The sequence below is a fragment of the Sphaerodactylus townsendi genome, linkage group LG11 (assembly GCF_021028975.2).
Source record: "Sphaerodactylus townsendi isolate TG3544 linkage group LG11, MPM_Stown_v2.3, whole genome shotgun sequence".
Classification (NCBI taxonomy): domain Eukaryota; kingdom Metazoa; phylum Chordata; class Lepidosauria; order Squamata; family Sphaerodactylidae; genus Sphaerodactylus; species Sphaerodactylus townsendi.
In genome coordinates, this window is record NC_059435.1 from 60,325,914 (window position 1) to 60,470,092 (window position 144,179).

Consider the following 144,179-nt stretch of genomic DNA (forward strand, 5'->3'; position numbering starts at 1 on the left):
GTGGCATCGTTTTCATACAAAAGAGGGAGAGGATTGCAATGGGTGGAAGACGGCTCTTGCTCTTTCTACAGAAAAGCTCCGGCCGAAGCCTTAAATGAGGTTAAAATGAGCTCCAATCAGAGAGGTAAAAACATAACAGAGCCACTTAATCTTATATAAATACAGGGGCAATAGGAGAGGAGGAGGGAGTAATCTTTGTCTCCTGTAGAGTTTCTCTGGAGAATAATTATTAGCTAGGCACTGAACAGAATGAATCAGGAGCGGGCTGCTTAACATTCACGCCCTACCAACTCAGGAGAAGAGTCACAGGCTAATTTGAATGTGAAGGTGGGCTTCTTTTGGGGTCTTCGTTTGCAGCAGAAGCGGCAATATTCCAATCCTTCCCCTGGACAGTGACGGAGAAAATCAATAGCCTTTTAATCTGCAGCCTAGATGCAGTCTTCTATCTAGTATAACCTGAGCTGCCATCCTGGAAGTAGAGCAGCATCCAGTTGATCGTTGATTTTGAATGAACAGAAGAACCAGCAAGAGTTATTGATATCTTCGAGCTTTTAAGCATAATATTTGCTCGCTTCGATGCAGGGAAGCCTTCAGGTTTTATGGCATGGGTATCTTCTGCAGTTAACCTAATTCACCACTCTTATAATATAACACTGGGTCCTTCAGCATTTCTTAAAAACCAAAACGCCTCACTCTTTAGCAACAATTAGTACATTTTGGGGGGAGAGGAAAAGATGTTGTCATAGTTCTGGTCCTTCAAAAACAGGGAGTTGTCCACGTATGAAGCTGCCGCATGTCAAGCCAGACCACGAAATCACCTAGCTCACAGGTGTCAAACTCGTGGCCCTCCAGATGTTATGGACTACAGTTCCCATCATCCCCTGCCAGCATGATGCTGGCAGGGGATGATGGGAACTGTAGTCCATAACATCTGGAGGGCCACGAGTTTGACACCTGTGATTTAGCTCATCAGTTTCATCGTTAGCAGTGCAAGGACTTTTGTGGTTCAAGATATTAGAAAATACTGCCTGGGGTTTGTTCATGGACCAAAGCCATTTGTTCTGTAAAGCCAGGCATAGGACACAAATAGGGGTGTTTTTTTTTTCCTGCAGCATGAAAACAGGCTTCCCTTCCTTGGGTAGGTATATCTTCTCCTAAGGTCAGGTGGGTTTCCAGAGGCCAATTTAGAGGTGGTGCCAGCAATTCAGTGGTAGCTCCTGCTGGCTGGCCAAGGTGGTTGTAGTCAGCTGGACTTGCAACTTTTGGCTATTAATATTGCTTTTTCTTGGGTGGCTCTCCATCTACATGTGTGCTGGTTGCCAGCAGCACCACGGAATTCTGTGACATAAACAATTCCATTGCAGGCATAGAGGGAAGTGGTTTTTGAAAGGCAGACAGGTACCGTCTCCAGAACACTGAAATAGCCAACTCCAAATTGTAATGAGATAAATGGGACCCAGAAGCACTCCACTTTAAATTCAAGTAAACTGTACTGCCAGATTTCCATCCTACTGCCCCGGGAAACCTTTGCTCTGCTGCTACAGCAGGTTTCAAAGTTTCAAAAGGCAGTGAAAAATTACCCTGTCCAGCCACTCCAAGGCATCAGGACGTCTAGTTTCTGAGCTATGAAAAGAGAATACTCATGCGGTGAACAACAACTCAGTATTCAGAATATAGACATAAACTCTGAAAGCTTTCTCAGCCTTTTGGGAAACAGCAGTTCAGCTGTTTTGTAGAGACTGCTCCAGAGATTAAAATGACTCCACAAAAAGAAAGGCATTTGGCCAGGTTCCATGCTAGCAATCGGTTTGTGGTAGAAGAAAACCTATGGTCTAACAGATGATTATGCATTTTCATCTGACCCACATAAAACATCGATCACTTTACGGATATTTTCCTATGCCCTGTCTTATTTTCCTCAGCGATTTCACTAAAAACAAACAGTTGGCATTAGCAGGAAATGGGAGGGATTTAAATTGACATTCTTTGGCACGGCGCACTTTGCTTGCAGAGTCCAATTGCCCTGTGGGATGGAGCCCTATTAGGTGGATCCATCCCAGAGCCTAGTGAATCCAGATGGTTCTCTGGGAGTGAGCTGGCAGATAATTCTATCAAAGGCCTAGTCAAATCTGTGGATGTTAGAGGTGAATAGGATTGGTGAACAAGCACCATTTCCTGTTAACTAGAGTCCATTTTGCCCCTGTTGCTGAGGGCTAGAGGGAATTTTGGAACAAGCACAACTCTATGCAGATTAGACATCTTTTTAAAATAACATATTCTATTGTCATAATGTCAAAGAAAAGGACTTTACACCACCATTTGTATCTCCTCAGAACTGTCCGGCAGAACTGTTTCGTGTGGTCAACCCTCGCTCCCACCCCAATTTAGTTATTTATTTATTTTTGAGGCTTTTAGACCGCCCCATCCCCGGAGGGCTCTGGGCGGTGTACAACAGGTAAAAGCAGCAATTCAGAGTTATTAAAACATTAAAAGCACCAACAGTTGAATAATAGTTATCAAAAAAATAAGGATATGAGTGGGTCCAGCATCCTAATTTTAAAATTCCCTACCCTCCCCCCCCCCCCAAGAGGGAGGCATGGTGGCCTCGTTAGCTGACAGATGACCCAGATGTCGGGGTCAGACAAGGACCAAACCAGGAGGGAGCACCACATTATGTTGATTTCCAAGGCAATTCTACTGAAGCCTTAATGACCACTGGGGCATGTTTGATCAGCACTCCATTGGTAAAATGGCACACGATGCCATTGAGGGCTGACCACCACCAGCACCAGATGTCCCTATAGCACCATCCTGTCATGACTTCTGTGATGTATTTCACTCCTTGCAGCTTGAGATTGTTGACAGAGCGGCTGGAGAGCTGCTGCCAAACACTTGAATGCTCCAGTCTTGTGCTCTTAGTTGCTGATAACATCATGTAATGGGAGCATGACTTGAGTCCAGGAAATCATGAATAGTTTATTGAGAGGGGAGCACTCCCTGCTGTTTTGAAGGGGAGGTTCCTTGGAACAATCCTGAAGAGGCCTATGTGAGGCCAAAAAGATTGAGCTACATATTGGTCAGTTACCCGTCTGTCCTTTTGGGGGAAAATGCTTGAGTGGAAAAATCATTTGAGTGGAAAAAATAAGAAACAACTTATCTAGCTTTCCTTTCAATCTGTTTTCCAGCATAGGTGAAGCTGTTTCAGTGGTTTTTGCTCAAGGATCCACTGGGATCTCTCAGTGGCTCTTGACACCATCTACTGTTGCATCCTTATGGGTCACTTGTCTGGTATGGGGATTGATTGAAACAGAGGAATCAATCCTATGATTTTATTCCTTTGGGATAGACTTCAGGAGGTAGAGCAGTCGGTTCAAATTGCTCTGTGGCATTTATGCAATGAAGTACACCACAGCTGAATCTGCCAGTATAATGCTGAACATTTTTCTGCTGGAAGAGATCGGATACTTACAAGCACTTGTGTTCATTCATACATTTTTTTTCAATTAAAGAGATCTCTGCTAGTATCCTTTCCTTCTTGCAGGAGATGGTTTGCAAAAAGCAGGTTCAGGATGTGTTGTGACACCATTGCATAATAAAAAATATATAGTGCATTGAGGAGGCTGTTTTCTCTCTTAATGGTTCATCATTGTCTACCAGGCCAACTTACAACAGCTTCTTAATAATGTTGTTTTCCTATCATGAAAACACTCAGATCCATTTTAAGATCCCAATTTAAGGCAGTGGTCTTACAAGACATTCTGAGCCAAGTTGTCAGGGATGGTGATTGTTAACCCTTCCAACCTCACAGGAGATCTACTGAACTGCATGCAACTGACTTCAGAATCACATGACAGTGGAATCAAGTGACAGGAAGAGGAAAGGCTAGGTATCACCTCTGCAGTGTCTAAACCAGAACTATGCACAGCAAAAGGAAAGAGCTGGAAACAAGAAACAAGCTAAGTACCAGGAAGCACTGTAGTAACAAACCAAGGGCCACAGTCATGAAGAAATCCTCTCCACTGCTGAGGAACTTAGAACCATAGAGTTGGAAGTCCATCAAGTCCAACCTCCTGCCATGCATGAATACACCATTGAAGCACTCCTGACAGATGGCCATCCAGCCTCTTTTTAAAAACTTCCAAAGAAGGAGACTCCACCACACTCTGAGGTAGCGTATTCTACTGTCGAACAGCCCGTACTGTCCTGAAGTTTTTCCTAATGTTTAGGTGGAATCTCTTTTCTTGTACCTTGAATCCATTACTCCTTGTCCTAGTTTCTGGAGCAGTCGAAAACAAGCTTGCTCCCTCCTCAACATGACATACCTTCAAATATTTAAATATGGCTATCATGTCATCCATTAACCTTCTCTTCTCCAAATATACCCAGCTCCCTAAGTCTCTCCTTGTAGGGCATGGATTCCAGACCTTGTTGAAAAGGGTAGGTATCCTACACTTAACTCTGTTGAAATTCATTGGGTTAGTTTTGGCCCAGCTCTCTAATCTATCTAGGTCATTTTGAATTCTGACCCTGTCCTCTGGAGCATTAGCTACCCCTCCTGATTTGGTGTCACCTGCAAATTGGATTAGCATGCCCTCTATTCCGTCATCCAAGTCGTTGATAAAAAATATTGAACAGCCCTGGGCCCAGGACAGAACATTGTGGCTCCTAATTAGTCACTTCTCTCCAGGGTGAATATGAGCCATAGGTGAGCAGCACCCTTTAGTTCTTACTGTACACAGAGTCTGAGGGAAGGAAGCAGGGAGAGTATGGTACGCAGGTCATTGAAAAGTGTTGTTCTTGAGCAGAGAGTTGCTAAGCTAGTAATGCATTTTGTAAAAATAAGAGTTTGGATTTGTAAGGAGACTCAGAGGGACTTACAAACTCCTTCACTTCCTCTCCCCACAACAGACACCTTGTCAGGTAGGTGGGTCTAAGAGAGTTCTGAGAAAACTGTGATTAGCCCAAGGTCACGAAGCAGGAATGTAGGAGTGGGGAAACAAATCTGCTTCCCCAGATAAGAGTCTGCCACTCATATGGAGGAATAGGAAATCAAACCCTGTTCTCCAGATTAGAGTGCACCTGCTCTTAACCACTACACCATGCTGGGATTCAAGTTGGGTTGCAACTCTAGTCATGGCTTTTGTAAGGACATGTAGTTTGGTTGTAAGACTGAAAGGCTACTGAAGCTTAGTGTGAAATAGTCTGACCTAGTGTGAAATAGAGACACTATCCATGAAGTGGGCTGGTTGTGTAATTACACATCCTGATAATAAACCATTCACTTGTGTGGAGAAGTGGGAGTCTGCTAGACAATAAAACCATTCAACATTAGCCCGTTTGGGTTGTTACGTTTTACCACATGTATGGGAAGAACTTTCTATGCACCATCGTGCTGCTGTATGCAATTGCCATTTCGTCTGAAAAGGGCAACATACATAATTTTTAGCTTCAGTAAATGTGAACCAGAACCTCGAAGCGGTTGCCTCTTTCAGACAAAATGGCAACCGCGCCTGTCCGAAGGGTTACATGTAGCACATTCTCCTCATGCATGTAATAAAACTAATCAACTGAAAAGGGGTATTATTTGCATGAGATTTGCATGAGATTTGCAAGACAGGGACGGCTCTGGGCCTATTTTGCTACTCTGATGATCAGCGCAGGAGTTTGTTAATAGAAGAAACAATGTGAAGTGATGAACCCCAACAAAGTGAATTTAGGAATACGATTCACTGATAAGCTGGTTTATAGAATTGTTGTGAATTTTATATACAAATGCTTAGCATTAAAGGGAGTTGCTTTGCCTTAACCTGTTTGCATTAAGAAGATAATTGTCCACACATCAAATTTCAGCTGTATTGAAAGAACATTTTATGAAAGGAAATCGTGTTAATGTCTGTAAGTAGGAAAGGACTAGACTTGTTCTGCCCCAAATGCATTTGATCAGTGAAAGTATCTCTCGTTCTCAGCCCAGCCTCATTAACAGGCAGCGGGAGGACTGATTCAAGCCCCTCTTACGCTGTCTGCAGGCAAAGCAGCAGAGACGGAGCTCTTGCCAGGCCCGGCACATTCCTGCCTACATTCTGAATGAGGAGATTGTACAAATAAGGAAACAAACCCGCTCCAGTCACACTGACTTTTCAGAGCAGGCAAACTAGCAGGTGGGCGGACGAGGCCTCGGAGAAATAGCAGCGCTTACCAAAAAGGGGAAAGGAATGAAGGGGGAAGAAATGAGCGCATGGGGCGACGGTGTCTGTGTGTCTGTATCAGAGTCCTGAAAGTGAAGACTTAAAAGGTGATTTAAACCTGTTTTGGGGAGATAAATTGCAATGTGAGTTGTATCCCAATAGGGCTCTCCCCTTGGCATTGCTGCAGTTTAGCAAGCTTAGCCGAGGCTCAAAGAGGTTGCCTTTCATCTCCCTGTGAGCAAAGTCAAAACCTATTTCTTCCTCACGGTCTCTGGTTGACACAGCAGTCCAGAGAGACTCCCGAAAATGTTAAGGATTCATCAGGGGAGAGAGATTCTTATTTCCTGTTGTCTGACATGGTAATCAGCCTTCAGGAAACCTTTTGACTGAACACTGTTCAGGATACAAATCTCTTTTGTTCTGCCCATTAAAAGTTTGTCTTCGGGTAATCTCTTTCAATAAAAGCGAACCTTTAGATCTCTTCAACTTGTCTTCGCCAGGTCTGTGCCACTGACTGCATCTCCATCATTTTGGGCTGAAGAGGAAGAGGAGGAGTTTGGATTTATATCCTGCCTTTGTCTCCTTGTCAGGAGACTCAAGGCAGCCTACAAATGCCTTTCCTTTCCCCTCTCTGCAACAGACACCTTGGGAGGTAGGTGGGGCTGAGAGAGTTCAGGGAGAGCTGTGACTAGTCCAAGGTCGCCCAGCAGGTTTCATGTGTGAGTGGGGAAACAAATCCAAGTTCACCATATAAGAGTCCGCTGCTCATGTGGAGGAGTGGGGAATCAAATGCAGCAGGGCCATCATAATAGCATTATAGGACCCCAGGCAAAGCAGCACACTGGGGCCCCTACCTACACAACCACTCACAGGAATAATGGCTGATAAAATTAAACATATATTGGTACTTCCAACAAAATCAGTGTTTAAACCAATATTATTGCTATTCACAAGTGAGTTGAAGTGATGTAACAATGGCCATTTCCCCACTCACCTTAGTTATGTAGTGCTGCGGGTTACTTCGCTCCAAGTAACGCTGGGTTCCAGCTGCACTCCCCACTACCGAACGTATGCGACAAAGAAAGTCGTTCCCCGATTCTGCCGCCTTCAAGAACCCTCAGTTGCCATTTCTGTTCCTGTTCGAACAGCTTTTGGGAAACCCCAAGAACTACCTCATACCAAAAACACCCGAAGCTTACAAAACTGTTTTGCCTCTGCTTTTTTTTTAAAGTGAGGAAACGGCCTATATATGCTTTTACGTTATGTAGTGCGAGAGACACACACACATACATGCACATGTGGTTACAGAAGAGACTGTGATACTCAGAGGTGAATGCTAATGTTATCATAAAAATTAAAAGTTAATGTTGCACATTATCTTCAGTAAAACACATGCTAAATATGCATTTTCCAAAAACAAATGTTTATAGTTTAGTATAATACAGTATTTATACATTGACAGCAGGTCACAACATACATAGATTAGGGTGGGGCTTCTATACTTGTGGGCCCCTGGGCAACAGGCCAGCATGCCCATGCATCAAGATGGCCCTGAAACCTGGTTCTACAGATTAAAGTCCCATCTGCTCTTAACCACTATACCCCACTGCCTCTCGCTTGCCAATTTTTGACATGACTGGATTGTCGCTCCCCGTTTAAGCCACCACCCAGGGTTGTTGTGAAACTGTGATGCTGATTCTTCTCCAGAGCAATCAGGGATAAGACTGCCAACATAATAAAATATCCTGTAATATTCAGCAATTGCAAAGACAGACCAATGATAAAATTCATCAGTTTGGGTGTAAAGTGTATTACCATTCCTCCTTATAAGCCACCTCTCCCTGCAGGACGGTGAAACAGATTCACGTGGAAACAGCCTTTTGGACCTCAGCGGTAGATTGATGTTGACTCTCAAATCCCTGTGGCATGTTTTAGCAAAAAAACCCCTACCTAAATTAAGTTAGAGAAAGATGCATTTGGCGCATCTGTAAGCACAGGAGCCATCTAGACGGAGCGCTGTGACCTTAATTGCAAATTACCCCGTTGTCATGCTATCTCAGAGCTTCACCTGCCCTGATGAGCTGCCAGCAAAGGACCTGGAGAAAGCTTCCAAGTCAGCTGCCCCCTTGCTGCTCACTTCATGGTGTCTTTTCTGTTAGGAAGGAGAAGAAATCCAGGCATCTAAGGGCTAGTTTTTGCATTCTTGGACGCCTGAGAAAAGGTTTCTTTTGTGCAAGTAATTTAAAGAGGCAAGATTAAACGGATTAACGCACTAGTGACACGCATTAATAAGAGCAGATAGGGCCAGCCGTACAGAGCGAGTTAATGCTACATCTGCAGCAACGCTGGCTTTTGTGGAAATCTAAAGTTGCTTTCAAATCTGATTACTTTACAGTGAAAAAAATGCAGCCGGTGATCAAAGCCGAGAGCCTCATTTCTTCCCAGCCGACTGTTCTCTGAGCAATTAAAACCAATCAAAATGTAAAAAAATTCCAGCAGAGCCAAACTGCCCTCCACCTAGTCTCCTGTGGGGGAATAAAAGGAAGAGCAGAGAGAAAGAGACCCCTTTCTCAACCGCTTGCTTTACAAATGCCCCCTTTAAGCGGAATTGCAATGCAGAAAACATTCACTAAAGCCCCATTATGAGGAGGACGGGGATATTTTGTAAGGACTTGATCCAGCTGAAAACAGCCTCCACAGCTGCTTGTCCGCACAGCTTTGCCATTGTGGAGGCTGATTAAGATTCTCCGGAGCAGCTCCCTTCTTTGCTTTGGTGGCTCTGGAATGCCTCATTAGATATTCAGTAGCTGGCCCCTTCTTTGGAGGCCTGGGTTTGCCCGAGCCCGGCCAAACTTTATGGCCAATAAATCAGCAATTGATTGCAACATGTTGCTGCTCTTTTCTGCCTGGGCATAAAACTCACGCAAACCTACCACTGCTACCCATGCTTACATTTCCCGGCATCAACCGCGAATACACTTTCTTCCCTCTAGCTTCTCCTTGTTATGAAATGATACCCAGGAGCCTGTACAGTCACAATACAGATAAGGATGCTATAAGAGGATTTTAAAAAATAATAATGGATGTTCAGTACTATCAGCGGTTAGAGGGCAAAAACATATCTGACCGCTTGCAGGACTTAATAAATTTCAGGGTATTGCTTTCAGCGAACAAGTCGTACACACAAAACGACAGCGAAAAGTATCTTTTGTGCATCCAAATAGCTTCGGTTCTGTGGCCAGCCTTCCACAATAATCTGTAGCGATTAAACAAAGTTACTTAATTTGCAATTTCAATATATTTTGAGTGTCACTAATTAGTGGCATCCTAGCCAGCGTCCAAGGAAAGAACTGTAGTTGTTGCCAACAAAGAAACACCCGAAGTTAGCAAAAATTGCTTGTTTCTTTGAGACAGCCACACTCCGGGCTAACAGATGTTGACGTGTTGGCCCGGACAGCTTTGATATGTTAATTCCAACACTGTTTGACACGCTAGCTATTTTGCCAGCCATCTCTTTTGTATGTCCAGTTGGGGACTTGCAGTCCCCCACCCCACCCACCCCAATAATAAATAGCAGTTTTAACTTCAGTGGATTCCGCATGGCATATTTATAATGAGTTGCAATCGTTATCCAAATCTGTTTCATCTTGTATCATGTTTTAGAACAAAAAATATAAATTAACAAAGCCCTTTGACAAAAAGGCTGCCAATTCCAAGAATCACAACTCATTCACGGTGTGAACTACACGGACACATTCCAGATGTTAAAAGGTCAGAGATTTAAGGTACTTTGAAACCGTTGCGGAAATATGGGGAACTACTTTCTACCAAATCATCTAGTCTAATAGGCACCTCAGTAACTGACAGGAACCCTCCCAGTTCACAGGTAAAGATCTTTTTGAACTTCTAGCAAGTATCTTTTAGCTGGACTGATATTAGAGAGTTGCTTTATGTACTCCGCCACTCACCAATAGCATTCTCAATATACGACTAATGAGGAGAGAAAGATCATAGAGGAGGGAGGGCCCTGAACCAAACCTGAAGTGTAATCCAAACCAGAAATGTCTATATCTTCTGTTTACACCAGTTACACTTTCACTTATTGGTACATGAGAATGCCTGCAGAATCTTGATGCATCGGGGGGTTTTTTTGTACAGAGCTTACTAGTTCACAAAGTGGTTTAAGATTATTGCCCGGTTTAAGATTATTGAAGAAGCCACCACTTGATCCAAGAAAGACTTGGGCCATTTGGGGCCTCTAGCGAAACATTAACCACTGTTTGGGAAGAAAACAGGATATAAATATTCTAAGCAAAACTTTAATCACAGTTGCAATCAATTTTTCTTTAGAGGGATTAGCTGTCCGCCCCTCAGTAGTAGACAGAGGAAGGGTAAGTCTGCATATTCCTCTGGTCCAGGAGTCTGCAACCTGCGGCTCTCCAGATGTTCATGCACTACAAATCCCATCAGTCCCTGATGGGAATTGTAGTCCATGAACATCTGGAGAGCCGCAGGTTGCAGACCCCTGTCAGTACTGAAACTTTTGATACCATTAAGCCTCAGAGCCTTTTGAGTGACCAGGAAGACCAGGAATGGAGAACTGCATTGCATTTTGAGATATTAGGGAGTGGCCATAGGCCAGGGATGGAGAACCTGTTTTGCATGCAGGAGGTCACAGGTTCAATCCCCGACATTTCCACTGGATCTGGTAGCAGGTGATGTGAAATACTTCTTCCTAAGATCATGGAAAGGAGCTATCAGTTGAAGTAGGCAAGACTCTTCTCGATATGGTCTGAATCAGAATAAGGCAGCATTAAGTCCCTGTTGACTTGTATCCAATCTCCCGTGTCCATGGAACATCCAGGGGGCCTCCCACCTTCCTCTCAATCCCTTCCTGCATGCAAAGCTACTCGCTGGGGTTGCATGACCCACACAAAGGAGCAGCCACATGGGTTAGGGGATTTGACTGAGAGGAAATGCTACACCCCTGGAGAAAGGGAACAATTAAAAATTGGTCTCTCCCCTCAGCACAGTTGTATTTGTGGCCACTTAACTCAGAAAAGCTGTTAAGAATGATAGTAATTAAATTGAGTGACCAAGACAATGGTCCTGCTACTTTTTCAAAACAAGCCCTGAAAAGTAACACATTAGTTTGTCCCCCCAGTTTCAACAATAGCACTCAAATGTGGAGCAGCAAATTCCAAAACAGCTAACAGGTCTCTTTATTCAGATTCAACATAGCAAATATCAGGTACAGCAGTTAGTCTAGAAAAATACATTAAAAAAAAATCTTCTGCAGACCACAGCTCCTGTAACAAAATCTTCTGCAACCTATTTTACAAATCAATCTACATTATTTATGTAAAAAGGAATCCTGAAATTTAGCATTTTCATTATTTCCCAGACATCCATTCTATTCAAACGAAGGCTTCTGCTATTTATAGTTGTTAGAATTTGTAATACATTTTTCTAATGTATCTCCTGTACGTATTAAATATCACTGGCTCACGGTTGTAGTGCATTAACCATTTCAGCAAGCACGCTCAGTATTTTCCCAGTACCATTTGCATTACATTTATTTGCAAGCAGATGTAATTGGCATCTAAAAGTGCACAGCATTTTAGCCGGTTTCTCTGAGAAAATCCAGACATCCATTGGGGGATGTGATAATACGTGTTACAAATCCACCCTTGATTAGAAATGTGTGACTAGATGGTATTCTGAGACTATACAACAATGTATACAGGTGGAAAAAACCAAGAGCTGTTCAGGCTTCAGACTAACATTTACATCTAATTTCACTACCACAGGTTCAGACCAAGAATTCAGTACAGCATTAAAATCAATCTTTCATAAGGATTGTTAGATGTCATTAAGTTTTCCAAGTGCAGCCCAAGTAATACCCTGAAAAAAGTGAACACTAATAACTGAAAGCTCTAGTTCATTGCAGGCCATGATACATCCTCTGCTGGACAGAAGTACCAGCTCAGAGTTTGAAATAATACTAGTGAGGCATCCAAGTGAACAGGTGAGGAATCTGTACAGCAGTGTTAAAGAGTACCAAAAACAAACAAGCCCTCAAGCAAGGAATTACACTGGCCTCGGGTAGCATTTGTTTGTTAAAGCCTATCAACGATTGCAGAAACTCTGTAGACAGCATCAGCATCAGGAATGGTCTTAAGAGTCACATGGAAGCATACAATGCAATGATTCACTTAAAATGCCCATGGAGTTTTTCAAAGTCAGTGGGTGGGGCTTCTTGTCCCCACGCCAGGGTAGGCCTAAGAGTAAAAAGCAACATGAAAAAGCAATTCCAGATTATCCAGACGGAGTTTCGGGCTTCGCTTCTCTCACCGTGGAATCCAGTGTGTACATCTATAGCAGAACTGCCATTTCAAGTGTGCAAACCTTGAAATTTTCACAACATTGAGTGAGTGGTCACGAATTTTCAACAGCTTCCACAAAACCCCAGCCAAAACAAGTCACACACACTTCCCTGCCCCACAAAAGTGCAAAGACATTGAGTTGCTGCTTGGTCCGCAAACACAAGAGGTCGTGTACAAAAAGAGATGCAGTCTCTGCTGGCGCCCAGGCGTTCTCCCGTTAAAGCTGGCTTCATTTGGAGAAATTCAGCGTCCAAAGACTGAGTTCAGTTCCAGGAGGATCAACTCTACAATCTGGTTCTGATACACAGTGTGAACCGCTATATTGCCAGTCTCTTTTTCTGGCTTTAACAGAGTCGGACCAAAGACTATGGCTATGCTTTGATAGGTCATTCGGTTCTTCTCTCCATTTTCCACAATTCTGTGAAGGACAAAAACAAGACACAAATGCAAGATGACAATTCGAAAAGGATTACAATTGTACACGATCACGTTGCTTTGGCAAAGGCTAGCCCCACTCTCTTTACTACATAGATTTACCCTGACCGTACCATGAATGAAGTATTTTATGTTCACACAGAGTTCCCGGCTTACACTGAAACCTCACAAAGCAACAGCTGCTAACCTCTGAGCCATCATCTTTCTTCAAAACAGATCAAAATCTTCCTCCAACAGCAAAACTTATCATGCCAGATTTTCCTTGTCATCAGTTTATACTAAGTAAGAAGTTAAGAAACTTTGTGTGAGCTTAAAACCGGGACCGGTTGAACTGTGATCGGATGGCCGAAGTGACCTCTATGAGAAAGCCCGATTTCATCTTATTTATGCAAACAGAACAAATCATGTTTATGCTTTCACGTACAGCTTACCTTTTGAGGTGCCTGAAGAGCACCTGCATGGTATCTTGATTTGGTTTTGGCAACTGCTTAATCAGATCTCGAACAGCAGGAACTCGCTGTCTGGGTTCTTGTTCTGGGAAAGGAGGAAGAGGACAAAACTTTCAAAAACAGTGAAAAAACATGATTGTGAAGACATTGGCTAATATATACTACCACCTAGTGGCCAACATTAATATTGCTAGACAACATCATATTACTTCCATAGGATTTTTTTGTGCTATCAAGTCACAGCTGACTTTTGGAGACTCCGTGGGGTCTTCAAAGCAAGAGACGTTCAAAGATAGTTCACCATTGTCTGCCTCAGTGTCATAACTCTGGTGTTCCTCAAAGGTTGCCCATCTAAATACTAACCAGAACCAAACCTGCTTGGCTTCTGACAAGATTAGGCTCACCTGGGGCAATAACAGCATTAAAGTCTGCTGTGACAAAAGAATGTGGTGGCACAATCGTCTTGCTCATTTTGGAAACTGACTCCTGAAGCTTCTGAGCATGTACAAAGCCCTTGCACAAATAAAGACATCACTTCTGAAGTGCTTATGGCTGAGTCAGAGATGTTATGGGCCTCATACAAGGTAAATTCATTTTCCTGTGTCTGTGAGGAAACCTTCCCTGCCTTTTGGCAGAACATGCCCGAATGTTAAGGAAAACATCAGACCATCCACAATAATGGCCCCCTCTCCATTTAGTCCTGTAAGGAGATTCAAGAGATTCAAGGGGGCTTACAAGCTCCTTTCCCTTTCTCTCCCCACAACAGACACCTTGTGCGGTAGGTGGGGCTGAGAGAATTCTGAATGAACTGGGACTAGCCCAAGGTCACCCAGCAGGAATGCAGGAATGGGGAAACAAATCTCGATCACTACATAAGAGTCTGCCACTTATATGGAGGAGTGGGGAATCAAACCTGGTTCTCCAGATTAGAGTCCACCAACTCTTAACTAATACACCACGCTGGTTCTCACGCTTATTCCATGAGCTTCTGTCTTTAAGGTGCCACAAAGCTTAGTTCTTAGTTGTACCGCAGGCTGACATGGCTACGTATCACCTAACGGTAAATACTTTGTTCCACAGACTTACTGATTGCATTGACAAAATCATTGAAATGATTGAAAGTGAACAGTGGTTCTGGTAGTTCTCTAAAAAACATCTTCAGAGCTCCTGTGATGACATGGATATCTTCCCATTTACTGTCATTCAAGTCCAGTTTTTCATCTGAAACAGAAGGCAGTAATAGAAATATAAGTCTTTGGGGTCTCAAATGCCACATTCAACGCAGGGAGGGAAGGATATTCTAACAAAATATTAACGTCATATATTAAAAACCTTAGGAGATGTGATTTAGTTTCCCCCTAGACCAGTGGTAAATTTAGGACTCCCAGTTCATCACTAGATGAAGACTTAATACTGAATGCTTATACATCAACCAAGAAATGAGCAATCATTGTAGCTCAACTACATATTCTTATTACAACTGTTAATTATTATTGTATGGGAACTTACCGTGATTAACTGCAAATCTTAGCTTCTGTATCACTGCAAGATTGCCGCTAACTCTGTACAACCCATCGACATCCAATCCTAAAACACAGGTCAAATTTTGTTCAGTAAGTGTTTTCCTAAAGATGATGAGGTCTGGCTGTCCTATACCTGAGAAGCTGTAATATTTAAAAGGGGAGACACTTCCCGACCAAGGACGGGCTCAGAAAAGCAAGAATTATGATGCAATAAATGCCAGGGGTTGAACACTGTATTACATTTTTAGTGTCTAACAGTAAGGTCACTTAGGAGCTTTGCCATCTCTTCGTTGTTCTTTACCCCTTATTATCTTAAGCCATATACTGGTGTAAAGGACGTGGTGCTGTTATACCTGTGACACCTTGCTATGTTTATCAGTGGGACTAAGTCAGCAGTAGTCAGATCTGTCAGGCTAGAACAGGGGTCTGCAACCTGTGGCTCTCCAGAGGTTCATGGATTACAATTCCCATCAGCCCCTGCCAGCATGGCCAATTGGCCATGAACATCTGGAGAGCCACAGGTTGCAGACCCCTGGGCTAGAACTTACGATGGTGAGCTGAGTGCGGCAGCACTTCACGCTGTGGACTGATGATAAAGCTGTTCCAGATACTGGTGGAGAAGCGCTTTTTTCTTTTTTTTTGCAAAGGGTTCTACTCTCCTTAAGACTGAAGATCTCAGTTTGGACGTGCTCCTTTACAGTAGTTTGTGGTCAGGAATGTTTTTTATCACATGAGGCTGATACAAAACTGGGCCCTTTCCATCGTTGCACACATCTTTATTATTTATTGGGCTTAAATACCGCTTTCCCTGTGAACAGGCTGCCTTATAAAGGCTCCGAAACAGCAGACTGTCCAAACCACAGTTGCAAGATTAGCTGGGACAGACCAATATAACCATTTTATACTGGTTACTCATTGGTTTCCAGATGCCAAGAACCTTTGAAGTCCTAAACGGTCTGGGAGAAAGGTTTCCTTCAGACTTGACTTTGTCATTACCAACAAACTCAACAGAGAAATCACCTGTACCAGCTGTTCTCATGTTTCCTAGTCAACAGTATTGAAATGCATTGTCAAAGGTTTTCACAGTTGGCTGTTGTGGTTTTCTGGGCGGGGTGGCTGTGGTTTGGTTGTTTTTGCTCCTAATGTTTCATCCACATCTATGGCTGATATCTTCAGAAGCATGTCATGGTAAGATGAGCATCTCTCCATGGCACAGTGTGGAGTGATGGTGTGAATTCACTTGGACACATGCAAATGCATGACACACACACTCCCACTCCCACCTGTGAGACAGACAAAACTTGTACACCACCTCATAATCACACTACACTGTGTCATAGAGTGAAACACATCTTACTGTGACATGCTTCTGAAGACGCCAGCAGTAGATGCAAGCGAAAACTACCAGGCCACGGCCACACAGACTGGAAAACCCACAACAGTTAGTGTTGAAATGGACGATTACACACACAACAGTGCTTTCTCACTGGGTGGGGTGGGCACTGAAACTGCGGAACTTCTTGTCCAGGAGGTCTGATTAGCTTTCAGGCTCATACTGTTCTCACTGGGGGAAGGAGACAAATTAATGCAAAGCGACTCCAGAAAGAGTTTAAAATGTCTTGCTTCAGCTGCCTGGTGAATACTGTCTTTTCCCTGCAGTTAATTGGCTGTAATGAATTTCAGCAGGTTGTTTTACTGGGGACCTTTCCCCCCTCTTCTGCTGAACTTTGAGATTTGCTTCATTGTGAGTGCATTTTATTACTTTATTTTAAACTATTCGCTTTAAATTGCTTATGTCTTATCGTTATCTGCTGGTCGGCCAAAAGCAGGGACATGGTTTTTTTAAAAAAATAAATATATAAACAGGGTTAGATGCAAGCGAGTGGACAGAAATAAATGGGCTTAAATATGACCAGGTGAGTGTCAGATTGCAGCCTAAGGTTGAACCTTCTAAGTGAACATACTTTGGATGGTGCTACAAGGCTCTTTGGGTTTTCTAAAGCATTCTTTTTTTCCCTCGGGAGTTTAAGCCAGTTTGCACAGGCATTCAGTGGATCATGCGCATATCTCTCATTCAATAATTCTTTAGGAGTAAAATCTGGGATATCTACTGCATTTCTAAGAATACTATCATTTTTTTAAAAAAAATGCAAACAAAATAGTCAAATTTCTAGTATTTATGCCTGTGAAGAAATAAGGAAAAATGGGGAATAATTCTATTCTAAACAATCTAGACAACAGGTCTCCAGGAGTGAGGGTGGGAAATTTGGGCCGATCCAATCTATTGCTAGGGCTTCATATAGAACTAATGTTATTCTGCAATTTTTAGGGGACATTCCTTGAAATTTGAAAGATTATGTAGTATCACAGCAAGCTCTAAACAAACATGAGGGGGAGCTCTGAGGCCTCAGTCTGAATAAGATGAAACGCAGGAGTTTAAGTTCCTGATACTGATCTAATGACTAATCCAAAATGGTCCAGTTTAGGCAAGCTGGATTTATTTCTCTACCTAATCTCCAAATGATGATTTGCATTATATATCCTTATGCAGGGACTATATAAAACTCTGTATATATTAACATATCCTATCATTTGAAACATAGAAAAATTCCAGCAATGTACTTCCCTACTATCAAAAAAAAGGAAGAATTGGCTTCGACTCACCATGTTCTTCAACATGCTCAATACACAACTTCACAAATTTTGGCACAGTACTGTTTTCTCTTTGACACAAGTTGGCTAAATTGCAACCAAACACTTGATCTGAAAACAGAGAGGGAAAAAGGTCACAAAGGAGGGAGTGAATGGCTCAGCATTGCACAGAACACATTCAAAGGATTACTAAGGGTACTAAACATGGCTGCATGTGCTTTTACTGAATCCTTTCGTTTGTAATGTTTGCTACAGGGCTCCATTGAAGGTGCTGGTTATGATCTATAAACCCCTAAAATGCCTGGGATCAGACTATTTGTAGGAGCACCTTCTGCCATATAGACCAGTCTGGGTGCTAAGGTCCGCGACTGCAGTGCTTATGGTGATTCTTTCCCCCTCTGAGATGAGGGGGGGGGGTTGTGTGGAGGGCTTTCTCTGCCATAGGCCCCACTTTATGGAATGCCCTCCCATTAGAGGTCTGACAGGTGCTGACATTATACACCTTTCAGTGCCTAGTTAAGACTGTCATTTTCGCCCAGGTATTTGACTTACTGATACCCTCAGACCAGAAATATAAATTTCATGTCCATGTATGGACATCCAGTAGATCCACAGAAGACAGGCATGACCCAAGGGGCGGAGTAGGAAAGTGCAATCTTACTTCTCCACTATGTGCTCCTTGTACGCAAAAAAGATGACTGTCCAAACCGGTCTATCGTGGAAGCGTAAACAAGAATCATTTGGCTCAACAAGATCTTTAAGCGCAAAGCCATATATGTCTGTCCTGAACTTTCAGTGTCCTTTGATTTGGACTTAAGTGTCCCTGTTTGTACTGCTTTCCTAGGAAAATGTGGGGTCATAAAGAACACCAGCATTCCTCTTGTGGTGTTTATTTTTTACTATCAATATTACAGTCTCATTTATGCTGGACACCAAAGATCTTCCACCAGTGTGTACCCCATCCAGGAACTTTTAAAAACCCACCATGGCATCGTCATTTCCTGAGCAAATATCGGTCTTGTCCATCCTTATGTAATCAGCGATGCTATGCGCAAGGTTACGACAAAAGGAGCAGCAGTGGCGTAGGAGGTTAAGAGCTGGTGTATCTAATCTGGAGGAACTGGGTTTGATTCCCCGCTCTGCCACCTGAGCTGTGGAGGCTTATCTGGGGAATTCAGATTAGCCTGTGCACTCCCACACACGCCAGCTGGGTGACCTTGGGCTAGTCACAGCTTCTCAGAGCTCTCTCAGCCCCACCTACCTCACAGGGTGTTTGTTGTGAGGGGGGAAGGGCAAGGAGATTGTAAGCCCCTTTGAGTCTCCTGCAGGAGAGAAAGGGGGGATATAAATCCAAACTCTTCTTCTTCTAAATCCAAAATCAGAAGTGCAGTTACCTTTGATGTAGCCTTTCTCGCGGACAGCTTGCAACGTGGGTCTGCGGGTCAAAAATTTCTTCAGTTTCGTTTTAGTTTTCTTTTGCTCTGAAGAATCAATGCTGCTGGATAATTTTATTGCTGAAAGAAAAGACAAGCTTTACGCTAAAGCTTTTCTCTGGATGTCGGCTTGTAAAAGATGATGCGTGAAGCGAGACACTGTACCACATATCAAATTTGAATTTATTTACTAGGCTTCAAGCAACTGCACACTAGTACGTTTTCTAGTATTGATGAAAAGACAGAGAAATCTTCAAGGAAGCTGAAGACAGAACAGCTGCAATGCCAGCCGTAACCAAATATACATTTGCAAACTTGAAATAAAGTTGTTTACCTTAACATTTATTCCCTTTAGGTAACTTGATGGCTTTAAACCACACAGAACTAATTGCTTATGAAGAATTCTTTGTTCACAAGTGAAATGCAGATGTTTAGAAAGACACAGCTGCAGTCTTACTAATCTAGGAGGAGCCCTGGAAGAACTGATTCGGTTCCATTGCTGCTTGCCGAACTAGCAGATATTTTGTCACCAGGCTGACTCACCTGCACTGGAATGTGGCTAAATTTCTAAGAACTACGAAGAAAGGTAAACAGTGACTTCTAAAGCTTTCTGCCTTCACATACAAAATACTTATCTTATGCCAATATGGAATTGTACAGGCTACATCAGTATAAGGTACAGCAGTGGCCAAAAATGTGACTCATTCTATTAGTTGGAACCCAAATAGACATATTGTGGGTTTTTTTCTGATTTGTAGACACTGTTTAGCTAAAGTACCTGAGATACTGAAAATATTTTTGTCTTAAAATCGAGTTGGCCATGAAGTGTCATATGTGTCATGCTTAAATCTATAAGCGCAGACCTTGCACTTAGCCTTCAGAGCAATTTGAGTTTTTGCCAAATCTCTGCAGCTACTTCATCTGATAACTGGTGGTGAAAGGGGCCGTCACGTCACAGCTGAATTATGGTGGTTTGCTATTTCTGCCTCTGCAGAGCAACCCTGGACTTCCTTGGTAGATTCTCTCCCAAATACTAGCCAGGATTGACCTTGCTTAGCTTCCAAGATCTTATGTGATTAGGATAGTCCAGGACATCCAAATCTTCCTGGTTACCACAGAACTGCAACTCTGCATTTGCCAGGTCTCTCCTAATTTCCCCGTTTACAATCTACCATTTAAAATGTGAGATGAAAATCGACTGACATTCCCTTTTTGCCACTTTTCAATCTTATACTTTCAAACAATGATTAGTGAAACATGATTTCTTGACATAAGATTAGCCTGTGTGAAATTATTCTTAGCTGGGCAGGGAATCCTGAGATCACACTGGTGAAAATTAGCCCCAAGTACAGATGTTTACTTCAGAATTTCAACTTACAGCGAAGCTTTTTGGAGTCTTTATGATCCTTTTCTTTGTCTTGTTTTTCCACCCCCGGAGAGTCTGGCATTTCGTCATCTAATGCTTCATCAAACTCCATTATCTATTGAAATTTTTCAAAAGAAAATTTCATGAGTTCTGCTCTTGCCAAGTTTGACAGCTCCCCTAATTAAGAAAACTGATGATTTTTTAAAAGTAACATTCTTCTGGGAACACCAGAAGGAGGATTATCACAGCGCTGCCACAACTTTATGAAGCTGAAATATCATGCTCTTGTAACTGCTTGTTTCCTTGGCAATGAAGCTATGTCTGTTCTGCTGATCTGAGTGTATGTGAACAGCCTCTGGAAGAACAGCCTGCACTTGTGCTAGATAGCCGACATCTTCTTTTAGGCCCCTTCCGCACACGCAAAATAATGCGTTTTCAAACCACTTTCACAACTGTTTGCAAGTGGATTTTGCTATTCCGCACAGCTTCAAAGAGCACTGAAAGCAGTTTGAAAGTGCATTATTCTGCATGTGCGGAATGAGCCATAGTTCCAGACAAGGGCTTCTGCACTTTGTATGGCAGCCCTTCAATATACTGTTTTGTCATTCCGCCCCCCCCCCCCACGCCCACTTAGTGGTCCACAACCACCAGGGTATTACCACAGGGGTCTGTGGCAGTGACTGGTCAGGTAATTGTGTCATTGGGAGACACACACACACACACACACACACACACACACACACACATATGTCTTAACCATTTGGTAATTTTCTGGAGCTGGGGGAGAGGGGTAGCACAACAGAGGACGCCCTTTTTCAAGTTGCCGCCCATCTAGCCTCAGATGGCAGGGAGCCAAAAGCAAGGCTCCTGGAGATGACTGTAAAGGTCAGGAAGGGTTCATATGGAAGTAAGTGGTTGTTAAAATATGCTGGCTCCAAGTTGTAGAAACATCCTTCTTTGTAGGTTCTTCAGCATTATTTGTATTACCAGAAATGACACCATCCCCTCAGAAAGAAACCAGCCCACCAAGGGAAAAAATTGTGAACATCTGGCCAATTTCCATGCACCTTCAAATACAATTATAGAGGTACATGGGCCAATTAGCTGGGAAAAGAATCAAATTCCTGAGTTGTACACAAGTACAGGAGCACAGTAAGCATACTGGTGGAAAGCCAGTTTTAACCCTATGCTGTGAAGCGATTAGTTATTCATGTGAAACTGAAGAATCTATCTTTATCAACAGATCTGAGCCTTGACAATTTCATAGCCTTACACTGAACTGGAAATACCTGTTGGCAGAGATTTCTCAGGCAGAAAGCCAGGCAGTTAAGTCCATCTAGCACAGTGAACTGACAGCCCTTTGAAGACTCTACACTCTCAATTAACACGGGAGTTCTCCTAGGATGTTTAGCGGAATCATTCAACCACATGTAATCTGTGTGGGCCACTTTGCAGTGCCAAGTATCAGTTCCAAACTTTGCACAGAAAGTGATGGCTGTTTTCCCAAAAGAATGCACTCTGCAACATGCTGCTTGGCTGAATATGGCATTTTGGCACATTGCTGGACTGGTAAAGACATATACATGAAAACTGTAAGTAAGTAACAGTAATTTGATGCTAATGGTAGTCAACATGCTGCCCCTATTCATCACAGTAAAATGCCTTCTAGGATTGTAGAAAGGAAGCATTTTTGTTTCTCAAAATTTTGTTTCTCAAGTATGGTTAATCAAACCCATTGCAGTCAGTGCTCAGTAGATATAGAACTGTTATGTAGGATTCTAATCAGAGTTCAAGGCAGCTATTGATCACTTCTGAGATTTCCTATCTTAACCAATTTCCTTTCCAACCTGAGACAAGATTCAAAGTCCAGAGAGGGTCACTGCAATAGAATAAAGGAGCCAAAGACTTGTTTCATGCATGAGATTTTAATTGTTGTTCCTGTCTAATCAGCATTCTGTTTTAAGTCAGAATAACAACAAAAAGGAAGAAGAATAGTTTGGGTGCTGTGTGGTTTCCGGGCTGTATGGCCGTGTTCTACAGCATTCTCTCCTGACGTTTCGCCTGCATCTGTGGCTGGCATCTTCAGAGGATCTGATGTTGGAAAAGCAAGTGGAGTATATATCTGTCCAGGGTGTGTGGGGAGTGTCCAGGGTGGGTGGGGAAACCTTGTCTGTGAGTAACAAAGGCGGCAACCAGGTCAACAAAGGCCAGGATACTTCTATTCAGATGCTCCCACCAGTGACCTTGCTATCTACAGGGTTACTCCCAGGCTATAGTCTTCATTGTTACTCATACTTCTATTCAGATGCCCTCTACTATTGACCTGGTTGCCGCCTTTGTTACTCACAGACAAGGTTTCCCCACCCACCCTGGACACTCCCCACACACCCTGGACAGATATATACTCCACTTGCTTTTCCAACATCAGATCCTCTGAAGATGCCAGCCACAGATGCAGGCGAAACGTCAGGAGAGAATGCTGCTAGAACACGGCCATACAGCCCGGAAACCACACAGCACCCAAGTGATTCCGGCCGTGAAAGCCTTCGGCAATACAAGAATAGTTTGGATTTATACCCCACCTTTTTCTCCTGTAAGGAGATTCAAGGTGCTTACAAGCTCCTTTCCCTTCCTCTCCCCACAACAGATACCTTGTGAAGTAGGGGGGCTGAGAGAGTTCCAAAGAACTGTGAAGGTCCCAAAATCACCCAGCAGGAATGCAGGAGTGCAGAAACACATCTGGTTCACCAGATAAGCCTCTGCCACTCAGCTGGAGAAGTGGGGAATCAAACCTGGTTCTCCAGATTAGAATCCACCTGCTCTTAACCACTGTACCACTCTGGCTCTTCATGGCCCTAAAGGCAGCAAACTATTAAAAAGGAGTTTAGGTCTCAATACAAAATATGTTCAGTGGAAAAACCTTAATTTTATATCGTGATCAATCAACACCTTTATCAGATTTTTTTTCATAGTGATCTATTTTGCAAAATAGCCATTGCATATTTTCAGTTGTGGAGAGGGATGGGGTGGACAGCAGAAAGCAAACTTCAAAATAAGAATTTTTATGATTGAAGCACAAACCTGGTTGCTGATAGTCTGATTAAGAACTTTGAGCCATTCACTAATAGAAATGTCATTATCAGATTGAATTAACAATTCCACTCCTTGTCGTGTTTTCAGCTTTAAAAGAAAAGAAACCAGAAAATTCATGTTAGAGTACTTATAAGCAATCCTAAAGAATACACTTTAATTTCAGGAATATTTGTGACATTAGAGGCCAGTAATTCTGAAATGCGTTTTGATTATGTTTTATAGCAGTAAGCGCGAATCCTAAAGATAAACCAGTTTTCATACAAGCGATTCAGAAGCATTAGGTTACTGCAAATATCTTTAAGAAATATGTGACTGTGTCTCGTTCTCCTTAACATCTAATATAAAGTCAGGCAAAAGGGAAGGGGAAAGGTCACCTCAATCACGTTCTTCTTGCTTGATTTCTCCTTTGAAGCCCAATCAACAGATGCACCCCTGAGATCAACTGTGAATTCTGGTTTAGATTGATTTCCAAACTTCTGGGGGAAAAACAAGCAAGCATTAATTTGTTTTTTAAACTACAGGGACTACATAATAACCGAATGGCTATATCACAGCCCTTAGAAAACACAATCAAAAGAGTATGCAATCTTTAGAATTATTTCTTGGCTGCTTGGTCTTTGGAGCAAGATTTTAGCATATTGTTTTCCTCACCCCCATCTTATTAGATAGAATCATGGAATCATAGAGTTGGAAGTGACTCCAAGGGCCATCAAGTCCAACCCCCTGCACTCCCGACATATGCTGATCCAGCCTTTGTTTAAAAACCTCCAAAGAAGGAGACTCCACCACTCTCCAAGGCAGTGAATTCTACTGTCGAACAGCCCTGACGGTCAGGAAGTTCTTCCTAATGTTTAGGTCGAATCTCTTTTCCTTCACCTTGAATTCATTACTCCGTGTCCTAGCCTCTGAGGCAGCAGAAAACAAGCTTGCTCCCTCTTCAACAATGGCATCCCTTCAAATATTTAAACATGGTTATCATGTCACCCCTTAATCTACGCTTCTCCAGACTAAACATCCCCAGCTCTCTAAGCCTCTCTTCGTAGGGCAGGGACTCCAGACCCTTTACCATTTCGGCTGCTCTCCTCTGGACCTGCTCCAGCCGATCAATATCCCTCCTGAACTGCGGGGCCCAGAACTGTACACAATATTCCAGGTGATATTCCTCATTTAAATGCTACATACTCTATTCTCCTTTCAACCATTCTGCAAATGTTGGTTAGATTATGGAGCCGTTGCTAGGGACCATTAAAACAAGCTTAAAAACATATAAACATATATAAGACAAAATCATATAGTCACAAATGGAAAGAAGGGTCAAGAAGAATAGGCAAAGAAATGTCAGATAAAGCAGAAAAGTCTTCCCCTACTGGAGGAAGACAATGACCAACGGGGAAGGCGGATAACATCTAGCAATATAGCATAAGTAGTAGTTTGAAATGCTCTCTCTTTAAAAGTACGAGTATTTTGTAATTTCGCTTGCAGAAAAATAAGGCACACATACTTTTAAATTATTATAAATATGGTGAAATTATAAATTTTCACTAAGTTACAGATAAGGTTTTTTTATGTTGAAACAGTAAAATGAGTTTAGGCTTGACAATTTCCTCCTACATTTTCTTCCCCACCCACCAAAACATTTACAAAAAAACGGACACCCCTACTCCCTCCTCAAAACGTCCTCTAGAGCTTGGAAGTGTCTTAGAAGTACAAACTGCAGCCCAAAGATTATGACAGCATGCTTGAGTGATCATGCTATATTGAAATGTAAAGAAAGTGATCCATCCTCCAGATAAACACACAATCCGGTCTATTGTCATAGTAATTAGTCCAAAGGCAGAACTGTGATAATTTGCATCTCATCCAAAATTATAATGCAATAAGCATGTTTGCCTGGGTAAGCAAACTGAGCAAAGGGCCTAAAGAACGCTGCAAGTCCAGCCTTATCGGTATTGGGATTTTGATCAGAATCTTATATTAGTTTGTATGGCTAAACATGCACCCAAATGCATGAGGCAATATGAGAAGGTGAAACATCCACCTCTCACCGTGAATGTTTTTCACGTCACTGAACAAAGATTACCTAAAATTCGTGATTCTACTCCATGCTGAGTAATGGCTGTAACCCTAACCCTAACCCTTCTAAAATTTTAGATTTTGGTTGCCAACCTAATTAAGTTGAAATGACCAGCTGAGGATCTCATGTGCATTTTCACAGAGTACAATAAAACAGAACATCCCATATGTGGCAAAGTGAACAGAGCTGGACAGGTCTGCTCTGCTGCCTCTAACTGCTCTTAAATTTTACCCTGTAGCATGTATTGATATCCACTGCTGAGTTTCCTCGGTGGATTCAAGTCATCTCTAAAAACAAGGCAGTCATGACAGCAACGAAGTCATATGAGGACAAAGTGAGGTATTTTACCAGTCCCAGTCCCTGAGTCATTCAGCAGTGCCACAAGGATGAAAAGGAGTGGCTTCGGTTCCCCACAGTCCCCATCTGATGTTTCACTGCAGTTCATTGGTTCCAAACTGTCTTTGCAGATCTGCTCTAAAGGAACATTTTTGACTAGGGCCGCACTCCTCGTGGAGCGAGTTGTGATCCCAGGTGGAATGGGAGCTGGTTCGCCTTATGGGATTCAACAATACAAGCTCTGATGTTAGAACTAAGTGACCAAATATCTTTTCCTGCCTACCTACCGGATGGAGAAAGAAAACCCACAAGATGGCTGAAACCATCCAAGAGAACTACCTTAGGTGCTAATATCAATAGAAACACACTAAATAAAACATAAACAAGCCACCTGTGCAGATAAATGTTAGTGCTAAGAGTGCTAGCTAGAACAAGAATATGAGGAAGGGGCTGCGACTTAGTGGTGGAGTATCTCATTTGTGTGCAGAGATCCCAGGTTCAGCCCCCGCCCCGTAACTCCAGTTCAAAGGATCAGATAGTAGAAATATAGAGAATCTCTGCTTGAGACTTTGGAGAACAGCTGCCCATCAGCTAGGAAAGACGTCACAATCGCTTTCCACCCAAGTACTCTGGAATAGTGCCTCAGCACTTACTGGTACTGCTGATGCTTCACGGAGTGCTCCCAGTTCCACGTTTTTGTTTTGCTGAAACCAGTATAGGGAAGCTTAAATGAACTCATCTAGAACCATTCCAAGCTTCCTCAATTTCTACGCACATCGTACCACTGATGCATGCTGATTCACATAAAAGAGCAGTTTCCCTCCCCAGATGGTGTGAAATCAGCTTTTTGTGCAGGGAACAACCATTTGTGATTATGTCTGCTTTTTTTCAGCTTCTTAACTGCACTGACCTAGACAGCCCAGGCTGGCCTGATCTCCTCGGACTTCGGAAGCTGAGCAGGGTTGACCCTGGCAAGTATTGAGGTGGGAGACCTCCAAGGAATACCAGGGTCAAGACGCAGAGGGAGGCAACGACCAACCTCTTCTGGACAGCTCTTGCCTTGAAACGCCCCAGGATTGCCATAAGTCAGATGTGACTTGATGGAACAAAACAAAAAAATGCCACAGACATTACTGGTGCTGTGCTTACCCAGCTGGTTCCTCCTCCCTGAGTCTTGGTAAACAATAGCGATGAGCCCTGCAGTACAGCCCAGGACGACATCCAATTTTTTCTGGAAAAGAGGAAGATATTTATACACAGTGGCACATTTATCAAGTGTTATAAACAGAATAAAGAATAGAATAAAAGCATTAAAGTGTTACTTGCCGAACTTTTTTCCCATTTTCTGTTATTTTTGTGACATTTAATAATCCATATTTCTCTTGGCCCTGGAGAAGAGAACAACCACCATATCAGTAAAAAAAGGTCTCCAGTCTTCTAGTGTGCAAATAGTTTCTAGGAGATATAAAAGGTTGCAAACTGGGGTGGAAAACGGGTAGTCCCAAGCAGAGCTTATGCACTCTGGACTTTATTGAAACATTTACATGGTTGCCTTTTCTTATGACTCAAGGTAGCCTTACAAGTGCTATCAACACATTACAATTTAAAGTTTACCACTTGCTCCTTAATTATAACCAAATAAAATATTAAATCTTAATTGCTAACCTTGAAAAGATTCACACTTTTCCATAATTTAGCTAAATCATTATCGTCTACTTCTCAAAACCACAAATTATCAGTTCATTCTTTTCTGTCTTCGAGGGTTTCCAATTGTCAGCAAATTTAGATTGATTCTTTTCTCTAATTGAGTTAGTTTCGCCATCTCCACCAATTCCAACAGCTTCACTAACCAATCTTCCACTGTAGGAACAGATGAGTTTTTCCACTTTTATGCATATAGCATTTTAATTGCTGATATCATACATAAATACAAAATTTCATTTTTTTCCCAAACTGCCTGCCCACAAGTCCCAAAAGAAACATTTCTGGTTTCATTTGTATACTAGTCCTTAAAGTCTTCTGGATTAATGTATGAATTTGTATCTAGAATTTATTTAGCTTCCTTACAAGTCCACAAACCTGTGGCTTAAACTGAACTATTACATCTCAACAAGAATTTTTAATGACTTTAGCCTGTATCTTGGGAAAACTGACAGAATCAGACTTTCTTCATCACTTCGTCTCAGTATTCCTATATACAAATTAATAATTTCACAATGTAATATTGATAAAGTTTATTTCTGCTCATGGATCCAGTCAACACACAAGCTGGGAAATCCACTACAAATGCCAAATAAATGACCACATCTAGTGTCATTCATCCACTAAGACATAACTTTGTATCAAACGCAAAGCAATTTGATAATAATCTTTTTTCAGTTACAAGTTAGTTAATTCTTTCCACTAAGGTTATACTCTGCACAAAGAAAATGTGCAGAGAGAATTAATATCCAGAGAGAAAGACTGAATATTCAGTTCCAAACACATGAGCTGGTTTGTCATTCTATTGCACTGATTAATATCGTTTTACCCACCACACTAATTCGAAAGGACAGTTTGCAAGACCGGTCCACAGGAAGCAAACACTACAAACCTCCACATCAATTGGTGCAATCCAGCTAGATCACAGGATAAAAGTAGATCCCTGGTATGGACTGCTCGGAATGATGGCAGAAAGCACCAACAAAGCCCCCCGATAAAGGAGGATTTTGTTTGTCCCAGTAAAGTTGCCTGATTTTCTGAGAAAACCAAAATATTCCAAGGGCTGCATAACCCTACTTCTTTCCTTCTCCATTGATTCACCTCTAGAGCTGCAAAGGAATGTGTCTAGCTGACAAAAGCTGGAACCATGATTGAAGTGTGTTTAAGTGTTCCAAAGACCTAAATCTTGCAACTATTTCTCTAGACCAGTGGTTCTCAACCTTCCTAATGCTGCGACCCTTTAATACAGTTCATCATGTTGTGGTGACCCCCAACCTTAACATTTGTCCATTTTACAGATGGAGAACACTGATGAAGAGAGTCTTAGGCGACCCCTGTGAAAGGGTCGTTTGACCCCCAAAGGGGTCCTGACCCACAGGTTGAGAACCACTGCTCTAGACATTAGCTGATGTGCAACACAAGAAATTCTCAAGTAAAACAGGAAGTGGTTGTGGTGGGTTTTCCAGGTTGTGGTCTGGTGGATCTTGTTCCTAACGTTTCACCTGCATCTGTGGCTGGCATGTTCAGAGGTGTATCACAGAGGGAAGCCTTAACTATGACAAATTCACACAATTAAAATACATAGAAGTAATAGATTTGTCTACATCTGATGAATTTGTTATATTAGACATATTAGAGTGTTTACACTGACTTGATGCTTTGGTGAGGAAGGAGAGGATGACTCGCTGTCAGGATAAGTGATCTTCGAAGCAACCGGAGATGAAGGGTCCTACAAAAGGAAGATGCATTGAAATATTAAACAACAGATATCAAATAGAAGATCAAGATTGACAAAATTTGGACAGAATTACTAAAAAAGCATCCAATACCTTGACATGAGAACTATACATTTATATCATGTTTTAGATACTAACTTGGTCCTGATATGTGGGGACAAATATACAGCATCAGGAAAATTGTTCAGAAGAATAACAGGCAGCTATAAAAATACAAGAACTACTTAATATAGCATTATTCTCTCACAGATTTTGTTGTCAGGATTGGTTTAAAATAACTTATACTTCAACAACTTGCAGTCAAAACTTATTTGTATCCTTTAGAGATGCCAGTCAAGATTTATGAAATAGGCATAAATTATACATTCAATAATGCTCCCACACCAGCCTACCAAAATACTCAGCTCTTTAATGATTAGGGTGGTTGGAAGAAATTGGAAGCATTTTTCCTGAAGGTACTTGATGGTTATTCTCCATTAAAAGGCAAAAAATGAAATCCCAGCAGAGATGGCTAACAAAAGTGCTTTGTAGCAGTATTTTACCCTACATAAGGGATTGTATTGTTGGCAACTATTTCATCAGATCATTTTAAAGCTGCTGGCAGATTAAGAAACTGTGAAATCGCTACCTGCCTCTAGATCCTTAAATAGTATTATTTTGCTCAAAGAATTTCATATATGCTTTGTATTAAACTTAGAGCATTTTAAAAAACCTCTCAGATTCATATGATTAATCCTCCCTCATCAGAAAAGGAGGGTCTAATGAAGTGTCAGCCTTTGTAGTTTCCAAACAGTCCATAAAAGCAAACTTGATATTCTGGCAAATAAACAGGATAATTAGGAAAGCAGTAGAGCTGGGAGCCTAATACAGAACCTCCTTTCCCTGTCTGAGGCAGGAAAACAACTGAGAGTGGGTGACTCCCACAGGAGAAGGCAGGAAGCAAAAGTGAAGGAAAATTCATTTCCTGCCTCCCTAAAGGAAGGGGTGGAAATCACCCAAACAAGGGGTGGGAATCACCCAAACTTCTGCCCCATCAGGAGAATAAACTGTATATTGTAACTTTAGTCTAAGTACTAATTATACTGTTAATAACTGCATGGTCCAGTAGGCAAACTTATCTTTTCCACACAGCACAGGTAGCCATTGTCCTCCAACTTTCCCAAAAGATTTATTCACTTCATGTGAACAATATTCTGTTTCATAATAAATAACCCCTGAAGAATGTCATCACAGCTTTAGCCATTCTTTCTACTGCACTAGAATCAAAAGGCAAAGAAAGGTGCCTACAGTATGATGGAAACCGAGCCCAATAAGCAAGGCTTTGTTTAAAATCAGCAGGGTCCATCATTATGAACGAATACATTGAAATTTAAAGTCATACAGCAGGGGTGTCCAACTCTGGTGCTTCAGATGGTCATGGGCTACAATTCCCATCAGCCCCTGCTGGCATAACCCTACTGCCCCCCTGGAAAGTGATTTCTATGGATTTTATTTGGACCTGCCAAGCAGTCATGGTAAAACAGTGATTTGGACAGTAGTGGATTTGTTCTCTAAGCAAGCGCGTTTTATATTCTGCTCCTCTCTTCCAAGTGCTCCCAAACTGGCTGGAATGTTCATAGAACATATTTACAGGCTCCACTCTGCCCTGAAGCGCCAGAGTTTGACACCCCTGGTCTAGGACCAGAATCTCTCAAGGAACATCTACTCGAATAAAAGCCTAACTGTTCATCTTCAAGGGTTCTGATCCAAATACTGCAACCACCAAAGAAACAGTGGGCAACTCTGAAACACCAGACCTTCTTATTAATGGAACCCAATTTCCTCCCTTAGGGAAGTTCATCTGGCCTTAATTTTCAAGACAAGTCAAATAAATGACCTTTTATAGAACTTTGGAGGAGTCAGATGGATAGGTGGATTTGATTTACACTGTTCATTAAGCCTAATACTGTGTTAGCTTTCGATCTTGCTTGTCTAAGCAGGGGTTTTTTTTAACACCACTCATATTTCATGAGCTGTCTTGTTGATCTTTTGTGATGAAAAACAGGCAAATAAAGGCTTAAAGATAAAAAACTGCATTCTCTTATAGTAATCATAGGAAATACTGATTCTGTGAGAGAAAGTAAAATAGCTGCCACCAAGGAAATCACTGATGTACAGCCCCCGTTCCAAATCCCAAAGACTACCAACGTCTGTCCCAGCTGTGTTCCCAGCTGCAACTACTTAATTTTATTTCATAAGAATGAAGAGCTTGTAAGAATTTCATAAGAATGAAAGAAAATACAGTTTGTCATAGTGAAGGGCATTCTTGTAACTCTGAAGTAAATATGTTGGTGAGGATAACAAACAAAATAACTAATTTTCATCAAGGATGGAAATATAGAAAGGAAAACATATAATGCAAACTAAATAGTGCATTGGGATAAGCAAATTTGGAAACAGTTACTTTTTGTTTGTACCATATGTGAACAATCAGATTCTAATATGTTCTTTAGTCACTCCTACCTTGTCATTGGTATCTAACATAATTGAACTGTGCCTCCACTTGGTTAACACAATTGGTTCCTGTAGCCGCCGGTCTAGGCTCCTGCTTTTAATGATCTCCCTTTGCTGCTGCGGTGAAGCATTATACTAAAAAAGGAGGGAAAGCCACACACTGTAAATAAATCAAACCAGTATTGAAGTTGAAAGCCCCATGGCATGCACGCAATCCACAAGTAGCTACTTTCACACCATGAATGAAAGTGCGCTTCCCCCCCTCAGTATTTTCTCCAGGTGAGTTGACACAAATTTGCCTTGGGTCCTGAAGTTTTGTTCACAGGCTCCAAAGGTGATGCCTGACAAGGGTAAGTTATAGTTCTTTTTCATGACAAAAGCTGGGGCTCTGTTTCCCAAATTAATAACTAGCATGAGCATATGGCATGGTGACATTTACAGTGTGGGGCAAAGGCAATCAAGATGAACAATAGTGATAAGGTATATTGTGCAGGAGAGACAGGCATATAGAAGGTATAGAGACAGGTCCCAAGATCCAATTTTCCACCCCCTAATACCCTCATTTAAGTATGCGTGTCCCAAATTTTTATTTCAAAAGAAGTATTATTTCAGCGTTAAGTTCGGTTACAGTTGTAATTAGCTATAGAAAATCTAATGATTTCAAAATAAGACAGAAGTATAATATATCCTGTCTGTGATTTGCATAGGCTAATTATGATAATTCCTTGCAGGTTAGCCTTTCAGCTCAATGGATTTTTTTACATATACTAAATTGTCCGATCTGAACACATACACATCTGTCAATGAAATTTGTAAGCTGATGAAAACCCACCTCACTTAATCAATTTAGGGGAGAACTGCCGGGGGGAGGGGGGGATGAAATAGTTGTTCATAACTTTCCAAAGGATACCAAGACCTACTGGGAGAATTGGCGGGGTACAAATGCAATCAATCAATCAATACAATGTTGCAGTTTAACAAGCAGGTAGCAACAAGAAGTGACTGTTAATTAAATTAGTTGCAAGACAACAGCACAAGCAAGACTGAGTAACAGGACGGCTGTATCAGATAATCAGATCCTCCACCCAATCTAGTCATGGAGCCACACATTGTTCTTACACCACAGATTCCATGCAATGTCTACCACAATTGGGAATGCTGTAGCACACCACAGCTACATTATGAAGTTTTTCAGCATCAGAAATTAATAGTTCATTTAATGTGTAGTTGGGAGTCCATTTACTCTCAAAAACACAGTACAAAGACATGAAGTAGCACAGTCTTGCACATACATCCCAAGACCTTTGGGGAGCAATATCACACCTGCTGCCCTTTCCTATGCCTATATGCATTTGGCCTCATGACAGCACAGTTTATTGGCATGCAGTTTATTGGCATGCAGACCATATGGGCATAGGTTTCACAGCTGGGAGTACTGCTTTTACAGGATTACCAATGGCAGACAATGATGATTGCACATGTGCTAATGTTATGGAAAATGAGGTTCAGTGGTGGGCAAGAGGAGGAACGATCGTGTCCCCCTGCCCCTTTGAATTCATATACATGCTCATGATATTTTTCAGGGCTGTCAGATCAAAAACTGCTGCACAAACAACAAACAACAGAATTCGTGCTTCCTCTATTGCCAAACTTTAGCCAAATAAACAGCATCTTGAATTCTGAGTTTTTAGATTTATTCATATTAATTCAGTGCACACAGAAAGCAAGACAGGCAGGAACTGTTAGTTACTGATAGTAAACGTTACAGGATTGTAGATGCATTTTCCGCTGAAACTAGAATTGTCATCCGTTTCTTTTACATTTTTAATAGTCTCTCTCAAGCAAAAAAAAGGAATCATCTGATATTTTTAATGTTAGTTTATATATTACCAAAACCATCATATCAATTCAATTAAACTGTTATTGTTTTCAACTCTTTCATTCCTTTTGATCAGATTTTTCCCCATCAGCATGACTTTAGGCAAGATCTATTATAAATACCCAGGAATACTACCACAGTCAAAATCAGATTTCCAGACATCGAAACATAAATGTCTTTCAGGGCTGAACAAATCAACCAATCACAGCCCAGAAAACCCACAACAACCAAATCTCACTTTATCATTCTGTGCAAAACTGCATATCGTTTAATAGCAAGCTGTCCCTACTGATTATAAACACACTATTGCACCAAACTGTATTATAGCACAAAAAAGATGATCTGTGTAAGAGTCAAAAATTGTAATACAGGATGCAGCATCACAAGAAAAGGAATCATGCGGCCCCCAATGCCACATACAGTGCAGAATTGAAAAGTTTCAAAATCAAGCACCTGGATGCTGGCTGCATCTCAGCAACTAACACATAAAATGCTTCATGAACAGGCCAGAGGAAATCCCAGATTCAGCTCAAAGCTTTGTGGAAACCATCAGTATCTGTGTCAGTGACATTTACAGTGTCTGTGTTGTTCCACATGTATTATTTTGAGAACTTTTCCTTAATTTAAAGACTAGAAGAATTCCTACACATTTATTGCACTACCCTTTAATCCTTCTCTGTAATAAAAAACTTGTAGAGGATAAGCTTCTAGATTAGGAGCCTGTAGGCCTGAGGCTAAACAGATAACATAATTTCGATGCTGGCAGCCCCTCAGCAACTAGCACTGGCCATGCTGGCAGGGGCTGATGGGAATTGTAGTCCATGAACATCTGGAGAGACGCAGGTTGCAGACCCCTGTTCTAGAAGAAGCAAGCTCAGATTCGCAAAAGCTCATACTGAAATGAATGTTGTTAGTCTTTAGGGAGTAACAGTTTTAATTCAATGTGATGCAAGTCTGTAGTTGAAAAGGCTTTAGGTTAATGACCCAATGTCATCACTTAAAAAAACTGATCCTTTGTGGCTTTCTACAACATAGAAACAATAAAGCTGGGTATTAACCTTAAAACAGAAGTAAGTTTGAGCAGTTAGACATTTTGTTTAAAAATCTCTACTGTCTTAAAAGCAAACTAACTGGTGAAAAATTCTAAAATGACCACTGAATATGCAGCAAAAAAGTAACATACAAAGACTAAGAGATTTTGCCAGGATACACAGTCTGAAATTTGACGTTTTATACTGTTAGAAAAACAGAATGGTATATTGGCATTATTCTCCAAAACACACACTATCAAATGTCAAAATGGTTACTGACAGCTAGGCCCAAATTAGACTGATTTTTTAAAGCAATTTTTCTTAACAATTGAGGAAAATATTTAGGGTAATGACATCCCACCATATGTATCTACGGTATGTGAGTACAATTTATGTTTTTGCTCAGCCAAGAATTTACTAAGAAGTGAGCAAATCTCACAGTCTCAGTAACAAAAGAATAATGCTAGTATATTTTCCCAGGTTAGAAGCATTACAGAACCAATATAGTTAAAGCACTGCAATTACATTTTCTCTGGTACAAACTGGTGGGACCTACAGACCAAGAACAATACTATTATCCAACTCTTATGGTATTTTGTTTCTTTTGTTACTTTCCCAGTTAGTAATAAATGAGCCTATGAAACAGGACATACCATGCCATTCATGTATATTTCAAACCATGCAGTCGGGCAACAACATTCTGTGAATCAATTTAACCCATGCAGCTCTAGTTGAATTGTTATTCATGCCCCAAAAGGTATGATTAAGCAAAGTTTGGAAAAGAACCAGAAATACATGGGAAATATATAAATAGATGTGTTAAACAGAGTGGCTAGTCCCCAGAGGTTACTTGTAATTAAAATTAACAATTGTAATTTCTGCCAGGGAGCTGTGAGCTATTGTGGTTTGCAAGGAAGGCAAATGAAAAAAAAAGGGGGGGGGCTGTTCTCATCCTCTAATTTTGTGGCATTAATTGGGGGAGGGGAGTCCAAAGTGTTGGTTGGCATGGGAAGGAAATGTATATTTTACAGCTCTCAAGTTTTGGCATTCCACAGGTATATGGGGTAAGTACCCTTGACTCACCTGTCTGTAGTATGTGGAATGTGAATTTCCCTCCGTTTTTCCCCCAGTGGCAATTAGATCCACAGTTAATCCTCTCCCTCTGCTGTGAATGGCTGCAGAAGGTAGACCGAACATGAGCCTATGATACACAGAGAAGCTGGCCTCTTGCCAATACCATGCTCCCACAAGCAATTCACCAAACCTGCAGTGAGTACCCCCAAAGAGGATGCAGCAGTAATGTCTCAACAGGCCTCATTACACTTTATCTGAGCTATTTACATTTATAGACACAAAGCAAACAAGCCCACAATGGAAACTTTACCACTCAAATGTTCTGGACTAGGATTTTGTAGCAGGAGGACAGCTCCTTCCAGAGCACGCCTCCTGATGTTACAATAGGTAAAAAGACAACTGCCACGATGGAGCAGGAAAAAGAGCTGCTGACTTTATAGCTTCAACTGCTTTTCCATTCAGTTTTGAGGCATTTGAGTCCAAGTTCAGCAGGCAGCTATCTACCAAGGTAGCTCATCACCACAATCACGTGTGACTAACCAAGACTGTATAAACCTAATTTCCCCTGACAATTGAGGGCCAATGTAGTATGGTAGTTATTGGCGGAGTCTAATCTGGTAAACCGAGGTTTGTTTCCCCACTCTTCCACTTGAAGCTTTCTGGATGATCTTGGGCTAGTAACACTTATCTCAGAACCTTCTCAGTCCCACCTACCTCACAAGACATCTGCTGTGGGGAGAGGAAAGAAAGGCAAGGCAAGCCGCTTGGAGACTCCTTAAAAGCGGAGAAAGAGCAGGGTGTAAAAACTAACTTTCCTTCTTCTCTCCTTGAACTGTGTTTCTCTGGCCCTTTCCGCATGGGCCAAAAACGACGGCCTGCAAAATTCCCCAGGCCGCTGCTCAGACAGGCGGCGCAGCTACAACGCGAGCAGCGCCGACTGGACAGCGCTTCTGTGGGCGGCGTCAGGTTTTTCTAAACAACAACCCTTTAAAGGGTTGTTGTTAGGGGGAAAGCGTCTTCCGGGCGGCGCCGTATGGTCCGCGCCGCCAGGAAACAACACGCTTGCTCCCTGGCCCGCCCCACTCACCTTTTGTCCCTCGGGTCGCCGCTTCGCTGCTGGCTATCGAAGTTCTCCCGCCCACGCTGTCCTCCCAACCCCTGAAGCCTCGCCCATGCTGTCTCTCCGGACCTCTCTACCGTTTGTCGCCTTCTGTTAAGTAAGCCGCTAGCATAAGTAGATGGAACGGCCTTCGCCTCCACGCCGGCGGAATTCTCGCCGGCGTGGAGGCGACAGGGAGGCCGTGCGGAAATGGCCTCTACTTCAAAAAATTACTATGTTTGAAAAGATACAGTGTAGTTGAACTCAAAATACAGATGCAACCTCAACTGTTTAACTTAAAGCTGGGGGAAAAAACTGCACATAGCCTTTTCAGTTTATGCTATTTTGAAGCTACTTCCAAATCCAAAATCAATACAACGCTAGAGTTAATTGCAGACAGTGGTACAGATGTACAAGCCCTGAGATTTTCCCCTCCTCACACCCTGCTGCTGAAACCCATGACATTGGACTGGCTGAGGTCAGAATAAGGGGGAACAGATTATATCTAGAATCCTATACACCTCCCACTGCTTGAGACTAGATTTATTCCCTGCTCCCCCTCCAAGATCAAATCAATGCATCTCTGCTGGAACTAAATGTTCAAGTACATCAGACTGAAAACTGTAACTGGCAACGTGGACTGCCTGCTAAGTGATGCCTCTGCTGCTTCCCTGAGGCAACAGATGCAGCACATTGTTCTGTCTCGAGTCCCTTTCAAGTCTGGATAAGGGAAGGGATAGGGGCTAATGTTTATCCAGTCTTACAGTACATGGTTGTAAAGTACATGGTTTTATCAAATCCCAGGAATTAGGGAGAGTATCCCTCTGCTTGGGGGGGGGGGGGGGGGAGGGTTATGCTGCTAACTAGAACTTTTCAGCAGTACTAGAAGCAGACAGAAGGAAAATACACATGCATCACTTTTGTCTTCGTTCTTTTTAAAAGAAAGCTTCAGGCAAACAGATTCTCTGTTCCTTATCCTTGTTGCTAATACAGATTTTAAGTGCTACTGCACCCAAGAAGGGCAGATGATTGCTGTGCTGACTACTGCAGGTGTCCCATCCCCTTTGATTTTCTCCAGCAACTTTTGGAAAATATCAAATAGAAGCCAACCCAACTCAATCATCTTCTCCGCCACCAAAGCTCATCAGCATCCTGGACAGGATCAAAACTAGACACTTCTGAAGTCTGCACCTCTTTTGACTTTCAGCAGCTCCGAAAGATCTCTGGCTCAGCTGATCTAGTTCTTGAGCCAAAGTGGTATGGTGGTTAAAAGCAGGTGGACTCTAATCTGGAAGACAGGGTTTGAGTCTCCACCTGAGCAGCGGATTCTTATTGCCCAAAGGCACCTGGTGGGCCACTGTGAGTAGCAGAGTGCTGGACTAGATGGACTCTGGTCTGATCCAGCAGGCTAGTTCTTATGTTCTTATTAGGTGACCTGGATTTGTTTCCCTGCTCCTACTAATGAAGCCCATGGGGTGACCTTGGGCCAGTCACAGTTCCGTCAGAACTTTCCCTGAGCCCCACTTACCTTACAAGGTGCCTGTTGTGGGGAGAGGAAAGCAACGGTGCTTCGAGTCTACTTACAGGAGAGACAGGGGAGGTATACATCCAAACTCTTTTTCTTCTTCCTCCTCCTGCTCCTCTTCCTCCCCTTCACCCCAAGTAACTTGGCTGTATAGCATCCATGGGATTCCCATAATTTACTGGGTGCCACATACATTGAGCATCTGAGTCACTGAACTGGGTGTTTGAGTAGAAGGAACAAAATATGGCCTGGAGAAGCAATAAGAATGTCCTCTTCTCTCAGCAGTTTCTAGGGTGGTATGGAAGAACCTATGAACCGTCTTGATGACAGTGGATGTGCCATCGTGCACCAAACACTGGATCAGATTCACAATAATGTGAACTGCTGATCAATTTATTAATCAATGAAGCTGGTTTGTCTAAGCTCAGTTCTTAGAAGAGCTGGGTAAGCTTGCTTCTCTCTCCAAAGCTATGAAGCTCCAGATTAACCCTGGATGGGAGGTGGCCTGCAAACTTCATGAACGCATCTCTTGGCCCCATACAGGGCCAAATAAAAATGTAACACAGTAACTAAAGAATTCAGTCATTTCACAAGGCAGGAGTTTTACCTCTTTCTTTAAAACCACCTAACCAAAAACCCAAGAGGTTTTCTAAAAGAATTCAGCTGATGACCAAAAACTTGCTGACATTCCTGCAGGCTTTAAAACTATGCTGTCGTTCATTCTGGATCATACAGTACAACTGATTAGACGGCAGGCATACCGGAAGTTCTGCATGTGCTCTAAAATTATGTTTGGCTTGTAGTGAAAGGGTTGAAGAGCATCAGATTGCCTAAGAATTCACTTTCAGTTTAAAAGAAGAAGAAGAGTTTGGATTTATATCCCCCCTGACTCTCCTGTAAGGAGACTCAAAGAGGCCTTCAATCTCCTTTCCCTTCTCCCCTCCCCACAAACACCCGGTTCTCCAGATTAGAGTGCACCTGCTCTTAGCCATGCACGACTCTATACCATGCTGGCTCTATACAGTCTGACCCTGAAAGCTACTGTGCATACTGAATTCACACTTGCATTTATAACTGTGGGTTTGAAACAAAACAAAAACTTTGAACTGAATTCTGATAGCCGATGTCCAAATTGCCTTCGAGGATTTTGATCTATATGTTGACACCAAAAAGACTTGTTTCCCCAATTATTTTTCACAGCCCTTCTTTGTCTCAGACACCCATCTCGTGAGTATTTATTTATTTATTTACATTATTAATAGTCTGTCTTTCTTACAGGAACTCAAGACAGATTACACCTAGTGAGCCAGTGCAAACATTAATAATGGGATGCTCAATAACCAATGTATTAGGATTTTAGAAATCTGCAACCACCAGAAAGAACTGAGGCATAGCACAAGTATTCACGTAAAACATAAAGAAGTACAGAAATTTAAAAAAGGATCCTGCTTATAATTAGCTCAACACAGCCCAATAGATCACAGTCCCCAATCATTCATCCAAGCGAGTTTCTAAAAACCATTTTGTGCAGTGAAATTCTGTTACCAACAGGAGGAACCTTCCTGACCTTCTTGGGAAGGCCCTTCCACAAGGTGGGAGCTACAACCGAGAGAGCACGTGTGTGGGCAGCTATGGTTTTTGCCATTTGCCGTTTGGCACTTCCAGAAGCCCCAGGTGACTTGAGCAAAGTTATCACGGAAGAACTTTGCCAGTCAATATTCTTCAGATCAACCTGTCACCTCTTAAATTTCCTCCATGAGCATTCCCTATTCTGCAGTTATGGGTACATTAATTCGCTGGGAGAGGACGAGAGGGGGGAATACAGATCCTGAAGTTGGTCTCCAATCTCTTAACAATTAAACCACCTCTAGGTAAGTCAGAGGCAAAGAGAGCAAATCAAAAGATAGTTCTTCTAGCTAATTCTTGAACACCAGATCTTTATATTTAAGAGAAACTGTGTTTATACTCTGCCTTCTGCTTACTGCCCAAGTAGACAAATTATTGTTCTTTTGCTTAGTATGGTTTTTTTAAAAAATAGCTTGAAATGGGTAATATTTTCAACATTTAATAAGTAATGTAATCCAAGTTTTACTAAGGGATCTATACCTATTTTGAAAAATTGTAGTTACAATGAAAATACACAGGTCAATACCTACTTACAATGAAATACACAGCTCGTCTACTTGTTTCTTATCAGTGAAATGCTGCCAGAGCTACAACTGCCACAAGATTGGTTCTTTAATGGAGCTGTAACCTGACGAACAACCTTAGGCACATACGAAAGACTTGGCATGGCTAGCAGGATTTTGAACAGAAGACTTACATACTACAAACTGCTGTTGACAGTTTCACTGATTTCAAAATTATTTGCAATGCAGCACAAGGTCTCAGAAATGCAAAGCTAAAGTTACCTCTCATGCGGGGAACTTGGAAATCATATCTTAGAGTTAAGAACATGTAGAACTGTATAGAGATTATACTACCCCGTGAAGACTGACATCAAGATTCTCAACACTTCTACCACATTTATTTCTCATGACTTCTTAAGAGTTTAGCAGACTAGGATCTGCATGGTCATGATCACATTGCAAACTGCAGAATCTTTACAAACTGCAGAATCTGACAGGGGGAGCTTTGACTCATGTTGTCCCTTCCATATCGCAACTTTCTACATTGGGTTTTGGCTGTTCATAGGTTGGTGCCTGTCCCCACTGTCCAACATTAGCACAATTAAAAATGGCCGCAGACGCCACCTTGCCAGCTCAATTCTCTTTGATCCATGCTGCCCCATGCTGCAAAGAAACACTGCAGTACAAAGGATTATCGTAAAAAAATTATGTGGCTTTCCAGATTGTGGGGGGCGCTTTGCCCCTAGCCCCAGCAATGTGGGAGGGACAACTATACCACCAGAATCTTGCTGGTCTCTAAGATGCTACTGGACTCAAAGCTAGGCGTTCAAACTGCAGACCAACATGGTTAGCCTCTGAAACCAGGTCTACACAGTAGCTTCTGCAGATCCATATCTCTCTTTAAAGATCTATATTGGTTTTAGCACTGTAGTTCCCTAAGGAAAACAAGAACAATGACAGACACTTTAGACTTATGACTGAGGCTCAACAGATAAGACACAGAGATCTTCCTGGCATCTTTTAGACCTAATTACAATCACTTGAGACCCCGATTCAGATGGGCTTCTGTGATCTCTGTTAAATCTAATATGACCTTAACTGCACTCAGGACATTTAGGCTATTCAGTGGAACACGTAAGCTGACAGGTGCTTTCAAAGGGATACGGCCAATTCCCCCTTGGACAGGGTAAATGACAATCTGCTTTAAAACCTATCAAACCTAATAGAAATGTCTACTGGTTTCTTATTGAGTTCTGTGAACAATCTATACCATTCAACTGAGCAAACTATAAAAACCACAGATTGTGCCCACATGTGAAACATGCTGCTTTATTAAACTTCCAACTCATCTGCAGTCTTGAATTGAAAATATGATGCCTCAATGACCTGTTTAATGGTCTTATGTCCCAGATGAGTACACACGGTATTTGCTGCAATGGTTCACAACCTAATAACTCATTCTTTGGGGGAGGGGGAAACATAAAATATTGTTATAGTTGTTTCGAAACAAATGCATAAAGTACATCTTACTTTCCATCTATGCAAGGTTCTGAAACCCTTCAGCATACCGAGAGAAAGAGAAACAGCTTTCTTCACCAAGATTTAGAATTGTCATACAACTGAAAACACGGCCAATTCCAGAAGTCATGCATCCTTTGTATAAACTACAGCATCACCTGTCTCTTGATCACAAGCCAGAAACATTTTTATTGTTTTATTTTAACTACTTACTTTTGGCAGCGCCCACTCTGATCGTGATCCATCTGCATTATAATAATATGGTCGACCTTGTTCATCTGCATGTTTTATCCACTGCAGAAACAAAAGTTAATAACAGTATTTATTAGTAAAAAATAGAATAGCTGTCAAGTAAGAGAATCAAAAATGGAAATACTTCTAGCTTTCACAGTCAACCAAAGATGAATATAGGCAGAAGCTCCATGACTACACCTTAGCTGTACTCAAAATCTAACTAATTTGTAGTACAGAGTATGTCTATTACAATTAGCATCCACTGTGAATCATAGTGAATTAAAACCACACAATGTATCTCATCAATTACATGGTCTGTGATGGTTCCTAATAATTTCTTTTTGCATTAATAATTTTTTGCACAAATCTAAATCACTTTGAAAATGACAGCTATTGCTCAATATTGTCATTGTTGCCATTGCTGTGTGGGGACATTGGGCTTCTAATAAAAGCATGTTGCTTATTCATGATCTCAGTGCAAATGACAGGGAAGGGCTATAATCTACTTTCTCTTTATTGGAATCCTTGTGGTCCAACAGTGTTCTTTAAATGTGCAAAGCAAGAGAGCACTCCAAGCTCATTTACAGTTAGGGGTAGCTGAGTAAAACGCTGCCTTGTATCAGGCAAGATCCAACCAGTTCAGAACTGTTCGCAAGCATCTCAAAGGATGCAGGCACTAGGTGATCACAGAAATTGGCCACCGATTCAGCAGTAGATCACAACCTACTGCTGTAATACAAAGTATATCTTCAAGGGGATAGTCTAAGGTCCCTTCCGCACAGGCAGAATAATGCACTTTCAATCCACTTTCACAATAGTTTGCAAGTGGATTTTGCTATTCCACACAGCTGCAAAGTGCATTGAAAATGAATAGAAAGTGCACTATTCAGCATGTGCAGATGGGACCTTAGTGGAGGTAAAGGGGCATTACAAGGATATCATTTTCCATGCACCCTGGAGATAAAGTTCTTCACTGAAGCTCGTTTGGAGGAGGGAAAGGAATTTGCTAACTTTAAGACACCTGTTTGGCAACAGGTTGAACAGAATGACCCGTTTTATAAACCCATCATTGCACTAAAGAACAACTGTCAAAACACCATGATGCTCAATGTCCTCTTTAGAAATTTCAATGTATGCACCTGAACAGCTAGATTTGAGTACTGTAGATCCTAGATGCACTCTGTGAAATTTTGTCTCTGCCAAGTCAAATTATGACACAGTCAGTCATTTCTTGATGAATTTTAAAGCTTGGTAGATCCACCTGAACACAGACCCAACACCTCCTCACCATCTAGTTTCCAAAATGTTTCTGCTGAAGAATGTGTGTACACATAGTCTCCCATATGCCAAGGCAGAGAAAGTCTACGTCTATGCCACCCGTCAAGGTTGTACATTTACATCTGAATACTTTGCGCTATTCTGACATTCAAAGCCTTTGCATTAGTGGTTGAAAAGAACACTCTGGGTTGTTCTACAATCTCTTGATTTTCAGTCTCAAGATGGGAACCAGATAAATGGGAAGGTCAAAAAATGCTTAATCTCTGTCTGGAGCCAAGCCATGTGACTGATGGCATTTTGAAAATGGACTGTATCTTAAGTTTCCTGCCTATTTGATTTAAGACCTGGAACCAATCAGATTCCTGTTGAGGTTTAGTCAAAGATTCTATTTCTTAATTTTTTTCCTATTTACAGCTTAATGTCATGTAAATTTCATTCTTTACAGTGAATCAGTTTTTAAATACAATATCATGTCTTCAGAATCTTTTATACTAAGCCCACCAAGCATGCCAAGTGTCATCATGTTAACTGAATTAAATTAAGATAATGTTGGAGATTGTTGAATTCATAAAATACCTCTGGAAACACATTCATCCAAGGTGATGACAATTCTATCAAAGTTTATACAGGCACTCGGCTTTTGCTCAGGTCATAGAACCAGACTGAGTGTGTGGTCAGAAGTCTGGGTCAAACAAAAAGCCTCTGCATGTCCTTCAGCATCTCCACATATGTTATTGAAGACATTTATAAACACACTACTCATAGTTTATTGACGGCCCACTATTGGGGGGGGGGGAGGGTGGACAGAATCAGGGAGTGGCAGAAGGCCATGCTGACAAGATTGCTGCATCCACTGGTGGAAGAGGCACCCTTGCTGGCAGAGAGGACAAAGATGGCAGTGTTCAGGCACCTCACATATCTGCGGTGGCAAAACCTGGGCGTGGGCACTGCTGCAGAGATATACTGGCATCCAAGCATTCCTGAAGGTAGAGATGACTTTAGTGGACTTTTACCAGGTTTCTAGGGTGGGAACACAGCCCTGCCCGCCTCAGACGTACACCCATTTTTCCCTGTGAGAATTTTTCAGTAGCTGAGGGCTTTTTTCTTTTTTTGCCATGCTACGCCACCAGGAAATCCATTGCAAGCGCTGCCTTCCCCGGCCACAGGCCGCTCTGGATTGGGCTGCCCAAGAAAAGCTAGATGTATTGTGAAGTTTAATTACTGTTGCTTCTGGAAGAGCAGTTTGTTATAGTATAAAAATCTTCCCGTGGCTAGAGGCAAAGCCAGAATTTTCACCCCAACAGAAATAGAAAATGAAGTAGTGTTCCTCCAACCCAGAATAATAAAGCTACAATATGGAATGGTTAGCAAAAACATACTTAACCTTAAATATCATCACAATCAATGCCTCATCCTAATGATAATAGAGTTCCTAACATAAAAGCAACCAACTAGATGTCCCACATTCAAGATCTTTCCAGTGATCACGTAAATGAAAATTCATTCAATTTTCTTTTCAAGTTCAATTTTTTTCTCAGTTGGAAGAGGAAAGTCGTTTGCATTGCAATATTCAAAAGCAGTATTATCTGTGGTCATATTCCTGTCAGCCACTGTACTACTGAGGATTTTTCCTCTGGTGACTGTAACACCCATAAAATGTTCTGGATCCATGAAGAGAGAACGCACTTTCTTTGTGTACTTTGCCCGCGCGCTGCTCCAAGCCTCTGGGTAGACTACAGAACTGATTCCCAGGAGAGCCTTTTCTTCAGGTGTTTTGCCTGCGTGTTGCTCCAAGCCTCAGAGCAGATCATAGAACCAGTTCCTGGGAAAGCCTTTTCTTTGTGTGTCTGCATGCGCTTTGCTACCAGCCTCTAAACAGACCACAGCAGTGGTCCCTGGGTGAATCTGAAGCAAGCCTTTATTGGCATAGACAACAGTACAACAGTAATCCGGGTGAATCTAATTGATAATAGAGGTAATTTACTGCTGGTGCGGCTGTTGAATGAGCCTCCAACTCAGTCTTTGTAGCTGTTTCCCAGCATAATAGTTTTTTGGTAGGAAGTTGAAAATTTGCTGAAAAGGCCATTTGTAGGCCACAATTTCTCTCTCCTATCTCTCCTATTCCCTAACTCTGCCTGAGTACTGGAGATAAAAGGAGAAACAAAAGAAAAGGTGAGGGAGAAAGCAACAATAAGGAACAAAATGTAGATTTAAAAAAAATAGGAATGCTAGTATCAGACTCAGAGTCAGTGCCTAATACTGCTCTCCCTGTCTGAGACCGGAAAAGAGCGGAGGAAGAGTGACTCCCACTACAGGAGACACGAAGTGCAAATAACGAGGGGAATCATCCAAGCAAGATGTCCTCCTGCCTCAGGGAGAAGGAGGAGGAACTCCCACTTGAACCTGAACTGTTAAAATAAGTTTTCAGTTGGTAGGAAGGCTAAAAAATTACACCTGCTTCTAATGGTGGCAACAGTATAAGTAACATATTTGAGGTGGAGATAATAAAATGATGACTTATTATGGGAGTCTGTGCCAATTCTACTGGTAAAACAGAGAGAGAGAGAGAGAGAGAGAGAAAGAGAAAGAGAGAAAGAGAGAGCGCAGAACAAACCAAAAACTAAGTCTACTCTGCTTGTTTCTTCCCTCCCCCCTCTTATTTACCAGCAGAATGCTTTCCAAATTCACTTTCTGTCTCTCTCCCTTTTGCTGGAGAATGAAAGAAAAGTTGGAGCGAGATCTGCTGTATTTGATCAGTGCTGCAAGCACAGCAGAACTAGAACCTACTTTTCTTTCTGTCTTGGCCCACCACAGAGGAAAAATGTGTTAGCATCCTTCTGATGTAGCTGACATCTTTAAAATTCAATACTTGAACAGGAGAAGTCTTACTTAAAACTTCAGAGATTTCAGTGGAATGGAATTTCCTCAAACATAAATGGTTGCACTGGCATGGTAAGAGTTGCCTCCATGCAACCAGGAAAGACCTGATAGTTTAGTTACCCTGTAATTCTGGGAGCAGAACTGAAGTCTGCATGCTGGCTGCATGATCTTGTTGTCAGGAAAGAGAAAATTTATTGTACCCAGAAGGGAGCACTGTAGGTTTGTTCTAGCAGGAAGAAGTGGCAATGCAGGAACACCATTTTTACTAAATGCTAAGTGAACAACAGTGTTGTTTTAGCACAATAGGAGGGAGAAGAGCTATTGATAAAATGAGGTGTTAGTGTTTAGATGAGAAAGCCTGTGGAAATCTATAAATCTGCCAAACATAGCATTGTTGAAACACATTCACTTGAAATTTGCTACTTCACATGGGAGTACACCCTTTCTCATCTCACATTATTAAATCAGAAATGATAGCTATAATTAAATAAGCTCCCCCCCCAAGCGACAGAAAACAAATGCAGCGTGGTGCCTCTCTATACGTAGCATCTATAGGAACAATTGCTTGCAGAAAGAAAAAACAGCTGGAAACAAGCATAACTGAGGAACATAGAAGAGGAAGCTGGAACTAAGTACACGTTTCCATCACTAATGCAATAAAAGCACTCCTGTTTCAATTCTGAACCACTATGCTTCTATCAAATATCAACGTAGAAAATGTCATGAAGAAAAGTGTGTACCTTTTCATTAGTATAGTCACTGGTATATAGCATTTGGCCATGTTCATCCAACTCTTCTGACCACCCTTTGGGAGGAGAACCATACTGACTATCTGACTGGCTGTTAAAAGAACTGTTGGAGTTTTCTTGTGATGATAGATTCTACAAATGGTCAAACACACACAGAAGTATTCAGAACGAATATTAGATCAAATTCTGATTTACTCTATGAAATAATCTTTTAAACGAAAGACAAATTCAGAGCTTGAGACAGCAGATGACTTTAGATTCCCCCCTGATTTCTGCTGATTATTAGACTAGTTGAGAGTCCTATGCCCTTGGTTTAGATGGCATTTTCTTCACCGAGCTTCAACAGGCAGTGCTAAAATCCACTGGAAACCTAAATGGATTTAACTCGACCAAGCTGTGCCGTAATTACCGATGAAAATAAATGCAGCATGTGCGAAGGAAACATCTGCAGAGTGAACCTATACAATTAGCAGTGTTTCCAAACGTTAAGCACAGACTGAGCATGACTTAACTCTTTACTAGTTTGTGCTCCTGCCTTGGCCTTTTAAAAACCTTTTCTCCTCTCTGAAATTAAATGTCAGCATAGCAGAACTAATGGCTGTATGAGGCGCTGCTCACCTCCACCTATTCCCTTATCAGAAATGCTTGGTACGACACTTCCCTTCCTCAGACACAGTAGTTTAGGGAACCCATTTTTATTATATACAACTCCACCTCAACAACAACTGATTGAGCTCAACCCGTAGATGCATGCAACATGGCCTTTCATCGATTCTAAGAAACCCCATGTCATAATTTTTAGAGTCAATCTTAAGTTTAATGCGTGCTTGAACACAACACTATTAACAATAAATGTTCATCCTTTTTAAACTGCTCCTCAAGCTATGAAGATATTATGATTCAAAAGTTTTGATATAAAATATCAGAAATGAGTAACAGCTACAAATGTAGTATGATCATGACCATCATATAGAAATATGTCCACCACCAAACCATCTTCAGTACTGATATTTGATACTTCGTTGCATAGTTTCTAACTTTTCAAAATCCTAGTCCTATTCCATTGCTTATTAGATGTCTCATGCTATTGGACTGCATTGTTTTACACAGTGTGGGCCTCCTTGAAACTCATTGAGAAAGGCAGACTGAAAAAAAAATCATCTTTCATTTTTCACTCTAGCAAAAATAGATGAGTACTACATAGCTGCTTTACCTCCCATGTTTCAGGTAGCTATTAATTGGTAATGTAAACATGGTTCTCCGTGAGCTGCAGAGTGAATATTCGGAGTTAGTGTTTGAATACAAGCAAAACAAAGCTAAGTTCAGCAGACTTTTCAATCCTAAGCACTTCTGAAACCAAGTTTCCTTATGGTCTGCAAAAACACACAGAACTCACCCTGTCCACAGAGTAAACAAACCTGATCACCTTGACTCCCTCAAGAGAATCAACCAATCCACACTGTCCACAATCCACTCAACTACCATGTCAACTACCGACTGTGGCCACTCCACCTTTCCAGGAGCAATTCCATACTATACTTCGCTTCCAGAGTGCAGCTAGGATTCTTAAGGGGAACTGGGCAGAAAACGTCCCTAAGACTAGTATCAGGGCTCAAGGAGCCACAGAACAGTCACCAAAGCACAGGTTCAGGCTGCTTCACTGGAGGCCTCTGCATCAAGGATGAAACTCCTGATGGTATGCCATGGTTTCCCAAGCAGAGGCCCAGAATCACATAAGAAATAACACCTTATCCAGCCACGACAGGGGAAGATTATGTATCTCCCGTTTTAGGGTTAAAGCCAATTTGGCCACCGCTGAGGATATAATGCAAATAGTATCAGCAAGCCAGCCAAATTAAAGTCACAAGAATTTCGTAGCAGCCTCCTTGGTGCTGAAATATTTCTCATAAGCCATTTTAGGAGTACAAAAAGCAGCTATCAATAATCAGCTATGTTAAATTCTAATCCCAGTTTTAGTGATTTGGAGATGAACACACAGATTTTTTTTAAAAAAAAACACATCCCTAACATCACATACCATTGTATTTAACAGAAGTACCTATTTGATCCTGCAGAAATGTAATAAAAACAATAAATCTCTATTTAAGCTTTCTGAATGGCATGCCAGTAAATCAAAGCAAAAAAAAAAAAAAAACCAGGAAGAGCAGCAAAGACGTCCAAGAAGAAGAAAAGAGAAAGGGATGAAAAAAGAATGGTGAATCCTCTTGAATATAACAAAATAAAAGCAGGAGTATGGCCTCGGGCAACAAATGGCCCTATTACATTTTCCACTCTTTTCTTAAACAGCATTTCTTTTCTCACTAACTGACGTTCTCCTGCTGCAGCCCATACACTTGCTAATATTACCCCTGATAACAGCGCATATACTAAAGACTGGACCTAGACAGACTTGCTTCATTACCAGAGTGGCATCTGCTCTTTCACCTCCAAACTAAGATGCATCAATCAAAATAATTGCTTTGCATTTTTCTGGTTCTAGGAGCCAGAGGTATTGAGTTTGGTTTTGCAAAAAAATTTCCATTCACAGTGGCATATTTATTTGTTTATGTTGTTTATAGTCCCTCCTTGCACCAGCAAAAAAACTTCTTTTGCAAGCACAAAGCAGAGCCAAAGGTCTCTGGTGGAGGGGAGAAAGACCAAGTCGCCATTTTGAGGCAAGATCGGTTTTGCCGGGAACGGCTGAATCAGCGTGGTTCAAACTGCAAAACACACAAAAACACAATAAGATCAGAGCAGACCTTATCAGGACAGAAGACAAACAAAGAAGACACATGATGACAAACACAATGACCCAAGGAACAAAGAAAAGCCAAAACTGGATGGAACCAAAGAAAAGCACTGCTCTCCCTGCTGAGGCAGGAAAAATACTGGAGCACAAGATGGGCACCCAAGACTTCAACAGGAAGTGGCAAGTTTAAGTTCCTGCCTCCCTGAGAATGGGTTGGGAAATCACCCATCCAAGATGTCCTCCGTCGCCTCCAGGAGAACAAAAAGATACCCATTTATCACTAATATAAAGCTAGTTCAAAATCATCCCAGTTTCAATGGAGATGTGATAAAAATGTGTTAATTACCCAGAAACTTTAGTCTGAAGTTGTCTTGCCTTGACCTTTTTACTTATAATGAAGGCATACATAACCACTGTAAGCTAAGGTGGGATTTGCCCATTTATTTGGGTCAAAAGTCTCTAGAGTTCTTTGGTTTGGATCCAATGAACTCCTTTTGCCAGAGGAAAACTCCCCTTAGAACACACTCTTAACTACTACACCACACTGGCTCTCTTTAAACAACCATGGGTTGTTTAAATACAGGAACAGCATTGAAGGGAAACTGGGGGCAAAATATGAAGTTTCTCAAATGGAGGCAAATTAAGACCATATAAACAGCTGCACATTTTTAATCCAACTACATTTATGCCATAATTCACACTTAACACACTAAGCTTACCTCTTGATCAATCTGATTCAGAGAGTCTCCTCGATTTATGCTTGGATCCCTAGTCAAGCGTGGCGGTTTCCAGGTTCTTTCTTGTGTTCCTTTATTGTAATAGTAACAGCGTCCAGTAGCATCTTTGTGCGTTTCCCACTCTCCATTAATTTGAAGCGGGAGGGTGGCAGGTAAAGGTGGGAGGGAAGACTGAGATATTTTCAGTTCTTGCAAGTTAGCATAAACTGGTGAGTCGGGCCTTCCTTGGCTCGGTGGAGTAGTTGGCTGTTTTAAGAAAAGAAAGTGTGTGTTACTTATGTGTGTTACATGATAAAGCTCGTGTTTATTATGATTGCATAACAGGCAATGAATTGGTATGGTCATGGAAATATTCAGCACTTTTAACAGGCACATCTAATACTTATAATCTAATTGATACCCCAGGTTTTCTCCCAAATGGGGACCTCAAGCAGCTGACATCATACTCCTCTCCTTCATTTTATCATCATAACAACCCTATGAGATGGATTAGGGTGAAAGAGTATGACTGGCCCACGGTTACCCAGCAAGCTTCCATGCATAAATAGGGATTCAGATTTGAGTCTTCCAGATGCTAGTCTCACACTCTTAACCATGACACCATGTTGGCTCTCTGTACACTGCCACTGCCACTCTGTACACTGTGGCCACTGTGTGAATGATGAAAGCCACAAAACAATGCAACCCAAAGACCAGGTATCCACGACCTCAGGGGAATCCCCAGGCACAGGGGTGGGTGAGGAGGAACCCTTTGAATGGCCTGTTAATTATTAAATAAGCCCCAGAAAAAACAAAACAGTTGAGAGCAGTTAAGTGTCAGTTTAAGGGGACAGGGGAAGGTGAGAAATCAGTCTGCTCAAACCCATTAGAGCAGTGATGGCAAACCTATGGCACGGGTGCCAGAGGTGGCACTCAGTGCCCTCTCTGTGGGCACGCACAGAGTTCATCATGTGGGGGGGAAATCGCCCCCCCCATACACACACATCTAGGCTGGCCTTGATTATTAGCATTAAACCTAAGACCTAGTTTTGGGGAAGCAGTGAAGGTAACCCTGTTAAGTGCTGTTAAACCCCATTGATTTTCTTGCAAAGAACTAAAGTGCAATCCTTTACCTGGGAGTAAGCTTGGTTGCTGGCAATGGGGCTTGCTTCTGAGTAAATCTTCCAAGGGTCATGATTCACCCATTCGAAGAGTTGCACAATTGCTTCAAAGCAAAGCCAATGACTACCACCAAGCTTACTCCCGAGTAATGCGCGCCTCCGAGCCAACCGTTTTTTCTAAACAAAAATCTCAGTATTCAGGTTAAATTGCCATGTTGGCACTTTGTGATGCATCATGCTGGCAGGGGATGATGGGAACTGTAGTCCATAACATCTGGAGGGCCGCGAGTTTGGCACCTGTGCATTAGAGCTTACGGATAAGATTTTCCATATTACCCCCCTCCCAATTTATTCCTCACAAGACCCCCTTGCAATAAAATGTTTTAAACATTCAGAAACAGAGGTTAAATTTTTTGTAATAGCCATCTCAAAATAATAGTCTGGAGTATTAGACTCAAGGAAGGATTTAGAATTTCTTGCAAACTCACATTTTCAGAAGTCAACAAGCTTAAAGATGACAGACATCCTAAATCAAAGGGAATTTAGTGCCCCACAAAGGCTCAGAATAACCAACTGTGTTATCTTTCTGGTCGATTTATCATGCAATTCTGAACAGAGTTACACTTTTTAAAATCACTGAAATCACAACTAGTTTGTGAGGAAGAAGAGTGTAATGATCCACCAACCAACACAGCTGAGCATCTGATTAACTAGGCATAATGTTTATTTAAAACATCTACTTCCATTTAAAACAAAGTACCTTAAAACAAAGTGCCTCAACTTTCAGGGTCCTCTATAATCAACTTACAGTTGTTTTCACTATCAGTGGCTGTTCCCAAATAGGTTATTTGCCCCAAGTTCGTTACTACTGGGAAGGTGTGGGTCAGTGGGTGTTTGTGTGTGGGTGTGTCCAGTGGTGGGATGCAGCAGGTTCACACCACTTCGGCAGAACCAGCTGTTAAAATGATGCTTGTAAACAACCAGTTGTTAAATTATTTTAATCCCACCATCAGAACCGGTTGTTAAATTATTTGAATTTCACCACTGGGCGTGTCCTCCCACACATCATTCTGGTGTATTCGTGCACTCTGTAGTGTTTCCCTGGCTTTTCTCTGATCTTTCCAAAGTCTGTTTTGCTGCAAAGCTTTCAGGAAAATCACAGGATGTCTAGGTGGCTGCAATGTAGCTGGGAAGACTGGACTGCCTTGTTCAGAAAAAGTGAGATCTCCTCTTAAAGTGGTCAGATAGGTAGTTCAGATACTTCATACGGATGGTATCCAGAATATAGGATATCCTGTTTCTAAACAGAGAATTCTAATCCTGAATACAGAGTCTATTCTTAGCAGACTTGTGTATTTGCATAAAGTGCTGCCAAGTTGCAGCCAACTTATGGTGACCCAGCAGGGTTTTCAAGGTAAGAGATACCAGAGGTAGCTTGCAATTGCCTTCCTCTGCATAGCAACCCTCGTATTCCTCAGCGGTCTCCCATCCAAACACAACCAGGGCTGACCCTGGTTAGTGCCCACAAGTTTCTCTACACCATCTAATTTACACTTCTCAGGCCACGGAAGCACTTCTAGCACTAAAACAACAAACATATTTACAAAAGTATACAAAACGATCTTATAGCTTTGCATTGATCAACAGTAAACATACACATAAAAAACCTCATTGCACTTACTAATCTAGTACGATCCCTTCTGGGCACCATTGCTAAAGCAAGCGAGTTCAGCACACAATTTATCCCAAGTACCACTGATCCTGGTCAGTAGGCCACCCATAAATTAGCTACTGTTAACTGAACTAATTCTATTATTCCATTAGACATGATCAGAAATTATTTAGCAGCTTGGAAAAAAAAGCTTTGAAAACAAACAGCTTAGATAATGCATGTTATTTTCCGTTTTGTCAATCTGGCACCATAGAGTGCATATCTCAGAAATTTTCTGTCTGACTGATCAATTAAAGTGGGATCCAGAGACTGTGGCAAACTAACAGATTTTGGGAAAGGTATACAGTCATGAAGTATGCTCCCCACCCCACCCCACCCCACCAAAAAACAAAACAAAACCAGGACAAGAAAGGGAGCAATACTTAAAAATTAATCAGTACAAGTGAAGACTGAAGGCATCCATTTGTAGATTGATCACAAGATGTCCTCCTGCCCCATCAGAAGGTTGGATACTCATCATGAATAGTTCTTTTTCCATGGGGACTGGAGGACATCTTGATCCTCCTTATTCATCCTAATCATATATCCATCCTGTCTTCTGAAGTTAAAAGTTCAGTTAAAGTTATTTTTCTACCCTGCTTTTTGCTTCCTGTCCCTCTCTCTCAAGTGTATTGAGCTCTGATTAGAAGTTATCAGTTTGTTAGTACGTCCAGAGCATTCAGTGGTTATAGTTATGGATTGAAGTGTTATTCTATCCAAACTAGAATGAATAACTGATGGATATAAATACAGAATACTGTCCAGATTCCCTTCCTTCCCACTAGATGTCAATGTAGTGCTCTACACAGTCATGCCATGCCAAATAGCTTCATTTGCAAATTTTCTGTTATGTATGCTTTCAGCAGTTTTTATTTAATCACATCTAATCGTGAACCAGAACCCAGAGCGAGGATGAAACAATTCCACATCCTAAGTGTGTCCATCAAAAAATCCACTTAGTAGAGCCAGGGACAGAAGGGGCGGGGGGCGGGGAGCAGTCTACAAACCAAAGGCAAGCCCCAGGTTTGCTGAAAAATATGAAATATAAATTTAAAAATAGATGGGGTGGGATTTTTAAAAACCCACAATAATAGAAACATTTGTAGCTTTAAGAAATGAATGCTTACTGAGCTCTTCTGAGAGGACATTTGAAGTCCAACTTGCTTAGATTGCTAAGCAACTGCAACAATACTGCTGAGCCTTCCAAGCCTTGGTTTCTAACAGAGGATGGGAAAAGGAGACTTAAAAAGGTGAAACATTGAGCAGAGGAAAGGAGAAATTGAAGAGAGGGCAGAAAAATGCAGTTAGGTGGGCGTGAGGGAAGAAAGGAAAACAGGAAGAAGAAAGAAGAGTTGGATTGATATCCTCCCACCTTCCTTTCCCTTCTCCCCTCACAACAAACACCCTGTGAGTTAGGTGGGGCTGAGAGAGCTCAGATGAACTGTGACTAGCACAAGGTCACCCAGCTGGCGTGTGTTGGGAGTGCACAGGCTAATCTGAATTCCCCAGATAAACCTCCACAGCTCAAGTGGCAGAGCGGGGAATCAAACCCGGTTCCTCCAGATTAGAGTGCACCTGCTCTTAACCACTACGCCACTGCTGCTCTCCTCAACAACATAGAGGTAGATTGTTGGGTGGGAAGGAGAAAAGGAAATTGTGTTCTTGTGACAGTTCTAGATTTATTTGTTCATGTAGTGTTTGTACTTTCTCCACTAAGATAATTGTACGTTGGGCCATCCCTCCTTAGCTAAGATTCAGTTCAACCATTTCTTTTTCTTTTCATTTCTCCTCCACACAGAATATCGCATCTGTAAAATGTTGGTTTCTAGGTGAATAGTTTAGCAGTTACATAACACATTCATAGTTTTTGTGCAAAATTGTTGATATCCTGTTCATAAAAGTAAGTCTCATTTAAAGTTGAGGACCCAACCCTGTCCTCAAATTTTAAAGTTTGCAAGTGTGCTGGGCCTAATCTTCAGTATTTGTAATGGGAAATTGCAAAATGGTGAATTTCTAAAGATCTGTTTGGTTACTCAGAAATTTCTGTTTACCAGGCTGCCAGGTAGGTAGGTGGCTATTTATAAACCTAGTCTAAAAGGTTACTGGTTCATTATAGTCCAATTTACCCACCAGCTAAACAGATCTAACTATGACATTGGGAGTTGAATGAACATACCTCCCAGCACTTTTTCCTTGAGAATTCATGAAAGTGGGGCAGGGGTGATTCCAATAGGTGCAAGGATATATGGGGTTGAACTGTCCCTGCATACTACTTTACAACTGTGCATGTCATCAAATCACAGCTGACTCACGGGAACCCCAGAGGGTTTTCAAGGAGGCAACAGACATTTGCAGGTGGTTTGCCATCACCTGCCTCTACATAGACTGAGAGAATTCTGAGAGAACTGTGACTGGCCCAAAGTCACCCAGCAAGTTCCAGGAGAAGGGGCATGGAATAGAACCCAATTCCTCTTAACCACTGCACCACTTAATGACTCTCACCATGGATGCGAGCATATGGAATAACTATTCTGCCTCTTCCTAGCAAATCCCTCTAGCCCAGTCAGCATAATATTTTAATTGGGAATTCAAGTTCTAATCAAGCAGTTACTTTTATCATCTTCTACTTAACAGTCTTCATCTAGTCATCATTCAGCTACTCAGTCTATCTTGAGAAGGAAAAAAAACCTCCCTAAAACCACAGTCTATTTCTGTACATTGATGATTCCACAAAGAAGTGTGGTCACACTGCTTTTGAAATGGCTTTAGAGCACCTTTGGTCTGATCTACTAAGCGGTTTCCAACGTCTTCTATGGAGTCTGCCAATTCTATGAGCTCCACAGAAATGGTAGTATACACACTTCTAGCATTACCTACTAGTGTTACTGAAGACTATCCTTGCTGCAAAGAAATATAGAAATAGAATACGGAATATAGAATATAGTAATACAGAAGGTCTCTGTTAGCAGTACCTATATTTACCAATGGAAAGATCAACCATACTCAGAATGCTGGGGACACACAAGATTCTGTTAATCCACTATTTGAGAACAAATGTTCTCCAGTAATAAAAGATTATCAAGGCTTTGCACATTCCAATTTTCTGCAACTGCACTATGCAAGTTCATGTATTATTGAACCCAGCAAAAAAAGGACACCAAATGTATACTGGGTTTTTTGAGAACCTGAGCTTTAAAAAGTCTTCTAGATTCAGAGGCATCCGAAAACACATGGACTTCGTGACGTCTCAGAAATTGCATGGGCGCTTTGGAAAGCAATCCGATCCAAGCCTACTCACAATCCTACTCGGGTCAATTCAATGCAGCTTAAGCATAAGGAAGTGCTCATAGGACAGAACTATTGGATCCCCAGCGGTCAGGAAAGATGGGTCTTCAGAGCAACGTGTGAAAGCCATCAGAAGCAAAACATATCCAAGATGCAAATCTGGTTAATATATTTTATTTACTTAAACTGTGAATTTTAGTCAAATGAGGATATGTTAACTGAAGATTATGCACAACCATGGAATACGAGACTTTCTCCATATGCTCCGCCATGACAATTCACCTGAACTGGGCTTTGTGCAGATACCAATCTGCAATTGGGCAAGACAAACAACTGCCTGTGCACATGCCTTCTCCATTGCAGCCCTCATCTTGTGGAATGGCCTGTCTGAAGGGTTCTGGATGGCTCTCCACAAACTATGCAAAACTGAATTATTCAAGAGGACTTTTCCCTACAGGGCCATAGGATAGCACTGTACAAATGATTCACAACAGTTGCTTGGACAAATTATTTAGGATAGTGGTCTGCACCAATATGTATAGTTTGCTGTAAATTGGATCCTACAGTGTAATATTCCATGTCAACACTTACACCTTTCTTTAATTATGTTTTTTTAGATTTCAGTGTTTATTGAACATGACATCCAGTTGATTGCATTGATTGACTCTGTGTAATCCACTTTGAGTCCCAGTGAGAAAGGCAGACAATAAGTAACATAAATAAACAATTTCATGAAATAGTCACTATAGATACTTTTTCAAAGCTTTGTTTCATGTGTGGCAGTTTCAAAGAAAATCCCATGCTGCTCTAAAGGCTTAAGGAAGCTGTGATGTTACTCAACAAGCAAGAATGCCTATAAGTCTCTGAATTCACACAAAAGAGACTAGTAAAAGCAACTGAACACTCCCTGTCCTTCCAGTATGAAGCATCTCGCTAGTCTACTCAATGTCACTGTGCACTTAATCTGAAGGCACATTTCAACATCCATATATAACATGAGCCAATTTGATTTAAATTTTTCCATGCAACCTTCTCTTGATTTGTTTATTTGGTGTGATGAACTCCTGGCACAAAATTCTCCCATTCAAGCAATTTTAAAAACAGTACTAGGAAAGCCTGAAAGTCAGTATATAGTTTTGCTTTTTAAACTCAGGTTAATCTACATGGTGTAGAATCCCAAATGTATTGGGCCAATAAAGATCAGCCTACCCCACAAAGAAGAGCATTGTTTTTTCCCACTGGGTCAAACCATACATTGCATTTCTTTAGCAATCATTTGTGAGGACTTTTTTGTTCTTTCCCTCTTCAGTTTTCCTCACCAGGAGTAAAATACTTTGAGATGACCTTTTCCAACAAAGATGGAAAAGAAGAAGAGCTGGATGTATATCCTCCCTTTCGCTCCTGTAAGGAGACTCAAAGGGGCTGACAAGCTCCTTGCCCTTCCCCCCTCCAACAAACACCCTGTGAGGTGGATGGGGCTGAGAGAGCTCCGAAGAACTGTGACTAGCCCAAGATCACCCAGCTGGCATGTGATGGAGTGCCCAGGCTTACCTGAATTCCCCAGATAAGCCTCCACAGCTCAAGCAGCAGAGCGGGGAATCAAACCCGGTTCCTCCAGATTAGCGTACACCCGCTCTTAACCACTACGCCACTCATGCTGTCCTATCTCTCCTCCATCCCCATCAAACCCAACCCACTTTTTCCCCTTGAAAAAAACAATAGGACTTTTTCCTGCATTTGACATTTTTAAAAAAAAACAGATGGGTATCTAGTAAGAAAGACAAAGCACAAGCAGTGGCCCCCATAGCTGAGATAGCAAGCAAGAAGAGTGGGAAGCTGACCAAGCAAGATACAGGAACTGGTTGCTGCAACATCCTCTGTCTCTCCCTGCCTGTTCCATAGACGCGTGCACACACGGCTCAGTTATAATGGGATGCTCGGCATTCAGAGAATCAGCCAGAACAGCAAATCTGTGGAGAACATTCTCATTTAAAACTGGGAACTGCATAATAAAGTGACACACATCTCCACTCATTAAAAGGCTTGCAAAATATACATGGATTCACTGACATCGGCATGCTATCAAAAAGCAAGCGGCAACTGTTGCAACTGAAAACTTCATCAGAGTAGCGGACTGAAGTTTAGTATCCAAACTATGCAGCACAAAAGGGTTTCTACCCTGATTTTAGCACCAGCACTACAACTTATTTTATGAAGCAGCATTAAGGGAGGCTCAGGGCTTTTCTCGGCCAGCCAGAAAAGACATTTTCTGATCTGAATGTCAGAAAAGCAACCAACTGCAGAAAATGCCAGAGATGGAAGGGAACTTTGTAAAGTTTTAATAATTTGCAACTTACAGAAATTCCAGTGGTTTACTGAAAGTTGAAATGCAAGTTCCTGCCTAAAATTTTGTCTGTGACCACATCCTGGTTTAGGCTGACAATTGCTTTTTACACTTCGGAGTTTCCTAGGAAATGCAGAGAAATTCTCAAATGCTGATGCACCTCATGCATTTGAGCAGAAAATTAAGAACATTAAAAATGTAACATGTTTTCGGGCAGAGTAGATCATACTAGTATCAATGGACTAGGTGTCTCACTCTACCTCTCACAGGATGTGTACAAACCAGTGGAACCTTATAGACTAAGTACACAGTTACTGTAGTATAAGCGTTGTGAGCCAGATACAAGCTAGCACTACATACCAACTTGCTAGATACAAGCTAGCACTACATACCAACTAGATACAAGCTAGCACTACTTACCAACTCGCTGGATACAAGCTAGCACAGTGATGGCGAACCTTTTTAAGACCGAGTGCTCAAATTGCAACCCAAACCCCAGTTATTTATCGCAAAGTGCCAACCCAACAATTTAACCTGAATGCTGAGGTTTTAGTTTAGAAAAAAACGGTTGGCTCCCTCTTCCTCCGCCCCATCAGCTCGAGCAGGGGGCAGCCTGCTCTAGCCTCCAGCAAGTCCTGCGCACACTGCTCTGTGCCTCTCTAGCATCTCCGCCTCCTCTGTGCCCCCCCCCTCGGGCAGAAGCCACCCGGACCACAGGCACCAGGCCCACCAGCCAAGTCCTACGTGGTCACCGTGGTGCGCGCATGTCGTGCTCAGTGGCCCAGGCCAGCCTAGATGTGTGTAGGGGTGTGTGATTTTCCGCCCCTCACATAACGAACTCTCTGTGTGCGTGCCCACAGAGAGGGCTCTGAGTGGCACCTCTGGCATCCGTGCCATAGGTTCGCAATCACTAAGCTAGCACTACATACCAACTAGATACAAGCTAGCACTACATACCAACTAGATACAAGCTAGCACTACATACCAACTACATACAAGCTAGCACTACATACCAACTTGCTAGATACAAGATACAAGCTAGCACTACATTCCAACTTGCTAGATACAAGCTAGCACTACATACCAACTTGCCAACTTACCTGCATCTAATGAAATAGGCTCTGACTCACAAAAGCTTATGCCACAACCAATTCATTAGGTGTCAGAAGACACTTTGTAATTGTGACTGCAGCAGACTAGCACAGCTGCCCCTCTGGAATTTGTAAAACTAACATAAGCAGTAGGAAACTCAAAAGACAGCAACCCAACATAAAATGATGTTTTTGTTTTTAGCATTTAGGGAAGGCTGATAGGAAGCAGCACTGTGTAAACTCTAGCAAATATCTAATAAAAGATGCCTCAGTATCCGGCTATTTTTTACCCACCAGCTTCGTCATATTTAAAATTGGAAAGTACAAACATATAACTATTTCAAACAAATAAATAGAAATAGCCACTATCACTAAACCGTAGAGTGAGTGAGTGGGAGTAAGAAGGGGAAGGAGGGAGGGAGAGAGGGAGAGAAAGGGAGGGAGAGGGAGAGCACATTAAAAATTCCCATCAGGGCCAAAGACTGAGACAACATTAGTTTGCTTTTACATGCAAACAATGCACAATTCAGGTAGCTTAGCACAAAATGTTTCGTAGAGCTGTTAGCAAGCCCACAGTTGCTGTATCCAATAATGAAGTCCAACTCTTAATTTTCCTTTTTCATTTATAGTCACTGAGTTCACAAGAAAATGGTGGGTTGCATCCCGAGGTTCCACCCTCCTAATGGAATTCTACTAACCTTCCTCCCATGGAATGGGATCAACCTGTAATATGCAACTTTCTCTTTGAAGAAAATGAACATGCAGAAATTTACAGAAAATGTACACCAATTTTAAAATGGGAAAATTTTACGGCGCGAGATCTTGAATTAATCTAACCTGTTCTATTTGTGAAAAAGACACTAAAAGCAAATTTTCCCATTCTAAGAAGGATAATATGAAGAAACAAGTAGAACGGTACATTGGTACTTACCCTGAAGGGACCTTCTCCTGGTAGGCGATGAGGGCATCTTGGATTGGGTGATTTCCAACCTATACTCAGGGAGGCAGGACTAAATGATGTCACTTCCTGTAGAGGCTGGAATCCATCTTAGATCCCCAGTATTCCGTTGACTCAGCAGTGAGAGAAAAAACTCTATTATCTTAAGAAGTAGAACAGGAAGTAACGAGAACAACATAATAACGAGAATAACATTGAAAACAAACATCAAAACGTGAGGAACTCCAAGTATTTTTATAACTATTAACTACCCCGATCCATAGATCATAATAATAAACGGAAGGGAATGAATTAATTTTGGGAGACTGCATAGAAAGTGGCACAGATAGGAGGGCCAAGATGCCCTCATCGCTTCACCAGGAGAAGGTCGTCCTTTCAGGGTAAGTACCAAATGTACCGTTTCTCCCTGGAGGCTGCATCTCGAACATCTTGGATTGGGACTCTCCCAGAGCAGTGTCCCGAAATGGGTTGGGAATGTTAGTCTCCAAATATATGTTCCGAGCACTCTAGTTCCAAAAAAGCGGTTTCCATTAGCCGCCATGGAACGCAACCTGTAATGTCTGATAAAGGAGGATGAAGAGGACCAGGTGGTCATCCACTACACACATCCTCCAAGAGGGAACCTGTCGGTCTGAAGATGTCAGCTGTTAGTTGCGACACTCCGAAAGTGGAATGAGCCGTGATGCCGCTAAGGCACAGGTATGTGAGATGCTTTATATGGGCCTCATTGTAATGCAGCGATTCTGAAAGGAGTGTGTAACTGGAGTGCAGCCCTTGGACATCTGAGCTCCCAAGATTGGAAGTGCAGGCATGGTAACGCTTTATGAATAGGGATTCAGTCCGGCTCCTTGATATTCTCCTGTTCTGATGGGATAAATGTCTTGAGATTTCTACGGGACATCTGGCAAGGTGTGCCAAAGGATTTCTTTGGGATGTGAAGGACTTGGACAAAAGGTGGGGATGATCACCTCCTGCTTCATGTGGAACTCTGGGAGCAACTTTTGGAACAAAGGTGGGATCCAGCCTCCATGACTAATCTTCGGGTCCTTGGTGAAAGATGCAGAGCTGGGAGTTGGACGGATAGGGCCTGCAACTCTGAAATTCTTCTGGCTGCCAGGGATGGCAATCAGAAAGAGAAGCTCTATGCGTAAACCCATACCAGATGCACTAAACGCACAATGGCCTCGCTACGGCGGTTTGGTCATAGAGAGCTTTCGAGAGCACGATGTTAAGTCTCCATGAAGGGAACCCATGCTGACTATCGGAGGTTGTTTTTGTGAGAATTCCTCTTTGAGGAATCTAAGTATATCGTAAAAGCCTGGAGCAGTGGTAGTCCATGAACCTTGGGCCAAACAGTCGTGGAGCGCTGCCAGCCAGTTCATGCGAAGAGTAGGCACTTCTGCTAGGCCCTTTCCTCTAATCCGGAATTCTGGAGAAACTGTAAAACCTGAGGGACAGAAGGGTCTCTAGTGTATTTCGATCCGGGCCTCTTCGGAGCCCAGGAGAGGAAGGTCCTCCACCTAAGAGTGATAGATCTCGAGAGGTTGATGGTCTGGGCGGGACGCTGGAGCGATTGGGTATTGGATGGACCTGGCCAGAATAACCTTTTTTGGTTAGGGCCTCGCCTTCAAGCCAATTCAAGTGGTCGGGGACAAAACCACTTGGGGTTGGGATGGACCACGGGTCCCTGAGAGAGCATGTCCACGGGCATAGGCAGCCTCTAGGGGCTGAAGCTGCCAATTGAAGGATTGAGGAGAACCATGGCTGCCTGGGCCACCATGGTGCATACTTCAGGAATTACGCCGTAGCTTTCTCTGACTCAGACCTTCCTTATGAGCTCCGGGATGACTGTAGGTGGATAGGTATAGAGGAGCTCCCTCTGCCACGGAGCCGGCCAGTGCATCTTACTTCGCTAGTGCTCGGGAATGAAAGTATCTGGTGAAAAAATCGAGGGAAGTTGTGCATTTTGAGCGGAGGCAAAGAGATCGCACGGTGGGACAACCGAGGGTTTGAGTGGATCAGTTGGAAGATCGCCGGATGGAGCTTCCACTCTGCTTCACAATCACCGACATGGCTGAAGCCAGTCCGGCTCTGAACGCTGAGATTCCCTCTGTATGTGCTCCGCCGACAGCCATAGGAGATGTTTCTCGGCCCATGTCAGTATCCTCTACTCGCCTGTAGATGAAGCGCGAGGGGATCTGGACCCACTTCTGATTGTTTAGATGGGCCTTTGCCGCGATGTTGTCGGGTTCGACTCAAAAAGATGACAGCCCTGATCTGGAGGCTGGAAAGGCTCCGAAGCGCCGCCAAGAGAATAGCTCGCGAATCTAAGAAGTTGATGGGCAGACGCGGTTTGGGTCATCATTCCAGAGACCTTGTGCTATATTGTCCTCCAAGGATGCCCCCCATCCGCCAAGACTCGCGTCTGTGAACAACTTCGCATTCGATGAGGGTAGATGAAGACTTTCCCTTTGGAAAGGTTTTTCTGATGAGACCACCAGCTAAGACTGTAGCGTAACTTCGGATCTGCGGATCTGGAGTGACCTGTCTTCCTTCCTCATGATCCGGGTATTGGTGGAGGGCTGAGAAATCTGTTGAAGGGGGCGCTGCGATGGAACCTCCCCTACTGCAACATAATCGATAAGCCAGAGATGAAGAGACTCCATCAGTCTGGCTAGGGCTGGAAGAAGGGAAGCTCTCCTGGCTGGGAGGAAGACTTCCGCTACCAACCTCTGGATCTTGAGAATTTTGGATTTCCACGGAATGAAGAGACGATTGTGTACTGTGTTTCCATGGTCGCCTTTAGATGTTCCATTCGGGTGGCTGGAATCAGGGAACTCTTTGCAAGTTGATCTATAAACCCAGAGTGACGAATGGGTAGCCAGGTAACGGCATCCAGGTCCTCGGCGGGCTTGTGGTTCTGGACCCGACCGAATCAGGATGTCGCCCTGGCATGGGTGGATATGAAGACCTTGTTCTCGAAGAGCCATGATAGGTGCCAGAAGGAGCTTTGAGAACACCCCTCGGGCTGTGGCCAGCCCGAAGGGGAGAGCCTTGTAATTGATAGGTGTTCCGACCGTGACGTATGGAACCTGAGGAAACGCCCTGTGGAGTGGGGTTGATGGGGACGCGAAGATAAAGCTTCCGTCAGGTCGAGATGTTAAGTAATCGCTACGGCGAAGAGCCTCCACTATCCGGCGGATCTCTCAAGGTTTCGCATCTTGAAATGGCGTAGGCGACGTGAATTCCGTCTCACTTCTACCGTCGAAGTTACAGGGATGGCACGCCAGTCGCCAAGTTTTTTTTTTGGGTACTGTCAAAGAAATGTGGAGTAAACACCGCAAGAACGCTCTGAGATGGGTACCGGGTCTCGATCGCCTCCGGAATAATACTCAGTAGATGGAGAATGGCTTGCTGCCAGTTCCTCTTTAGTTTGTCTGGGATTGCATTGCGGGGGGGGGGCAGGTAGGTCCGTAATTTGGATCTTGGAAAGGCTGCTGAAAATTTGTAGGAGATAGCCGTAGGTGATCTACCTCCTTTGTCCAGCCAGTCGATATGGTCGCCCACCCACCGGTGTTGAAAAAAATTGCAGACGCACCTTTCACCAATCTACTGAACGTGAGAGTAGTCAAGCGACCTGGGCGGTCAGCTCAGGTTGGAAAGGTCTTGCCACCTCTATTGGTTTGTCTAGCGAATAGTTGGGATCGAAAGGAGCTGCCAGAGAATCCTCTTCTACGAAAGGAGTAGTGTTGCTGTTTGAGGTTAAGTTGGAGAAAACCACTTTCTGCCATCTCTGGAGTTCAGGCAAGTGTGCGCTTGGAGTGCTTAAAATGAAGTGTAAGGCTCTTGTAGGTGGAGGAGCCCTGGTCTGGCCTAACGCATTCCTAGGCATAGATTTCCTTTGTTTCCCCTTTAGTCTCCACCTCAACACAAAGCCAGCCTAAATCTTTGCCAAAGAGCTCTGGAACCATGATAATCGTGAAGTAGACACTCACCTGGGCTTTGAGTGGAAGTTCATGCGGTCCAGGCTCTCAACCAGGCCTGTCTCCGAACCACTACTCCCAAGGCTAATGCTGGAGACTAACAGGAGAGAATCCAAAGGTGGAATCTGCTCCAGAACTAAACTGCCAGGGTGAGTACTCTCCTCTAAACCCTCTCTGAGGCCTTGGCATGCTCGGGAGGGATCATCGTGAAGAAGGCCTCCGGGCTTCGCTGGGATGGAGGCCTCGGCCATGGTGGAAGACAGGGGCTAGAGCCCTAATGGTAAGGGCAAGTCTGTCATGTAATCCTTTCTCAGGAAAACGGCTGTCCCCAAGCGGTCAAGGCATCCCTTAGGGAACCCTCCCATTCCCTTGGTAACTAATCCACTAGATTGGAGGGCAAACCACAGGTGCATCAACAGGGGAGTTTTAATGATGTTATGTATGTGTTCGGCAGTATATATAGACTCTTGAGATGTGACGGGCAACTCTTACTAAGCCTCCCAGATTCACCCATTGCTTTTTTTTAAATTCTTTTCTAAAGTACTCGGGTAGTGGAAAAAGCTTCTGGGACATCCTCCTGCTCTGGGGAAAATTTTGTGGCCTCCTTTTAGGGACACCCTTAACTGTTCTCTTTGGAGGATGGAGACCCTCAGGGTCCCTCCAGCGCCTGGCTTTCGAATCCTGGAGTTCTAAAGTGGGAAATAGTTTTTGAGCATAATTCACAGGCTAAATCCTCCTTTCTAAAAAACATCTGGATAAGTTTTTCTTTGGTTCAGCTGATGTCCTCCTCCCCTTCTCAGAGAAATGCCTCTGAGGAATGTCCCACCTTTCCACTTCACTGGAATTCCTTCCTCCCCATATCTTATCATTAAGGGGATCTTCTATAAGTGGGAGGTGGAGGGCTGGGGATTGGTGGGGAATTGAAGAAGAGCTAGATGAACGCTCTGCGCCCACCACCCTCCTAGAACAAGCACTTCCGGGCTTCTCCCTCTGCGCCTACTTCTTTTTTTTCTTGTCATGGGAGGGAGATCTCTTCCCTCATTGCAGCCCTGGACATACTCATTGGCTCGAGGTCAGGTATGGTAGGCCAGGATGCGGGGTCTGAAAGGGTTGGGAGCAGGTTCAAGGCTGGGGACTTCCCTCCCCCACCGGCCCTCTGATCTTGCCTGGAGTCGCTAAGATCTATGAGGAGACTGCCGGGAGTGCCGCTTGATCATCCGGGCTCGCCTCCTGGGTCCCGCTGACGATTGCCTTCGCCACTGCTTACTGGCGTGGCTAACACTTAAAAATTGGGAGGTGGGGAGCGCGGAGCTACACCTAATCCGCTGCCTGGACTGGGACGCTGGTGCTCCTGGCGCTTTGGCATAGCCCGGGAGGGCTCTAGGGCGCCATTTCTTGGCGGCAGGGGCTTTGTTCTTTTCCGCCTGCGCCATCTTACCCTGCGGGGCGCTCTGCCATGGGGTTGACCGCTGCTGACGCTGCGGCAGAAGAAGAAGTGGATGGAGCTCTCAGCCGAGGACCTCCTGACTGTTGCTCTTCTTCTGATGCCCCCCCTTCTCGGGTTAAGCTGCCCGAGTGCTCTCTGCCGCGTCTCTGCCAAAAGATCTCCAGGCGGGGGTGAGAAGGAGCTGAGCTGAGATTCCATGTGGCGGCCATTTTATGGCAGGTCTCCATAAGGTAGGGAAAACTGGGACAGTTGGAAAAAACTGACAGGCTGATTCACAAACTGACAGGCTGATTCACAAGAGGACAGGAGCCGACAGAAACAGACACACAGAACACACGTGAGAATAGAAGTAAGCTGAGAGAAATAAGGTAGAAATAAGGTAGAGAAATACAAGTAGCTTGGAGCCCTCTCACAAGCACTGCGCTCCCTGCTAGGCAGGAAGTAATACTGGGGATCTAAGATGGATTCCAGCCTCTACAGGAAGTGACATCATTTAGTCCTGCCTCCCTGAGTATAGGTTGGAAATCACCCAATCCAAGATGCCCGAGATCGCCTCCAGGAGAAGTGATAAAATAATGTAAGAGATAAATGACCTTTTTGGGATTGTATTAAGATTACTAAAGAATATACATTAATTGCAATTATTTTCCCATCATGTTAAGTGACACTTATGATAGAACCCTAAGCAGACTCGTAATTAAAAATTGATGTGACTGCATAATCAGCTCCTTTAAAAAACATACTGCTTGCATTTAAATAAATGTAAACAGCTACATGAATGAAAAACCAAAACCTAGCTTTTTAAAAAAGTCACCTAGCCAGTAGAGACCTTCACTGGTGGCTTCAGGGCAGACACATGTTGCATGTGCTTTCAGCCCAAAGCCACCCAAAATCATCAGGATAATAACCCCAAACACAGTGGGATCCGGGACTAACAGGGAAGACTGGGGAATTTCCCAGTGTATCCTTGACACTGAAAATCAGTGACCAGAATCTAGTTTATATTTCGTTATTCACATGTTTACCGAATAAGATATCGGAGCATAGAACACGCAACAGTCAAAGCTTTCAAACACATGGCGAATTGTGCAACTGAAATCAAAGGGACTTCAAAGTATGCTCTATTTCATCTACTTTCTGTTCCCACATATGCCCTTCATCTTACCCACAGTAGGCTGCATCTAATTCGTTTGTGCCAAACAACCAATGAGGATAACTATGTACACATGTGTCACAGCGCAAGTCAAATCCAAGCTTTGATTTATTGTCTGCTCACAAGCAAATTCCTCCAGTGATTTATAGTCTGCAACTCTAATACGATCTACTACCTTTCCTCTCTCAACACTAAAGCAAAAATAGTCTGTAAGCTTTTTTGGCCTTTGTACAGCACACTCACAAGCTTTGTCATCATGTAAAGAACCCCAAGGGCAGCTTAGCATTCAGAACTCTGCAGATGCCAGTGTTTGAAAAGCTCGTGAACATTAAGTAAATTAAAACCTTTAATATGATTAATAATAAAAAAGAAGAGTGGGTGAGCACAATCTAAATCTATAATTACATACTGCCTCAAACCTTTCCTTGCAGAATTGATAAATAGAAATAGGATTTTAACATTACCTAAACATAAAACTTCTTTTGCTACTACTTCACACTCTAGTCTGATTCTCCACTGAGCAAGGGGTTGGACTAGATAGCCTGAATGGCCCCTTCCAATGTTATGATTGCATGACCCATCAGGGCAACCACAACAGGGCTGGAGGGAAAAAATACCTCTTTAAAGAGATATTATTTACCAGGTGATATTATTTATTGTCATGCTATGAAAAGATTTCACAGCCCATTCCAAACATTAAGCCTTCATTAAAGGGATGGAACCATTTCCCAGGCTGCTGGCAAATGTAAGTCAAAATACTGGTCTGGAGACATTGGGGGAATGGGGGGGAGCGGGGGAAGGAACTGAACACGATCTTGAGAGAGTATAACACTGCCTGTGAACACACTGCACCCACTGAAACCACTGTACGAGGTTTCCCTGCAGTGTGTTCCTGTGAGAGGGAATGTCACCGATTGTCCCCTCTCCTCCGGTGTAGCCTCACAACAACCTTGTGAGTTAGGCTAGGGTGAGACAGTGTAACTGGCCCAAGGTCACCCACCCTAAATATTTGCAAGCATACAGTCCAATGCGTTCACAAAAGCTTTTCTATATTTACCCGCTCCAAACAACATGTAAGAATCACAGGTGCTCGGAGGGCTGGTCCATCTCCCATTAATAAGCACTGGAAATACCTGCCAGTGCTGCCTAATGGGAGGTGGACCTGCCCTCCGAGCACCTGCAATTCTATTATATTGACTCAGCAAAGCTTCGCGGATGTCTCCTTTACAACAACGAAATAAGAGAGAGGCATGTGTGCAGGATCACGAAGGAACAACAAACTTTACTCATCTATTTTTTACATTACAATGGCCATCAGGAGAGCTGAAACTCCTGCAAACATAAGGAAAATGGCAACGGAGGCAGCACAAAGCCTCCTAAAGCTTCCAGAAAATGGAGGGCACCACATTATAAAGCTCTAAGGTGGAGGAGGGGTGGAAACTGGACAAGGTAGGCACTAAGACCACAGCGAAGCATTCAGCTAAGAAGTTCCAGGAAATAGCCCAGAAGAAGCAGCGGATTGACCTACAATCAAAATCTCATCCAGTCGATCTGCGTCCCAGCCTCTTTACCTCTTCCAAGCTTCCTATTTCAGCAATGGCTAAAATCCTACATCTACTGTAAAGGATTTTAGCCATTCAAGGTGCAGGAAAAGAGATTCCACCTAAACATTAGGAAGAACTTCCTGACCGTCAGGGCTGTTTAACAGTGGAATTTGCTGCCTCAAAGAGTTATGGAGACTCCTTCTTTGGAGGTTTTAAAACAGAGGCTGGATTAACATATGTCAGAAATGCTTTGATTGTGTGTACCTGTACTGCAGGGAGTTGGACTTGATGGCCTTTGTGGTTTCTTCCAACTCTATGATTCTATGATGGTCTGTTTTAACATTTCATGTTGCCACCACTGGCACCAACACTGGCACCAACACTGTTTAGTTTGCCAGTTTCTCCATTCCCAGTCTTCCCAGTTTTTGTTTTAATCAAAACATGTACCTATATTAAACAAATCAGAACTTTAAGGCAAGCTCAGGGTAGACTCTACAGTAAAAATTATTTAAATAACAAAACCAGTACATTTTTTTCCTCAGGGTATCCCACCAGATAATTAGTCAAAAGAAGGAAGCTGTAGACAGCAGCATTGGTCTAAAGCAAAACCCAGAAACAAGAACAGGTGCCATATCATACATTTCATTAGGACCAACCAAAATAATCACCAAAAGATACAGTCTTTAGGAGAGCAGCTTACCTCTTTGCACACCAGAGTGACACTCCTGCCATTTACAAAGTTTTTCTTAAGACTTCCCCAACAGTAATACACATATAGACATACTTCATGAATCTAACGGAGTTCTAGTCCATGAAAACTTGCGCCACAATTGATCTGTTTGTTTTTGAAGTGTCAGAAGACTCTTGCTAATCAGAAGAGTAAATGGAAGACACTGAAATTTCAAAAAAACTGGAGGGAGGTAGCTTCTACTCTGAAGTGCATACGAGGCAGGCAAATTACCTGCCTCTTTGTGGCATTTTCTTAGGACATGACATGCAACTAACTTTGCCACAGTTCTGTACAGAAATTGGGAAGGAGGTGGGAGCAACATACCAGAACTAATGATTACAAACTAAATTCTACAAGCCCGAACATGAAGCACAAAACAAGAAAACTTAGTCAGCAGACTTACTTGAAGGCTTCGCATATCTAGGGTTGCTTCACTTTTCTTTTTCATCCTCATTCACTGAAAATTACATCAAAATATTCTTCTTGACTGTACAACAGATTGTTTGTTGCCCACAGAAAAACTCATGCAGCAGACGGAACCTGTTCTAAGTACTGTGGCAAGAACTGATTGAACTACCAAAGATATACTTATGCAATCTTGAGTATTAATCAGATTAAAAAACCAAAGTTCAGGAAGTCCAATTCCTGGACTGTACCAGGAAACCAGGAAACCACTTTTGTTACAGTGTTCTGGTGCTGAAAAGCTTGCTGAGCTCGGCATTTTGAAAGAAGTTATGAACAGGTTATCTGGCGAGCCATAACAAGCTGTGCTTGTCAGCAAATGTCCTATGCTCCCTTGCCTCAATAGTATTTAATGTTCAAGCAACATGAACTGGCTGCCACCCAGACAATGTACAAGCTTTTTTCACTGCCCTTTAAGATGTTGCTGTACTGACCGAGACCTGTATTGTTCCCATATTCTAATTAACGAATGCTGCCTAGTATGGTTACCACACCTGGTAAATTGTAACTACTGTACCAGAGCAAGTCAACCTTTCAAAATAATATTTCACATGATTAGAAGCTAAAAGTAGACAACCTCACACACGCTTCCCTGAACTACTCGAAAGGCAAGACACAAGCAAGAGCAAAGCGCATTAAGCAAGTTTAGTATTGGGAAAAGATTCCACAAGGCAAAATAACTTCAAGACACAGCCTGAAAATACATATTTTTGCAAAAACGGAATTTGCTCACACACCCATTAGTTATCCAATTGTATAAGAAAATGTACTAACGCTCTGGAAAGAGATTAAAATATATTTACCCGACCATAGTCAAAATGGCTCATATATGTAGCATTTTTTTTAAATGTTCAAATGCTGCTATGAGTTAACACAATAAAAAGCAAGCATCAGTAAAACCATACCCACCTGCCAGAAAAAAAATCAAAGTTCCATAAAATGATAGTTATAAAAATACTTAACACCAGCACATAGTAAATTTGGAAGCTGATGAAGTCTATAACAATCTACCTACAAGACACAGCCCACCCAAACCACGAATTTCAGAGGAAACCTGCCTTACTATATTTCCACTAGAAAAAATAGGTTTCAAACAACCATACTGTTGTGAGTAAAATTAGACTAGCTCACTTCCTGGTTTCCTGCAGCTTAGTTTGCCACACAACTCTCCTAAGCATGTATTTGTCCTAGCAGCCAGAAAAAAATGGTATTTTTCAGTAAGTAGAATTTACTGAAAAAAAAGATTTCTATCCTACCCTTGCCTATGTTCAAGCCATTTATAAAATACAATTATGCCACTCTGGACCTCTTTGGGGATAAAATTTGAGGTAAAATCCAAGGGGCTGGGTCATGGCACAACTGCCACAAATCCAGGTTGAAAGGTCAACTGTGGTTGGCTCCACCCCGGGAACACCTTGCCACATTCCCACTGTGCCAACGGGGCTGCTGGAAGCATGGGAGTGTTAATGCAGCACTGGGCCCTGCGTCCAGGCATCCTAGGGGGCCACAACAGCCGCATGCCAGCATGATTGCCCCTCCAGCAGGGTAAGTGCCCCTGGGAGGAGCATATCTGCAGCACATGCCTGCACCACCTCCCACAGCTGATCCCTCCCCCACCCCTGCATCTGGATTGAGCCGTAAATAATGTAATTGAGAATAAAGGATTAGTAATGAGATATGAAAGCTCTCTACTTTCAGATCCATCATTTTTATCCACGACACTATTTGTGACAGAAAGAGAATACCATCTGTCGTTAGATACAAGATTAAGGATGGTCCCCATCTCAGATCTTCAAAGCCATATGGCAACATCAACTGTTTTGATAACAATTAACATTCTTTTTGGCTCATAGCACCTAAAGAATCACACTCTGATACAGGAAAGAATTTATCAGCCATGTGATGCGAAGAAAATGCACAACAATAAAATCAGAGGGGAAAAATGCTCCTTTGCAATGGCAGGGGAAAGGGGATGTCAAATTTTGTAAGAATGCTTTTTCACATTTCAAACACATGTATTTATTGGGCTAGACAACTGAGAACATGTACTGCTTGCATACAAAATTCCCTCCATTCCTCCAATGTGTTTGAAAGAACAGACTACCCACTATGCATACACATTCAAAACAGTCACTTGAATCCAGAAGCCTGGACAAAAATTCTGCCCAAAGACAAGATTTATATTTGACTGTGGCCAGGGGGGGGGGGGGTGAGCAAGAGAAAGAATTCCTCAGAGATGACTGGCACGTGTTTTCTTAAGAATTAACAATTATGATTTGAACAAAACTACATATTCAGAATAAACCTGAAGCAGAAATGAGACTACCACCATACAAAAGTTATGGAAGCAAGATACTGTCTTCTTAGTGATAATCCCCTTTAGTGTTTCACAGTTTATGCAATAGTCAATTACCAAAGAGGATGAAAGACAGAACATTCTTTGTAAATAGGTCAGTGTCTATATCTGCAATGATCAACCCAGCTTGCTACTAAAAGTAACTTTGCTATAAATGGAAAAAGGTGATGTTCAACTGCGGTAATAAATTATTAGATCTTACGTAAACATAGATGCAGACAAAATTAGGGTTCAAAATAGAACTAGATGCAAAATAAACTAAACTTAAGATGCAATTTTTTTATAGTTAGATTCCTCTTGAGCAATCTAGCATAGTTTTTTAAAGAACTAAAGCATATTAATTTAACAGCCAGAAACAAAGAAAACATTATTTTAATATAGTAAAAGGAAACTGAAGGATAACAAATGCAGATGATACTTAAAGCTTCCCTCCAGTCTTTGAACCATATTCAAGAATTGGCTTCAACAAACTCACTCCTGAAAAAAAAAAGCCCCTAAGCCTCAATTCTCATGGGAAGAGACCAGAGTACACAGAGAGAAGGGAAGCAGAGTTGACCAGTCCTCCTCATCAGTCCATAGCATCATAGAGTTGGAAAAGACCCCAAGGGCCATCAAGTCCAACCCCCTACAATGCAGAAACACATAACCAAAGCACGCCTGACAGATGGCCATCTAGCCTCTCTTTAAAAATCTCTAAAGATGGAGACTCCGCCACACTCCCAGGTAGTGCATTCCACTGTTGAACAGTCCTTACTGTCAGGAAGTTTTTCCTGATGTTAATGTGGAATCTCTTTTCCTTCACCTTGAACCCATTACTCCTGGTCTAGTCTCTGGAGCAGCAGAATACAAGCTTGCTCCTTCACCAACATGACATCCCTTCAAATATCTGAACATGGCAATCATGTCACCTCTCCAAACCCTGAAGTCCAATGAGCAGGAGATCCTATGTCAAGGGATGGAATCTGGTAATGTCACTTTGATTAAGAAGCATTCACAGCAATATTTGCATATGCCACTAGGTATCCGACCATAGACACAATTTCGTGACTTGGACAAAAAGGACTGTTCACCAGATATAAAAATAAACACAATGTGGAAATATGCCTAGTGCCAGCTACAAAATGCAGTTCAGCTATTTGGCCCTCATTCCTGAGGCAGGGCCACAGACAGGGCTTGTGAGGCAGGTCTTCATTGGCAGGCTGCACAATATGGAAGCAGCCCTTCAAGTGCTCTGGCCCAAGCCTTTAACAGCACGAGCCAGCAATCTGAATGGGACTCAGAAACAAACGAGCAGCCGGTGGAGACCTGCTACTGCACCACATCTAGCCCCCACCATTAACCTGGCTGCTGCACCTTTAAAATCGTCCAGAAAATTCAACAGGTTCAACGGCAGTCCCAGAGAAAGCATGACAGCAAGCTAGCCTGGGTGGGATCAAATCATGGATCATCTGTGGGCCATGGGGGAGAATTAGGCCTCCAGCCACAAGCCAGCACCTAGCAGAACCTCCAAGCTACAAGCCTTCTCCTACAGGATTAGTGAAACTCCCTCCAAAGCAAGCTGGCTCCTCAGTAGTCCAGCAACATTGTCACTGACCAACAGCACCTCAGTCTTGTATGGACCAAGCTTCAGTTTATTAGCCCTCGTCTTTCCCATATTACCTACTCCAAGAGCATTGTCAGGACTTCCACAGACCCACTGACTCATCTTTAGAAACAGAGTTAAAAGTCATAATCCGAGTGGCCCCTCACTCCAAATTCCCTGACGATTTTTCCCAGTAGTTTCATACACAGCATGAAGCTAGACTGGACCTGCAGGACCCTGTAGCAGCAGTCTCCCAGTCCCACCTTCTGGTGTCAGCCAATAAAGCAAGAGCTCCCGGTAGCTACAGGCCTAACAAGAGGAATGCCCAGCAGTTCATACCATCTCCCACAAGCTCTCTTACTAGTTTGGCAGAAATAAACAGCAGGAGTCTCTTGCACCTTATTTCCCCCCATTTCAGAGCAAACCAGACCCTACCACCACCACCACCCCCATCTTCCTCTGGTCAGATTTCTGAGAGAAAGAGAGAGGGAAGTAGGGGTCTTGCCGTGAATGTTGAACTATGTCTGGCACAGATTTCTGAGTTAGCTTTTAGAGCCAAAGAAAATTTGTCAAGGCCTCGCTTTATGAGACTGGTTCCTGATTTACAAGTCATAGGAGCCAGTTTAGCATCTGCCCAGGTGCACAGAATTATTACAGGATGGTGAGAAGGCGGTGCAGAAGGAGAAGGGAACAGTTGCCTACAACCACACATTCTAATCAGCACACCTTTATGGATCAGCGATAACTGACTCCTTAGAGTGGCAGCTTGAAATCCAATGGAGTATCACTATCCCAAATCATGCACAAATCTAGCCTAGTCCAATTTGGTCATGACCATTGTAAGACATTTACATGGTAATAGTTTTTATTGTTTGATATAGCTATAGGTGCTTCCAGATTCTGATGGTGTTTTTGTATTGTGATATTTTTACCTTTTTATCATTTTTCACTGGTTTAATGTACACTATATTCTTAACTTTCATCGTAAGCTACCCTGAGAACCAAGTACTGGCTAAGAGTGTGAGATATGTGTTTATTTTTTTTTAATCTGCATATAATTCCTAGGAAATTCCAGCACTGTTCATGTTCTGCCCTCCTTCCTCCCCCCAGAACTAAAGAGAAATGGAAAGAACTTCACAAACAAACACTGCTGTCTAATCTTTCTCAGACTTGCTCTGAAACATACTCAAATGTAGGTCAGAGGATTGAAAAAGAAGTTTCAAGCTGAAGATGACTTGCCAATGTCATACAAATCACTGAGGAAGAAAATTCTTCTAAATTTACTCAATTCATGGAAAATCTCGTTACAGGAACAGGAGGATGTGGGATTGAGACCAAGTCAAAACAATATTCTTAATATCAAGTAGCAAAGTAATGGTAATAAACCATCATACACAGAGTCTGTCCCAACAGCCAAATGTCCACATGTGCAAAATGCACTCAGATCACACTCATAGAAACACCGTTTATGCTTCAGACATGGAAAAAAGCTCCTTGAAAAGTGCCATAAGAGAAAAACTGAAGGAATATGATTCCCTTGCCAGGAATAAAAAACACCACTACCAATAGATTACCTTTCTCAATAATGGATTCGATCTGCTAACAGTTCTTGATGCTGATAAATTAAAAGTCCCTCATTGGTAGCTGGAGATTACCCAGCTGTCCTTACTCAGATGTCCTTGAGCCCAAATGGAGCCCAAATGGAGAAAAACATGAAGGCATATGATTCCCTCTTAAGGAGTAAAAAACACCACTACCAATAGATTACTTTTTTGAATAATAGATTCAATCTGCTAACAGTTCTTGATGTTTTTGTCTCTTGCTATTGTTGAGTGTTTAAGACTCTCAACAAGAGCCAACATTTACATCGCATGAAGATTTACAAGCTGAAGGCACTCATGCATATACTTAGAGCTGAAGGCACCCATGAATATATTTAGCTGCATTACGCATCTACTGAATTCTCATGCTTTCATTGGAAAACATTTTTGCAGACCGTATCCCAGGGAAGCTCTGACTTGGATGACCCTGGCTACCCTGATCTTGTCAGATCTCAGAAGCTCAGTATGGTCAGCCCTGGTTAGTATGTGGATGGGAGACCACCAAGAAATACCAGGGTCACTATGCAGAGGAATGCAATGGCAAGAGACCTCTGTTAGTCTCTTGCACTGAAAACCCTATGGAGTTGCCATAAGGCAGCTGGAACTTGATGGCACTACATTCTCTTTCACACACAGAGAGAGACCTGGGAAATGCCAACAGATGACCAATTTATAAACAGAAGCCCTAAAATCAACATGCTAATTGGCAGAATTCTACAAGAGAACATCTCCTGTCAGAAACTACCAGAGCTGGGGCTTTGCTCTAAAAATAGTTGAGGCCACTTCTTGTAAGAAGCCCAACCCACATGTCTGTGAGATGCACAGCATTTAAGCCATCTTTAAATATTTTACTATAATATTTAGCTGAACTGTAAAAGTAAAAAATACATAAAGCCGGCGACCTATAGGATTTATGTTTGGTCTTTACTGGTGGCCTCTTTATACCAATTTTAGACTGTACCAGTTCACAATGAACCAACAGGGAAAGATCAGTAGCTGCTTACCGTAAGCCAAGTAAATTATGCAAAATAGGAAAGCAATGTGACCAGTTAGGTACACATTTTAGTACTTTGAGGACCTAGCATCTGTTGCTAGAAATAAAAGACAAACTACAATTCTGCACTTGAAATATTTATAATCTAAGATACTATAATACTGTGATTCAATTATTAAAAAGCAAACTACAATTCCTTTTCCATTCCCCTAAAAAAAATCTAGTTTTTTCCACACAAGTTTTCAAGTTATGAAGAAATGAGACACCAAGTCCCTGAATGTTACTAGAAGCTTCTCAAGAGCTTTCTTTCTTCAGTCTACAAATGAAAGACACAAACATCGTGCGGTGTTCAGTTTTCGGCATTTGGCTTAACACTTATTTTCAAAAATATGCAGTCTGGAACTTCATGTTCTGGCACCAATAAGAACAGCTTGTTAAGCCCCTGATTTCTACACAGCCAATTGCTGCCAAACAATAGACATTATTAAAAGATTTATAGAAAGCAGTGAATTTGGCTGGCGCATGCCCTAGTTTGATTAATTCAGCAATGTTTGCTTGCTCTTAAATGGCCAGGCACAGAGGAGGAGGGCAGCAAATGTTTCTGAAGGCACAGGGGATGCTCACGGCAGGACTGATGGCTGAGCTTGGCTCCAAAGGTCTGACTCTCAAGGAGAGCTGGACACCTGAATTCTTTCCAACTGCTACTATTGTATTGTAGCGCACAAGAAAAAGAGCTCACGGTTCTGAAAGGAGAAAGAACATTGGATTGGATCTTACAAATTACACCCTGTTTACTCAGAGGTCTACACTCCCATATTGAACCATATGTTAAACACTGAACAATATATTTTGCTAGTTTAAACTTTTTTTAAAATGAATTTTACTTTTATCTTGCGACACTGTCTGTTTATCCTATTGGGCAAAACAATGGGCAGTCCTGTGGCCAGTAATACTGGAAAATTAAAATCTTAAAATAAAAGATGCTTCCTTCTGGTCAAAATTATAGACAATAAAACATAAACTACATTGCAATTGAAATTTCAGATGGTGACTAGTTCACATATCTTAAATACTAACCCTTAAAACATGACATAGGAACAGAATTCCAACCCTGAAAAAGGAGGAATAAGGGAGAGGCCAGCTGAATGATGGGAAACCGTACCTGCTCAACATCTGCCTGATGGAACACCTCTGTTTTGCAGGCCTTGCAGAACTGCATCAACTCCCGCAAGGCCCTCGTCTCAAAGGACAGAGTGTTTCACCAAGTTGGTCAAAGTCAGCCAGACATCTTTCAAGCCAGAAACCACCAGTAGATTGTTACTCACTAATCGCAGCATCAGTCAGGGACATTCTGAGGGTGATGGCCACTAACCTGGATAGCTTTAAAAAGGGCTTGGACAGATTTATGGAGGAGAAGTCGATCTATGGCTACCAAACTTGATCCTCCTTGATCTGAGATTGCAAATGCCTTAGCAGACCAGGTGCTCGGGAGCAACAGCCACAGAAGGCCATTGCTTTCACATCCTGCATGTGAGATCCCAAAGGCATCTGGTGGGCCACTGCGAGTAGCAGAGAGCTGGACTAGATGGACTCTGGTCTGATCCAGCTGGCTTGTTCTTATGTTCTTATGTTCATACTGAGATTAACATGGTCATAAATAGAAAGAAGCTATGAAACAGTTAACCCACACTTTGGCCCCTTCCGCACACGCAAAATAATGCATTTTCAAACCACTTTCACAACTGTTTGCAAGTGGATTTTGCCATTCCGCACAGCTTCAAAGAGCACTGAAAGAAGTTTGAAAGTGCCTTATTCTGCATGTGCGGGATGAGCCTTTGATAAGGTGTAAAGTCTCTTTGACATGGGTTTTTTGCCCAATGGATGTTCCAGACAGAAACCAAAGAAAAGTACCTAAAAGAAAAAAAGCTGAAGCTAAGACGAAACCTCAGTCAAAAACCAAACTGAAATATTCTCCTGGGAAGAGAAGTAGTAATATTATTAGAAAAATTCTATTGAACCTGAAACAGGAGAAAAGAGAACCAACAGCAGCAATTCAGACTACTGAAAGTTTGAGAGATCACATAATATAAGAGTGGTACAATGAACATCCTCTCCTCTGCACCCAACTTCAATGAATCATGACCACATTAAATCCAATTTTAGATGCCTTTTGGATTGGCCTAGACTTTTGTACTCTGCCATCTGCTAGGGCTGTGAAGAAGCTGGCAACTAAAAGGCTGCAGTTCACAGAAGCAGAATATGAAGATAAAGGCAGGAAGCCTCAAAAGAGTGAACAAAAACATCAGCAAAGAAAGGTAGATGGTGTATAATGAGGGGAAGAGATGTATGTTTGTCCGTATTTTATCTCCCTACACTCTAACAATAATGATTACAGTTGTTTTTAACATGTTCTCTTTTTATTTCATCTTTACTTTATAATAATTTAACTTCTTGGACATGTTTCAGGCTTGTCTACAAATTCAGTATCACTTTTAGGGTACAATATCACTGTTACACCTGATCAGGCATGCAAATCAACATTTAGTTATTTTATGTCATTTCTTCCCAATGGGCACTTAGATAACAAAGTGGCTCATATAACAATTCCATATTATCTTAGCAACCACCCTGACAGGTAGGTTAGGCTGGGCGCATGTGACTGGCTAAGGTCACCCAACAAGCTGGCATGGCAGAGTGGGAACTCCATCCTGGGTTTCCCAGACATTACTACGTTTGTCCATATTAATAGTGGAACGAAACTAGTTCAGATTTGCAAAACTAACAACTGCGCAGGCCTGAACCAAATATTTTAGAGGTGGTTCTTCTGCCGCTATGGAAGTTCTTGTTTTCTAAAGAATGCTGGTGCTGCCAACAAACAGCCAGAACTAAAAAATAGAAAGAGGGGTGAAAAAAAAGTTGCAAAACATAGGTTGACCTAAAGAGGGCTAACAGCCAAAGAGAAATAGGAAAACATAAAAGCCACTCACTGTAAGGCGAAAAAAATCAAGCCAACAGCAACTATATAATCTAATATGAGCGGTGTAAGTTCATGCACCAGATGCTGGCATCCCAGGAGGCAATGCTGGGGTGGAAGCCAACTAACATCGGCTCCACCCCCAGGCACGCCTCCAGAACATTCCCATTACATTGGCACAGCCTGCAAAGGCACCGAATCAGGGCATTCCAGGAGGCTGCAGAAGAAGAAATTGGAAGTCTCTGTGAAATAAGTACTTTATAATGTAGTCAATTTTAGTCTATGAGTACATTAGGGATTTTGAATTTAAAGTATAAATAAAAAGCTGTTTCCCAAAAAAGGTTTCTGATTGACTGCAGGGTTTTTTAGAATGCTGCTTTTACAGTAGCTACACGGCAGCACAAGGATCTACACAGTTACTGAAGTTAAGCTGTGACAATCGTTTTGTGGCTGTCTCCACCTCCTGTGGCAGCCATTTTGTTGCTGCGCCCTCCATGACATGTCAAAATTACCAGTGTGCTTGCAGGCCCCAAAAGGTTGTGGACCCCTGCTTCAGGCTATAATAAAGCATTACTTCAGTATGTTCTGATTGCCTCAAACTTCTGACCCTTTGGTAGAATTTTCTACTAAACAATTTTAAGTACTGCTAATGGTGCCACCCAATTCTTTCAACCAGTGTGTTCCACATTGAGCACACATTTTAATTTCCTAGACATGGTAAATTTTGGGGAAATTCTAACTTGCCATCAGAAAAAAACACACCAGCACGAAGTCACCAAAAAAACTAATAGCCCGCACAAGTGACATTTGAAGAAGAAGAGAACTTCATCTCTGCCCTTACATTAAGAGTTGAGTATTCACACAGTCACCTCCTTGTTAACATTGTTTCGGAAGTATTTAACATCATAGCTTTTGTTTGAAAGGATAACATTTACCAAAAATGCATCTCATCTTACCTGCACTTGTTCTGTCGAACTGCTGCTGAGCTCATCCCCAGATTCTGAATCCTGGTGGATTTTTTCTGACCCTTCTCCTGCTGAATCACTTGCCTGGTCTTGCAGAAAGCTGGTCTTTTCTATTTCCACACATTCCGAACAAGGAAAATAGGACACAGAGAAGGCTCTGTTCTGAGTGGTAACTTTCGGGAAGTGAAATTCATTTAGTTTTCCATTGTTTTGTGCAAGGTCCAAGCTCTGTCCAAAAGTGTGACCTGGGCTACTGTTTGGTCCAAGATTCTGATTGGCGTCCCGAACTAGGCCGGACACTTGAATTGCAGATGATTTCCCAAAACTAGAAAGCTCTGGAGATTTATTCACATTTTCTGTAGATCTCTGTAAGCCGTGCATAATTTTGAGAGAGCTGTTTGGCAGTCCACCCAATTGCTTAACAGGTGGCATGAGTGCTTTGCGAGTCACTTCTCTCACATACTGTGCTGGAACATAAAAAGGCTTGGAATTCTCATCCTTTTTGACTTGCCACCAGTCATCATTTGTCTTTTTCAACAGGATGTATCTCTCCCCTTGTTTTATCACAATCCTTTTGTCCTTTGCTTCATATTCATAGTCATATTCAACTTCAATGTATAATGGCCCAGAAAGAATTTTCCCACTTTTGTCAGCCATCTCTTTGTAAAGTTATATTCACCTCTCCAGGTGAAAGGTAAGCTGCATTATGGTGCTTTTCCTCCAGTTCCTCAGCACAGCTATAAGGAATGAAACAAACAAGTATTACCATATAACCTAAACAGTTTCAGCTTCAAGTTAACCAATTCTTTCCAACAGTCTTTTAGCATAATGTTCCCTAAACGAGAACCCATTTTCAGAATCATTCCCCACAACTTGCTGAATGTTCTTGAGCTCCTGGATTTCCCCTTGCAAGACGGCCTCTAGTTTTAAGCACCAGTGTACTTTGGCATTGAAAATTTGATGCATATGCATTCTGTCCAGTGATGCACAAAACTATTATTTCTCTGCCCACAAGCTTTGCAGGTGAACTGTACAGATTAAAGCAATTTAACTTTTTCAAACACAGTTAACTGTTACTCGCTTACGTTTTACCACTATCTACCAAGCCTATTGTTTCAGTTACTTAACAAAATGGATCAGATCTTTTTTTAGCTCAAGACAATCACTTGCTTACATAGAGGATTTATTTACATAGCTCAGATATTATTAAATCTTGGGGAAAGAAAGAACTGTTTTATTTTCCTTCCCAACTCCTTCAACTTATTTTCCTGAATTCAGTAGCTGCCATTCAATTTTCCATAACATTACTAGATCCACCCTAAAAAATATTAATTATATCATAAATAATCACTGAAAGGTATTGGAAGTCATCCCTTTCAAATTCTATTATCCTGATAAGAACATTTGTCAAAGACCTCAGGGAATCGTAAAAGATTTTTTAATCATCCTTCTGCATTCACAACATAGCTTTGCTGAGATAATGCTGCAAGCTTTGATATAACCACTGCTTTCAGAAGTTATGGATACGTGTCAGATATATGCAGCCAGTAGCTGACAAATTCTAATATGTTTAAAATAATTCGAGTTAAACGTGTCCAAATGCTCCTGTTCCTCTCCTTTATTCTGATGCTAATGGTTCTGCCTAGACAGAACCTGCTAATAAACATTTGTATCGTCGTGACTTTTAGACCAGCGTAAAGCACACTAGGTGGGGCTCTTCTTGAAAGAGGTGTGTAACTGAAAGCATATTAAACCAGTAGCTTCTCATTACTTTCTGGGAATAATTAAAAGTCCTTAGTTAAGACAATGAGAGTTAATTATTTGGCCCTGTCTCTGAGACTACATTCTCCTTTTTGCTGCAGCATGACCTTCAGCACATGCCCAAGGGCACCGTGGCACCCCTCCCCCCCCCAGTTCTCACTTGCAGTCCTGATTTCTCACACACACCCTACTTTCCTGCATTATCCATTTTCACGTCCCCTACTCCGTTTACCCTCCTTTGCCATGTTCATCCCACGCTGTCTTTGAGTTACTAAAGGTGATGGGAGGATGAAGAGATGTATTGAAAACGATGTGCCAGGGATACAACTACGCTTTAATCAAAAGAGCAACCACAGCTTAAAGAGAAACAGGAGCCTGAATCATAGGCCCCTTCCGCACACGCAAAATAATGCGTTTTCAAACCACTTTCACAACTGTTTGCAAGTGAATTTTGCCATTCCGCACGGCTTCAAAGAGCACTGAAAGCAGTTTGAAAGTGCATTATTCTGCATGTGCGGAATGAGCCATAGCTTGGCTCCGTTTTTCTCTATTGGGGGGCATCTTTCCTTGAAGGCTACTTCATTAGAAGAAGAGATGCACCACCAGCTGAAAGGGAGAAGTACCCTTACCACAAGCAGAGTCAGAAAAGAACAAAGTGAATGAAAGATTTACGCCTTCCTCAGTCTCAACCAGAGCTGATTCCACATGGGCCAAAAACAGCAGTGTGAAAACGGTGTGAAAATGGTGTAAAAGGGTTTAAAACAGTGTAAAAGGGTTTATACTGTTTTCACACCATTTTCACACCACTGTTTTTAGCCCATGCGGAATCAGCCCAGGAAAACCCACCACCTTCCTACATACCCCAAATGATGAATATGGTACAGAAATATAGATTTTCCAGTGCTGGCTTCAACTGAATTCTTCTGTCGAAGTTGCTGATCCTGCAAAGTCTTGCTTGTGGTAACTAAGCCCACCAATCATAGTTTGGACAATTACGCTATTACCGGAAAGTTTTCTTACGCCCCTACATAACTGACATCATCTAAGTCTTCCCATTAACATCTTATTTAATTGTAATTTTACTTCTAAAAATGCATGGGGGTGGGTTAGGACTATCCATGGCAGCAGTTCTGTAGTGGCACCTGAAGCCCTCTTATTAAAATTCCAAAAGTACCCACAGGCTTAAAAAGTTCCCTGTTCAAAATCACAGGAGCATGTTTTTTAACATATCAGCTTAGAACTACACCCAAACAGCAAGGGCATGAGGTTTCCCTCAGTTGTTAGCTCCATTCCCACAGCTTTCCCCCAACATTTGAGCATGAATAGTCTAATAATTTTTTTATCCTCTGGATTTTAATCATAAGTTGCCTGGGTCTCTGAAGAGGCAACGTAGAAATATTCTAAACAAATAACTAATATTCTTTTCCCTCTTCTTTTGTGGGTCTGATCCCAATTGGGTGTGCATGGGCCCCCTACATGTCTGTGTTGACTCTTTGGTATCTACCTACAGTTTGTGTGAAATGCTTTGTGGATGAACCGTATTTGAATTCTTGCAAACTGATTTGGCTTTGAAAGTTATTAACTATTATCAATGACCCTTAAGTGCCCTCATGTACATGCCGCAAGACATTCCTGAGTCCCTCATAATGAAACACAGGTTTTCAACTAGTACAGGTTTTCAACAGGTTTTCAACTTAGTAGCTACAGCTACTAAGTTTTCTGCTATGTACAGACTTCCATTTAAAGTGTTGGGGTCACTTTAAAAAAACTGGAGTGACTGTTTACTCCAGTACATCTCATGTTAACTGATTGTTGTGGGTTTTCTGGGCTGTGAGGCAGTGATCTGGTAGATCTTGTTCCTAATGTTTCATCTGCATCTGTGGCTGGCATCTTCAGAGGTGTATCACAGAGAGAAGTCTGTTATGTCTCATGTTAAAACGGTATTTGTGCAGAAGAAATAAACCTTAAACATTTTGTGTTAATCTGGAGTGGGTTTCAGAGCAGTCACATGTAACTGTTTTTAACATTAACTTAACTGGGGCATATTGCATTACCTGTCCCTCACTAATTTAAGATAGAAGGGGTTAATAAAAAAGTACACCACAATTCCAGAATAGTTAAAATGTTATAATTATCCACGTCTGTTTAGCTCTGAATGTTAAAAATCCATGACAAAACAAACAAGGCCTTCCAGGGTTGGTGGAAAAAAAGCAGTACAAATTCTACCTAGAAAACAAGCAAGCCACTCAAAAGCTGGTAAAGTAAAACCCCTAATCAAAACAGGATATTTCCAAATTGTTAACTGGAGTTTCAAAAGAAAAGAGGACACACCCCCATTTTTTTAAATGAAATGGCAATAGCACAGGGAGTGTGGTTTTGAAAAGTTAGAAGCCAGCCTGATGTAGTAGTTACAAGTGCTAGACTATGACCAAACAGACAGGTCAAATCCTCACAGCCATGAAGTTCATGTTCTCAGTTTAATCTACCGCAGGATCACAGCAAAAATAAGTAGAGCACAAGAGAACCACATACACTGCTTTAAGCTACTTGAAGGACAGGACTAAAAAAAATTTCCCCACCTCTCTTTTATTTCCTGCGTAACTCAGAATTTACATAAAATTTATCTTTTACAGAATGCTGATGTTCTGGAATTGGCCCACAGAAATTAATGGAGAGGCCTGAAAATGACTGTAAACTAAAATCATATCAAGTTGTGAAAGAAGGTTCCACATATCCAGGAGAATCCTCAGACACAGAGAAAAAAATGGTTTTCCCAACGACCCTCCCATAATAGAGGAAAAGTCCTTAAAGCAGATTAATCTGAGTGCGTACAAGCACCAGCACCCCTCACATATTACAAGAGCTCAGGTGCCCTAGAATCTCACAGCAACTTCACTGGGCAACGAGGCACCTTCCTGCTGGTCTGATCAAACTTATTGGACAGGAAGGTACAATTTGGCGTTCATCAAAGATTAGCAGAATTCTGCAAGATGCTGTTTTTCAGCACTGAATGCAGGTAAGTAAAACCTGTTCTGAAGCTTCACACTACGAAAGGGTTAACTGCAAAGTCCACTTTCACCTTAAACTGAATCAAACTTCTTTTTAAAAAAATAGCCTTAGCTTTTCACAAGGGCTACAATTAACTCCCAATAAATTTCCCATTAAATTTTTCTATAAAGTAGAATAATGTTGTAATGTGCTATAAAAGAAGAGATATTTGGGAAGGAAGGTCAGCAATCCATGTCCAGCAGTTCCCTTGACCTTTTCAGTCCAATGGAGCTCAACCATACTGTAGCAGTACTCTAGCAGCTACTTTAATTTGTTTTAAAGAAAAACTTGTAGGGGAGCATGAGCCAATGAATCACAACTGACCCTATTATCCTTGAGAAATACACAAACAGTATTGGTTCTGCAAAAAAAAAAAAGGATTTCTGTATTATTTGGAGGGATCTATGTAACCCCCACTGGAGAAACAGATGGAATAAAAATTAAATACGTCCATATAATATTTGCACCTTTCACTGTTAAAACTGTAATTTCAGTTCTAACTGGTCAAGACACTAGTGTACAATGCGTTAATATTATTAGGAAACTAGACTGCCAGAAGCACAAACTGTATGTAGGTTGAAAAGATTAACAAATTGGAGAACTTCTTTCAGCTTACAAAGACAGAACCCTGATCTAGTTCTAAGCACATGGCTGATTCAGATTGATGCACATGGCTGGCAAGCGATGGCAAAAAGAGGCATGGGCATGTGCTTTCAGTTGAAGGGAGGACAGGCAGAATCCACATCCAGACACACATCCCAATAAAGCCTGCAGTTCCCCATGCAGCAAGAATGGACTGGATCCACCAGAACTGTTCACAGAAGGTGTTGGTGGAGCACATCTTTTTCCATCTTCTTCTTCATCTTCACTGAAAATTCCTCTCTGAGGATCAAGAGAGCCTGGCAACCAACATGAACCATGAGATGGGGAGACGGCAATGACAACATGGAATAAACAAAAATTACTTCCTCCCACCCACCCACCATGATATGCACCTGGCACCAAAAGAAGAACGAAAAATAATTCCATGCTTATTGCTGTGTCCCTGTGTGCTCTGGCACATTTTGATAATCAGAGAAGAGTTTCAGGTCAAAACAGGAGGTTGCTTGAGAAAGGAGACCGTGAGGAAAGACCTGTTACTTCAAGTGCATTCCAGTGTATTCAACCCAAAATATGTGCTGAAGCATTCTTCTGTATGCAGATCTGAATTATGGAAAGATAAGTTCTTAACATACTACCATAACTGCATAAGCAAATCCAATGCACAGATATTAGGTATCAGCCACAAACTGAACAGACAACACAGACCATAATCCAGAGAAAAATGGAGCACCCCTTGCAGGATAATTGGGTCTAAACAAAAACATTTTTAGACATTGCTGTGTCATTAGAAGCCATCTGCAGTACAGAAGAAAGAGTGCAATTGTGGGTTCAGCGGCAGCTTGCAGTACCTGCACCATTTCAGCTCAGCAAACGTGGCAAAAGCAGCTTTTCTGTAGTTGGGAAGCCTGAATGCCATGTATTTTTAATACACCTATTTAAATGGCCCTTTCATTCTGAAATAAACTGAAGATACTGAAAGTCTGCTGAAATCAAACTCATAAGCAAAAACATAAGCAAACTTCACCCAAGCAAAAATGTTTATGTTCATAACACGATGGGAAACCAGCATACCAATAATGTCATCCTGCAGCCTTTGGTTTCTCCTTATTCTACTGTGTTGTGTTGCCCAGTCCTCTTTCTTATTGTGATTGTGTTAGTCTGACAGTCATCATCCTAATCAGAATACACAGACAAATCCCCAGAAGCTGCCACAAAATGCACCTGCCATTTCTCAAAGTGCATTTAAAAAAAAATACAGCTCACTAATTCACACTTTTCCAAATTGGGTCCAATGGAAGAGGAACTGAAAGCAGAATATTTATTTCTCAAAATCCACTAAACCAAATGCAAGTCAAGGCAGACAAAAGCACTATCTGAAAGAAGTATTACAGCTTGCATCTAAACTTCAAAGCAGCACCAATAACATCACCAACCAAACCTAGCATGCTAAAGATCAGTATAACATTACTATGATATAACTGTTTGCATGCTGCATATCTGGTGTGATGCATTTCCCTTCCTGTAAGCCTTTTAAACACATGCTTAATTTGCCTTCAACTAATATTCACGAGGCAAAGACCTGAAAACATAACTTTAAAGATAGTCAAAGTTCAGTGGCCAAAACTGGGGGATACAACCTAAAAAAAGCATACCCAAATTGATTTTTGTTCACCAGACCACTGTGCTGTCAAACATTATTTCCTACAGCTGCAATGAATACATTAATAATGTTGAGGCATAAGCAAAGTTGGTCATTGAAGCCGCACTGGAGGACATTTAGATTCCCGCCTGTCATATGTTCTTACCCATTCAAAGTCAGAAGAAATCGAATCCAGCCAACACTAATCTACACAATAGATGTTTTATCACATGTTGTGACTTGTCAGCATTTAAGGAACAAGCTCTGATTCAAGAACATTTTCCTTTTAGCGCAGGATTTCTGGGTGCATTTCATTTGAGAACCAAAATGCACCTCTCCTGACATAACAGTTTAGCCCTTCATGCTGATTTTTCCTATAACCTACAGTCATACTCCAGGCAAAGATTCTGATAAGCAGAGGAATGCAATATAAACGGCCTGTGTTACTATTTATTGAAGATCAACATTTAGGACAAAAATCAAGAACACAATACAACAGTCATCTAGAGAGAGAAAACGGAAACATTTCTAGTCACCATGGTAGAAAAGCAAACACAATAGAATGCCAAGTCCCCAGCTTTCAAAAACATTCTTCTCACATTTGCCAAGGGAAATCAATTCCACACACTGAAATTTCATCAGAATAATTTTGCTTGACAGCTTGCATGACTCATTTGTACTGAATTTTATATGAAATAGTTTCAAAATGAGCATAAAGGCAAAAAGCCACAGATGGCCAGTGGATACCAGTTACAGAAGCATGGTCTCATAGAAGCATGGTCTAATCCTTTCAGCACACCCACAGTCTCCAGTGACATAAGGAAGACTCCCAAACTCCCAGACCACGGTCACCCAGCTGGGAAAACCCACAACAGCAAGTTGACTGCAGCCGTGAAAGCCTTCAACAGTACATCCCAGCAGTTCCTTCAAAAAGAAAGGCAAGGTTTAACTTTTAAAGGTCTTGCTAGCTTACTACTCATGCCATTTGACAATTTCTCAAGGCACCAGGTACTTAAAACAACTAAAACAAATGGTAAAGAACACATAATATCAAACACTTGCCTCCTCTGTGTTCTTTCAACATGTTGTTGACTGCAATTAACTAACAATGGCTGGGGGGGGAAATCTGTCGTGAACACAATGTGTTTAACTCATAAAAAGGCAAGATTCAAAACAATTTAAGGCTTACATGGGCAATTGGAGGAGCAAGAGAGAGAATGTCGAACTTCCACTTACAGCTTAGCGACCAGTTCACTCCCACCCTCTTTTCTTCACTGTTTGTCTTCACTGGTAAACCAAGTTACATAACGTTTTCTTAATTATCCCACCCAATGGGTGTTTGTTATTTGCTCAAATATACGTGGTTCAGTAAATACTCGGCGTGCTGTGTGTACGCAGGCAAGTGGCACCTCTGTCTATCACACTCTATAGCAAAATACATCACAGCAATACGCCTTCACTTCCCCAGAAATGTATGTAATGCAACTGGGGAAAAGCCAGAGGGGAGGTGGGGTGGCCAATTGCACTACCATGGTGGCATTCCATCTGGGTACAAACCACACAAACATAAACGCTTCCGGGCATAAACTAGTCACAGGCAGCTAGCTGAGACAACAGCGCTCCTTTTGGGGACGTCCTAAGACAGCAATTCCTTCATATTTCCGGAAGCAGGTTGCACCAGTCCCTGAAACTGAATTCTGGCTTTGGAAGAGTCCTCAGCAGGGTGGGAGTGGATTCTTTCCCCCCCCCCCCCCCTTCGGCATGCAAGCAAGGCAAAAGATCACTGCAGGGGACGAGAACCCAAACAAGGTGCACAACAAGAAAGTTCTTCTAGGAACCACCCAGAGTTCCACTCATTTAATTTAAAAAAAACCCGAAGTCATGATCTTTAAAACACCACAGTTTTCCTCCCCACCTCCACCCGGGCCTGACTCCTGACTTTTTTATTGGGCAGTGAAGCCCAACAGGTGGTAAAAGGGAACCTCTGGAGGCACCCATATGTCACCATCTCTGGGAAGTGAGCATCACCAGCCTTACTCCTACCTCCACCCCCCACCGGCAAACCAGGTTTTTTAAAGGGTCGCCAAAGAGCAAACCCTTCCCCATAACCCTCGTCGGCCACCTATCAATGCCCCACCTATTACTGCAATCCACTTCAGCGAGGAGGGTTACAGAAAAGGGGACGAGCAGAGATATCCCGGGGCAGTTAACACGGAGTATCACAATGTAACCTCGCACATGTGTGGAGGGGGGCAGCAGAGAGATGGGGAAAGAGTCGGCGTGCTCGCCCCTTCCTCCAACTCCAGCCTGGGTGCATGCGAGGCGCCCCTTCCTCACAATCCCGCAGGGGGAGAGCCTTGCCACGCGCCGCCTCCCAATGCCCCCCCACCGTCCCCCCCCTTAAAATAACGGCCCCTCACTTCAGTTAAAGGTCCAAGGCGCGCGGCTCCGCTCCGACGCTCGCGCAGCTTCCTTCCCCTTCCGCTCCCCTCGCCCTCTCTGGCCGCCTTCCTGCCTTCCTTCCCTCCTCTGCCAGCCGCGACCCAGTCCGACGGCCCCGCCCCCTCCGCGCCGAGTGTCAGCTCCAGGGCATGGCACGGCATGGCGTCAGAGATCCCCGTCACGTGCCAGGGGGAAGGCGGGGCAAAGGTGAAACGGAGGGGGGGAGGGTGGGGAAACAGGCGGGAAGGAGTGAGGGGTTCTGAAGAGCGGGTGGCGTTTGAGGAGCTGTTCTCGTTCTGTGATGTGAAATTCCCCTCGCTCGATCCCTGAGGGGACACGAGGATCGGGCAGCAAACCTCCGTGGAAGTCAAGTCAGAAACGACACAGAACACACATAACCGATCGACTTCCAAAGTCACAAAACACACAACCGATCATCAGCTTCCAAAGTCACAAACCAAATAAAACACACACAACCTATCAACTTCCAAAGTCACAAAACACACACAACCTATCAACTGATTTTTGTGCATTGTCCCGCATGGCCGGGCACCCGCATACACCATTGCCACCAAGCTGCACGCTCACGCATAAATGCACCGCTGGCAATAATCCTGCAAAAAAAACCCTCTCACTTACAGGACTAGAAGCAAATGCAGTTGCAGGATTCCACCATGCCTAGAAAAGGAGCTGGAGACAGCACAGGTGCTTCTTCTTTGGAAACGGGTGATCTGGTAGAGCTGTCCATTGGGAGTCACACACTGCACACCCTCGCTGAGATTAGGCTCAAGCCTGCAGTTGCAAGATCCCGTATCAGCAAATCTGCCAATTGAAGAGCTTTTACCACTGTCTGGAAGCAGCAAACCCTCCCAAAATTAATATTGTGCAAACCAGTTAATGCTTTTTAATCACTTTCCCCTCATTTGTATTGAGGATCAGGGTGGCTAAAAGAGGAGATCTCAACAGTTCCAACCCACTTGTTGGGACCTTAAGGTTGAAGCATCCTGATGCGTTGACTGAAATCGGGATAACTAATTCCCTTTGAGTGGCTGCAATAGGATTTAGGCAGCAAATCTTGTCCGTGGCGATGGGGCTTCCGCAGCCAAAGAGGTTGATATCCCCACTTTTTTTCAAAATAGGCTTATGAAAGAAGACTGGAGCCTGTGTTAATAATTTGAGGACAGAGCCCTGCCTGGGTAGTTGCTAACAATTGGTATCGAAAGATGTCCTGTAAATCTTGCTTGTGTGGTTTTTTACTAGACTGAAGATTGTACTCTTGGTATTCAGGAAACAGTGGTTTACCTTCCTTGGATCTTGATACTTCAGATATGAGGAAGTGTTTAAAGGTACTTCCTTGTGATATTGTAGATGAAACAAGTTGCTTCATTTTAGTGCTAGTTCATGATGACACTTATGTTTGGGCTATGTGACACTGGATGGCAGATAGGAGTTCACATGATACTGCATCATACTGAATCAGAGGACCAGTCTATCAAGGCGCATATTGCCTGGCTGATAGTTACTCTCCAGGGTCTCAAGCAGATGTCTTTCACACCAACTAATACCTGTTCCTTCAAACTGGAGCAGAAAGATCCTACCACTCAACCATGGCCCCTCCAACAACTGAAAACTCTCTATAGCCAAACTCTATAGCAGAAAGGAAGAATATAAATTTTGTAAAATAAATAAAATATACCCCACCACACACACAAAAAAGCCCTACATCTAGGTTTTAGCATCCCCTTCCCCCGAGATGCTACTGCTTTGCATGCACGGATTTTTTTTTGGGGGGGGGGGGGATGTGAAAATTTCTGTAAATGATATCTCCTACCAGCAGTCTGAAAAGGTACATCCAAGACCATTTCAGTGAGAAGTAGGTTTGTGCAGACAGCAAGAAAAGGAGTCATTCACAAGGTATGGGGGAGAGCGGTCTAGTAAATCGAAAGAATGAATGTATCAAAAGGGATGAGGGAAAGGGAGTAACACAGGTGTAGCAAGTAGGGCTGCCAACTCTGGGTTCAGAAATACCTGGAAATGTGAGGGTGTAGCCTGGATGGGTGGGTGGGCTTTACCGAGAGGAAGGACCTCAATCCAGTATATTGCCATAAAGTCCATTTTCCAAAGCAGACCTTTTATCCAGGAGAAGTGGAATGAATGTTTTAAATAAATATATATATATATATATATATACACTATCTATGTAGACTGGAAATCAGTTGTCATTCCAGGGGATTTCCAGGTCCACCTGGAGATTGGCAAACCTAGTAGTAAGGGAGGAATTATATTTGAGATAAAACCACATCAAATTCAGGGTTTTGCTTCTGTGGTGCAATCAGTACTTGGAGCCAATAGTTATTATTCCTTGCTTTCCCTATTTCAGCTCTCTCCCTAGTGAGACTCTTACCCTGGATTACCTGGTTCAGTTCTGGGCATGTCGGATGGAGATGATCCACCAGGCCTACAGCTCACAGCAGTGACAGTATTTTCCCCTTTCCCTTCCTCTTCCCTTCCTCATATGCTTTCCCCTCCTTTCCTCTCCCTTTTGTTATTTTTATGTCTCTTTTCCCATAGAAACAATGAGTTTACTGCTAGCTGATGGCTTCTCTTTATCATTTCCTGTATGGTGAGATAGGGACAGGAATACTTTTTCCTTTTTAGGTGAGGTAGGTGAGCACATTTTAGGGTGCCATCTATATATAGGGCATATACCCATTAGCCAATATTAGTATTTATAGTTTAAATTGTATTTAACTTTACATATGTGTGTATATTATATATTATATCACCTCCCCCCCATCCCAGCTTTGCCAAGAAAGGGTAGGTACAAATAAAATAAAATAAACACAACTATGTTGTCTGCTAATTGAGCAAGACAGAAAATAAAGGTCTGTGCTAAGAACAGAACTATATGTGTGAAGGAATTAATATAAGGAACAGGATTTCTGCCATTTTTTTCTTCTCATATTTAAGCTCTGTGTTATGCAAATATTTTACATGCAGACCCTGGGCAACAAAGCTAAATTATTGCTGATGTAGTTATTAAAAACTTGTAAAATTCACTGGAGACTTATTCATTGTATCTATTAGATATGTGTGTGTCACTTTTTTTTTCCCACAAGAGGACCAAAGCAGTTTGCAGTGTTGTTCTCTACCCTCTATTTTGTCCTCATGACAACCCCGTAAGGCAGGGGTGTCCAACTCTGGTGCCCCAGATGTTCATGGACTACAATTCTCATCAGGGGCTGATGGGAATTGTAGTCCATAACCATCTGGGGTGCCAGAATTGGGCACCCCTGCTGTAAGGTAAGTTAGAATGAGAGCAATGGCTGGCCCAAGGTTATCCAGTGAGCTTCCATGACAAAGTGGGGGTTTTAGGTGTCCCAGCTCCTGGTCCAGTGCTGTAAACACTATACCAAACTGGTCCACAGCTGCTCCCTAGAAATAGCAGCAGCGATAACTTCAGTAATAAATGCTGCTTCTTTGTTCAGTTTACACTTTGCAGCTCCACATAGAATAAATTCTTGATCACATTAGTCCTATTTTCCAAAGTGAACTTTTTTTTTTACAGTGGTTATTGCTGGAGAAAATTACTGCTGTTTGAGAGGATAATTAAGTCAGAGGAAAATGGAACCAATGGATGCCACTGCCTCTGTCAATTGATCCAGAAAAAAATTGTCCCAGGCTATATGCCAAAAACCACCGTGAGGTCCAGCAGATCGTACTCTCCTTGTCTCTTAGTCAGCAAATGTCATCAGTCAAAGCAACAGTGGCAGTTTCAGTTCCAAAACAAGCCTGAAAGCTGGACTTGAAACAGATCTAGCTAACCCTGCCCAAAAAGAATGGTGTCCAACTTCTTATATACAAATGCCTAGCAAACAAGTCAGAGCAAGTATTCGAGTTAACATGATCAGGAACAAGATGGAGAAGCCTTGTCACAACTCAGAGATCTTAGCCGGATGAATTTTCGCAGACATGATGATGACGGACAAGTATGAACATTTCATTACCATCACCAGCACAATCACGAGGATTTGCCCTGGTGTGTGTTCAGTCTTGTCTGCTACAAAGTTTTCTTCCATTTATAGTCATCAGCCAAGTCCCTCAACTGCCTATCAGTGCTACCTTAAAACACAGTTACACACTTCTAAATCCATTGAAGACAGTGGGCTAAGAAGAGGCTAACTCTGCTTAAGATTGCCCTGAGTATGGGTGTTTAAATGGCAGGAGGATTGTACTGTTTTATATTGTTCCCCAGATCATTGTGTCCATGCCAAAAATATTCTCAGTTCAAAACACTGTATTACCTTGGGTTACAATAATAAACAGGATGACATTCAACAAGCTGGGAAAAAAAACTGGTGGGATCTGAGTTGCTTCTATGCCTGGGTGGCACTCCATTTTATGTGATTAATTATTCTTGGCTCGTTCCGCACATGCAGAATAATGCACTTTCAAACTGCTTTCAGTGCTCTTTGAAGCTGTTGCGGAATAGCAAAATCCACTTGCAAACAGTTGTGAAAGTGGTTTGAAAACGCATTATTTTGCGTGTGCGGAAGGGGCCCTTGTGAGAAAAGAAACTTGTTTAAACTTAACGCCCCCCTCCAAAAAAAAACCCCACCGTAAATTACTTGAGCTACCTTAGATGTCAGTTCTCTGTCTATTCTCTTGTTCATTTTTTCTTCTTTTGCCTTTTCAGCAACTCTATTAGTCATTGGATATTGTTTGCTTCTCAGCTAAAAGACCTTACCCCTCAATGATGGCTGACTGATAAAGACAGGCAGTCATGGAAGGACATAAGACAGCTCCAGATGTGAGGAAGAGACGATCCCCTACCATCAGAGATCTAAGAAACGCTACTCTTTCTCATCCCGCTGTGACATTCTGCTACAAAAATCTGACCTCTAAATACGAACACTCCCTCCTCTTCACTTTCTTTTCATTAAATTGCCTCCCACTCCCATTCTCTGAGCTGACAAATTAATTTTAAGTCTGAACTCCAACAAATCCCCTACAGTTGAAGGCCATTTAAAATAACAGTTTCACACAACCTCAATTATTTCTTGTCATTTCCTAAATAGCATTAATCTTTCTGTATGCATTTCTTTAGTAGCCATGATTGGAAGGCAGAAAAGACATTTACAAAATCTAAAAACTGTTAACACCTGTAAGAAAATAGGAGCAGCAGCGGCGTAGGAGGTTAAGAGCTCGTGTATCTAATCTGGAGGGACCGGGTTAGATTCCCAGTTCTGCCACCTGAGCTGTGGAGGCTTATCTGGGGAATTCAGATTAGCCTGTACACTCCCACACACACCAGCTGGGTGACCTTGGACTAGTCACAGCTTCTCAGAGCTCTCTCAGCCCCACCTACCTCATAGGGTGTTGGTTGTGAGGGGGGAAGGGCAAGGAGATTGTAAACCCCTTTGAGTCTCCTGCAGGAGAGAAAGGGGGGATATAAATCCAAACTCTACTCTCTACTTCTGACTGCCATTTTCAAAAGTAATTTGTTGACTCAAGAATGAAAAGATAACCTCACATGTAACCACATGTATGTGTACGTATCTCACACACTGATTTGTCTGGGGGCCTATCATGCTGTTAAGATGGCCCTGATTGCTGGCAGACATCCCCATACATACCAACCCACCCCCATCAACCAGGGTAGTCTGAAAGTGTGAAGCTCTATCTATCCACTGAAGTATCAATAAACCAGACACCCTCCCACAAAAGGCAGGCAACCTTCCAAAATGCATGGCAACAAAAAATGGATGAGCATACAGAATGGCAGCTTGGCCTGGATAGAGACAGTTCAGTGTGGATAACCAAATGTAAACAAAAGACATGGGGGGGCAGGGAGGATGGTGGACACATTTTGAAGCAAAGATTGAAAAGTGAGTGCTTCTCAGCCACATGCTATGTGTACTGTGCATAAAGGGTCTATACTTTGCTCTGGGATTAGGCATGAAATTGCTTATTTACCAGAACTATTTGCAAAGTTCAATGAAATGAATTTGCAGTAGCAAGGAAATGAGGTCAATCTCATTAAGGCCAAATCTGTTGTCTCTACGTTTATTTCAGAGTTAACTCTATTCAAACACAATATAGGCCATTGCAAGCTATACTGATTTCTGCACATGTTTGAGCTAGAAGAGAAAGGTGAGATACAAGACTATTATCTGCAAGTTTTTGTGATTTTCTGGGTATGCTGCATGAAGATATGTCTGAATAACTTGAGTAACTTCTTTCACCACAAATTCCAGATTGAATGATGAATCCATTTTTAGATATTGAGGAAGTTAAGGTAGTGGATTAAATAAATAAATAGTGGAGAAAGTCAACAGCCAGTGGAGAAAGAACTAATTGAGCTACAAAATGATATTGAGCGCTGAAACCAAAAAGTAATCATATCAAGAATTTTGGGTACAGAAGGAAAGAAAGAAAAAAGAATATGTTATTAAAGCAATATAACTGAATGTATGGCCAATTACACACTAAATCTTTGTTGCATAGTGGAGGCCAGTGTTCGCCGTAGCAAGATATCTTGTACTGAAGTATTTTCTGGAGCCCCGCTTTCACTTTCTACTCTCTTCACGGTAAACAAAAACTCTTGTAGCACAATTTAAATCTTGCTTTGCCACAAGAGTGGGACAGATTTGCCAGTGGGCCCCGCTTAGCAGCAGTGGTGTAGTGGTTAAGAGCAGGTGCCCTTCTAATGTGGAGGAACTGGGTTTGATTCCTTGCTCTGCCACCTGAGCTGTGGAGGCTTATCTGGGGAATTCAGATTGGCCTGTGCACTTCCACACACACCAGCTGGGTGGCGTTGGGCTAGTCACAGCTTTTTGGAGCTCTCTCCGCCCCACCCACCTCACAGGTTGTTTGTTGTGAAGGGGGAAGGGCAAGGAGATTGTAAGCCCCTTTGAGTCTCCTACAGGAGAGAAAGGGGGGATATAAATCCAAACTCTTCTTCATCTTCTTCTTCTTTGAGCTTTGCATGCCTTCCTCCTCATCCATGCTTTCATGCTGTTGGCTCCTTCCTGCTTCACGAAGTACACTGATCAAGAGATCGACAGATTGATCTCTCATACGTATAGCGGGGGTGGGGGGGAGTAACCCCCCTCATCTATGTCCAGGATCTGTGTTCAATCTCTCCTCCACCAGCACAGCCTCAGTTGCCAGGTGCCCTGGAGCCTTCCCCTTTGCCCCCCTCTCCATGCTGCCAGCTCCTTCCTGCTTCTTTAAAGTGCACATATTGAGACACTGACCTTTCGATATAAAGTAACAACAAGGGCTTTTGCAAGGAACAATGTAGCAGGCATCTTTTTGGCTCCACCCCACCCATCCCCCGCTCTGCTTCTGTCCTCCATGATGGGTAAGAGGGCTTTTAAAACTTTATTTCAGGCAAGACTTTTAAATAACACTCTCTCTTCTCTTGCGACAGCAGCAGAGATACATACAGAGAGAGTGTGCATGTGTGTGTGGAGGAGAGGGGAGTGGAGGAGAGAATATCAGCTCTGTGCCTTTAAAGCTGTTGATGGACACAGTAAAGAGAACCGGGAGAAACAGAGGCCCAGCAGAGTTCAGCAGACAAACTGCACTGCAGCCCGTGGGCTGCTTCCTCATGCGTAAACAGAGAAAGCCCAGTATGAGCCCACTGCGCAGAGAATAGGCTTGAGATAGGTGCTCCATGGGTAATGAGCAGTGGTGGGATCAAAAAATTTTAGTAACAGGTTCCCATGGTGGTGGGATTCAAACTGTGGCGTAGCGCCAATGGGGCTGGGCAGGGCACGATGGGGGCGTGGCCAAGCATTCCAGGGGCGGGGCATTCCTGGGCGTGGCTGTGGCAAGGACGCAGCCGCTGTGCCGGTCCTTGGGTGGGAAACAAATGCACGCAGGCGCAGGCCGTCACATACGCTGGTGCACCTCCTGCTAGACTGCTTCAAGTTCTGCGTGCTACTGCTGAGAGGAGGGGCGTAACTAAGGCAAAAATCACGTGGCAAAATCACCAATTAGTAACCCCCTCTCGGCACACACAAATAATTAGTAACCTACTCTCGGGAACCTGTGAGAACCTGCTGGATCCCACCTCTGGTAATGAGCCAATGGCAGTGCTTCTGAAAGCATTGCTCTTACAATAGAACGTAGGCTTTGTTTTGTCTGGGACTTGGGATGGATCTGTCCAGCGTTTTCACTCGGTTTTGCTCCACAATCCTCTTTACTAAAGCCCCTAATACACCAACCTTTTGCCCATTCATGTCCAAGTGTCCACAACATTGCCTTTTTCAGTGCTCAAAGGGAACCACTCCTTTTCAATGTTCAAAAAAGCTGGTTGGATCCAAGCCCACTTTCACTCCTCCCATCCTCCTACCTATGCTTTAAAAATTGCAAAACAAACTACATGTTTAAAAGAAACACAAAATAAGGCTGCGATCCAAAGGCAGGAGCTGAAGCCACAAGGGAAGGGGGAGGAGGGTTGCACCAGCACCAGTGCCAACAGTGCTGTGCAAAGGGGCACAGACCCCAGCACAGAGGGACTTACCTCAGCAGTAGGGTACCACACAGCTCCGCAACGCAGGAACCTGGAATCCTCCATGTCATTGCTCCTGTGCTGCAGGAGGCCATGCTGGTGTGTGTGGGAAGGAGGCATTCTGGGGGCATTCCTGGGGGCAGATCCGACTTTAGTTGACTCTCAAAGGACTTTTGGCCTTCAGTGGTGCAGACTTGTGCCATAGGCCATTGCACAGTTGTGGGCTTTCCTGGGAGAGAAAGGATTTTCTCTGCCCCTGGCACTCGCACTGCCAATTGTTCTTTAGGGGCAGTGCTGTGGTATCACCTCCAGCCCCCACTTTACTGCCTCCCCGCTTTTGACTGGCTGTAAAGACCTTTGTGGCTTGTACTACTTCAAAATGCACTTTAAAAAAACCCCTCACATTAAAAAAGGACCTAGTCAAGGATAATAGGCTGTTTTATTAGGTGCAGAGAAAGGTATTTGTTTGTGGTTGGTTTAATGTGGGGGAACATTCAAACATGGTTTTCTCCACCGGTATTCTTACTACCGTTCCAAAAGGACTATTTCAGGTCATTCTTCTGAACATGCAGAGTGGCTGTACAGTATTACCATAATCTTCCAACTTCATTCTATCGTTATGGAACAACAAAATATCCCATTGGTACAGCTGGGAGTACAATATGTTGATAAAATATTTATGTGTGTCTTTTGCTAAATACCAAACGAAAAATGCCTTCAGCTACTAGCAGCAGTACTCCTTTAAAATATGTATGATCATATTAATATGGATGCACAGCGGAGTCCTGCAAATAATTTTCCTGTTTCCGCAGTTAGAATTCAGACACACCGTTTCATCTTCAGTTGACTACTTTGAGTCATACTGTGGTCTCTTTTGTTTCCTCGTGGATATGTGAACTTCCACTCATCAGTGATAACAACCCTACCACTCATTGCATTAGCTATTAGTCCGGAGTGAGAGTCATTGATATTATTGTTGAAATTCTTCAGGGTTTACTTTCTGAAGAAGACTGACAGAATTAAGAAACTTTTCGTTACAGTCGTCCCTTCCACATCGCTGGGGTTAGGGTCACGGCGCCCCACAAAATGTGGAAAACCACGTAAAATTTCCTTGCCCTCGCAAATTTTTCCCCCCGCCTCCAGCCCAAGCCTTGCACCTGGGGCCAGGTGCTTCCTCCCCCACACACTGTAATTGCCTCTTATATGGCAAATATATACAACACTGATGTTAGATACCCAGATCATTGTTCAATAAATGGACTCTGGTATATTACTTAGTAGTCTTTATTGTAGAGGTAGATCGGGTATAATTTGAAACAGCCAGTTCTGATGAACCTGGCAATTTAGTGCCATATATTTCCTTAAGTCTCCCCTCCCAAATTCCCATAGTAAGCGTTTGGTGCCTAGAATATAATGGTGCCCAGCACCAAGGTCAGCAGCCGATAATATTGGAGTCACCTGGCTACCCGCCCACAACAAGATAATAATAATATTTTTTTCCTGGCATGTCAGGGGAGGCCTTGTTCTCTAACAAGCATAGTAAAGTTATAAAATGTAGGTTAAGAAAAGAATGTATAGATGGTAGTAGTTATATATATTAAAAATGGTTATATAACAGATATGTAAGTTTGGGTTATATTTAGGTTATAGATAGGCAGAATCCTGACAACTATACAGAGAGAGAGAGAGAGAGAGAGAGAGAGAGAGAGAGAGAGAGAGATACTCTCATACCAGCTAAACTGTGCTGGAGTACTGCCACCTCCCCAATCCTAAGAATTATTATTGGTAATGGTGCTGAGAGTTCAAGATTCATCAAAATCCTTACAGAACTACAATTCCCAAAGTTCCCTGAGGAAAGAAAATAATTACTATTCTGTAGTGTATCCTGTTTGGAAAACATAAAATGTGCTTAGAATAACACCAGTTTATCCATTAGAACAGGCAATTAAATCCTAAAGTTACATCCCAGGAAGGGAGGAACCGGTATATGATGATTGATTGTGGAAGGGAAACTGAATCCTAGTTTCAGCTTCATCATTTGGCCAAGCTCTCAAATTGTCACAATGGACTACTTACTGATTTCCCCCTTGGTGGGTAACCTCCCTTAATCCGGACTTTTGCTGTGATTGGTCAAGAATTGACTTGGAGGGAAACTTTGAGCCTGCACTGTTAATTTCCGGTTGGCACAGGGAAGGAACTCCCAAGCTGCAGGGAAGATATGATAGCCAGGGTGGTTCTGGGTCAAGGCTAATATCAAGGACAGGCCCTTCAGAGTTGGCCAAAATGCTGTGTCTTGGACTCATTCTTAGAAACAGAAACATAGAGGCTGAAAGTAAAGATTAACTAGTGATTTAAATTTGGGGGGGGGGGGGGTCCTAAATGATCTCTCTTATCTCTACATAGAATATTCCCCTATTATCTATCCTCATCTAGGATGTTTGTGGATAAAGGGTTTTTTTAAACACTCAGGACTCCAGAGGGCATGATTTAGTGAGGATGGCTTGAGCAGAAGTCTACTCATGGCACTTAAGCAACTCCATCCGTGCTAAAAAGGATAGCACTGGCAAAGAGGTACAGAGAGAGACAGAGAAAGAAGGAAGCCCAAAGCAAAACGTATGCATGCACATAAACTTTGGTTTTGCAAAAGGGGGGCAGAGGAAACAAAGGGGGGCAGCTCCAGTCCAGGCCATTCCTGCAGACTGTGACAGCTAGTACTTTTGTAGTGGCAGTTTGTCCTTGAAAAGATACCCCAAACATGGAGGAGGAAAAAGGTCCTTGTTCCATTCAGGATGGATGAGCGCTGCTGAGGAGAACAGCTGCTCCCAAAGATTTTGGGAAGCAATAAAAAAAAATTAAACAACAAAATTGGGACACAGCTGTCCAAGACAACAGAGCAAGAGTTTAAGCTTATTCAGCAACAGGGAACCACAGCAGAAACTGTCCCGGCAAAATACCTTTATGCCTTAGAAGTTCCCATATATCAAGGAGCCTTTGCTTTGGCCAGCATTTATGTTTTACCTTCAGCTCTTCTGGTATAGGGGTATTCATGTTCCTCCTGTTCTCAATGTGTTTGCCCTTGCCAATCAGTTGCAACAGTTAAACATATGCTAGTTGTGGTTTATTTTATAAGAACCTTTGTTCCTTAGACATTAATTGGATCTAATTTTCCTGACAAGTTTTACACACAGCCCTACTTTCAAATCATTCTAATGCTTTATTCTAATGCTTCTAATTCTGTGCTTCAGCCTGTTTTAATGAGGAAGCGTCTGGTTAATTCTTTTTATTAATTATGCATGTTTTATGGGAATTAATTTATTATGAGGCTATTAATTTTTTTTACTGCCTGTACATATTTTCTTTACGTGTTGCTGACTCAGTTGGTAGTATTATTGCTAGCCATTATTATTCTAATAAAATGATTCTAATAAAATTAAGCAAAGATCCCCAACGTAATTTTTTTTGATAATCAAAAGGACCATTCTCTTTTATGTTCACCAGTGGAAAAGTTGAATGGATCCAGTTCATTATATCATAAAAAATGGCCAGGGCATTTGACATTGTTGCATACTGTCTGTTCAACTTGAGAACCCAGCAAAAATCAATTACATTTTTTTAACATAGGAAATGAAAGAAGATAGAAAAACCTATCGTGGTTTTGGTTAGGAACCAAACCAAACCACTGAGTAGTTTCAACACTGAACCAGATAACACTGCTAAACTCCCAGATTTTACTATCTGGGTTTAATTTGGTTGATATAAATGTACAGATTTGAATGTACAGGACTGTAGATACAAATGTACAGATGTAAAGAAATGTTCATCAGATCTGAATACAGTGTTACATGATCTGCCGCATACTTATGATACAGTTGTTAGATATTTGTACTGCTTTTCAAATAACATGTTAAACTGAAGGAAAAATCAGTCTGTGATCTTCATCAATCTCTCCCTATCACAGCAAGATTTTAGTCCAGTACCACCTTAGAAATCAATAAGATTTTCAAGGCATAAGTTTTCAAAAGTCAAAACTCCTTTTGCTAGATACTTTGACTTTAAAAAAAAAACTTGTTTGCCTCTCAGGTGCCACTAGACTTGACCTTAGCTTTTCTACTTCAGACCAACACAACTACCTTCTGAAACTAACTAATTATTGAAGAATTAGTTTTATTAATTGCAGATTCTCTACCTTTACTAGCTTTGCATCTTTGGATGAACTGTTTCAATTAAATTTGAGTAAATGGCTTAAGAACTGAAACCAAAGTTTACTGAATAATCTTGAGACATCGGCGCAGCCTGCCTCTGCCATCTTGTTCCCCATTATTATATGTGCTTCATATTTTTCATGAATATTAATTGATACAGGATTGCAACAATAGGGTGATTCACGAGATTGTGAAATGAGCTTCTAGTATTCTGCTAGTTTTTGTATTTCTTATTGTCAGTATTGAGATATATATAGGTATGTAACTTTTTGATCATAATGTCCCCAAAGTAGTTCCCAACATTTTTTTTAAAAAAAACGCTATCTAAACAATTTCTTCCTCCTCCCATTCCCAATATACTCATCCCCACTGCTGAATAAATAATGTCGTCCCTTCCTCGAAGTTAAGCAGAGAGGAGTCCAGGTGCTTCTCTGCCGTAGATGCTGAAATATGTATTGTGATTTATATATACAATTGTAGCTTAATTGCTTTATTATGTTGGGAGTCTACTTTGGAAACTGAATAGCTGAATGAGAGGGATGAAAACCTTTTTTTAAAAGAATCAATTAATCAATCATAAGTTGTTCTAGTCAGAAACAGCAGTTGCTCCACAAAGTGTGTACAAGTGACTAGGTACACAAATGAATCTTTACATCCTGGACTATAGTTGATATGTGTTTAATGATAGAAAGTGGTATGGGTAGAAAAAGCCTGATAGACTTTGTGAATCATGAATTTTCTTAGCCTACGCCAGTGATGGCGAACCTTTTCGAGACCGAGTGCCCAAATTACAACCCAAAACCCACTTATTTATCGCAAAGGGCCAACATGGCAATTTAACCTGAATACTGAGGTTTTAGTTGAGAAAAAACAGTTGGCTCTGAGACATGTGTTACTTGGCAGTAAGATTGGTGGTAGCTGGTGGCTTTGCTTTAAAGCAACCATGCAACTCTTCCAACGGGTGAATCACGACCCTAGGAGGGTTTACTCAGAAGCAAGCCCCATTGCCAGCAACCGAGCTTACTGCCAGGTAAAGGATCACGCTTTAGTTCTTCGCATGAAAATCAGTGGGGTTTAACAGCGCTTAACAGGGTTGCCTACACTGCTTCCCCAAAACTAGGTCTTAGGTTTAATGCTAATAATTGAGCCCAGCGGCCCAGGCCAGCCTAGATGGTGGGGTGGTGGTGGGGGCGACTCTGTTTGCCCATGCCCACAGAGAGGGCTCTGAGTGCTACCTCTGGCACCCGTACCATAGGTTCGCCACCACTGGCCTACGCCCTCACACTCAGCTATTCAGTTTCCTAGGAAGTCTCCCAACATAATTAAGCAATGAAATGACAACTGATTATCTAAAAAACAATATATAGAACTGGCAGCTCTGGTGTTGCAGAGAGGCTGTGTAGCCTTGAGCTGGGCACCTGAAGCCCCCTGGCCATTTGGACTTGAACTTCACTAGCATTTTCTGTTAAAACTAAACCACTTAAGTATCATTTCCTTCTTTCAAACAATATCTTCTGGAAGCACATTAGTTGAACAGCTTTTTAAACTTCTAGTGTAAACCGATGGAGAGATTATATTTCCTATTCATGGTATGTAATTATATTTATTTGTCTTTTCTTCTGGCTCACGTATGCTTAATGCCAGAGAATCTGGTTAGGCAAGATCCTGCATAATGTGGCCCATTTTGATGTAATATTTTTCTAACAAGATTTTAGGCCATACGATTGGAAATAATGAAATCTTGTTAATGCAAAGTTAATAACATTGAATGCAAGATAAGTATCATGAGCTTTTAAAAGGGCTGAAATATACGCACGCTATTAATTTTATCATGACAGCCAGCATACTTCAGCATTTGTTTGCCAGCCTCCAGATGGGGTTTGGAGATCTTCCAGAATTACAGCAGATCTTCAGACTATATTGACAACTCCCTCTGAAGAAAATGGCTGCTTTGCAGAGTGGTCTCTATGATAGGCTGACCAGACGTCCCGCTTTTGGCGGGACAGTCCAGCCTTAAAAGAATTTGTCCCGTGTCCCATGGGTTATTTCAAGTGTCCCGATTTTTGGAAGGCTGCCGCACTGCCTTCTGGGGTGCAAGGCAGTGCGCTCCTGTGGCTGCGCATGTGGCCGCAGGAGCACGGCCTTCTGGGGCGCTTCCGTTTCCCGCCCTGTCACAGGGAGGGAAACGGGAGCGCCCCAGGAGGCAGTGTGCTCCTGCGGCTGCGTGAGCGGCCGCCCGCCTACCTGCCCGTCCCGGTTCGCAAAGGTGACCATCTGGTCACCTTACTCTATTACATTAAATCATTCTGAGGTTCCTGCTTTCCCCAGGCTTCATTCCCATCCACCCCCCCCCCAAAAAAAATCGGTAGGAAGTGTTCAATTTAGAATTAAGATAAGCTAAGGCCTAACTAGGGTTTCCAGCCTTCCAGCCTAGTGATCTCCCGTTATTACAACTGATCTCCAGGTGGCAGAGATCAATTCACCTGGATAAAATGGCCACTTTGGAAAGAAGAGTCAATTGTATTATACCCCATTGAAGATCCTCCCCTCCCTAAATCCCACCATTCTCAATCTCCACCTCCAAAATCTCCAGCTATTTTCTAACCCACAGCTAACAACCCTAGAGAACCAGGTTTAAATCACCAGTCTATAGGGAGAATATATTGAGTGCAATGTAAAATACTGTATCAATGGAAGACGCATTGCACACCGGCTGCTCAACCTATTTTAATATGTGAACTAATACAATAAACTAATCCCAACATATACCCACCAAAAGTGTCATATGCAGAAAATATATAAATATACAGCTAACAAACTATACGCACATATAATTTACTGACATAGATGTTTCCATCTCATAGGTGGTTGTTGAAAGGATATAATGGAAGAGGGGACAATTATGTTCTAAGGTCCTCATTAGGTAGAAAAGTGGGTCATAAATAATTAAAAATATGCATCCTGCTTTCAGTGGCATAATTATCATCTTGATTGCCATGATCACAAATAAGGTAAGGAAGGAAACAGCCGGCATACAGTCCTTAGAGAGTGTGGATGTGACATACAGAGGTCTTACTGGGAACAAAAATTATATGACAAATCAGGAGGCCAAAACAATCAGCTTGCAAGAGGGAAAGTATATTAGCTGAGAGGATGAAGAAGAAGAAGAGTTTGGATTTATATCCCCCCTTTCTCTCCTGCAGGAGAATCAAAGGGGCTTACAATCTCCTTGCCCTTCCCCCCTCACAACAAACACCCTGTGAGGAAGGTGGGGCTGAGAGAGCTCCGAGAAGCTGTGACTAGCCCAAGGTCACCCAGCTGGCATGTGTGGGAGTGCACAGGCTAATCTGAATTCCCCAGGTAAACCTCCACAGCTCAGGCGGCAGAGCGGGGAATCAAACCCGGTTCCTCCAGATTAGATATACGAGCTCTTAACCTCCTACGCCACTGCTGCTCCTGTGAAGGCAGGGGATCACAAGGGGTAAAACTCTCACTTCCCTTATACCCAGAAAGCACAGAGTGTTCCCTAATTCTTCTGATCTTTTCATATTTTCCCTTCTGTTCAGCTTTTCTATATATAAATATATAACCTACAGGGGGTTTCTCGTTGTCCCACTATGTACCTCTTTAAAATAAATAATATCTGAACCAGCTTAGAGAAGTGAGGTGATTCCCCTTCCCCTTCACTTCCTCTCTGGTTACCTCAGATAACCATGCAAGAAGCTTTTTCAAAGCTTAACAAATAAACAGTAGAATTTTATTAAACACTTCAGGGGAATAGGACAGGCTGAAACACCGGTACTAACACAAGAAGCAGCTCTCTCTCTATAAGCATGAAGTTGTTTTTAAAGTTCAGCACAGATGGTGTTTATCTGACTGATAAGATTTCAGTTGTTCACAGAATTCTTAATGTTTTAATTTAAGATAGACTTCCAAGATGTTTCACAGATTTAACCCAAGCTAGCACTCAAAGGTCATGTGTTAACTGTGATGTCTAAAACCTATACGGAAAGGAGTATTTTCCCAACTTATTTTCTCTTCAGACTTCTCAAACCTTAGGATCACTTTGCATTGTTTGAAAGAAATCCTTCTAAAACTAATGATGGGAATTCTTCTCCCACACATGTGTGTAAATTACTATTCTGATTAGAGAATGATCCCTCTCTGGCACAAACTTTCACTAACAGCTCCCTCAGTTCTACCCACTTTGTCCAGAAGGTGAATTAGGCTCTGCTCGTAGAACCTGGGCTAGGAATTCCTCTCTCCCTAGATGTAAATTCCCCTCCTTGGCTAGAGTAAGGTCTTTTTTCCCCCAATATTCTCTTCCTGCCAACACCATAGGTCTTTCACACACACTAAACATGTCTGTTCTCTCTGGAAGTCAAAGCTGAACTCCTAATCCCTTCAGAGGCTTCTAAAATTTCACCCATTCACAGCCTGTCACTCACACACTCAGGCTCTGTGAAGGATTAACACTTTAGAATTTGGCTTTTCTGCGTCTGCCTGCTGCTGCGGTTCATCACAATCGCATGTTTTACTCTATTGTTCAACAGTTTGTTTTACAACAGTTATACAGGAATTTCAACAAAAAAGGTTTCTTTCAGAAGCATTGAAATGTTTCAGATTTTGTCTATAAGATTTTTATGCTACTGTTCCTCTATAGAGCTCGGGGTATACAGGGGATCTCATCCATTTAAACATTACAACAACTCTGTGAAGTAAATTAGGCTGGTGGAGATTGTGTCTAGCTACCTAAGCGCTCTGTTCAGACATTACGGTGAACATACTTTCAATGTGTGCGCAGTGTACACTTGATTTGTTTCTATGTGCATTAAGTTTCATGCTACAGTCAATACTTGAACAGCTTTGGCTGCCTCCCCCTGGGAGGACCCCCCTGGACATCCGTATACCCCTCCTTTTTGTGGGTGGGGTGGGTGTGGGAGATTTTAAATTGTGTCTGTGTTTTTAGAATGGGGAACTTAGAATGGGGTTTTGTTGTGTTTTTAAAAATGGAGCTTTATTGTGTTTTTAGAATGGGGTTTTACTTTGTCTTTCTTGCTTTTTAATGTCATGATTTTAATGCTGCATGTTTTATTGTAACCCACTCTGAGATCGTGGTATAGAGTGGGTAATAAATGTAAAAGGAATAGAACAGCTGATTGACATATGATTGAAACCCGACGTATATTACAAGTCCTGCTGCACTCCAGTTTAATTTGTAAAGTGAATGCATATTAGCTCATTTTCACAAATAAAGGTGTACATGTGCCTGCAGGATACACATGCATTTGAGGTAACATATGAATGGAAACTACTATTTGCATCAGAGTGGAGATTTGAACCCTGGTGTCCCCAGTTCTAGTCTGCCTCCTGAACCACACACTACCTTAGTGGTTCTCAACCTTCCTAGTGCTGCGACCCTTTAATACAGTTCCTCATGTTGTGGTGACCCCCAGTCCTAACATTTATCCATTTTACAGATGGAGAACGCTGATGCAGAGAGTCTTAGGAGACCCCTGTGAAAGAGTCGTTCAACCCCCAAAGGGGTCCCGACCCCCAGGTTGAGAACCACTGCTTTACCTACAACACAATACATGAATATGAGCAACTTTTCCCCAGTGAATGAGGTTGGCGGTAATGACATATGCAGTAATAGATAAGTAATGGGTATTTACTTTTTCCATTAAAAAATAACTCTTTTGTGTATGTGTGCTACTTTTTTCCTCTGCAATCCTTCCACTGACAAGTAATAAGGCAAGTTTTGCTGTGAACTCAACGTGCAAAAATTTGTTTCTCTTTACACACTTGATCAGACTCTTCTGTCATAAGCCGTCCTTTTTGGAAAGTATGTTCCATGGACCAGGGAAAATACAGATTTAAAAACAAACAAACAGAACGAGTCTTGCTGGCAGACTATGTATAATTTGTTCATCGTATATGAAGAAGGCGGGGATTCAATTTATTTTCTCCCTTGTTAGCATTGTGAAATCTGGCTATGTCTTCCTTGAAGAAACTAAATCAGAATCTACCCGAAGGTATGGTAAGAAATAATTTATATGCTGTTGAAGCGCGACATGTTTCCATAGTAATTAGGAGTAGCTCTACATATGCAGTTATTAGATGGTCTGTCCCACTGCCAGCAGTTATGTAGGCAGGTGAAGAGGAGGGAGGGAGGGAGGAATGAACTGCCGGCACATTCATTTTATTCTCGTTTACATTCGTGACCAGCTGCAGCATGCGGTATGGCAAGAAACAAGGGACTACTTCTCAGCCTAAGGCTGTTTCCGCACGGGCAGAATACAGCATCCCAGGGTCGCTAAAAACAGCCCCTGAGCGGCGCGAAGCCGCTGTTTCCGAACCTCACTCTGGCCCTTTCCACACCACAACAGTGCAGGGGTGCGTCGGCATAAACAATACCGATGCACCCCCTGGGACCATTTGCATGGACAGGGCGGCAGGCCGCGGCGCAGCCTTTGCACAGGCTGCGCCATCGCCAAACACCTACCTTGTCTCCTGGCTTCCAGCTCATCGCAGAAGCCAGGGGACACGCCCCCGCAGCGTGGAGCGATGGCTCTGGAGTCGCAGGGCGGGGGGGGGGGGGCGTGTCCCCTAGTCTCTGCAACAAGCCGGAAGCCAGGAGACAAGGTAGACGTTCAGGAAAGGGGGGGAATGGCGGCTTTGTGCCACTCGGGGGTTGCGAACCCCTCCCCAGGGACGCAGAAACCCCTCCCCAGGGACGCAAGAACCCCTCCCCTGGGACGCAGTATTCCACCCGTGCAGAAACAGCCTCCCTGAGCGAGGTATTTCGGCCGACGCATCCCGCACCATTGCGGTGTGGAGGACAGAGATATGTCATATGTGTCATAGCTTGGAACGTGCTGAACTCATCCTTTGATTGCTTCACACACATCTAGATGACTGGTCACCTTGCTGAGGAAAAGATTGATCAGTACACTGAATAGGTGGGGAATGAACAGCAAAAACCTTGCCACGTGCCTGCTGGTCTGTCTACAACACAGGCCAACTAGACTCTCCTGTATTCAGCTGCAAAACATGCAGGGACTAACTCTTCAGTCAAGAAGGGCTGATATTGTTGCTAAATGTACCAGAAAATAAAGGGCTTGTTTCACATCAGAAAACAAATACAGATCCATACAGACTCTTTTAAAGTTTGCACTTACTCGTAAGATGGAAACTCAGGTGCATGGACTATAAGCAATAGCAAACTGAATTTGGCCCAAGCAGGGGGAAAGGGTACGTTCTAATGAGAGCATTCTGTCTGCAATAACAGACTTGTACTGCTAGAAATATATAATGTTCCTTAAGTTTCTCCCAAAGCCTGCCTCATGGGGCGATTTCCCACTGAAAATTAAAAGTAGATTAATCCAAGTTTCAAAATTGCGGATTCAACACTGCACCATTTTTCCAGGGAAGACTTGTAGGCCTGCATCGGATTCCAGAAATGCAACAATCCCCACTGCCGGGCGATTGGCTTGGCGGGTCTTGGCGGGTCTCTCCTGATTGGCTGTCGTGCCGTGTTGGGGCAGGAACTTTTCTTCACGTCATCACGTCAGCTGGTGAAGACGTGAGACTGTGAGCAAGGCACCCCCTCTGAGTTTAAACTTTATACAAAGTGTCCCCTTGCTCTCGTTCAAACCGAAACAGAAGAAGCCGAGTGAAACGAAACCAAACAAGATAAAAACAAAAAGAAATAAATGCACACTCATCGCGCATGGGCCGCCACACTCTGATTGGCTGGCAGCATTTGCGTCACTGTGAATGGCAGGAAATTGAACTACATCAGGCCCCCGAACCTCCCCACTGATGTGGATTGGCAAAGTGTTTTGCCAAAAAGTTGCACAAGCAACCAGGTACTGGGGAAACGCAGGATAAGGGGGTGTGGGAGCAACAGAGCCAGGATTGATCTGTGTTCTGTGGTTCGGCAGTGGGGAAATCGCGAGGAAACCTGGATATTTCGGGTGGCTATCCCAGGATTAATTGCCAGTGGGAAATCACCCATAGTTATAGCATTGCCAATTCTGGATTTAGGTCATTCCTGGATATTTGTGGGGGGAGTCTGGGGAGGACAGGATTTAGGGAAGGGGCGAACTTTCTTTGGACATCATGTCTCTAAAGGAATCATTTTCTCTAGGAGAAGTGATCTCTTTAGTCTGCATATAAGATGTGCTTCCAGGAGATCTCCAGGCCTCCCCTGGAATCTGGCAACCATATTCATAGCAGATAAATAGGCCTTTCATATCCTCAGGTCTTTGTTTACCTTAATGATCTGGAGCTGAATAACTCTTAACCATGCAGAAGGCTCATTCCGCACATGCAGAATAATGCACTTTCAAACTGCTTTCAATGCTCTTTGAAGCTGTGCGGAATGGCAAAATCCACTTGCAAACACTTGTGAAAGTGGTTTGAACACACATTATGTTGCGTGTGCGGAAGGAGCCAAAGTCTCTGATATATGGAGATCTGGCAACCCAAGGTTAGCCAGGCCCTGAGAAAAATTTGTCTCTACTTTTCCTTGTACTGTGGAAAAGGCTACTTCTCACCTACCTCCATCTCAGCAGGAGAAATCCTTCATTCTAAGAGGCCAGAATTTCTGACTAACCGTTCTGAGGGGGAGTTACACGATTGTGATGCAACTTGGCTAGAGGGACGTTCAGTCCCTCCAGGCTAAAGAAGCTAGCCACCCCTGCCTTCTATGATTTAGATTTAGCTCACAAAAAAGTATGCTCCATCTCATATCTATGCTGATGCAGGTATTATTCCTTAGGAGAACCGTTCATTTTGTTTCTTATCACTTTCTCCCACTGAAATCACTGTGCCATTTTAGAAGCGTCTTCCCTTTAACTCCACTGATTTGGCATAATACATACCCTTCTAATTTCCTGGCATTTCATGAAAGAAGCGGAATCAAATTATTTGCCGTAAAGAACACCTGCCAAATTCATTCTTCTGTTCTGACTATTCCTGAACAAAAGGGAAAGTGATTCAGGTGCCGACACCCAGCCATTTAATGCCCTCAAACTATATCTGCAACTCCCACTGCTATGGCATAAATTAAGACTTTGATACATCAGCAGGCGTCTAAAGTCCTTTGGGATGAAAAGTGTGCACAAATGGAAAGAGGTGTCATTGTGAAGGTTACAGAGGACCAGATGAAAGACTGAAGCAGGAGGTCTGCTGGTTAACCTTGCTGAGATTTGTTAACAACATTTTCCCCCCTCTATTTTAAGTTTTCAGGTTAACTTTAGAATGCCCCAGTTCTTCTCCCGAAAATGGAAACGGCTCATAATGTCCAGCTACAAAGAAACTATCATTTCTATTTCACCTCTGTGACTTTCTTTCCTTTACCTAAATATAATTTTGTTACATGTAACAGATTTCTGAGATCCCAGCACAGGCCCTTGGACCTCATAAAGCAAGGCTCGTTTTGAGAGTAGAAGTCCTTCTGACCAGTTCAGAAATGAAACCTTCACACAAAGAGCAGAAATTAACCTCAAGTAGTGCTATGGTGCCCAGAGATAACAATGGATCTTCACATGGTATGGTGATTACCTATAGCTATTATATCGTTTGCAGAGGTGGGATCCAGCAGGTTCTCACAGGTTCCCGAGAGTAGGTTACTAATTATTTGTGTGTGCCGAGAGGGGGTTACTAATTGGTGATTTTGCCATGTGATTTTTGCCTTAGTTACACCCCTCCTCTCAGCAGTAGCGCACAGAACTTGAAGCAGTCTAGCAGGAGGTGCACCAGCATGCGTGGCAGCCTGCGCCTGCGTGCATTCGTTTCCCGCCCAAGGACCGGCGCAGCACCTGCGTTGTTGCCACAGCCCCGCCCAGGAATGCCCCGCCCCCGGAATGCCCGGCCCCCGCCCCCCCATCGCGGGTTCCTACCATCCCCATTACATGCTACGCCACAGTTTGAATCCCACCACCATGGGAACCTGTTACTAAAATTTTTGGATCCCACCACTGATCATTTGTCTTAGATGCCAGCAGCTCTACTATGTGGAGACCAGCTTACCTGCAAGGACTTTCATCATTAGGTACCTCCCAGTTTAAATAATAGGGGAGGGGGTCTATCGCAGCAGTATCACAGCTGAAGTCGAAAATAGAAGACTTACAGTGCAATCTGGGAGGGGGGCAAAAAGGGCTTTGGAATTGGTATGACTCCCTCACTGGCGTTGATGCCCCCTAAGGCTGGCGTAAGTGGCAACTACACTGCCGCAGGGACATGCAGCATGACACCTGAGCATCTGACTTCTCCAACATGATCAGATTGATTCTCTGTCTTTTGATATTCAAGACTGCCCAGATAGAGGCCAACTGCCATGCAAACAGATCACAGACTATACGTTTTATTTTTTTAAAGGTATAAATGGGATTTGAAAATATCGATTGGACAAAGCAGAGAATTTGAAACTGCTGAAAACTTTCAGCTCACAAAACAAAAATACAGGAATCAGAAGTAGAATTTCTGCTTCTAGCCAGCAGTGTTTTCTTGGGTTAACCGAGGGAACACGGAGGAGGAGGTGATTATATTGTTTTATCATGTGTGGAGGTGGTTAAAAGAACTGCTATAAAGGGATGAGTAGGTAGAAGCTGCCAAGGAACTGAAGGAGCAGAGAGGAGAGAACTGCCTTTGAAGGTGCTGCCGTGTCAGGCTGATGGGATTGTTTTAAAGAAATAAACCAAGAAATAAGAGGAAGCCCCACTGAATGCCCTGGGCAGGAAACAGACGGAGATTGGGAAAACCTGGGCCCAAATTCCTACTCAGCCACGAAGGCTGACTTTCCTTGCAGATTAAAATCATTAGCTTTGGCCAGAGACAAAAATAGATGAGCATAAAATATAGGCAGGAGTGCTGTTTCGAATCTAGGCATGAACTTCCTCGTGTGAACTTGTTCCCATCACTGTCAGTCTTACTTCTCAAGGTTGCTGTGATGTTCCAAAAGAATCTGGATGTAATATTCATTTCAAAGAGAAGGCATCAAAGGAAGGAACCATAAGTGAGGCAGCTGACACCTGGAATTATGCCCTCAGGGCTCATATACATTCCAGCCAAAGTTTGCAAGGATTCGGCATGAGCAGATAACTCAGAATGAGTTGGCAGCGGCTTGGCGTTTCTACGGAGTGACAGAATGCATCCAGGAGCAGATCTGAGAAGTGGCCTGGTCAGGAAGGGTGATCATAAGAACATAAGAACATAAGAACTAGCCTGCTGGATCAGACCAGAGTCCATCTAGTCCAGCATTCTGCTATTCGCAGTGGCCCACCAGGTGCCTTTGGGAGCTCACATGCAGGATGTGAAAGCAATGGCCTTCTGCTGCTGCTGCTGCTCCTGAGTACCTGGTCTGCTAAGGCATTTGCAACCTGAGATCAAGGAGGATCAAGATTGGTAGCCATAAATTGACTTCTCCTCCATAAATCTGTCCAAGCCCTTTTTAAAGCTATCCAGGTTAGTGGCCATCACCACCTCCTGTGGCAGCATATTCCAAACACCAATCACACGTTGCGTGAAGAAGTGTTTCCTTTTATTAGTCCTAATTTTTCGCACCAGCATTTTCAATGAATGCCCCCTGGTTCTAGTATTGTGAGAAAGAGAGAAAAATTTCTCTCTGTCAACATTTTCTACCCCATGCATAATTTTATAGACTTCAATCATATCCCCCCTCAGACGTCTCCTCTCCAAACTAAAGAGTCCCAAACGCTGCAGCCTCTCCTCATAAGGAAGGTGCTCCAATCCTTCAATCATCCTCGTTGCCCTTCTCTGCACTTTTTCTATCTCTTCGATATCTTTTTTGAGATGTGGCGACCAGAACTGAACACAGGACTCCAAGTGCGGTCCAGAAGTGCGGACCAGAACTGAACACAGGACTCCAAGTGCCTTATATAAGGGCATGACAATCCTTGCAGTTTTATTATCAACTCCTTTCCTAATTATCCCCAGCATAGAGTTTACCTTTTTCACAGCTGCCATGCATTGAGTTGACATTCCCATGGAACTATCAACTAAGACGCCCAAATCCCTTTCCTGGTCTGTGACTGATAGCACTGACCCCTGTAGCGTGTATGTGAAGTTTGGATTTTTTGCCCCTATGTGCATCACTTTACATTTAGCTACATTGAACTGCATTTGCCATTTCTTAGCCCACTCACCTAATTTATCAAGGTCCACTTGGAGCTCTTCGCAATCCTTTGTGGTTCTTACCACCCTACATAATTTGGTATCATCTGCAAACTTAGCCACCACACTACCCACCCCTACTTCCAGGTCATTTATGAATAAGTTAAAGAGCACTGGTCCCAAAACGGATCCTTGGGGGACACCACTCCTTACATCTCTCCATTGCGAGAACTTCCCATTTATACCCACCCTTTGTTTCCTGTTCCTCAACCAGTTTTTAATCCATAGGAGGACTTCCCCTCTTATTCCTTCATTGCTCAGTTTTCTCAACAGTCTCTGGTCATGTGGGTGGATCATGTGGGTGGAGAAATAGCAAGAAGGCAAAAAAAATAGGAAAGACCTTGTATATCCTGCAGAATGCTGGATGGCAAGGATCCTGCCATGTCTGCGTTTGTTCTCTACTCATACAGTGGCATAGTAAGACACGATGATGCTTCACAAAAAATGTTTGTGGAGATTAGTCACAGTTGTGATAACATGTTGTGTGTTTCCAATCCCAACCCACATCATTGGCCGCTAGCATAATGTAGTGGTTAAGAGCGGTGGACTCTAATCTACAGAATTGGGTTTGTTTTCCCTCTCGTCCACATGAGTGGCGGATTCTAATCTGGCTAATCAGGTTTGTTTCCCTGCTCCTACACATGAAGCCTGCTGGGTGACCTTGGCCAGTCTCAATGCAGAACTCTCGCAGCCTCACCTCCCTCACAAGATGTTTGCTGTGGGGAGTAGAAAGGAAGGAGTTTCAAAGCCATTTTGAGACTCCTTACAGGAGAGAAAGGTGGCTTATGAATTCAAATTCTCCTTCTGCCACCACTTCCACAGAAACATGCAGACGTAACACAGGCAACTTTGCCTAAACATTATGGGCAAAAGGGCAAGAACACCACAGGGTTGTCTTTTTTGTTAGATACCAGATTGGACAGACTACAGTAGGAAGTTCACTTTTGTGCTCCGACTAAAAAAAGTAACAGCAAGCTACGTGTGATGCTTGAATTCCAACCGGAATTCATGACTGGAATTTTAGACACCTTATTCATGTAGTGTATTTCTACACTGTTCTTCCTCATTGGCAATTGCTCCAAGTGGTTTACAGAAGAACAAGCAAAACTGAAAGCCAGCCAGACACCTGACATGTTAAAGCACGAATCTGTTTAAAGATCATTAAAAGCCAGTTGGACGCAAGTCCGCCTAAACAGCACAGTGCTGCTCAAAATAAATGAACGAAGAGTTTCAACTGACGGTCTGTTCTGTGAGGCTGGGACCACCACAGGTAACATTTTTATGCCAGTAGTCATGTTTCATTTGCCTGTAAAAAGCAGATGCTTTTAAAGACACGGTTCCTGCTGAGCCTTTGGGACAGAAGAGGAATTAACATCTTCAGTATTTATAACTGCAAGTCTGTCAGCTTTCTGCTCTTCAACAGCTTTGCTAGCATAGGTTTTTAAAAAGCGATAATTGGAAAGCTAAGAGTTTAGGCAACTTTTCCCAGGGACCTTTGCCTGAAACAACTAATAATATGGTGTTCCCCAGCTGTATCTGTGCCTTTATGGCACCACTAGCTGTCACAAGTCCACATCTTCCTATTAGACCTATTTGCATGTCTAGCAACTACCTCTCACATGAAGAAAGCTGACAAGATAGTTATATTTAGACTGAGAAGCAGAAGGTCAAAAATAATTCCAGCATACATCGTTTTGTCATTAGGTAGGCATTTTGCGTGCACATATGTACACAAACGCACACAAATTACACAAAACGTTGATATGAGTACGGGAGGTGCCACCTACTGCAAACACATGATTAATAGCTACGTGTGTGGCCAAATAGACCTGTTTAGATTTTAACCATGACTGTGACAGACTGGAGGCTATCCTGTCCCTGAAGGGAAAATCAGTCACACAGATGAACGTACAGAAGTGCTGCTCCAGCTCCCCAGCATCTTCGAGAGGGAGATATTTGCGGGAGGAGCTGAGTTCTGCCGCAGGGAGAAAGCAGGGACTGCTCAGGTCTGGCTCAGGAAAAAGAGCAGACAGAGTGAAGCGTAGCTCTGGCTCTTTCCACACATGCAGAATAATGCACTTTCAAACTGCTTTCAATGCTCTTTGAAGCTGTGCGGAATGGCAAAATCCACTTGCGAAACAGTTGTGAAAGTGGTTTGAAAACGCATTATTTTGCGTGTGCGGAAGGGGCCATTGCCTGATAGTTTGGCAAAGCAGTTTATCTCTGGGAGAGAAGAAAGTGCTGGATTGCTAGGCCTGTCTGGTGATGAGCAGACCTTTAACCATACAGTCTGATTCTGGGGAGAGGGCAGGCTGGTGTGGGGGGAATCCTGTGGGTGAGAAAGGATCCAACCTAGCAGCTAGTCAGTAAAAGTCTGTTTGTGCCCAAAGCCTTGTAGAAAAGTCTAACTACTCTCTGAAGTCAGAACCAGTTTAAATTTTTGTGCCTCAGCTAGGTTCCTACTTTGTCTACCTGGAGACCTGTGCTGGTGGTTTGTTTCTTTAAAACCAACCTGATCGGCACAGAGCAAAAGTTCTGCCACACAGCAGATCTATGGCCCCTTCCGCACACGGAAAATAATGCGTTTTCAAACCACTTTCACAACTGTTTGCAAGTGGATTTTGCTATTCCTCACAGCTTCAAAGAGCACTGAAAGCAGTTTGAAAGTGCATTATTCTGCTTGTGCGGAATGAGCCTTAGTCAGGTTTAAATAAACTAGTTCCAAAAGGTTCCTCCGTTTCAAAGTTTTATTTGTTCAAAATTGCAGTTTTGGGAGATTTCCTGTGAGCTTCAGGGAGGTGTCTCAGAGCTTTACTGTTTGCAAACATTACTTATACCCTTTCTGGCTTGCCTTAATACACATGAATGTATTCCTATCAAACCTGAGAATAAATAAATCTTCTTAGTGGTTTATATATTAACCCAACCACAGTGATCTCAATAATCTCCTTTACATACCGCAAAACTTATTTCACAGCAGCGAACCCAGAGCCTATAAACACGTTACCAGTAGAACATCTAGAAACTGAAAGGAAGGTTTATAGTTCAAAAAGAACTGAGATCCCAAAAGTTTTAGGAGACTGTCCCCTCAATAGGAAGAAAAGGGCTTGTCGCTGTAACCAGGGGTAAAGGACAAGGAAACCACACTGAACGCTTTTAACCAGCAATCTTTCTGGTTAAAAGATCTTCATCCCTTAACACTGTCTGTGCTGCCTCCCAGGGCTTCTTAATAGGGCGCTATTATGTGCCTGCTGATATGCTTCATTTTATAAGTAAACACAAAGTGCAAATAATTGGCAAATGTTCCCAGTCCCACAACACATTTTCAGCAGCATTTCCTTTTCATCTCCTGGACTGTTTGGAGTTGGGTTATGCTGCACCCTGTTGCCGAACAGGTTTCTTCTGCTTTTTTCTCTCTCTTCTTTCTGGTTGACATTATTTACATAAGTATTTTGAGATTCTACAAAGAGAATTCCACAAAAGTGCAGAGTATGAAATTTTGTTTGCACAGCATTAGCAATCCCAGCCCATCTGTGCTGAATCAGCCCAGTAAACAGCAAACCTCGCAAAGGCTATTAGCCGGAACAATGAAGAACAGGAAATAAGGAAGGTTTAACTTGGTGCAACTGGTTTTAGGTCTCGATATAGTGTTTATGGGAACAGGAGAAATATTCAGAGATGCTCCAGTTCTTACCTTGGAAAAATTGATTTAAAAAAAATATATATCTGGGAAATCCAGGATCAAAAACTGAGGCTGAAGCAACACAAAACAGCCAAAAAACCCTCCCTCAACTGGTTCTCTGAGAAATACTTCAGTCATGTTTCCCTGAGATTATCATGTCTGACTGCTGCTTGAAAGAAGTCTAGATATAAACTGAATCTAAGTGCTGTAAAACTGCAATAGAACTGCAATAAAGGACAACACTCTAGGATACAGGTGTCAAATTCGCAGCCCTCCAGATGTTATGGACTACAGTTCCCATCATCCCCTGCCAGCATGATGCTGGCAGGGGATGATGGGAATTGTAGTCCATGACATCTGGAGGGCCGCGAGTTTGACACCTATGCTCTAGGTCTAGGACAATCATAGCACAGAGTAGATGCACATGGGATGATGTAGAATTGTAGCAACAAACCCCTCGGTTGTACATTCAGTCTACTACTATGTGTACAATTCCCATCCACATACGAACAGCTCAAATAGGCTTGTCCGTGCTATTGGAGATTCAGCTTTGCAAAAGGTTTTCAGATTGCACATACAGTACACATACCGTGTTTCCCCGAAAATAAGACAGTGTCTTATATTAATTTTTGCTCCCAAAGATGTGCTGTCTTATTTTCAGGGGATGTCTTATTTTTCTGTGTTCTGTTCGTCAGGCATGCTTCCAAAAAAAAAACTTTGCTACGTCTTACTTTCGGGGGATGCCTTATATTTCGCACTTCAGCAAAACCTCTACTACGTCTTATTTTCAGGGGATGTCTTATATTCGGGGAAACAGGGTAGTTCCCCTGTGGTATAGGGACAGTAGACAGAGGACTGAATGTACATAAATCATGGGCAAGGTTTGCCACTTTAATTCAGATCTTTACACACTCTGTCAACAGCCCTCTCTGCCCAAAATTAGGTTCATGCAACACAAAAAACAGAACCAGTTACTTCCGCTAACTCACTGAATACAGCCTGACAGCCCACGCATGTTCAGTCTGAGAAAAGGGCTTCTGTTTGTCCCCACATGTCTCCTCTCAATCTGTCTCCCTCTGCAACTTTTGAAAACAAAAAGTGGAACCAATAGTGTTTAATTTTTCTGGGACATGTATGCCTTCTGTTTTTGGTCTGGGCATGGCAGAATAGAGTCCCAAAGAAAAGTCACAGTGAGGACAAGATGAACACAGCAATACAGAGCAGAGTTGCACCCTTCTAAGGCCTCTTCCGCATATGCAGAATAATGCACATTCAATCCACTTTCACAATTATTTGAAAGTGGATTTTGCTATTCCACACAGTAAAATCCAAAGTGCATTATTCTGCATGTGCAGAAGGGGCCTATATCCATTATGGAAACTACAAGGCAAGTAATAGCTAGGAGATCAAAGGTTTCCTGCTAATATCTTCATTCTAAAGACTGAGTCAAACAATGCATATCCAAAACATAGGTGGGGGGAAAAAATCTTCAAGCAGAATGCATCAAGATTGGGTGCACGTCTGTTTCATCACCTTGACATGCATTGTGGTCCAGATGCCTGCCATGCACTGGCATAACGCCCATTGGGCAAGGTGGGCAGCTGCCCAGGGCATCACCTTGTGGGGGGCATCAAAATGCTGGGTTCGTTTTTGGGTATTTTAGTGGTTTTCCATTTTTGGCCTGCAGGGGGCGCAGTTTTTAGGCTAGCGGCACCAAAATTTCAGCGTATCATCAGGAGACTGTCCTTATGCTACCCTCCAAGTTTGGTGAGGTTTGGTTCAGGGAGTCCAAAGTTCTGGACTCCCAAAGGGGGTGCCCCTATCCCCATTGTTTCCAATGGGAGCCAATAGGAGATGGGGGCTACAGTTTTGAGGGTCCATCACTTTGGATCCCCTAAACCAAACTGCACCAAACTTTGGGGGTACCATAAGGACAGTTTCCAGATGATACCCTGAAATTCTGGTGCCAATACATCCAAAAATGCGCCCCCTGCAGGAACATCCCAGAAATTTGCCCAAGAATCTTTGTTCTGCATTGAGTTTTCTGTATTGCTGTCCATGGAGTTTGCAGGCTGGGGGGGCACATTTCTGAAGGCACAGTCTCAAAACTTTCAGGGTCTCATCAGGAGACTGTCCTGATGATACCCCCCAGGTTTGGTGCAGTTTGGTTCAGGGGAGCCAAAGTTATGGACCCTCAAAACTGTAGCCCCCATCTCCTATTGGCTCCCATTGGAAACAATGGGGGATGGGGCACCCCCTTTGGGAGTCCATAACTTTGGACTCCTTGAACCAAACCTCACCAAACTTGGGGAGTAGCATAAGGACAGTCTCCTGATGATACACTGAAATATTGGTGCTGATATGTCTAAAAATGCACCCCCTGCAGGCACCAATGTCCTGGTGCAAAAAAATTTTTGGTCGTAGTGGAGTGGCTGCCCATGGGGGGGGGGGCATCCAACTCAGGTTTTGCCCAGGGCTACAGTTTGCCCAGGGCTGCCTCGTTACTCCCCTGCCACCATGGTCTCCCAATCCATGCACAAACAAATGGTAACACAGAAGCAAGCACAACGTAGATGCTGCCTTCTAGGGGTCTGCAACCTGCAGCTCTCCAGATGTTCATGGACTAAAAATCCCATCAGCCCCTGCCAGCATGGCCAATGGGTACCAATTGGCCATGCTGGCAGGGGCTGATGGGATTTGTAGTCCATGAACATCTGGAGAGCCGCAGGTTGCAGACCCCATATGGTCAGTACTGTCTACTCTGATTGGCCGCAGCTCTCCAGGGTCTCTGGCAGAGGGACTTTCATGCCACCTGCTGACTGATCCTTTTTATTGGAGATGCTGATGATTCAATCTGGGACCTTCTGCATGCAAAGCGTGACAATCAGAACATTTCTTTTTTAGTTAAGACATTTTTGCCCGTTTATAATAAAAACCCTCTTTCAGTGAACAGTAAGGGATTGATCCTAAGGTGGCTGACTCAGAAGTAAAGCCAATTTTATTCAGTGGGGCTTACACCCAGATGAATGTTCCCAGGATTTCACTGTTTATTGCTCCTTTGCTCCCCTCCTGTGCCATGTAACTAGTCATCGTTGGTAACGAGACTAGGGTGTTTTGTTTTTTGATGATTTAAGCGTGATAGGAATTATAGTAAACTTGAAAGACCCACCCAGAACCAGGGGAATCTTGAGTGACGAAAGTTGCTTGTGTCATGAAGGTGGGGTTTGAAGTAAGTAGTGCCATGTTGAGGGAGGCTGATTTTTTTTAGAGGAATTATTCCTTTTTTTTTTAAAAGGAACTCTCATTTTCTAAGTGGAAATTGTCATGTCCCTAGTTTAAAAGCCATCATTCTAAAAATGGCGGGCCCTCACTCACTGACTACGGGCAGAGCTCTTGGGCAGCACTGATGATGATGGTACTGGCCCAGATCAGAGGCCGAGTGTCTCTCTTAGCTTTCACAACAGAAGGCTTCCCGGCTCTGGTGCTGGAATCCCAGTGCTCAGTCTTATGGCTTTGCTACAGAAGTATGAACTGTTTGTTACACGCACACTACATCATAGAGCATAGCCCCAATAAGAGGAACCCTGCAGGGATAGACCGACTTAGCATAACGTTGATGTATTATTCATGTCCTCATAACTTTGATGGATAATTTATTTTGCTGCCACTTTCTTCTCTCTCTCACTTTGTGTTTCATCTTCACTATTTGTATCTGTAGTGGATAATGGCTCTTTCTTGTGTTATAAAACTTTACTTTCAGCAAATATTTATTTGAAAGGTAGGGTGACTAACTCTATTCCCACTGCAACCCATCGACTTTAGCCCAAATGACATATCATTGTGACCCTGTGGATTTTGATAGAGGACTGTTCTGCCACAAAAGCACATTTGCAGGGCTGGCCCAAGGTTTTTGGGTGTCCTAAGTAAACTATTACCTTGCCCCGCCCTCAATTCAATAAAAAGAAAGATCTAGAATGAATGTTTTGCTTGATGTTTTGCATGATGCTGGCAGGGGATGATGGAAACTGTAGTCCATAACATCTGGAGGGCTGTGAATTTGACACTTGTGCCCTAGGCAGTTCCCTAGGTTTGCCTAGCGATTGGGCCAGTCCTGCACTCTTGGTTTTGCACAGGATGTTTAGGATGCTTTGATACAGCAGGCCTCAGAGTTTGCTTTTATGTTCTGTTACAAATCTACAAGCAAGCTTCTTCTTCTTTTTTTTTTAGCTGTTCCAGCAAGCCTGCAGCTTCAGCCTTGGGAAAGATAACATGAATAAATGGCTTTATGCCCAGAATAAGACCTAGAACAAGCGGAACACAGTTTGCAACAATTATCTTTGGGAGGCTCAGAGGTGTCTAACATCATGCCTTTAGAGAAAATAAATTAGATGGTTGAAAAAAATCACGTGAGGCTCATGTAACTTACCTCATGAGACTTACCTTTTCTGGAAAAAAAAGCTTGGTAAGCATTTTAGAAATCACATTTTATTTTTAAATGCAGGCTAGGGAGGAGAAGGAGTGAGGCGTGTGTGTTTTTTTTAATCTATAATCTCATTTACATATTCTAGTGTGGTATGTATAGTTGTGGTTCTTGTTTATTTACCTGTTCAAGGATAACGAGAGTGATTTTAAATAAAATTCTTAAAAGACTGAGAGATCATTGGCTGGGATTCAAAATTGTCAGCAAGGCCTGGAATAAACAAATTTTGTGACTTCACTTCAGACAGAAGACTGGTGCCTGTACAGAATGAGCATGGAAGAGACCGGCCATTCTTCACACAGCCTGGTGGTTTGGTGGTTAACACATTTCTTTAAAACAATCAAAGAGATTTTTGGCTTTCTTGTGCTTGTTTTAAGTCACCCCCCCCCCCCCCCGCACAGGTGGGAGTAACTCCATAGAGAAACCCCATGCAGCTCTCCAGCCTCGGACCACTAATTTCAACAAATTTAGACTGGAGCAACTCTACATAGAACTATACTGTTCAGTTAGAGCACAGGTGTCCAACTCGTGGCCCTCCAGATGTTATGGACTATAGTTCCCATCATCCCCTGCCAGCATCATGTAGTCCATAACATCTGGAGGGCCGCAAGTTTGACACCTATGAGTTAGAGCATAGGTGTCAAACTCAGGCCCTTCAGGTGTTCATGGACTACGATTCCCATCAGCCCATGCCAGCAGGGCCAATTGGCCATGCTAGCAGGGGCTGCTGGGAATGGTAGTCCATGAACATCTGGAGGGGCTGAGTTTGACACCTATGAGTTAGAGTACCAAGCAGAAACTGTACACCAGTGTTCAAAGGCAAGAAAATGGATGTAAAGGACAGAGCACATTACATACCTATGGGTATATAATGAAGATCATAGATTTCTGTCTCTCTGTAAAAAGCAACTTGCACACAGACTGGGGCTGTATAGAAAAGGAGGGGAACATTTTCAGTCTTTCAGCATTCAGTTAGGTTCTCTAACCCTGTTGGGCTCTCCACATTATTGTTATTATTTCACTACAGGTTTTTAAAGTCCCCCCCCCCTTTAAAATTTGAATAACTGCACAAGGCACCAAGTTTCAGCAGAGATTATCCCTATCACACCTGCTAGTACCCTTAGGTTCCATAAGGAATCCACCAGTAGTTGCTTCATGTTTTTTACATGTTACACATAAAAAAAAAAAAATCTGAATATTTGGCCAGAATTCAAAGGAGATGGCCAGGAGGGCCGGGGGGCGGGGGCCAGGTCAGGGGAGTTCACCAACATGTGGGAATCTGGCTGGCTGTTAAAATCAGCCACTGGTTAAGAATGTGTCCAGCTGAGCCCCGTTCCTTGTTGTTCCCATAACATTCTTTTTAAAGCTAGAAAACAAGAGCCTCAAGTGTTGGAGCCAAACACAGAGCTTTTGTAACATTGCAAAGGCACCTGTAAATATTCATTCCCACTAGGCCACGTTGCTGGCAGAACATTCTGGCCATATTTTTCCCAGCTGTTGTGGGATAAGCCTTTCATACTTGTGTGTTTTTTAAAATGTGTCAGTAAGGACTCCAGCTTCTTTCTCCATTCTTGGTTATTGTCCGGCCAAATGTATTCTGCAGCTTATTATTCTTTATTTTCCTCGCTCAGGAAATGTAAGAAAAATGCCTCATCCCATTAGGAAATGGGCAGCCAATCTGCAACTGAAATTTGAACCGCACATTTTTAAAGTACAAGATGGAAATAAACAATTAGTTCTCTGAAAAGTGAACTATGTTACAAATTTGCTGGTTGGGTTCATTGGCTCTTGATTCAAAAGGTGCACTGAGACCAGTGAATTAGCTTATACAATTGTAAATGCTGAGGAAGCAATAATTGCCATGACTCAAGCAGGTATTATGTCTTTTAGCTGGCAACTGGAGGGATTTTAGGCAGGGATTTAGGTTGTGCATGTCCAGAAGTGTGTTATAGTGGTCACAGCACCAGCCTTGTTGACTCACCTGAGCAACTAGGACTCACTGAGCAACTGTGCATCACAGCCCAATCCATGGGGGGAGGGACCAGTTTGTGGAGGTGGCATGGGCCTGCACTAGTGTATTTGCCCACACCACCAGTGTAAGGAGCATTTATGCTGGCGGAAAGAGCAAACATGCCAGCGCGTGGGCACCAAACCACTTCATGGTGCCCAAACCCCGAACTGTCCGCCCCCTGGGAGCTATGCCATTATGGAGAGCACCAGGGGGCAGGGGCAGGGCATTCTTGGGAATGGAGTTGACTTTAGTCAGCTTCCACTGGGGTTTCAGCCCAGGAACACCCCCTGCCCAACCATAGATTTATGCCATGGGAAATCATGGCATAAGTCATTTTTTCCACTGGTATTTTTCCAGGTGGTCAGGGTTTTTCATTTTAAAGGGGGGGGGGCTGTCTTGCTCCACCGAAGCCCCTTTGGATGTGTTATGGCACCACCTTCACCACAGTGCTGCCTTTGCTATGCTGCTGCCTTCGCTGTGCAACAACCTTGATCAGTCATCCCGCATACCAAAACTAAAAAATTGCTTCCAGTTAATCCAGAGGAGGTAAAATCACACATCAACAAACTCAAAAGAGGCAAAACCCCTGGAATAAGCAGCATTTCAGAGGTTCTGAAAGCAAATGTCAGTAGCTCCCTTTTTTCCCCCTTCTTTAATTGACTCATTTTCCTAGGAAGTAGGGTATGGCAATTGTAGTTCCCTTTCATAAAAAGGGAAGTAGGGACAACCCCGGAGCATGAAAGGCCAACAAACCAGTTAAGTATCATCAGCAAATTACACATCAGTCACCAACTTGACAAATTTACAAATTGGCTGGACCAGAAGGGTACAATTGTGAATGAACAAGCAGGCTTTGGAGAGAGCAGATCGACAATAGAACAATGTCTAACCCTTCAACATCTCATTGAAAAATGTTGCAACAAAAGCACATCTTCACTATTTGCCGCCTTTGTCGATGTGAAGGCAGTGCTTGATTCTATCTCCCAACCTAAGCTGTGGGGAAAACGAAAACCTCCAATTGTTGATTGAAGGCTCTTGTTTCTCATTCATGCCTTTCTTGAGCAAACTTCCCTTAGAGTCAGCTGCAGCAGATGAGGGCTGTTCGCAGGTAGGAGCTAGACAGAGATGCCTTTTGGTTGTCCTGCTATTTATCTATTACATAACTAACACCATAAGTACCCTGAATGAGGTTGACCTCCACTCACGCAAACTAGCAGATCATCATATATCAGTTTTATTATTGCTAATGATGCAGTCACCATGCCCAGGACTCCAGCTGGATGAGAAGAGCCTTAAATAGATTGGCCCAGTATTGGCTTTGAAATCTGTTGAGGCATAGGGTTGCCAACTCTGGACTGGGAAATACCAGGAGATTTGAAGGATGGACACTGAGGAGGGTGGGGTTTGGGGGAGGGGAAGGACTTCAGTGGAGTTAAAATGCCATAGATGCCACCTTCCAAAGTGGCCATTTTCCCTAGGTGAACTGATCTCTGTCCCCTGAAGATCAGTTGTAATAGCAAGAGGTCCCCAGCTATCACCTAGAGCAGTGATGGTGAACCTTTTCGAGACCAAGTGCCCAAATTGCAACCCAAAATCCACTTATTTATCGCAAAGTGCCAACATGGCAATTTAACCAGAATACTGAGGTTTTAGTTTAGAAAAAATGGCTGGCTCCAAGGCGTGCATTACTCAGGAGTAAGCTTGGTGGTAGTTGGTGGCTTTGCTTTGAAGCAACTGTGCAACTCTTCCAACGGGTGAATCACGACCCTAGGAGAGGGTTTACTCAGAAGCAAGCCCCATTGCCAGCAACCGAGCTTACTCCCAGGTAAAGGATTGCGCTTTAGTTCTTCGCATGAAAATCAGTGGGGTTTAACAGCGCTTAACAGGGTTACCTACACTGCTTCCCCAAAACTAGGTGTCATGGGATGATGCCCTTCTCTGGACAATGTTCCCACAGCAAAGATGTGTGTGTGTGCGTGGGGTGACTCTGTTTGCTCATGCCCACAGAGAGGGCTCTGAGTGCCACCTCTGGCACCCGTGCCATAGGTTCGCCACCACTGACCTAGAGGTTGGCAGCCAGGCTATTGTTGGGGATTAGTTATAGAGATTGTATCATCCCTGTGTTGAAGGTTCTACACTGTGACAACCTGTTTCCAGGCCCCATGCAAAGTGCTGGTTCTTTCCTCTAAGGCTTACACTGTTTGGTTCTGAGGTTCTTGAAGAGCCATTTCCACCTGTACTGTCCTTCCTGCCATCCCACAAACTTTCTGTGAAGGTAAAGTTGGTGGTAGCCAGTGACAAGACTTCTTCAGTATTGCCTTGCAGATTTTCAAATGACCTCACCAATGGTGGGATTCAAATGATTTAACAACCAGTTCCGGTGCTGGGATTCAAATAATTTAACAACTGGTTGTTTTACAAGCACCATTTTAACAACCGGTTCTGCCGAAGTGGTGTGAACCTGCTGAATCCCACCACTGGACCTCACCCTTCAGCTCACCTGGCACTACAGGTGGCAGACCAAAACATTTTATTTTTATCCAGACTTTTAAATGTGGAGTTCCATCTTTTAAAGCGGTTTGAAAGGTCTGCTTCGTGCCTGGTTTATGAATACCATTTTAGGTGGCTAAATGCAGTTATATGTTGTTTTTATGCTTCTGGCTGGTTTTATTATTGGTCATTCTTATGCTGTTGTTTTATTCTTTTATTGATCGCTTCTACTTTGGGAGCTGCCTCTATTTTAAATCCTGTCAAGAGGAGTTGAAATCAAGTAGGGTAATAACTGGAAATCAGTTCACTCCTTCGTTTGTATGTGAATTGCTCGAACAGTTTTCATAATCAATTCTTTATTTTTGCAGTGTTTCAGATTCTCCCAGGATCCTGCTCCCCAGTCGCTATTGCACCAAGAGAATCTCCTTCTAACATTCACACCCTGTCCCGCCATGCCATGATAGCATTCCATTGGTCATGTTCATCCATTATGACTTATTGTCATCTGCCGGAAAGACAGGATTGGCTGCTGCATTACATCTTCAACATTCCAAGCAGTTACGTCACATTGTTCAAAACAATAAACACGGTGAATGTACCTCTGCTTCTCCTCACCCTGGCCTCAAAATACATGCCTCGTGTTATGCTAATATTGTCCGCATGCGCCTTTCTGCTGGTTTCCAGTTGCATGAATTGCTGACTTGGAAAGAAGACTCATTTGGAAAAGCAGAGAAATGAGCAGCTGGTTTCATCTGCAGTGTAAACAAAAAAGATCTATGTCCTGTGGGGCTAGGCGTGACTCACAAAGCATCCATGTTGCCAGAATGATGTAGTTATATATTATTATTTTTATTTTGGCACATCATAACAAAACCAATCTTTTCCCCCATTGATTGAAGTGAAAGAAGACCGTGAAACAGTCTCAAATAATTCAGATTGACCCTCAAATAATTCAGATTGACCCTCTGTGAAATATTGGGTGGTTGATCAGACAACTCTGGCAAATAGAATTATTTTTAATTACACAGAGCTTTCTTTTTAAAGCGGCCTTGGTTTCCACACAATTTCAAGTTCTGCATATTTTAGGACCACTCTGTTTTCTGGGCACTCTCTAACTTCAGGTTCGCAATCTGTAAAGCAACACAAAGGACAGGTGACCTTTTCAAAAACCAGTTTTCCCAGAGTGTTTTTCCCCAAACATCTGTTCTCATTATCTGGCACTTATGTGTGAAAGTTCTTGAAGCCTCACAAAATTGTTAATCTCTACGAGAAGCAGTGGGGGCAGGGAAGATGGCTATTTACTGTACAATCCTAAACAGAATTACACCCTTCTAAGTGCATCACAGTTATTGAGCTGAAGAGACTGACTCTGTTTAGGATTGCACTGTTACTAATAGAACTGTATATAAAGAATTTTTATTTTCTACAATTCTCTTTTTGCTTACTAGGAGAAAGAATCCAATCAGTTAAATGATGCCATTTGAATATCTGGAGAACCTGGATTGGCATTTGTCTTAATTGAGGTAGCATTAGTCAGCAGGCTATATGAACTATAAAGAATCCTGATCAGGATTCTTAATGTAATGAGAGCATCAGGGAGGTTTCCAACTGTGTTGAACGCTGTTTTACCTTTCTTTGGATGAGATTCTTGGGAAGCCCTCTGCAGAGCATTCAAAGAATGACTGATCCTTGGAGCAATGAAGTGAATTTGAACTGATCTTCACTCGTCTTCAGTCTCAGTCCAACACTCTGCCCATGTGACAGACAGCTACATTCTAAGGAGTTGTCTCACTCTTACAACCCCTATGTTTGACAGGGAGTTCAAACAGAACAAGAAGAGTTGGTTTTTATACATGGCTTTTCTCTGTCCTTAAGGAGTCTCCAAGTGGCTTACAATCACCTTTCTTTCCCCTCCCCGAAAAAGAAAAATTGTGAGGTGGATGGAAGGAGAGAGTTCTAAAATAGAAATAAATAAATACATAGTATTATTTCACATGGGAGCTGAATGTGAATTATTAATATTCCATGCAAATGCTGGCAGCAGACAAAGTAATATTAATTCAATTTAGAATATTTCTGAACTGCTTTTTGGCTTCAAGACCTGCAAAGCAACATAAGACAAGCGCAAAATAACAAAATCAGAAGTAATGCAAATCAACAAAATAAACAAGACAAAAACCCTGCTTATCACCCAGATGTACAATGTATCCTTAAAAACATGTTATGTGGCTGATGAACAAGGCAAGAGTTGACATGGTGAGAACAGGTCAAATACATTTATTTAAATGAACACTGTAATGGTGAGTGGTACTATTCAGTTTTAATTTCAAAAGAAAATGAATAATAGTAATAAAAAGGTGTTGTACATCAACAAAGGAAGGGATATCATTCATTATCTCAAAGGAAGGGAGAGGTAATGGAGAGATTATCTGGAGTTAAACAGAGTTTTACGCTTCTGTAAATTATGAGAATGGCACACAAAAAACAAGGCAGTTCTTTGATTAACCAGGATCTATTGATTTACAACACTATTTAGAAGGCCTGCTGAAATTTTAGCAAACTACAGGTGAAATTATCATCAACTATTGCTCTGCAAATAGTCACATTACTTTCTTGAATGCATAGGAATTGTTCATAATAATATGACAATCTCTACATTACATTTCAATAACTCTGCTGTTGGTAATTTTTTCTCCTTAATCTTGTGACTATTTAGCTTTTAAAAACAACCACCTGACTACACCATTGGCACTTCTGATCAAAATTTGCAGTCCTCTGTTCCTTCCATGCCGTTTTACAAGTAGTGACCTGAAATTATAACCAGCGCTCTAACTGCCCCAGTTATCGTGTGAGACAATCCCCTTGTTCTGCTTTCATTCTATCTATAACAAATTCCTTGAGGTACAAAGGCTATATAAAGCAGCCTATCCCTGAGCTACCTCTGAACTTTGGCTTAGAATTAATTCCCAGGCTCTTTATTGACATAGATAAGTGATAGAATTGCATTGGGAATAAAAGGTTTTGGTGGTACGATTTATGACATACACTACGCATAATATAAATAGAGGGTTTCAAAAATATTTCTACTACCTCACAAATGCAAAAATGCAGTTATGATTTACCTTTTTCAGCAATCAGAGGCAGAAGGTCCTAGAACCAGAAAAAAAAATCATTTTCAAAGTGCCAAGACAGCCAAAGATGCTATAATATTGCATGTCCACCCAGACAAATATCATGAACTACCAAAGGGTGATCAAAGCAGTTTCATTAAGTGAAGTCTGAGAAGGACTGCAGGGGGGCATCTCACTTCGCACTTCCTCTCTATAAAGGAAGTCATGGCCCTCAGTTTTTATGACCTTAGCAATAAGACATTTTGGAGAACATTAATTCATAATGTTCTAAGAGACCGTCTCTCCCTATATCGCCCTTCTAGGCCCCTCCGTTCATCGGAGGCGGACCTACTGGTGATCCCTGGCCCCAAGGCGATCCGGTTGGCCTCTACAGGGGCCAGGGCTTTTACGGCTCTGGCCCCTACCTGTAGACGGAACAAGGCTTCCAGGTGAGATCAGGGGCCCCTGAGGGATTTGCAAAGTTTCATAGGGCCTGTAAAACGCACCTGTTCCATGGGCATTTGGCACCAACGGAGATGATAACAACTGCAACAAAAAGAAAACATCTGGCCTCCCGTGGGTTCATAAAAGGGGGAATAGAATAGCTGAAGCCATCTTTAGTCTAATATTTTATGTATTTTAATTAATTTATATATATGATGTTTTAACTTTTTTTATTTTGTTGGAAACCGCATTTGGAAACGCCAAAGGTGATTGCTTATTTATCTAAATACAAATACAAATACAAATACAAATACAAATACAAATACAAATACAAATACAAATACAAATACAAATACAAATACAATAAATAAATAAATAAATAAATAAATAAATAAATAAATAAATAAATAAATAAATAAATAAATAAATAAATAAATAAATAAAATAAGAAGAAGAGTTTGAATTTATATCCCCCCTTTCTCTCCTGCAGGAGACTCAAAGGGGCTTAAAATCTCCTTGCCCCTATCACAACAAAACACCCACCAGCGAGGTGGAGTTAGCTGAGAGGAGCTCGGACTAGCTGTGACTGGCGAGGTGCCCAGCTGGCGTGTGTGGGAATGTACAGGCTAATCTGAATTCCCCAGATAAGCCTCCACAGCTCAGGCGGCAGAGCTGGGAATCAAACCCGGTTCCTCCAGATTAGATACATGAGCTCTTAACCTCCTACGCCACTGCTGCTCCTAAGGTCACCATCAGTTGGCCAGGTATACCCTGGCCACTAGCCGTGGGCGAGGGGATAGTGTTGCCAGATCCCGGTGAGTAAACTCCTGGAGATTAGGGGATATAATCTGGAGAGGACAGAGACTTCAGTAAATACAGGGTCCTAGAATCCACCCTTCAAACCATCCATTTCCCCCCAGAGGAACTGATCTATGTAATCTGGAGACTAACAGTTATTTCAGGGTCTCCCCAGGTCCCACCTGGAGGCTGGCATCCTTAGGTCATCATGAGTCAAACACAACTTCATGGCTCTTAACACACACACACTTCCCTGAAAGTCCCCATAGCCTCTCTTCCTTCCTGCTTCCTTGCCACCCACTAGCCAGTTTACATTAATACCGCTCGTCTTCAGATTTCCTTCTTCCCTCCACTGGCAGCCTCGACTTCCAAAGACTATGGCTGAGTTCTGCACTTTTGGCCACTGGGTCAGGTCCAATTGTATGTTGGCTTCCGCTGGGCTACTTTCTCCCAACAGCATTTCTTCTTTTTCTCCTCCTGGCAACCATACTCACCTTTTCCTGCTTCCTTCCCTCCTTTCCACCTGCCAGCAAAACTGCCTTTTATCTATCCACCATATTTATTATTTGTTTTCGTCATTTATACCCTGCAACAGAGACCCAAAGTAGCTTACAGCATTTTCCTCTTTTCCATTTTATTCTCACAGTAACCCCACAAGGTAGGTTAGGTTGAGAATGTGTAACTTGCCCAAGGGCACCCAGTCAGAGTCCATGGGACAGAGTGGAGATTTGAACTGGGTCTCCCACATCCTAGTCCCGTGATGGCGAACCTTTGGCACTCCAGATGTTGTGGACTACAATTCCCATCAGCCCCTGCCAGCATGGCTAATTGGCCAGGCTGGTAGGGGCTGATGGGAATTGTAGTCCATAACATCTGGAGTGCCAAAGGTTCGCCATCACTGTCCTAGTCTGAAACTCCAGATCACCACACTTCGGCGCGATCCGCCAGGATGAAGGTTACTATTGACTAGTAGCAAGCAGCCAGCCTAGGGTGAGCCATGGAAGTCACATGATACTTAGTCAACCGTGGTTACTGCTGGCCCTGGTCCTGAGCTGTCCTCCCTCGAAGGCAAAAACAGGCATAGAAAGGCCCCTTCCTTCCCCTGCATTTTATTGACAGAAATCAAGACTTGAAGGCTGGCAATAGTGTTGTGTTTGCTTAGCAACAGACGTTCTTCAATAAAGACATTCTTCAATAATCCTTGAATATGCCAATGATCCTTGATGTGTTGGTCATGAGCATCATTACACCCAGTAATGGGTTTCCAGTTATCCGTTTGCTTCTTCCCATAGCAAAGAGCACCTTGTTGTCGTAGACACGCTTCCAAAGAATTCTGAAGGCATCACCTTTATGTCTGCAGGGAGCATTTATTCAGAAACAGCCAAGGTGGATACTTGACTTGCAAGACCTAACATTTGGTGACCATGTCAATTTTTTATTGGTGTCAATAAAATTAGCATATTTGGAGACCCTTGCCATGAATAACGAAACATTTTTTACATGAGGAATATTGAAACCCTTATGACCTGCTTTCATTTTCACCGCCGGAACCCTCCTGAACACACTGCCCACTGACAATTTTTCTCTCTGTGGCACAGCAAATTATCTCTGACTAGGAGATTCCAAAAAGCTCTGAAGAATTTGCAAAGCATGGTGGAAGTCTTTAGGGTGGATCAAATCTGAGTCAATGCCATTCATTAATCTGGTAATTACACTGGCTCAGTCTTTCTAATCCTATTAGATTTAAGGTTTTCCTTCTAAAACGTTACATCTCAGAGAAGACATTTTGTGCATGGACATTTCCGGCTCTAGGGATATCACAGGAGCTGAAGATCTATTTATAAGCCACAGGCAATGATATGTCTGAATTAAAAGGGAGGGTGGGAAGAGATGCAAGAGCTCTTGTTTTGGAACTTTTAAAAACATTTTTGTTAAATGCATTATTAGAAAACCGATATTCTGGCTTTCTTAAAGGTATCATATTATTTTAACAAATAGCAGTCCTGAACTTAACAAACTGGAAAAAAAGGTCTCCTCTTTATGGTACGATTTCCCAATCAAGAACAGAAAACTAATAACGTTATGAATTATTACAAAGCTAAGATTTGAAGCATGATTCTATCTAAAGAATCATGTTTTCTCTCTCTTGCAAATCTAAGCCAGATTTCTGCCAGATATTTGCTAGCAGAAGATTCCTCTGCTGTTACCAAAGAAGAGAGAACAAGTAATTTGGTCACATTTTTGAGACACGAACCGTCATCCCGGCATAAAGACATCCCAGCATTTGAAAGCCTTATTTTGTTTGCGCTGAACTGTCTTCCAATGAAGAACTGACTCCTCTGATCCAGTATTGAAGTATACAGCCAGCTGCGGACCCCAACAGAAAAGCAGCATGGATTACGACAGGCTTTTATGCTTATAGTGCTCTATTAGCAGCTAGCTATATCCTATTAACTATGTAAAAATTGCTTTATTGGTTACCTATTTTTAGCAAATTTTCATCTTGCAATCCTCCCAGTGACCCCAAGGAATCATACATGGCACATCCCACCTCCATTTTATCTTCACAAAAACCATGTATGGTAAGTTAGGTTGATGGAGAATGATAGACCCAAAGTTCCCGAGCAAATGTCTATTGGCAGAGTATGGATACAAGCAGAGGCGTAGCAAGGGGGGGAAAGCGCCCGGTGCACTGGTGCATCCTCCGCCCCTGCCCCGCCCCAGAAATGCCCCCACCCCCAGAACGCCCTCACCACACCCCCACAGGGGCACACATCTGGTGCGTTGTGCACCCCCACCTCTGGATCCAAGCCAGGTCTCTGAGATGTGTCTGACATGCTAACTGCTACACCGCCATGGTTTTCTTATCACTCTTCAGCCAGTTATCAATCTTCCTAGTTCCAAATCAAAGCTTGATCATCACTAACTAAATATATGAACTCTTAACTACCGGTATCTTCAACATAATGTAAATATTTCAAATCCCAGTTCTACAAATTAGGAACCTGAGTCCAGAAACAACTTTTTCCAGATCTCCAGAATGTCAGTGGTAGAAAAAAAGGCCTAAAGCCAAATTTTGCAAACCTGATAAGAGATTGACATATTCATACTTTATTTGTATTGACTAGTCCTGGAAGTGGCTGATTAGACACTAATCTAAACATAACTAGGATGACCCCCCAAGGCACTGAACACGGGCACATGCCAGATAACTTTCTTCTGACGTTAAGGAAGGAAAACATGGTGATGAGATAAGTGCTTGAGAAATTGTGTTCCAAAGCAGGGGGAAAAAAACAAGACAGACTGACATAGATCACCAAAAGCACAACAGAGCTGAAAACCATCAGTGTTCGAAAGAGCTTGTTACAAAATCCGCTAGGAATAAAAGACCCATTACCTCAGAACAAATAAGCAATATGTTTGCTCTTCAATAAGGAGCACATTAAAAAGGGATTAAGTGTACTCATCGCCATGTGTCTTAATCTTGCAGCTGTTTTCTCAAGTCTCTGGCATGGGATTGAGGCTGCCCTCAGAACTGAGGATTATATCAGAATAGGAACACTTCTACAACTTGGGGATCAATGAAAATCACATTATGAGCAGCTGTAGCCTCAAACTTCCTCTATTCTGTGGCTGGTTGTTTTCAATATTTGTCAGCCTCGTCTGCATTCATCAGATCCATAGCCTTTGCATCCCGCAGGCTGCCTTCCTGTTTCTAGGTCAAAGCCTCGGAGAACAGACAGCATTTAAGAAAAAGAGAGAAGTGGGTCGTGGAAGGCAGAGGACAAAGCTGTTGAAATGCTGCAGAGAAGGCTCCCTTATAGTACCAGCTTTATGTGCATATGTGTGTGTGTGTGTGTGTGTATCTATCTATATCTATCTATATATCTGTATATAGATATATGCACACACACACACACACACACACACACACACACACACACACACACACACACACACACACAGAGGCTGATTCTGCACAGGCAACATGGGTTCATGTAACCCATTTCAGTTTCCTGTGCTGATGTTTGCACGGCTGTTGCAGGGGCCAGTCGGAATCACTAGGATCCTGGCAGCAGCACAATTTGCACTGGGAATGCTGGAATTTCATGCAAACCAATCAGCTGAGAATCCCCCCACCCGAGAATCCACTACCACAAGAATCTACCCCCACCCACTTACCGGGGTGGGGGTATTTTAATATTAGATATAATATTAAATAAAGTATTTTAATTCTTAGATACAGGTGACCTGGTTTAAACATTATGAATTTAGTCATTGTAAATTGCATTTTTATCTGTTGTTCACCGCCCAGAGCCCTTTGGGGGAGGGCGGCCTATAAATGCAATAAATAAATAAATAAACATGGCAGCCTCCGATGAGAGAATCCACTCTAATGGCAGCTGCCTGGGGAATCCACTGTAATGGTGGGTGGGAGGGGGTGGGAATGGAATGCGTCCCGCTTGCTGCAGTTCGCACAGGCAAGCAGGAAGCATTTGAAACCTGGATAAAAGAAAAAAAAAGTTGCTAATTTAGTGACTTCCATTTGACCCAGTTTCAGGCAAATAGAATGGGTCAGAACTTGGGGGAGGGGTGAGTTCTGCGGGAACTTCCCCCAAAAATGCTTTTAAAAAGGACCTGAACCCGTTCTATTTGGCCTGTGCAGAATCACCTAGAGCAGGGGTCTGCAACCTGTGGCTCTCTAGATGTTCATGGACTACAAATCCCATCAGCCCCTGCCACGATGGCCAATTGGCCATGCTGGCAGGGGCTGATGGGAAGTGTAGTCCATGAACATCTGGAGAGCCGCAGGTTGCAGACCCCTGACCTAGAGAGAGAGAGAGAGTTATATCACTTTGTCATATTCTGTGGCACTGAGATCTTTCCTTTTAAGCCAAACATAATCAAACGCTTATGCTACAATAAAATGCCTCATGTTTAATGAGGCTCTTCCTGCCAAATCAGTGGCCAGAAACTCTGCAGACTCCAGGCCAACCACAAACCCTCAGTCTAACCTACCTCACAGGGTTATTGTGAGGGTAAAACAGAGAACATGTTAGGTCCTCACTGGGGAGAAAGATGGGATATAAATGAAGTAAATAAAGGAGTATGCAACTCTTGCCCCTCCGTGCAATTCTACATCACAAGACTATTCTTCACAGTCACACACACATTGTTATATGCCCAGGAAAGAGGGCAAATAGGCGGGAGCAGCAGTGGCATAGTGGTTAAGAGCAGGTGTACTCTAATCTGGAGGAACCAGGTTTGATTCCCCACTCTGCTGCTTGAGCCATGGAGAAGCAGCAGTGGCATAGGAGGTTAAGAGCTCGTGTATCTAATCTGGAGGAACAAGGTTTGATTCCCCACTCTGCTGCTTGAGCTGTGGAGGCTTATCTGGGGAATTCAGATTAGCCTGTACACTCCCACACACGCCAGCTGGGTGACCTTGGGCTAGTCACAGCTTCTCAGAGTTCTCTCAGCCCCACCTACCTCTCAGGGTGTTTGTTGTGAGGGGGGAAGGGAAAGGAGATTGTAAGCCCCTTTGAGTCTCCTTACAGGAGAGAAAGGGGGGATATAAATCCAACTCTTCTTCTTTTTCTTCAAAACAGTTTCCTGTCTTATTTCCTTTCAAGAGCTAGCAACAGACCTGAGTGTGTGTTTGTGGTGGGGGGAGAACCATAATTTATCCCAGTGACTATCTCACACAACAGCCCACCATTGCTTTAAAAACACTAAGCTCCAACCACATATCTTCCAATGTCATGTCTGTTTTGGCCTTTATGCTGTCAATAATATGAACACATCTTGTTTATTGAACTAGGTGGAAGGCAGATATTTTCATTTCCTATAGTCCTGACATTTCCTGGAATCCAGGTCACCAGCTTCCATTCTGGCTGCTATTCCAGTTCTGATTAAAACTGGCAGAGGTCCACCCAAGACAAACCAGAAAATTATGGCCAATCCTGTGGTACAGGAAGTCTGTAATTAGATCCCCCAAAGTGTCATTTAACTACGAAAACAGCTACAGGGAGAAGGATATGAATTGGGCATGGGGTGTTGGGGAAGGAAGGGTTAAGTGTCCCCCTTACCAAACACCAATTGTTTCCCTTTTGGGAAATGGCTTATTCCCCTAGAGCATAGGTGTCAAGCTCGTGGCCCTCCAGATGTTATGGACTACAGTTCCCATCATCCCCTGCCAGCATGGGAACTGTAGTCCATAACATCTGGAGGGCCACGAGTTTGACACCTGTGCCCTAGAGCATGCCTAATCCAGATTGCCTGGCTCTCCAGCACCATAAGTGGATATGGGAAGGATGAGAAGGAGCTGAGCCTGGCTGGCAGGCTACTATCATCCTGAGTAGGCATTTAAAAGGAAGCACAGAGCATAGCATAGCTCAAGGCTAGTTCTAACTTCCTTCTGCATCATAGAGCTTCCAGGGCAGAGAGATCACAAACCCCTAATTAGTCTTCCAGTGGAATTATTGACTGGCATTTACTGTACACCAATTGAGTGCTGCTCTGTAGGTCGATAGCTGCTTCTAGACGCTTCCGACTTGTGCAACACGTTCAGTGGGATATTTGACATGGTGACCATTTTATTTGCTTTCAGAAGCAGAATAAGCAGCCACTGGTAACTGCAGCTAATACTCAGTCCATCATAGCACAACACACACAGAGAGAGACACACACACAAAGGTGCTAGTATCATTCACTATTTTAAACTGATAGTTCAAAGTTGTTACTCAAACTCCCCACTGAACAGTGAGCGTTTCCCCCACGCGCGCACGCCCGGGCTTCCCCACGATCCCCGCGCTCTGCGCGGGGTCATCAAAAGGCGCCGTTTTGAAGAGCGCCAGGAATGATGCACGCTGAGGGGTCGCGACAGCGGCAGCGTCGGGGTAGCTGCGTTGTCGCCGCCCCTGTAGTGGGGAGTGCCGGGGGACCCCGCGCTACTTGGCTGCAGTAGCGCAGGGCAGAAGGTAAGTGGGAAAACGCCCAGTTATTTCAGAGTGCCTGCTGCATAGGTTAAACAACATTAGTTAAACAACACCCTACCATTATAATGCCAGACAATTTTTTTCATAACAAAGTCTAAACAAGGTTCCACCATTCTGAAATCCGACACAGACCATCTTGCCAGTAAACAGCACAGTCTGGGCAAGAAGAATACATTGTACAACGTTAACAGAAGCTTTTAAAAATTACTATGATGTTGAGGGGGACCCCTCCACCACTTCTTAGTAAACCATATTAGTAAAATATGGGTTGACTCTGTCTACTGGCTCAAATGTCATCTACATTGTGACAGGGAATTCATTTCTGGAAACTTTTCAGTTTCCATCAGTCACTCCTCTGTAAGGATACCCACCCAGGAACAAGGGCGTAAATACAGAAAGGCCATCGTAATCAATCCATTCTTGTTCTCATAACCAGTCTTGTTTTTAGCCTGACAAAACTTCAACGGGATCAGCTTGAGTCTTAAAATATATCTCAGGCCGGCTTCACTCTGCAAAGGATGCCAATTATAGCATTTATGACAATGGGCAGATGCCAGAATATGGCTGGCTGTGTGTGTCTACACAGCACCTTAGGGCAAGAGGGCTTTCCTGTGAATCACTGGCATGCTATTTTTTTTTCACCCTGTTTCTGCTGTCAAGAGCATGTGCGCTGCCCTGACTCAGTCAGCTTGTAAAAAAACCGATTGCATCAGTCCCAGGAGTGCATTGAGGTCCCGGCGTAATGCAAATTCTTTCCTTTTTGTTGCCGTGCGTGTTCTGTCACTCAGAATGCCAAGCCTGCCTCAGGATCTAGCACTTCCCTTGGCCATTAAAAAAATGCCAAAGTTTACAAATTGTTCCACAAGCCACACAAGCTGCTTAGGCTAACTGCTGATGATACCTTGGAATCTATCAACATCCTGATGAGGCATCTATTGGAACGTGAGGCAGAAATAGTTGCAAGGAGATAAGAAACTGAAAGATTGACAATCTGGTGCCTTTAATGGTAGTCTAAAACCTGCCACATGTCATTTCACTCTGCCAGGGATAGAGCAAGGGGGAAGTGCGCCCGGTGCGCGTGCGCACCCTGCGCCCTCCAAGCCCCTGGAACGCCCTGTCCCGCCCCTGGAACACTCATCCCAGCCTCTGAACGCCCCGTCCCGCCCCTGCCACACCCCCAGAACGCCTCTGCAGGGGCGCATGCCTGGTGTGTCATGCCCCCCTGTTCCCCTTGGTGCTACGCCCCTGCACTCTGCTTACTGGTAGTCCTGGTCTTCCTTACACCTCTTATTAAATTGCCCTTTTCAGACCAAGAGGAATACTCCCATTCCGTTCTGAAATTTTGGTTTGGATGTTACACCTTTGCACTAGGTATGTTTCTCTCTGTACATTATGGAGACAGTCCCCCACTACATTCCTATTCACTAGGCATTTCAGGGCTCTTTGAAAAACAGTAGCATAGTACAGTGGAAGGGCCTATTATCAAAGTAAGCGTGGGGGGCATGTACTAATGGGTGCATGTGGATACATACATCCTGAAATAGCGTGAATAGGAAGGCTAGTTCTAACTTCCTTCTGGAGTTAGAAGGCTAGTTCTAACTTCCTAAGAGTGATGGAAAGCTTGCAGTTGACCAGATGAATGAGTCCCCATCATCAACCTTTTCCCTCAATCTAAGGGTAGCAGAGGGAATTAAAAAGCATCATCTCAAGGGAGATGAATGTCTACTGAATATAGGGGAGGGGGCTGGGGACTGACTGGGATGGCAGAGTTCATGACAGGAGACAATGATGATGCGTGGTGAGGGAGCCTCAGCGAGAGACTTCCAGACTCCGGCCCCAACTCTGACAAGGACTCCAATTAATTTCAAGAGACAACATCAAAGGGATGGACATGGAGCAGCTCAGTGTCAATAAGAGAATGGAGCTGGAGGTCAAGAACATACACTGGACTAATGAATGGGAGAGTCAGACGTACCAGAGACAGTCCTCAGTGCAGAGGAGATGACAGTGATCAACCTTGAGAAGAGACCTCCAGTTGACAAACCGAGGAATCCAACGGTGGATGTGTCAGCAATGAGTCCCAAGGTCAAGAAGTTAGTGGTTTGGCCTGAGAGGTATTTTTAACTTCTGTTTTGGTCTTCTTATCAGCAAGTGCTGAAGCAGCCCATGGGCTCATTAAAAAGGACCAGACAGAATCATAGGGACTGAAGAGTTCTCTTTGAAGACTTACTAGAGGGAGCATCAACAGAAGTGAGAGATTTTCCCCCAGAGTGGCCTTAAACCTCGACTTGGATCGACCTGTTCATGTCTGGTCTTCAGAGCGAAAAGGCATCAAGGCAGGTGTGTATCAGAGACAGAGTCTTGCCAAGACAGAAGAGGCATTCTTCATGCTTATCGTTCTGAGTCATCTTAATGCCACATTTGGAACACTTCTTGAATAATGCCATCATCAAAGAAGAAAAAATCCTGAGGTAAGTTGCAGTGCTCAGCAAAGTCTCCACAGTGGTAAAGAGAGAACTGAGGCAGGAGCACACTCCCCACTTCCTTTCATGTGACCATTTAGGTGGGAAGCCATCTTTCTTGGTTCTATTGGCGATGAGGGAAAGCACTCCAAAACTTCTAAAACCCTTCTGGTCAGCTCTCTGCAGCTGGCCTGCACTTGTGTAGTCCCTATGGAGGACTGCACTGAAGACACAACAAGGAACCAAGCTTACATGTTTTATTCTGCTTTCTGCATAATGCTAAGCATTAGTTAACCAAATTAATCACCAATCAGTACTTAAAACACTTTCTTTGTGGTGTAGTGGTTAAGAGCAGGTGGATTCTAATCTGGAGAACCAAGTTTGATTCCCCACTCCTCCACCTGAGTGGCAGAGGCTTATCTGGTGAACCAAATCTGTTTCTGCACTCCTACATTCCTGCTGGGTGACCTTGGGCTAGTCCAGGGGTCTGCAACCTGTGGCTCTCCAGATGTTCATGGACTATAATTCCCATCAGCCCCTGCCAGCATGGCCAATTGGACATCTGGAGAGCCGCAGGTTGCAGACCCCTGGGCTAGTCACAGTTCTTTGGAATTCTCTCAGCCCCACCTACCTCACAAGGTGTTTGTTGTGGGGGGAGGAAGTGAAAGGAGCTTGAGTCTCCTTACAGGAGAGAAAGGTGGGGAAAAAACCAAACTCTTCTTCTTCATCTTCTTCATCTTTACAATGGCAATATAGTAATATGGCAATACAGGCATATCATGGACTGATCAAAGCCTGATTCCTGCTAGATAGGTGTAGCCTGAGGGCCCAGTCCTACAAGCTATTCCACTAGCCACAAACATGTTGTGATTGCACTCAGTTCATTTGGAGATACCAGTCATTCAGTAATATTATGCATCTGATTTATAGCATATTATCCCTTTTCTCTCCTGATTCCTTTTACTTGTTCCGTGCCTGCAGGCAGAGCTCAGAAATGTTCAATTGCCTGCCAGCTTGCATCACATCCTGCTCATAATAAGGCAGAGGAGGGGAAAGTGATGTTGAAAGCTGCTGGGGTCCCCCATTGCCATTGCCTGCCTCTGCGCAGCACCTCTGGACTTCCTTGATGGTCTCCCAACCAAGTACTACTCTGGGCCGGCCCTGTTTAGATTCTGATATCCAACAAGATCAGGCAAAGTTGGCCCTTCTAGCTAGGGCCATCCATGATATTTACTTCATTGTAATTATACACATCTTCTTTGGGAGTTGTGGGATGTTTATTACTTATAATATGCATGTTCAACCTCTCAGTATAAATACTCTAAAAAGGATAGAGCCATTGATCTCCAGTGGGTAATAACTGCTTCCAAGTATTATTCCTATATAGGCTCAGATGCATAAGATTTGGTCTCAAGTATGCAATATTATTAACTCAATTTGCCCATTGACATGAAGATATGATGTCAACAGTACACATTTGTATCACTTCCCTATCTGGCATGTCCAGTAGGAAACAATACTAAGTAGGTAATAGTGATGTTTATTAGACCCAAGTTTGGCTAGCACTGAATTGTACAGTGCTGCTGAGTCACACAGAATTTCTGCAATGGAGAAATAACTAACACCCCGCTGTGGCCAAAAACGCTTCCTGAGAAAAGTCAAGTTTTACAGGTAAAGAAGAAGATCACAACTTACTCTATTAGGCTGAGTTCCGGTGTGGGCGTAGAATAAGGATGGTTTGGATCACTGCGCTACACTTCCAGCAGCTGTTTTCATCTTTCCAAACATGCAGTCTGAACAGCCCAGACTAGCCTGAGCTTATCAGATCTTCAAAGCTAAGAAGGGTCACTCACGGTCAGCACTTAGATGGGAAAGCAGCAAAAAAGAAGAAGACCCCAGTTGCTATGTCAGAGAAAGAGAGGAACTCAATGGAAAGCCATGTCATCTCTTGCCTTGAAAAGCCCACGGATGGGATGGTCATGAGTCAGGACAGGGTGGCACTTAATTATTATCAATACATTTCTTCTATTCTCTCCCCCTGCTCCCAAATAGTGAAAGTTAGCTTTTTTTCTCCAGGAGTCCTGCTCTCTAGCCATCCTTAAGTTGTCTCACACCTCTAACCAAACAACTATTCACAGACCTCCTTCTGTCAACGATGACAACAGCAAGACGAAACTATTATTCCAGGCCTAGAGTTAAGGGCAGCAACAGCATTTCAAACATAGCTGGCCTCTCTTTCTCCCCAGTAGGGACCCAAAGTGGC

General features: G+C 42.9%; 1 protein-coding gene across 4 annotated transcripts; it reads right to left on the minus strand.

The window, feature by feature from the left end:
* Nucleotides 1-11,383: 11,383 nt before the first annotated feature.
* Nucleotides 11,384-90,626, minus strand: ARHGAP12 (Rho GTPase activating protein 12). 4 transcript variants are annotated; one of them, XM_048511010.1, is made up of 18 exons: nucleotides 90,496-90,626; nucleotides 81,016-81,761; nucleotides 50,727-50,990; nucleotides 47,250-47,390; nucleotides 42,331-42,411; nucleotides 31,872-31,997; nucleotides 29,285-29,362; nucleotides 27,259-27,320; nucleotides 27,082-27,163; nucleotides 23,897-23,995; nucleotides 23,511-23,609; nucleotides 20,442-20,544; nucleotides 19,025-19,144; nucleotides 17,643-17,741; nucleotides 14,965-15,042; nucleotides 14,542-14,676; nucleotides 13,438-13,540; nucleotides 11,384-12,989 (listed from the first exon to the last, which is right to left on the minus strand). In XM_048511010.1, the coding sequence occupies exons 2-18, from the start codon at nucleotides 81,679-81,681 to the stop codon at nucleotides 12,815-12,817; spliced, it is 2,511 nt and encodes an 836-aa protein (XP_048366967.1). In that variant the 5' UTR covers nucleotides 81,682-81,761; nucleotides 90,496-90,626; the 3' UTR covers nucleotides 11,384-12,814. The 4 variants fall into 4 exon arrangements, with proteins under 4 accessions (XP_048366967.1, XP_048366966.1, XP_048366969.1 ...); XM_048511009.1 differs by having other exon boundaries at nucleotides 23,897-23,998; XM_048511012.1 differs by lacking the exon at nucleotides 47,250-47,390.
* Nucleotides 90,627-144,179: the final 53,553 nt, after the last annotated feature.

Bases quoted from the DNA above. Each gene is read 5' to 3' on its own strand.
- ARHGAP12 (XM_048511009.1), bottom strand. From the start codon at position 81,681: ATGGCTGACAAAAGTGGGAAAATTCTTTCTGGGCCATTATACATTGAA. The intron at 23,610-23,896 runs GTGACCTTTCCC...TTTCTTTTAAAG, and splicing joins GCAAGAAGAACGTGATTGAG to CTGAAAACACGACAAGGAGT. The intron at 15,043-17,642 runs GTGAGTCGAAGC...CCTGTGTTTTAG, and splicing joins TGAGCATGTTGAAGAACATG to GATTGGATGTCGATGGGTTG.